The sequence below is a fragment of the Cyrtonyx montezumae genome, unplaced genomic scaffold (assembly GCF_038088225.1).
Source record: "Cyrtonyx montezumae isolate F1298 unplaced genomic scaffold, pur_monq_1.0 scaffold_0, whole genome shotgun sequence".
Classification (NCBI taxonomy): domain Eukaryota; kingdom Metazoa; phylum Chordata; class Aves; order Galliformes; family Odontophoridae; genus Cyrtonyx; species Cyrtonyx montezumae.
The window spans coordinates 5478833-5620562 of NW_027071824.1; the positions used below are offsets into that span (position 1 = coordinate 5478833).

Sequence of the window (141730 nt, forward strand, 5' to 3'; positions counted from 1 at the left end):
TCTTTAAAATGTAGTTCAGAGATATGAATAATGTAGTAAATCTATCTTATGGGTCTTCATTACTGACTAGTTGAATACTCAATACTTGAATTCTCATTCATATTGGTCTGCCACAACTAGAACAAAAATTGAGTGTGGTACACACATGCTCCGTGACTGGGGAGTGTTACTGGCAGTATCACAACTGTAGCAAGAGATTTTTCTTCTGACAAAGTTCATCAATATTTGTATGCTCTTTTTCTAGGACTCCTCCAGCCTGTGAGACTATTTGCTGAAATATTCATGAACATGAACATAGATTAATATGTAGAGAATTAATAACAAAACATGAATATGCTCAGGAAAAGTTGTATATTTTTTGGTTGGCCCTTGTCTCTCTAGATGAGTGATGCAAGATATTGAGTCTAGTAGCTGATAGTGCTTTTCCATGGGACACTACAATCTGGACTCTGAGACTGGGGAACTCAGGCAATACAAAAAGATGAAATCTGGCCATTCTCAGCACAGAATGCCTTTATTGGAAGAAAAATTCTTTATCCATGGTAACTCTTCAGTCCCTGAAGTCATACAAGCCACAGTGGCTCAAGACAGTGAAGGTAACAAATCCCCAGGAGGACAGAAAACTGAATTATTAAATTCCCTTAGTTTTCTTCCAATATCTTCCATTGAAGGTGGCTGTGAGTCCAATTTAGCAGGGACCAGCAAGGGGGTGAGGTGAAACTTCTGTGACATCACTTTATTATTATTATTATTAATGTTGTTGTTGTTATTATTATTATTTTCACTCCTGCTGCTCTTCAGCTGTGTCTTGGCTTCATCAGAACTAATTCAGTTAATTCTCCATTCTAAAATGAGCCAGTTGTGGCTGGTGCACAGTTGCGTAGCACCATCTACCCTTTGCAGGCAGAGATAACAGGCAGGCAGGGATGTCAGCGTGTGCCTGGTCCAGAAAGGTGAGGAATAAAAGGAGCAAAGCAGATTGCCACCCCACAGGGCTTTGCAGCTGTGCGTCACACTGCTACAAATTGGCAGATGTATCAGAGAGGCAGGGTTTGCTTTCATTTCTAGAACTGGCTTTAGGGATAAAAAATACAGAATACATCCTTCCTTCATGACTGCCTTCCAAAAAAATACAAAGGAAATTGTAGGATGAGAACTTCAGGGCTTTCCACCACCCTCTTGTGGGTAGTTTTGTGTGGGAATGTTAATTTGTCTCTCTCTTTCTCTCTTTTAAATGCTTAAACCACATCTTAATGCAAAAGATCGCTAATGGTAAAGAGTCAGAATGGGCAGTACCAATCACATTCAGTGATAACAAAAGATCCACATGATCTGAAAAAAACTTGTTACTTCAAAATAAAAATCTGGAATATGTATTTAGGATTTTGATTATCTATAATTATTTTATCTTTTTAATATTAAAGGTCTTGAAGATCAGGATGGCAAACCCATTTCTCCTTAAAGATTCGTGAATAAAATCTCTAGTACAATCAGAAGTACAATTATTTTTGTGCCTTCTACACAACCCTGAATTGCAAAGGATGAATTTGAGGCAGGGCACAAACAGAATTTTATTAAGTCTTATAGGCTCTTGTAGAGAAATCTCAGCTGAAGATGTTACAGTGGCCTGCCTAAATATGCAGAGTGGAAGTAACATTGCTTAACCAAGCCCCAAACAGCTGACAAGACATGCTGCCCAGCCCTCTTATCTTCCCCCCTGTCCTGCTTGTGCTGTGAGTCAGAACATATGGTCTGGTGACTAAACAGAAGTCACTGCTTTGGTATGTTGTTTTCTCTTCACAAACTCAGGACTCGAATACACTGTATTTTATGCAAGAAACTGAACTTATAGGAAGAGAGAAATACCAGCAGCATATGTAGTACTCCAAGGATTTTTTTTATCCCTTGCTTGTCAAAGGCAGCGTTTACTAAATTTGACACTCTTCCTGTGACAGTGCTATAAAAGCTTCACACTCTTAGCTCTGCCCCAGTTCTGCCTCAGGCAGGCTCTATACAGAGAACTCTGGGCTCTATCCACTGGATAGACTGAAAGGCTGGGTACAGATACCCCGAGGCAGATGGTTTTTTGTTTTTTGTTTTTTTTTTATATAGAACTTTTTCTGGGCTGTATTTTTAGAGGAGATACACCAAATATACACCTAAAGATTTAAGCATGCAAGTAGACATTCAGGGGTGACTGTACAAGTTATATGGAAGGTTCAGGAATTGCAGGTGTTTGGAGGATGCAGGAGAGTCACTGCTTAGTCAGGCATGGAAGGATGTACAACTGCACTTAGCTTTGTTTAAGCAGCAGGAAGATTTAGCACAAGCACGAATGTTTGACTGTCCATATTCCCTTTGCTTTCTCTGCATTTTATTGAATGCTGATTAATTCTTGCTCCCTCTCCATGACAGATAACTGCAGTACTGGGAAGTCACATATGCAAGTATTTGAGAGGGTAATTGCCTGTATCAAACTGACATGACAATTCATGCGTGTGCATTAAATAAATTGTCAGTTTCATTTTCACCTATTAGCGAATAACAAGTCCAGGACTCTGCATAGGATAATATAATCACATTTATTTATGCTGACCAGCCTGATTGAATGACAAGTGGAGATCATCACAGATGATGAAGAAAGCAGAGTTTTACTCACAACACCCCATGGATCTCTGGACTGACCCTGAGAAATCACTTAATCTTTCCTTACCTACAATCCCCCGTGTCAAAAACCCCAATAGCCCTAATTGTGCATTCTTTTTGTAAAAAGCATTTAGGTATCCACAAGACAGGAACATGTAAAGTGTTGTTGTTACTGTAAATGGACTGATAACTCTGGATGTTGATTGAGCATTTATCTGAATGGCTTCAGGAGCAGATTTGTATTTATGACAGAGTTTTCAACATTTTAGAATGGATTCTCCTATAGCTACCATAAATATTTTAAAATTAATAAGTATTGGAAAAGGCACAACAAACACACAAAAGGTAATTCAGTAGCCAAAGTGATAATGTGAGTTCATCAGAGCTCAATCCTGTCTCCAAATGTTAATTCATTTGCTGAATTATTCATTTCCTTATTTTATGAATTAGTCAGTATCTTGGCAGTTTTGTAACTTGACATCTTTGTGTACAGCAAACCAGGCAGGGATATGACAGCATCTTACACTGTTCGCTAGTCTCTAAAGGAGGAAATTTCCATAGGGTGACGAAGGTGTCACTGGAGAATGACAAACCATGCGCTTAATTTAATTTCTTGGTTGCTCTTCACTTATTCACTTGACGTTAGTAATGACTTTGCATATGTTACACCTAAAATATCATTAGATGTCTTTTTCCCATAGACTTGAGATGTTTAATTAGTGTTTTCGCAGTCACGAGCCATTCCTCTGTCTCTGTTGCTTTCAACCTTTCCCACACCATGACCTTATTTGCCAAGTGCTCCTTTCCCATTGGCACACAGCATGTAATTTTATGCCTGCTCAGGAGAAAAGCAGGATCAGACATTCTGTCTTTAATAGGCAACAAGGCTATTCAGCTGCCTGAATTCAAGTCTAACGTGCGCATTCCCCGAGGAGCCACCAATTTTAAACAAAAGACCAAAACGTGCATGCTGTTGCTAAGGGCAAAACCGTTATTAGGTGCTGATTGATTACTGCAGCAAAACAAAACTGAAGACACCAGAGCTCGTCAGGACGAGTTAAATATGGTTTATGTGAAAATCTGATGGGAGACTTTCTAGGGGTTATAATCCAAGGCAATTCCAGTTTAGAATAGAACTTCTCTTTGTAAAATCATGCTCAGTCCTACGTGGTCCTTAAAGACCACCAGAAACACCTAAAAACTCAAACTTCCTATGTTTTCAGAAGGGCTCGACTGCTCGCATCAGCATTCCTGCTCTTGCCTATCTACTTGGTAAAGCAGATATTATTAGTAGATTATATTATTAGCGGTAGATATTACTATTAAAAATAAATGTAAAAGGCCACTGACAAAGGCACTTTCCCTCAGGTGTGGAAAAAGCCTGGTGCTCCTCTCACAGACGTTTTCCTTCTCGCCCTAAGGAAACACTTGCGAGGCCGTGGAGCAGCTGCCAGCACCACGCCGACCTTACCCACCCGCCGGCGTCACGTGACCGCCGCCGCGAGGCCAGGGGGAAGGCGGGAGGCTGGCGGTTCCGCGCATGCGCCCTGCGCGGGGCCGCGCGACGCCAGCTGCGAGGGAAGGCGGCGACCGCTTCCGGGTCGGAGCGGCGCGGCGGCACCATGTCGTGCGCCCTCGTTCCCTTCGGCCGCTTCCAGGACCTGGAGGCGGCCCGCGACTTCCTGTGCCCGCATCGCCGCCAGGGCAGCGCCGCGGCCGGCAGGGAGAGCGGTGAGTCCGGCCCGCAGCTGGAGCGGGAGCTGGGGTCCGGTGGGGCGGCAGCCCGGACCTGCCGAGGAGGGTGCCGGCTGGGCGTGCCACGTCTGCGGGCTCCGCTGTCACACCGCTCGTCCGGTCTCCCGTCGCCGTTTTCGTCCTGTGCGGGTGTGGGTGAAGCTCCTCGGGCACTGCGCGTCTCTGGCTGGCTGGCTGTGAGATCACCCAGCCCCGACCCCCCAGCTCAGGCTGCCTAGGGTCCCATCCAGCCTGGCCTGGAGCATCTCCAGGGATGGGGCACCACAGCTCTCTGGGCAGCTGTGCCAGGACTTCACTGCCCTCTGAGTGACAAATTTCTCCCACAAATCTACTTTGAAAAAGCCGAGCTTGCTGTGTTCCCACGGAGGAAGACCACAGGCTTCATCCCAGGATTCACAGCAGACACAGAGATGCGATATGGAGTTAACTGTTGCTGTGTATTGCTGCCTGGTTGCGGTGTGGCTTCTTTTGTTGTCATTTGAGCCACTAAACTAACTCTTCAGCACACTCCTTGGGCTACAGCGTGCAAGGAATGCATTTGAAGAAAGTGATCAGGATCCTTCTCAAGTGCTCATCACTGAGCTGTGAGGGAATGCTGAGATCTGTATTTAAGAAATCTAAAAGATTTGCTAGGGGATGAGAAGCAGGGAGACAGCACAGCAGTTGTGAAAACTTAAAAAATACACTGTGTACTTTAGTTAAATTTACCACTGAATCTTCTGTATGAAGGTGCATTTTATTGTGGGCTTTTTCTCATGTTTAAGGTTGAATTTAATGCACTTTCTTGTCAAAGTACACTGGAAAATATAATAGTTTTGGAAGAATTTTATTGTAACTTGTCTTGACTGTCACACACCTTTGATTATTCAAAACAAACAGTAATGTTCTCTTACTGTGCTTGTCATTTTACTCCTATGATGCTCCAGAAAATGAATGTAGATTTCACAAGTCTATCTCTTAGTATCAGTGGTATCTAAAGAAAAGGTTTCTGGAAGTTTTAGCATCCTTATAGGTGCCTCTTGGTTACTGGAGGTAAAGGCTGCGAGGTGTTTGTGTTTCTAAAAGTGCATGTTGAGAGAAATTAAAGTATTGGTCATTCAGTATTAAACGTGCAAGACTAATGGATGTAAAGGAACTTCTGGATGCTTCTGTTGGTATGGATTTATTAGATGGCAGCTGTAAAGAGAGTACACATTTCATCTGTTGTTAAAGCATAAAAAATGGTTGCAGCAATGAGATTGCACGTTCTAGAATGTGCTGTTCATCCACTTTAATGAGTAGGCTCTATTTGGGACTATTTTTGTGTTTGCTTATTTAGTCATCAAGGCCAAGTATCAGAACTGAGTGTTTCTCAAAGTACTATTCATTTAGGCTTATTCACATCTTTTGGATTTGTGGCTGTGATTTTTTTGGTGCTGCAGCTATTGGCTTGACGTGAATTAGAGCTCTGGAAGTGGCTTAAACATGAGCACACAAACAGGCTGTGTTGGAGCGCAGCGTCTCAGTGCATTTGCTTTTGACTGGGAGGAGTGCTGCTACAACTTGAAGTGATGCCTTAAGTTAGAAATGAACAAGTTGCATAGGTATCTTCAGTGAGGGGAAAAAAAAAAGGATTTGGCTGTGTGGAATGGGAGGTTCCTTTCCCTTTACATTTGTTTCTTGCTTCCTGCTTTCCTGCTATTCTGCAGTCTAAGCAACTGAGGCATTGAGCTGTGAGGATGTTTGGAAACTTAGTACGTTGGGTGAAATGGCGTAGGTAATGCAGTCAGTGCTCCTCTTGAGGTCTTGCACTCTGAACTGCTGTTTTCAACTCTCATCCTTTATTCCTTACACCTACATATTACAGAATTACAGAATCACAGAATTGTAGGGGTTGGAAGGGACCTCTAGAGATCATCGACTCCAGCTCCTCTGCTAAAGCATATTAATCCTGTCATTTCTCTTAGTCAGCAGCTGACTTGTGGGACGGTTCAGAAAAGACTTGAGGTTTTCTATATTCATTATAATTCGAGGATTTCATCTGCAGTTTATTTGGAATAATGTCGGAGATCTCTGTTCTAGCAGGGGCTGTGTATTGAACTGTGTATTGTAGACCATTTTACAGCAGGTTAGTGATGTAGCCAGGTGGGCCCGATGCTAGATAGGATTTGGAGATGTTAATAGGAAGTAAAACCAAAAATTCAGTACTTGCCCGTTGTGGGATAGTTCACAAATGTGTTTATCTCCCATTACACAAATGGCGTTCATCCCCCTAAATCATTTCTCCTTGGCAGTTCCCAAGTGACAGTGCTTGCATGTGATACTAAGCAGGTGTCTTGAGGGTGGTGTGTGGCCCAGCCTACAGCCCACCCCAAAGATGCTGCTGCTTACTTTGGGGTGGGGGTGAGGGATATTCTTTTTTTACAGTAGGAATGATGGCTTAAACTTGGTAGAGGAGCTATTCTCCAAAATCCTGCGGTGTTAAATTGACAGCATCCTGAAAAGCATTCTTCAGCCCCGTTCCTTGAAACCACATATTTGGAATTGTTCTAACGCACTTGGCTTTATCTAGAGCAACTAATTTGATTCAGAAATACAGAAAGCCAGGCTTTTTATTTCAGAGCTTCAAACAAGGTTAAAAAAATGCATTACAAAATTAATTTCTAAATGGCATTAGGCTACAGGATTCTTAAGTGCATTTGTATGCCTCTTACTTGTTTTTTTTTCCCATTGAAGAGCCTTCCATTAAACTTTTTGGTATGGCCTCTTTAATTAGATCCTCCCTCTCCAGATCATGTTGCATGCATTTTAGATTTCTTATTTGCCATTTCTGTGAAATATCAAAAAGATGATGCCTTTATGTTTCACACACAATAGTACGTTCTGAGATGTGGGGCAGATGAAATGATGTGCTCTCAATGCACATGATAGAGTGGGTATCACAGTACTTTGTCCAGTTGTTTTTTTTTATGCTGTAACCTTTACTGGCTAGCCTTCCTTTCTTGCTGGGACTTGCACTTGGAAGAGGAAGCACAGTGTTTTGTCTATCATCAGTTTTGTTTATTTCCTGTGCTTGATTGTTCTACAATGTTTCCTTCCTGCTGTGCTAACTCCAGCTTTGTTTTTGGGGTTAATCTTTGACTGTAAACCATGGAAATTTGCAGCCTTATATTAAAAAAGCTTTGTAGTATCAGATCATTTTTAAATTATCTGTTTGCTTTTCCTGTTTAAGGCAGTTGAGTAATTCTTTCTCCCTTAGATGGTCACAAGAAATACGTAAACTGTTTTTTCTTGTTCTCAGATTAGTGACCTAATTTTTTTTGAATGCCATCTTTTTTTTTTGATGCTTTATGGTCTAAAGTCTAAAACCACATTGAAGACAGAATATTGTCTTGCGCACTTTAAAATTTATCTCATATCTAAAAAAAAATAGATCTATGAATTTGCTTGTTTGTCATATATCTGTATGCGTAGAGGTAGCCTGACCACTACGGCTTTGGGGTCAGGTTTTCAGCATGTGATCTCTGTCTTCTTCTGTGGGATATTTTGTGATGGAGTCACACTAATGAGTAATGCTGTGCTGGGGTTGTGTTACAGGTGTTACAGGTGTGCCCCTCTGTTGATTCTCTCTCCGTTACTTCTGAGATGAGTTACTTGTTTAATACCCTGCTTCACTCGGCATTTCAGTTGTGTTGTGTAGGTGAAGTTCTTGATATAGATATGGGCAGTGTATTTACAGAATTAATGCCAGGAAGGAAAGAATACATATGGGGGCTTGGAAAATGCATATAATTACATGGGGCAGTCTGTATAATTCTGGATGGATGTGATGGAGTAAGCATGTAATAGCTGCAAGCTGGAGGACATGCTGGCCTTGCAGAGCAGGTCACAGCTGTGAGAGATCTCTGCAGCATCACCAGTGGAACAATGCCTTGCCATTACCTCATATTTCCCAGTCTATCTGGATTTCTTATCTAAGTAGATTCATCTGGGAGATGATGACAACACTTAAGAGTGCAACTGCGTGCAGAAGGGCTGTAGGAATTGTCACAGCATGAGTTTTATGCTGGGTGTTGAGTCTCAGCATTGACGTGGCACAGTTTTGCTGGAATAGTTGGTCTGTTCTGTGCTGTGGGGATTGCGTTGGCCCTGATTGTGCTTCTTGGAGGTGTTTTTGACTCTGCACTGTGATGCACTGATGGTTTTCTCCATGGGTGATATAGAAAGGAGATCGTGTTTTCTGTTGAGGTAATAAACAGAAATAGAATTTGGTTAGCTACCTTCAACTAATTATCGAGTTGGTTTCTTCTTTCTTCTTGCAGTTTATATTCAGCAGTATTTGCCATAATGCTCCTTTATCTGTTGGTGCACTGGGAAGGTTTAAGCTCAAATGTGAGATGAGGCTTTGACTCTTATTGTTACGCAGGTAGACCCCTTGAGATAACCGTGCAGCCAGCTCTGTGTTGCGATGATGCAGTAAGCTGGCTGACTCACCCATTTCATAGGTGGTGGAGAGGTTTCAATTTTAGCAGAGGTTATTCATGTACTGGATGTTTTGTCATACACAGCCTTGTGAAACACCTTCTTAATGGCACTGGTGGAGTGTGTCTTTCTTAAACTAGAATATTTTTAGAGCTTTTCGTCATTAACTGTAGAAAAGCATAAAAAATCTGCATGGACAGAGTATTGACTACTTTTTCTGTTTTGTTTTCTAGTTTGCTTTTTTTGTTGTTAAAGTAGCCAGAGTTTTTAGAGAAATAGTGTACTTTAAATATTCTTGTTTGTGCTGTTTGGCCATCCAAAATGGCTGAACCTTGATTGATTGAAACTAAGTTTAAGCTAGGTTGAGATGAGATGCTTATATTTCTTAAGGTCCACGCAGCTGTGACATCAGATAATGAAACTCTTAAAAGAACTCCTCAGAAAATGCTTGAAGTCTAATGAAATCTGAAGCAGAAACATCCATGTGAATATCTCTACTTGGTTTTTTTTAAGCTATTATGCTGCTGCCTGTAGTCTTACTGAGGCTTTCAGTGATGGTGGTGGTTCAGATTTGTACTGAACTTGCTCGTTGCAGGAGATGTATGTCTTTTACTACTTAGTGCCTGTGTGTAAGTAACCTTCAGTTATGATCTTCAGTTCCCTTCCAATTCAGAATTTTTAGAAGAAAGAATTTCAGATCTTGTTATATAAGACCCATTCATCATCCCTTGTAGGATGGCTGAGAAGTATGCTTCTCTCTACAATTTGTGATTTTTCCCAGCTTATTTGAACTATTTTGTAAGCCTGTGGTTTCCCTGAGGTTTCTGGATGATGTAATTGAAACTGATTGGTGTCTTGTTAACTTTCTCCTGCACTGTTTTGCCAAGAAGCAAGCAGTGCCCTTGTGCTCCTTTTCACTGTGGAGGCTGTAGCTTCAGCTTTGCTGTGGCCTCTCTGGGGGCAGTGGTAGAATCTATATTGTCCTGACCTTAAAGATTTTGCTACTGGAGGTGAATTTCCTTACATACAGTCATTTCCTGTCAAAATGGACTTACCTTGCTACTCAGCTTATCCTGCAACTGACTGAAAAACAAACCCAAAACACCAATGTGGAAAGGAAGATATTTTTCATACAGAAAAGTATTTCACAAAATTGTTCACACACGGTTCTTATGATGTTACAGGGCTTCCTACCTTCATCCATGTTATGCTCGAGGGCACGTATGTGAATCCTTGAAGGGCTGAGAGAATATTGTCTCCTTACTTTCTCTCTATCTGCTTGCTAATATGTAGAAGATAGTACTTTTGCTGTCTTTGGAGTAGTAACAGTTTTAAATCAAGTTAAAGCTTAAATTTTACATGTAGGTATCAGGTCTCCATAGCTTCTGTTGTAAGGTGGGGAGTTTTGTTTTGTTCTTTTGCCACGTGGGTGTATGGGGTCTTTGCCCTTATGCTCACACTCTTTGTTTCAGCAAGCTGAAACTAGGAATGTGTCTTGGCTCACTTGAAAGGGCTGCAGAGAAACTGAGAAGAGGCTGATGTGTTTGAATGATTGTTCAGTAAAGTGCAGAGGGCCTACTGAGGGACGTGTTGCACCAGGCACTATAAGCTGTTACGGCTCAGGACTCTGCATGCAGTGTGTCAGGTGTTGCTGCACCTGTTCTGATCTGTACTTAGGTTACATCTTGTTGTTTTGTTTTTAACTTTTTCATAGATTTAAACGGGAGGTAAATAAAAAGAAATCCAGCTCTACTGCTTCATTTTTTTTCCTGTAGTTTTAGTACCTTCTACTAAAAAATTTACAATGCATTGGTGGAGGAAGGAAAACAACTGCTAGCAGTGCACTTTGTGTTTTCTTGCTTATGTCGTATTCATGTGACTGTTTTTTGTCTGTTCAAAGCAGGTAAGCCAACAAACTGGGAAGATGGTGGCTGGGGAGCCTGGGACGAAGCAGAATTACCAGAACCTGTAAGTTCACATGCATGAGTTTTTAGCTGTCTACATTTGTCTTGCTTTCCCTCCCAGTTTCTGAACAGTTACTGTGGAGGAACAAATTCAGGCATCTATTCTCAGGATCCAGGTGACTCTTAGAAAAACTGTTTAGTAGTTGCATGTAAAAATACCCTTCTGACAAGAAACACTAAACTAAAACATTTCTCTGCAATTTGCGGGAGAGCTTTCTTAAGTGTGTAACTGCTGTAGTAGAGGAACTCATTGTAAAGCGTAGTAACTCCAGTTCTAAAGCAGTTCTAGATTTTAATTTACTTTGAGAATGTATGGGAGAATCTGTAGGTAGACTGGACTGGATTTATCACAATTTCATGTTATAGTTTAAAGGAAGTTGAAATGATGATAACGATTGCCTTGCTAACGATGTCACAGTAGTGTGTGCATCTGAATTCTCAGCTGATGATTTTCTTAAGAGAACAAACACAATCTTTTAGAACCAGTATAAAAACTCAAGTGTACCTACTTGTTCAATGGGTGTTTTTCATTGTCTGTTTTTTCATTGCTTTGACCAAATGAGTCACATCCCTAATTCTTCTCTTGCTAGTTACCTTTCCAGTGTGTAACTAATACTAGGAAGTGGAATTACCAGAAATCTAAAGTGATGTAAGCTGATGTGATTACATGCTGCGCCCTCTGTGTCAGTCTTAATGGTTTGCAGCTGCCTGTGTGGTTAGGGAATGACAGCCAAAAATATTCATGGGGGATGAGGAATGTTGAAAATGCATCAGATTTGGGTGAAAGAGGAAGAGTAAAATGGTTTAAAAAAAAAAAAGTATAGATTTTAATTTCACTTGAGACGGTGAAATTAGCTTTTGAGGGGAAAAAAGGGAAGAGTAAGGAACCAGTGTAGAATCTGAAATCCTAAACATAATGTATTACATAAATACCTTTGTACTGATCACATAGTACTCCCTTTATGTTGTGACATATTGATGGTGTTATAGAGGAGATGAAATTAAGGATGCAGGGTGAGGGCAGCACTGTTGCTCTTTACAGTGGGAAAAACATACCTCTTCCAGTGAGTGTATTTGGGAATAACGCAGCTAGTCTGGGGTTTTGTTGAGGCTGAGACTTGTAGCTGTCAGGGGTCACTTGCCTAAGATGTTAAGGAAGCTGTTTCTGTAGAAATCCTCTGCATCTGAATGAATCATCTGAAGAAAATTGCTTGATAAATTCCATGTTAGAACTAACAGGATTGTTTGAGGAATCCATACCTTGCCTTGCTAAAAAAAAACACCCTCTTCTGTATTTATCTCAATGCAGGTTTTTACCTTAAGTGCAGGAAGTATGCCTGAGGAGTGGGGCAGAATCTTTTTAACTTTTTTACTTGAATGAGGAGACAGTACAGCTGAGGTGGAAAGTTTAATCGAGCATGGTGTGTCATAGGGATGAGTCACTCCCATGCTGATGTCAGGAAATAAAAGGGAGTATAAAACCTCAAATAGGTTGGATATTCAGTGCCCATTTCAGTGAAGAAGTAAATTTATCAGGCCACATTTTTATTACAAAATACAAACCCTGTGTCTTGAGAGCACCGTCGATTACTTGAACTCCAGCAGCTCAGATCCACGACCACTGCCCTGAGCAGCCTGTTCCATTCCCACTACTTCAATATCTGAAGCATGTATCTATGTTTTTTTTTCTTAAGAGGAGTTTTCTGCTATTGTGTTTCAGGGAGTTGTAGCTGACAGCAGCTCTGCATTTAATCCTCAAATGTTTCTTATAAATGGTTGAGTTGAAGCTAGTTTAACTGGGATGTGTACCTTGTAAAACATGTGGTTTCCTAGTAAATATACACTAAAGTTTTTGCTGTGTTTAAACTGTAAAGGAGAAAAGCTTCAATAAATATCACTATAACCTGAGTTCCCAATGAAATATGGGAAAAAATTATTGCTATAGAATTTGGCATCCATAAACAGACGAGAATGACATGAAAAAAGATTGGCTTGTATGAGTCAAGTGATAGCACGGACAGAGGTAGTTATCAGTGTTTGTACTGTGCTAATATTGACCAGATGATGGACGTTCAGTGTATTCTTCATGTGCAAAGTGTCTTTTTAATGCTGTAATATTATGGAAGGAAATGAATCTAACAGGCAATCCTAAGTATTGTTTAAGTTCTTCCTGCAGCTTTTCTCTGGAGACTTGCATTTTTTTCCAAGCAAATGCAGCTTCATCACTAATTTGCAGATATAAGTAGTCCGAGGTTGATATCTTTTTTGCATCGTGGTTTTTTAAGCGAATTTGTGCTCTAGAAATTTGATAGGTGGTTGTGCATTTGGCACTGGTGTTGAGATTAAGGCAAAGTGTTACTGTGGATCTTGCAGGTTGTGCTGTGTTTAAAAATCATTGCATACATTAACTAAAGTTTTACGCGTAGGAAGAAGAAGAATCTACTTCCAAGAACCAGAGAAATTACTGGCTTCAAGACTGTGTGTTGTCCTTGTCACCAACAAATGACCTGATGGTAATAGCTAATGAGCAGAAGGCAGTCTTCTTAGTGTGTAAGTACATATTCTACTAAATACATAACTATTACGTTTAATAGTATTCATTGCAAAACCTTTTTATTTTCCCTGTTTCTGGAGGTACCCTTAATAATTTGTCTACATTGAAAAGACAGATTCCATTTACCTACATGCAATTGCCTGGTTGCTTTTGCCAGTAACAGTTGCAGTTGATGGTAACTGAACTTCATGATATGATGGTGATTCTTTCCCTTTACTCTGCCCTTATGAGAACCCACCTACAGTACTGCACGTAGCTCTGAGACCTCCATAATAAGAAGGACACGGAGCTGTTGGAGCAGGCCCAGAGGAGGGCTGTGAGAATGATCAGAGCACTTCTCCTGTGTATGGAGGTTGAGAGAGCTGAGGGTGTTAAGCCTGGAGAAGAGAAAGTGGAACAAGTGTCCTTGTGTCTTAACCTTTAGAAGACAAACAAATGTTGCACAAGGCTAATTTTTTTAATTGTCCATCCACGACTGAAAGTTGATGTAACAGTGAAGTGTCATTTGTAATAGCACTCGGTAAATAGGAAATTTTCTAGCACTCTGCTGATAAAACCTTGTCAGATTTAGTGTAGGATTTACACGTTCTCATGGTTAACATTAACATTTTACTTTTTGTTTAAGCTTCAGTAATCATCCCAAAAGAAGTTTGCATTTGCTTAATTTGCTTCTCCTAAAGATTGTTTTATTAACTGAACTTCTTAAAAATTAATAAAGTGGGTATTACTGTATGTAGCTTTTTGAAAAAGCTAGACATTTAAAAATGATTTTAATAGTCTATTGTTCTAAGTTTGTAAGAAAATGAGTTATTTAGAAAACTCACTAAAAATGTTCATTTTAGTCTTCAAGGTATATAATTTGTGCTTAATCTAAGTGTGATGAGGTGTATTTTGTGAAAGAGACATTAGGAATATAATTCTGTCTGTGAGATGTAAGACATTACAGTCTTATAGTTGGTGTCTATTTTTAATCATAGCTAAATGGAAGCAGAGTGACAAGGGAAAAGAAGAAATGCAGTATTCTATTGGCTGGAGTGGCTGTCTGAGTGTTGAAGAAGGGTAGGTGTTGAAACAGTTGTGATTAAACATGTTTTTTCTATTTATTAATTTGTAATGTAGCTTTTTTTTTTTTTGCTTTTACCCATTTGTTTTGATGCATTTTTATGTTGGAAGCAGAAATTGAATAATTCTTCGTGTAAATCTTTGCAGAGGTCGCTGTTCATGGGTAGTGTGGTGTCTGAGGACAAGCTCATATAAATTAGGAGGAATGCTGTCTGCAAATTCTCAAATTTGCATTTAAATTAGAAATCCAGAACAAATCTGGGTCATTGAGCTTTCTTTACAAGTACTAGGAAAAACTCTGAAAATCTACTTTTACAGTAGAGATGGAATTTTGTCAGGGGCTGTTGCAACTGCAAATGTATGAAGTTGTTCTAGAAATACTTCTTTTCATTTTCAAAATCTCAAGGAAATATGAAGATCTCTTTGGTTAAAAAGTCAGTCTAAATTACAAGTGGTGAGCAACATTCATGTGCTTTTTGTGTTCGTCTTTTTAGATGCATTGAATTTAATCTATCTGTGACCTCTACAGTAAACAGCCTTTTACCTGTTTTTTGTCACTTCTAGAAAGTTTTGGGCTCCAAGTCATTTAGAACAGTTGGAGAATTTGCCTTGGAAATACATTTGGTATTTATACATAATTTCTGCTAGATCTGTCTTCAGATAACCAGACTGACACATTCTGGAGTCTCCCATATGGAGCAGGATTTGGATTTCATTATCAAGCTTGCAAGCTTGAGTTGTCTGCATTTGAGCATGCCTGTTGGCTTCAGTCTTCTGTTATGCTGCGGGAGGTGTTGAATTAATCAGTCTTTTTCCAATCTGTATAAGTAAGCCTGCTGCTGCAGTGAGTTTGAACTACTTTGTGGTGTGTCCCTTCACGATTTCTCCCCCTTCTACCACTGAAATTACCACATCTTCTTTTATTTCAAACAAACTCCACAAGAAATGAGCAAACCCCTCTGTTTGGGAAATGATGAATACAGTGGATGTGAAAATCTACCCAATTACTTAACGTATTTCACAACTGTATTTTGAGAAGTGTGGTTCATTTATAGGTGTTTTTAATCAGTGAATTTTTACTGAGTACTGACAGAATTAGTCAGTCTTGAGTGATGAAGGAGAGCAGTAACAAGGTGTAATAAACTGTGATCTGTTTGGGTGCTTACATGAACTGGTAGTTTGAAATGTCTTTAAAAGGAAAGTTTCTTTTTTTGCCTTTTCTGAGTTTGATAAATTATGTGCTGCATTTCTATATTGTTAATGTTTTTAAAGTGTTGGCTTGGCAAGATGTCATGTAGAGCAATCTTTTACAACTGGAGGGCAAAATATGCTTACTAGTTTTATCTTTCTGTTTATAGTGAATGTGTGAGTAGTGTATTGTGCATCCCACTGGCAAGTCAGAAGAGGTAAGGGTTGATATTCCTATGAATATGCATTATCATTCTCCTTGCATTACACCCTCGTCTGTTTATGACTTAGAGCAGGATTTGTTTTTAACTTCTCTTATATCTTTATAAAATAGGAGCTCTACAGGTCGTCCTGACTGGACCTGCATTGTGGTTGGCTTCACCACTGGCTATGTTCGTTTTTACACTGAGGTATGTTTCTCAGCATGGTGAGCACACAAGGAAAACTACTGTAATAAAATCTATTTCTGAACAACATCTATTTCCACAGATAGTGCTTTTTGCCTTCTTTGAGAATAAGGACAGTAATGTTCACACTTATTATTCTTTCTCTTTTAGAGTGGAGTACTGCTTCTTGCACAGCTTTTAAATGAAGATCCTGTCCTGCAGCTTAAGTGCAGAACCTATGAAATTCCCAGACATCCTGGTGTCACAGAACAGGTTTTGTCAGATTATTTCAAAAGCGAAGTGGCAGTGTTAAGGGGTATGGAAGGGAGTCTTCTCTGTGAATCCTCTACGTCCTTAACCAGTTTTTCATGGGTAGAAAAGTCTGTGAGAGACTGTGGATTTCTTGTTCTTGAATTATTTTCTTGTATAGTTCGAGGAGGATTCAGCATTTCTTTTATCTTTAGTATTTACTTTGCTCTGTAGATTTGTTGTGGTTGTCCCTGCAGCAGCATTGAAAAGGAAAGCTTCATTCATTTCCTATTTTTCAATTATGTGCACAAAATATGTTAATATACTGATGATGAAAGGGGAAAACAAAACTTGATAGGTGCCAGGAGCTATCTCTACACATTCACAAGCATTTACATACTTTCACAGAGAAGATAGCTAAAATTAAAGTAATGTTTGTGAATGCTAAGAATCTGCATGCCACAATGAGAGTTTTCTACAGAGGTTTTTGTAGAGCTCAATATATTTAGTAGAAAAGCCAGCTTTCTTTGCTTTTGGCTGAGCTGATGTGCTGTGTGCAAAAGACTAATGAAGTTAAAGACATTTCCAACTTCGTTTTATGCATACACTTGTGTGATTTTTAGCATGTTGTTTTGAGATACAGACACATTAAGGAATTTGAATCCTGAATTTATATGACCAGATTAATGTTTTCATGCCTACGTGGTAATGCAAATGTTAATCCACTTACAGAATTTGGCTCATAAAACATTGATTGTTGTATTCTAGATAAACCTGATTTTGTATGTCCTTCACAAGATATTATACATTTTCTGTTTTCTCCCTAAGCCATGTGTTAAGCAAACGTGAGTTATTGAAAGAAGATAAAATGATAAACAGCTATTGAGGCCTGACATTTTATATATGGGACAGCAGAGCACTTAGTTTTTGTAGTTCTGCATTATTGTTTTGCCTGGGGCTTGTTGGAAGTTAACACTTTGGATGTAATACTTGTCTTCATGTAGTTAACAGCTTCTTTTCTAGTTTACAGTGTTATAACAGTTGCAGTGATTTTTTTTTTTAATTAATTATCTTCTTTAATTTCTTCTACAGAATGAAGAACTAAGTATCCTGTATCCAGCAGCAATTGTGACAATTGATGGTTTCAGTCTCTTTCAGTCCCTACGTGCATGTCGCAACCAGGTAGCAAGAGGTATGGTTAAGAGGAAGTTTTTATTTCAGAGTCTCTTAATTTTGTGTAAAGTGAAGTACTATTTATTATGCTTATCAGATAACAAGTCAAGGTGAAATTTGAATCTTGAATCTCTTCCTTTAATGTGGAGGCATCTATTGCATTTATTTATTAATTCCTTACACCACAGAACATGCCTTCAGAGCACATATTGTCTGAGTGCCATTGACTGTTCTGTACGTTCTCACCATAGTAATTTGTACTGGTTTTGGCTGGGATAGAATTAGTTTTCTTCATGGTTGTTTGTGTTATGCTATATTTTGGATTTATTACCAGCGCAGTGTTGATAACAGACTGGTGTTCTGGCTGTTGCTGGAGAGTACAGTGTCAAGGCTTTTTCTGTTTCTCATTCTGCCCTGCCGGAGGGGAGGCTGTGGTATATGAGAGCTTGAGAGGTGACACAACCAAGAGAACTGACCATATCTCGTATGGGGTTGTGTCCAGGAGTAAAAGTTGGGGGAGAGAAGGAGGAAGGGAGATGTTTGGAGTGGCAGCTGTGTGGTGCTTAGCGATGTTAACGCTTGTTAAAGTACTTTAACAAGTCGCAACGTCTTGTTAAAGTACTTTGGCTTCTGCGTTTCCACTTATATGCCTAGACCACGGAAATAAATTGTAGTAGCCTTCTGTAATTTTTACAGAATAGTGAACCATACTTAATTTGTAAACTGTAAATAGTAGATAAAGCTTTATGGATGTTGTGAAATTCAATTGGGTTAATAGTGTTTTAATTTCATTAAATAAAGTATTTCAAATTACTGTTTTGTGTCAGCAGCTATTCAGATGTATGCTAATTTAAAATTAGGTTATTCTTCAGTTCCCATCAATTTCTTCCTGTTATTGTATTTCTTTGACTAAATAGTGGGTTTTTTTGTCAACTTTTGTCAGCTGCAGCATCTGGCAATGAGAATGTTCAGCCTCCACCACTGGCTTATAAGAAGTGGGGTTTGCAGGATGTGGATACAATTGTCGACCATGCTAGTGTTGGTAAGCATTTCTGTGTATTTTTGTGTATTTGACTTGAATAAAATTGAATGTTTTCGTGTCGAACTTGGGGTAGAAAACTTTGGTACTGTTTGGATAGAAATAAGTGGAAGAAGACTGATATAGTGAATAATCTCATTAACCATCATCAGAAGCATATTGTACTTAAAGTTGTTTTGAACATTTCCCATCACAACTTGAGGGGAGGGAAAAGGAGGCAGCTCAAGCTGTTTTGTCCTCTTATTTGGTAAGAAACAACAAAGAGAGGGTAGATCAGATGCAGTTCTATTTCTGCTGGGTTAAAGCACCATCTGGCAAGCAGGTTAAAACTGATATGGGTATGCTTGTTTGTATCAACAAACTAAAACTTGGAATTGTACTTTTCCAAAAGAGACCAGCACACTTCTATACTTTAGAGTCTTTTAACTCGTAGGAATTTGCAGAAGCCTGGGAGACAGTAAAGTTCATTGCTTTTTCATACTTGCTTAAAAATATAAGTTGGAAGGGTGCTAAGTAGGCAAGTGAAATGGATTTTGTTAACCGTGTCTTATTACTGCTAGTCTGTACAGTACTGATACTTTTCTTCAGCATGCATCTCTACTGGTTCTGTAGTCATTAATGTTCAGGGAATGTGTGGAAGCTTCTGTTCTTTCATCATATCTGATTGTTTCCATTTTTCATAAGTGCAACAAGCTTTGCTCAGTTATTTTTTAAATGAAAACTAGGAGATCTTGGTTTGTTTAGAGGAACAAAATATGCTTTGTAATTAACTAAAATAAGTTAGGTTTCTGCTTGTAATTAGTATGGTTATGGCTACTTCTTTCCAAATGTTTGATAAGCCAAGAAAGCAAGACAGGAACGTATTTAGACTTAGATCAGTTGTATACTTTTGTTCTGAATGTATAAGACATTTTTATGTTTCTGTTAGGCATTATGACACTATCTCCTTTTGATCAAATGAAGACTGCCTCTAATATAGGTGGATATAATGCAGCTATAAAAAACAGCCCACCTGCTATGTCTCAGTATGTTACTGTTGGATCCAATCCCTTCACTGGGTTCTTTTTTGCCCTGGAGGTATGTACTACAAAGCTGACTTGCTGAAACTGCTTGGGTGATTAATTCTTCTCATCTCTATGCAGATACTCTTACATTCATTTTATGCTGATGTTTCACCCTTTTCTTGACCTTCAGAAAATGGAATTATTTGGAGAGTATTGTCTGCTGGTTTCTGTCACTGAGAATTAATTCCTTAGCTTAAAACAAATGTCACAGTCATTTGTTAATTTATTGCCAGTTAGGTAGCTTGAGGTTTTATTTATTAATAGTTAGACTGTGGTTCTGTTCACGTGCATCTTAAGGAACTTTGTAGGCCTTCAGTCTTTGAATATGCAGGAACAGAACACTACATTTAGAAGAGAACTACAATTCTTGCTCAGTTAAACCTATGATACACTTGTAGTTCCTGTTTGGGTCTTTTTGTGATTTTTTTTTTTTTCCCCCTGGTATTGGAAGAAAAGAATGCCAGTGTGGCTGTGTGTGCCTGCATTCAGACTGCTAGCCTTACCGGGGTCAGAAGCTGATTGAAAATGCTAGAATTTGAATTTTTATTATGTACATACTTCTGCAATGTGATTATGACTAAACTGCTAAGATTTGTGTTTGTGAGGAAATCAAAGCCATACACCAGATAACCCTCCATAGTAAATCATACACAGAGTTTCTTTAGCTTCTGTTGCAGACAAACACACTGAACTACCAGTGACTTGTAGGAGGATTTTTGAAATGGTAAAGAGATGTCAGAATGGCTTTGCTGAGGGCAGTGAATTAAAATTTTGCAGCGTTAAAGCTATGCTGTCTGAGCTGAAAGTCCATAAGAGGCCTGAAAAACTATTCTGCAGTTGAGTTCAGCGTAAGAACTATTTCTTAGCATTCTAAACACCGTTCCTTCATTCCAGGGTAAATTACAGCTATTTCTTGACTACCTAAACACTTTCCTTCCTTTCAGGGTAGCACACAGCCACTGTTGTCTCATGTTGCCTTAGCAGTTGCAAGTAAACTGACTTCAGCATTATTTCATGCTGCCAGGTAATAAAATAAAAGATTATATTAAGTGATTTGTTTTAGTAGCTACATAATAATTTGAGATATTTTTCAGAACTTCTTGTTAGTGTAATTCTCCTAATGCCTCTTTCTATTGCTAGTGGCTGGCTTGGTTGGAAGAGCAAGCATGAAGAAGAACCTGTCCAAAAACAGAAGCCAAAAGTTGAACCTGCAACCCCATTGGCAGTGAGGCAAGTTCGATATGTTGTCTCAGTTGCTGTAAAGCTCTTGTGTTCTTAGTTGTTTAAATGATTTGGAAAGGTGCATAACTGATGAACCTGTGTTTTTTCCTGATATTAAATTGGGATAGTAACTTATAGATCATTTCTTTTAGACTGTTTCATTTCAATTTATCATTCTGGGCAAATTACTCATCTTTTTCAACTTCAGGTTTGTATATTCATGGATGATGTGAAAGAGCTGCTTGCATAGTTCAGTGTCACTGTAAATGCGTGAATATCACCTGAAATTTATCACTGAAGTACTTCAAAGAAACTGTGAGGTGCTTACTACTGATGATAGTTTAAAGCAGCTCAGGAAAATTAGGAGGTACTCTGATATCAAGAAAAACAGGTTGTAACTTAATGATTTCAAGACAGACAATTAGAGACGAAATTTTCTTGTTTTTCTCCTGGATTTTTTTTCCACTGACGTATGTTCAAGGTTATTTAGAATTAAAAGAGGGCTTCTAAAGCAACCCACTGCTCTGAGATCCTTGTCTGACAGTGCTTGACATAGCAATTGCTTATCCTAATTCCTAAATTTTAGTTTTCAGTAGGATATTAACAGACCTTCAAGATAATTCTGCTTCTCTCAGTAGAGAGCACATAAACTTGATCGTTATCATAAACTTGATGATTATTTATTCTTAATCTTACCTAAATCTTTATGATACCTTAACAAAAAGCTAGTCAGTTACTGTTACATTTTTCTTTCTTCACAAATATTTATCTAGTGATTTTTTTTGTTTGATTTCTAGGTTTGGAATTCCAGATTCTCGTCGCCATGGTGAAAAAATATGTCTTTCTCCATGTAACACGTTAGCAGCAGTGACAGATGACTTTGGAAGAGTTATTTTACTGGATGTTACAAGGGGACTTGCAATTCGCATGTGGAAAGGTATGATGCTGTATGTCAATATAGCAAATAATATGTTTCAAAGTACTGTGGCTTCTTATTTTCAGACTTGGAATTCCAAGTGTTTTTCTGTAATCACAGTTGCTCTTCGTATTTGAAGCTTGTAGGTATAATATGGTGCTTTCTTGGGTTCTAAATATATAACCCAGTTTGTAACAGGAGTCTGGATACTTGGCCAGGGATGTGCTGTTTAGACGTGGTTAGGATTTAAATTTCTGTACACTAAGCAATACCTTTTCTTACAAAGGGTACCGTGATGCAGAAGTTGGTTGGATACAGACTGTAGAGGACCTTCATGAAAGAGAAACTGAGAAGACTGATTATTCTCCTTTTGGAAATGAACAGTGTCCAAGCAGAGTGGCTCAGTTCCTTGTGATCTATGCTCCAAGGAGAGGAATTCTGGAAGTCTGGAGCACACAGCAAGGGCCTCGTGTTGGGGCCTTCAATGTGGGGAAACACTGCAGGTAAGAAATTTCAGCATTTTGGGGGCACACTTTGTGTTTCTGCAGCACATGTACAAAAGTGAAAGGCACTGGCAGGCTCTTTTTGTGTTGCCTGCGGTGATTATGCTGAACATAGCTGCTTACGTAGAAGGAAATTTTATCATGTTTTATTACTGTATAGTTTCTTGATTAAGCAGTTGTTAAGCCCTAGCTTAATTCAATGAAAGTTTTTTTTAAATGTCTGAACATTGAAGGTTGCTGATTTTATTCTTTCCTATGTATGCCACGTTTTTTCATTGTTTTCAGACTGTTGTATCCTGGCTATAAAATAATGGGTTTAAACAACGTTACCAGTCAGGGATGGCAACCCCAGACTTACCAGATATGTCTCGTTGATCCAGTTTCTGGAAGTGTAAAAACTGTCCATGTACCTTTTCATTTTGCATTGAGGTAAGGACTGTATTTGCTCAGAGTAACTAAATTTCAGTACTGTTTTTAGACCCTATTCTATAGAGAACAATTCTTGTCTTCAGTCTCAGACTGAGTGATTCTCTTTTAATAGCATTATTGGTCTATATGCATTAACATGGTTAATACTGTGTTACCTTAAAGTAGCTTAAATACAATTCAAGTAGAAAACTTCCTTTTTTTAACACACACAATGAAATTATTTCTCTTCAGTGATAAAAAGAGTGAGCGAGCAAAAGACATGCACCTAGTGAAGAAGTTAAATTCTTTGCTCAAAGCTAAAACTTCAGATCTAGGTAGGTCCTCTTAAATAATTTCTTCAAGCTGTATGTTATGAGGTGGTTCTTTTGTTTGTTGTCCTGTAAGTGTAGAAACAGACATTCTGATAACTGTGTGCTGTAAATTGTGATCTTGAAATGGCTGATTTTTTTAATAAACTAACGAAATAAACATATCTCATACAAGGGTCCAGTATGAGTGTTATCTGTCATTCGAATCTTGATTTAAGCTCTGAGTGCTTGCTTGTAACATGAGCCTTTTGCTATGTAAAGGAGATCAGTGTTTCAATCTATGTATTCTTCTTCCTTTAAAAAATAATTTTTTTGCTTATGAAAGGTAGATTTGGAGTAAGAGATGCCACTGAGCTGTTTCATTTGCACTGAGCTTATTTTTGGCAGCTTCTTTGTGGTATCTTAAATTCTATAGAATAAACCAATGTAACATGATAATGAGTTATCTCAGCTGCCAATGCAAGTTGGCTTCCTTTTTTCATAATCTACTTGAAAAATGTGAATTAATGTAATAATTTTCCTTATTCACAGACTTGATTGAAGCTGAAGCAAAGGAATTAATACTTGATATTAAATACCCTGCGACAAAGAAACAGGTGAATATTTAATGTCAGCATACCTCAATGTTAAAATATTGTGTTACTAGTTTAGATAAATCTTAAGCATTTTAAAATGTTAAAGAGCTGTTCCTAGAGTTACTTGAAGCAAATCATGGAGCTGTTATTTTCACTTGTTTTCCTGAGGGCATCTTTCACAGTAGAAGTTGAAATAATAAAAACAGAGCAGGCCAGCAGACCTTGTTATAGAATCAAACTATGCCACAAGTATATGTGAAAACAAAGGAAACACCATGTAAATCTTTGTCAAAGTTGTACTGTTGTTGGCTTACCTTATATGTCTTAACAGTAAAGTAAATGTTTAATTCTGTTGAATGTCTGCTTAACAGGCTCTGGAAAGTATATTGACAAGTGAACGCGTGCCACTTTCATCTCTCACAAACATCATTCAGACATTAATGGATAATTTAGAAAAACAGGGTAGGTGGATATTTATTTTGCAAATACAGTGAGGCATTTGCACTATGTCTGCAGTGCTGTAGGACAATTCTAGAATTGCTCTGTACCACAGGGAGGCCAAATTTGATTTGCTTAGGTTGGCTGCTAGATATCACAGAATATTCTACACATCCGTTTTTTTTCTGTGCAGGCAGCAGATAGCTTGCTAACAAGTATGTTTTGCTATACTTGCCATGTACCTAACAACTTGTGATTCTATTTAAAAATAAAGTAACTGGGCTGAGTACTTAGATCCAGAAAAAATTTCTTTCAGAAAGAAGGCTTCACAGACTTTGTGTAGAAAGTTTTAGTTTTTTCCTCTCTTTACCAAGAAGGCAGTAAAAGTGTGGAATCTTGGATCTGTAAATTTCAGTGTACTGGTGGCACAAAATCCTTATCACTGAGGATATGAGCTCTGGCCCAATGGTAGAATTCTCTTGGTAAATTTTTCTGATGCTTTATTTAATGTTTTGCTAGTTATTTCTCCAGAGTCTCAGGAATTATCATTTTTAATTCAAAACAATCAAAACAAAACCCACCACCAAAAAAAAAACCCAACAACAGTGTGTTACTGAAAGTCTGTGAGGTGCTTTCTTGAGTTGATGCACTTGGATCTTTCCAAATGGGGAGAACCTTTCTTGTGCTTGAGGTTACCCTCTTTGGGAGGTGCAGCTGGGTATTGAGGTGAGGAATAAAGTGGAGGAGCATGTGCCTGCTGCTTCCTTTGCATGCTTGGGGACTTCACAAGCTTCTGCTGCTCAGCATTTTTTTGTTTGGTTGGTTTTGTTTTCTGTGGATTCATTTCATCTTGTTAGGTGGAGATGAGTCAAGAAATCCCCATTGCTGTTGTGTGGCAGTTTTGAATAAACCTTTTTTCAATTAGAATGGCATGTCCCTTGTCCGGCCTCAGTGAGAATGTAGCAGTGCATTTTTGTAGTTTCAAGTCTTTGGGGGAAACTTTGTTTTGTTTTGACCACTTGAAGTGGTGAGCAGAGTAGAGTGAGTGTCGCATTCTGAGAGAACTTCTTAAAAAAAAAATAATACTGAAGAGAGGTTGATAGAACTGTATAGTTATGGTGGTATATTTCAGTGTGTAGTTTTCTCATTAATCTCTTATGGTCATAAGTTACATTATTTCCTCACAGTCGCAATGAAGAACAAAGATGGCTGATATTCCAGCCTGGTAATTTCAAATGAGTACCAGCAAACCTAGTAAACACAAATGGAAGATAATTGATAACAAGAAACATGCTGGGCTCTGTAAATGTTGTAGCTGTGAAGAAGAGGTCAAAATCTGGCAAGCTTTCTGTGTTTTTCTTGTCTATAGGATTTTGAACAGCAACGTATCAATAGTATTTAAGCTTCTTGGGGAGAAAATCACATTTAGAAGTTCTTGTAGACGAAGGTGGTATTTCAGAGATCTTCTGTACAGAAGTGTCTTTTTAGGATCTGTGTTAAAATGTTTTCTTTTTCAACAGATAAGTTTGAAGAAGTTCTTATTCCATGCTGTGTTGATGTTAGCTGCAAATGTTCTGATTGCTTTATTGACGTTCGAAGTTCAGAAGCAATTAGATATCCTAGATTTCCATGACTTAAAAAGTTGGAAGAAATAAAAAGGCAGTGTCTGGAAGAGATTAAAATGCTTTATTACCTTCAAATACCAAGCTTTGTCCTTATGTAAGGGATGTGCTATGTTAACATTATTGGCAGGACTAATAAAGATCGTAGTTTGATATCTAGGTTTTGATTTAAAAAAAAATCTGAGACTTAGCATCTTTCATTTTTTGGCTTTTTGTGGTTCAAATTAGGGAAAGGCAAATATCTGTGCAGTTCCTCTTATCAACCTCCTTCGTTTTAAAAACAAGCCTGTTATCTTTTTCTTTAGTACTTATAAAAATAACTTAACTGTTGTTTAGCTTATGGCAGAATAAAATATAATCATTGCAAGCAGCAGTGCATCAAAAAATTACACTGAGATACTAACCCTTGAGTAATTCCCAAAAGGAGCAGTTTAATGCAGTTGCAAAGTGTGTGCCAGTACTCCAGGCTATATGTTCAAATTAAAATGCAAATTTTTTTCTTGTTCAGAGCTCGAGAGTGTGGATGAAGGTTTACTGCAGTTCTGTGCAAACAAGCTGAAGCTGTTACATCTTTATGAAATAGTGAGCAAGCTGAATTCCCAAAGCATACAGCAAGACACTGTGCCCTCAGATAATGTGAGTAAATTCAAAGTTCAGTTATTGTATAGAATTGAGTGGTGATTTAAACATAAAAATACGTTTTTAGGGTTTTTGAAAATAAGTAGGTAAACAAGTTACACACTTTTCTAGGCTGAAGTTTTTAATGAAGTACCTGCTTTTATATAAATATATATATGTGTGTATATGTATATATTTAATTTGCTGTTCAAATTCATAGTAAATAATGTACCTAGCAGTCTTTGGCAGTCAGCAGCGGTTGAAATGAAAATAAAATCAGGATCCCCTGATTTCAGTTCTTTTTCTAGAGTACATAGCTTATTCTTTTTAATTTTGCAGAGGTATTTTATTGCTGATGGAAATCACAAATCCAATACTTGCTTATGTGACTTTCAAGGCATTTGAGAAGAATTCTGTGGGTCGGCATTGTAATTTGGCTTATTTTGTTATTGTTTTAAATAAAAAGCTTATAACTTTCTAGGAATTATACAGAAGGGTATTTTAAGTTGTTCATTGGGAAATGTCTGTATATTGTTAGCAAGATCTAAATGCAGTTGCCTATTGAGTTAGCTTAAATATGAAGTTAGCTAAGGTCTTTAAATTTGTGAGTATTCAGAAATTTTAACCTCTTAAGGCATTTTTAATGTCAGAAATATTTTAATTCTTCTTATTTGTTGTGTTTTCGTTGTGTTTTTTTAAGTTTGTAACATGCTTTATTAAAACTTTGCATTGGTCTTGTGATGTGGGATTTTTTTGTGTTTTTAAGGACTTAGCTAAACTGCTTCGGCTGGAAGAAAAAGATTTTCATAGACTCCAAACATTGCTGGAAAAGTACAAGAAAGAAAATGCCCAAACTCCTGTTCAGTTTGCTGATGAGAAGGATGATGTATTGTCTGTGAAAATGTTTTTGGAGTATTTAGAGTGTGAAAAGGATGCAATTAATGTAAAAAATATGGAAGATGATGAGTATGTGGCTTTAGGTAAGAGCTACTGGACTGTTTGTCAGGATACCTTTAAGACTAATTATATTCTAAGATGCTATAAATAGATATTTTAACCTTAACTTGGTGGCCTATAACAAGCTGGCCTACCTCAATGAAATTTCTCACAGTGGTAGTTCCAGATTCTTACCTTTAGGCATGGAGCAAATGCTTCTGTCTGGAAGGATATTAATGCAATTTAACCCCATATGTGGATGTGCTTACCCTAAAGCAGCGTTACCACTCTCCATTTTTCTATTAACAGTACTGAGTTGGATGCTTTTAGCTCACAAAGTGCAGCTGTATTTTTGCTTCCATGATGGTCACTCCATCTCAATAGTTCCATGAATGTTGGGAACTTGAAAGATGGGAGCTGGCCAGAAGCAATATAGAACCATTTTAGGGAGCTGGGACTCCTCCTTGGTGGAACTGGGGAGAGGTTTCTGACAACACTGGTCTGAAATTTTGATGATAGTTAACAGGTCATGAACCATGCTGGGTTGCATGTTGGGGTCTGGGTCTGGGTTACTGTCTGAACTCACCTTTAGATTGCAAGTTTGTTCAGAGCTGGCCTTGAGGGGCTCTTGGTAAATAACTGCCTCAAAGGCACTGTCTTTCTATATGACTTCTTTTCTGGGGAATCATAGAATGGCTTGGGTTGGAGGGGATGTCAAGGATCATCAAGTTCCAACTCCCCTGCCAGAGGCAGGGCCACCAACCTCCAGAATTCTTGGTACGCACATGGAATTCTGTGCACAGACATTGTGGTGTTCACTTAGTAGTCTCCTGCTTCTTTTGGCCTTATCTGTCAGACTTTGAGGGAAACTGGAATAGAAAAGTTAGGCAGAAGAGCTTGGCTTTCATCTGTATTTTGATAAAAGACTTTCAAAGCAATCTTAAACCTACTGAAGTGATTCATGTTTTCTCTACTGTTAATGCTATACTTGAGTTTAGGAACTGGGATAGAAGTGCTCTTCTCCCCACCTCTTTGTGCAAAGATCATCAGTAGAGTATTCAGCTGTGAGTGAAACAAAAATAATTGAAATATGGATGTTGTGCTGAGGAATTTATAGCACTGATAAAGTGTGAATTATCCAATTGATTTGTTTTGGATTTGTTTTGGTTTTTTAGTTGGTTGAAGTATCTCTGGTTTTCCGTATATGATGCACCAAGCTGTCATACAGTTATGGGTTATTTAGCGGATAAGCTTGTCCAGCACTTGAAGCCATTCCATGACTTGAACTAAATGCATAATACAGGCAGAAAAATAATGTTTGTTTGATTATAAATTCACTCGTGTGCTCCCTATAGTGGTAGGAATGTTTATGTCCTTTGTAATGAACCACCTTCTCCACTAAGTGTCTGAGTATCCTACTTAAAGCTCAGTAGTCCTTTGTATCCCATTCTAAGAGGTGATGTCTCTAGATCTCATTCATCATGTTGATGGATTTTTACTTCAGGCAGCTTTTTCTTCTGGAAGTGTTTGTGTGGAGAGAGTTCTACAGAGGAAATGTGTCATGCATTGGAATCAGCAGGTTTTAGCCCTCAAATTTTGTTGGTAAGGTATTTATTACATGCTCTAAAACTTTCTGCCTTGGAAAATAAAATGCTGAAATGAAAAAATAGGGATGTTTTATCTTGGAATATTGCTGTGCTCAGACTGTCTTTTCCATGTCCTCATATTCAGCTTTGAAGTGCTAAGCTTAAATATAAGCAATTTAAAAGGTGTCAAAGGAAAAAAAAATCTAGTAGAAAATATGTCTGAAGTATACATTTAGGACTACAAATTTTCTTGCAGAGTTTTTTCTTTTTTTTTTTTTTTTTTACAAAGAGAAGCAATAATTATGTGAAGTAGTTAATTGCAGAGACTTTTGCTTGCAACAAGGGATTTGTAAAGAAGTTAAAAAGAAAAAGAAATCAAATTTGTCAGAATCTTAGCAATGTTGAGATGGTCATCTTTTTTTCATCTGCATGTAATATTATTATTTTGCTCCTTTCTAATGCTTCCTGATGGCTGAAATACATATTTAAATACCAAGTAGCTCTGTGAAGATTTTCAGCTGTAATATTAACTACTAATTTTTACTAAGTTAAGATTGTTCTTGTACAACCTCTCTGTGCCTTCAGAAGAGTATCATCCAGTATATCTAATTGACAGATACTGGTTGTATTGTTTCCTTTAAAGTCTGTAGGATGCTGATTTGCTCAGTACATTAACTTTGTGTACACAGAACTTGAACAAGAAAGTGTTTGCGTTAGGTATATTGTGGTATCCGAAAGCTTCATTCTGTTGTTTTAATTTTGTATTCTTTTTTTTTCCCTAGTCACTCCTTCTGAATTTATGGCTTTCCAAAGAAAAAGATATTCTTGAGAAACCAGACTCCACAAGTTGCCTTCACACTATGCTGGCACTTCTGAGCAAAATGAAAGGTGAAATGTGTTTAAACATTCCAAATGCACAACTAATGTCCATTATCGTCAGTAATTAGAGTCTTTATAATTTAGAGAAAAATATAACAGGATTCAGTACTGTGTATTGAATGCTGTAAGAACTGACTCAAGAACATAGGAGAAATCTGGGAGCTTCTGCAGTTAAAGTGAATGCAACTGCAATTTGGCATCAGGAGGTGGCTGTTCTGATACCTTTCCTCTGTTTCTGTGGTGTATGGACTTGCCCCCCTCTCTTGTGCTGCTTTGTGCTCAGAAGTCCTTTGAGTTGCATTAACTTGTGTTGAGACCACCACTGTTGTTGTTCTAGCTGCATTTGTCCATTGAACATCTCTGTAGTTCTAGGAATGATTTGTAAGGTCAACTTTTGGTATTTGAGATGCATTGTGTCGTAGTCAATGTCTGATTGTCCTAGCTTGTTGGGAGCTTCTGTGGGTATGTTGGTGTCAGGTTCCCATGTCTGGTTCACCACAGGGCATTGTTATCAGCTTGAAGCTGGAAGTGTGAACAAGGTGTTGCTGTTTGAACCATTTTAATTCTGCTGAACATGAAGAGAGACGCATTGAGTGCATTGAATATGTGGGGCATCATAAAATCACCATGAAGGCTAGTTGCATTGTGAAGTGTTGTATGATAATATTCCTTAAGTCTAGTAAGTGTGCAGCAGGATTTACTGCCAAGTGATTTAATCTGTTGCCTGCTTTCTATGAGTTAAACTTAGAGAAGGATTAATTCACATTCTGCTCTTATTTTTTTTAGAGAATTAGAGTTGTAATCTTGAAATATGTTACATATCTTTAAAAATATATATATATTTAACTTAGAGTAATTGGAAGTTGTTCCTAGTGCATGATATATCAGTAAGTGCTGTTTTCAGGGTTGGTTACTGCTTTTACTAGTTGTAGCACCTCATGACCCAAACTGAGTTTTCCTGCTCTCCACAGTTGCTATTGATGAGTCCTGGGACACTCAGTCTGTTTCCCCCTGGTGGCAGCAAATGCGGACAGCTTGTATCCAGTCTGAAAGCAATGCAGCTGCCTTACTGTCTGCTTACGTTGGACACTCAGTTACTGCTCAGATAATTGACAGTGTGTCAGAAAAGAAGGTGAGTCATCATGTACTTCTCCCTTCAGTTTTATTTACTGTCAGTTTCATGCAAATTACTGTCTTTGTCATGGAGTAACACCTGCAGCATTCACTTGCCATTCTAACATGGATGCAAGCATGCCATCCTGCAAGCCTGAAAATCAGTGTTTGCATTTGTACCATATTATACTGAGGTAAACAAATGATATATCAGAAGCATTTGCTATGTGTACTTACATACATAATGGGAACTGTATAGCGGATTTTTCTCTTGCTAGCAAATAATATTGACAGGCTTGAATCCTATGTAGTTTTCAGATTTCCCTTCCATACAACCATTTATTTTCTTTTTTTCTACCATGCTTTGGCTTAAAGCCTCAAACTGCTGATGACAGTCATCGTTAGAGTTTGCTATTTTAGTGCATAAATCTGAAAGTGGGATCTGCACCCTACTGGAAGAATTCCTGGTTTTCCTGTCAGTGCATTTGCTGATTAACATGAGGATATTGAAATAGCACATGGAACTCTTGTACTGTATGATGCAGTTGTTCTGGGTCTGCAGGACGTAAATATTCTTTTATACAGTGGGAAACAGATGTAGGTGAAATAATCATATATGGAAGGAATGAAATGTTGTGTATTGGAGGACGTAGAATCTCTTCAAAAGGATTTAATTCATTTTTCAACTGAATACAAAGTTAAAATAGGATGAGAAGATGACCTTTCGGGTCCTTTTGCTTCATCATGCTTTTAATGAAGAATCTGTTGTCTTATGAGTAATGTGGGATATTAATTTGCCTTTCCATCATAGTTAATCTATGCATCTTGAGCTGTGTATTTTTAAATAGAGCATCTCTTGAGATAACAGCCTTCAATTTTAATATTGTGCGTTTTCTTAAAGAGACCTATACTACTTGAAGTGAACAGACTTGAAACGGCTAATATGTTGTGTTAGTTTTCCCAAATAGTTGTAGGTTCGGACACAGAATCCTGGGAAGCACTTTCCCTTGATGCTGAATATTGGAAGCTTCTGCTGAAACAGTTAGAGGACTGTCTGATACTTCAGACATTACTGCACAGCAAAGTGAGCAAGAAGACAATAAGAGTTTCATCTCTACAGAGTGAGCCTTTGGGTAGGCTTTCTGTGAAGAAATTGCTGGAAGGTGGAAAAGGTATGTTTCTCTCTTGGAAAGATGGTTGATTGTCTTTTTAATACACTTCTGAGCCTTCCTTAACTCTTTTATGAAATAAGCTGCACTGGAAATAGTTCTGCTGGTTATTTAGCTTAAAAACAAAGCAATCCATGTATCAAAATGATAAAAGGTATTACTGTAAAGGCTACATTGTAAACCTCAAGTCAGTTGGTTAATATATTTTCAATTGGCAATATCATCTTAATGTAATTAGTGTTATTAATAGTCATTTCTCTTGTGCTTCAGTTCTGAATTTTAAGTCTTCTGGGATATTCACTGACTATTTCATGCTTTTTTGTTGTTTTACTGTTGCAGGAGGTATTGCTGACACTGTAGCAAAGTGGGTTTTTAAGCAAGGCTTCAATCCTCTTGTACTGAATTTGGCACAGCACAGGAACAATACAGATAATACTGAAGAATCTGAAGAAATGCCTCCAAATATCTTTCTTGAGGAACCAGAAGTAGATGAAGACTTGGAAACAATCCTAGGTGAGAAAATAATGTGATTTTTATTTTTTATTTTAATTTTGACTCTTTTTAGAGATGCCTTTGTTACTGTTGTGAAGTAGCAGAAATTATGAGAGGAGTCCTATTTTGTAACTTCTGTTATTTTTCTTTCTCCTAGAGCTGCTGCAGCTTGCATATCAGCAGTTTCCTTGTAGTCTTGAAGTGGATGTGCTCCATGCACATTGCTGTTGGGAATATGTAGTGCAATGGAATAAGGATCCAGAGGTAAAAGAACTTCATTTGCAGGGAGTAATGGTTAAGAATAACTCTAGAGGCACTTCCACCAGTTTTAGTTCGTAAAAACCTTCATTGAGAAGACAGTGTTTGGATAGCATATTGGTTACAGTTTTTCTGCTATAAAGGACAAGCATAAATTGAATTGAGTTCAAGATTTGAATGGTACCACACAGACAGGGCAGTATGCTTCTATGCTGTCAGATCCTCAAGTGTTTGAAATAAGCAGCATGAAGAGTTCCATCTGTATTTTGTAGTACAAAAAAAAGTCATTGGTGCAGTAGAGTGGTGAACGTTTTGTCTATTCTGTATGTGTTAAAATGGATCACAGAATGCTTGGTACACTATCAGCCATTCAGTTTAAAGAGGGAAGAGGTTTCTTGAATGTTCTTAGGTTTTTGTCTTTGCTTTCCCTACTTTTGAGGGATTATTGTCATAAGGAAAGGAAAAAACAACATGGAATTCCAGTTTTCCATGGCTTTCCTATAGCAAATGGAGAATGTTGTCTTCACTTCTAAGGCTGTAAATTAAGATACGAAAATTGCAGTCAGCACTGCTTAGATCTGTGCAGTGTAACAACTTGGCTAAAGAAAAAAGGTTCATTTGAGATTTTTTTATCAACCATACTGAGAGTGAAAATTAATCTTCCCAGCACAAATGGTCGTTGTGTTTAAGAAAGTGGGTTGTTATTAGTCAGTGAGGGTACCCCTCAGCAATGAGTATGTTAGTAGTACATGTGACAAAACCCTGAAAGCAGTGCAGATGCATTTATGGATACATGTATGTTTGTCAGGGAGCACGAGAGAAGGCTGCAAAACCTCAGAATAAATCTTATGATTATCAAAAATGAGTGTCTTTATAAGAGACCTGGGCCTCTTAGGAATCAATAGTTTACATTTAAAACAAGTTTTGAATAATGAATAATATTAACTTGTTCTTTTTCCTTTTTTTTGTTTTACATAAGGAAGCATGTTTTCTTATTAGGTCTATAGATCATCTTCGATGCATCATTAATGCTCACGTTCAGCATGGTAAGCATGAAGCAGTTAATAAAAATGATCTTTGAAATTGCAAAACAACAGATTAAATGATTGTCTATGGGAAAGTAAATATGTGGAGTTGACAGTAGTGGCTGTTTTTCAGCACATAAACTTCTTGCTAGCGTTTTTCATGTGCTAGAAGTTTCCATCAGAAGTGTGGAAGTATGGGTTACGTAAAGCTAATAGTAAACTAAAGCTGCTTAAGTAGTAGTGTTCTGGAATAGTTTCTTTCTGTGCATTTTAAAATGCTAGCACGTAGTTCTTGTCAATTACAATTCATGCATTTCTTACTCATGAAGGCACTTCTGTTTGATCACCAACATAGTTTGCTCCCAGGACATCTGAAGTCCATGAATAAAGCCATGAGAATAACTGACAGTTCCCTCTTGTTTCATTCACCATCTCTCTTTAAATTCCCCAGTGTTAAGAGAACTTTGGCTTTTCAATCTGTGCCTGTATTGCCTAAAATCTCTTATACTCAGTAGAGTTCACAAGTTTGTGTTGTTCTAGGTATTGCTCTGATGATGTGGAATACATTCATCGTAAAAAGGCTTTCTTCTACTACATATCTAATGGACAAGGTGAGTGCTGCATTGTGGTAGTAGTTTTGAGGCTAGTATTTGCATGCTATGGGTTTAAATTAAAAATTAGTGTTTGGGATGTCTTTAAATGGCAAAAAATTCCCTGCTTGTTAGATGTATTGTGTAGGTAACTTCTGGACTTGAGGAAGGAATGCACATCTTAGAATATTAAACTGTTCCTTAGAATGATCATCTCAGTGTTGCTTTAAGCAGTATCAGACTCTGGTTCATGTACTGAAGCCTCATATGCAGCATTAACTTGCAGTTTCGAAGCTGTCTGCGTGTGCATGTATATATTTGTGTATGTACATAAAACTTCCACTTAAAAAGGAAGCATTTTTTCTGGTCCTGTTTCCTGGTGAGTGGTTGACATGAAACCATTAAGGTTCTACAAGCTGCAACTCTTCCAGTTGTTAGAGATCTGAGTCATAGGTATATTAACTGTGCAGAGCACAGAACATTTTGTGGGTATTTTGAGCATTTTGAGCTCTTGCTATGTTGTTGTATCACCCTCTCATAAGTAGCTTGTTTGCTGAGTTCTGTCAGTACTTTGTGCATGCTAAATTTAATGCTTATGATACGCAGTAGACCTGCTGATTGGAAGACAATTATCTACAGGATAGAAGCCCAGGTGTTGGCCATTATTTCTGCCTGCAGTAGCTGCCCATGGGTGTTTAATCAATCCCAGCACTGACAGCTGAAAGCTGTTTTCAGTTCAGGTGTTGAATCAGCACAATGGGCCACCGTGAGTCAGAGTCCTGGTATCTTGCTTCAGGTGTTTGGACTCTGCCAAGATGCAGTAAGCATTAATTTTATTTCTTTCTACTTGTTGAAGAAAGAGCTTCCACTGATGTATATGATTCAGAGCATGTGGAATGTGATTCAGCTTGTAGAAGTGGAACCTGAGTGATATTGTAGTAACTTTCTGAAACAGGAATGATTAAGGTGCCTCTTCTGAAGAATTTACTTGGAGAAAGCATGAATATGATATAGTAATATTAAATCTTTTCCATTTATTTCAGTGAATATTCTGGAGTGCTCCCTGTTCTCCTTTGCTCCTTGTGATTCCTCATACTATCACACTTGATATTATAACTCCGTATTATAGAAATAATTGGGAATTTCTTAACCAGGTTTAAGATCTGAATGAAGAAAGTGGGTGGGGGGGCTTAATTCTAGACATTATGAAGGATGAACTAAATGTTGGTGTTGGTGGTGTTTGTTTCTGCCCTGTATGGTATGTATATCATACATGACCGATGCCAACATGTAGTTTATTGTTCTTTAAACATATATATTTAATATACATTTAAAGAAAGCAATACACTGTTGCATCATGTGGCTGCAGTGAACTTTTTTCTTTCTTTTATATTAGGAAAATTCTAAGTGATAGCTTACATTGCAAGGTAACAGTAGTGCTCTGTAGTAATAATGATTTAATTGTGCTGAAACATGGAATCTTCTTTAAACAGGTTGGAAAAGCTCCGAAGGACAGATTATGCAGAAGGGTAAGCAACTACTTCTGTCTGACATGGGGAAAAAGTTATCAAGAAATTCCTCTTTAATTTGAAAAACAGGTCATAAGCTAGTATTCAGGTGTGAAAGTTTTGAAGCTTGAGATCACGTGACAAATTGCTGTTATTTTTCATGTGCAGTTTTGTTTAAAACTCTTGGGAAGGCAGTTGATAGGCTCAGAAATGAAGTGTACTAGATACAGTTACTTGAGCCCCTCAGTCTTTTTTTGAGATGCAATAAATAGTCAAATCAAGCTTTAAATTTTTTTTTCAAGATAATGGAAAGCTTATTTTCTATTTTTTTTACTTCTAAATCTTTGTACTTGAATGTGTATTTAGCTTAAGATATGTGATAAGCTTAACAATGTGTTGTGTCAACAACTGTTTTCTCAAATATATAGAGCTGATAAAAGCCTGTTAGAATTCTATTTGAAACAATTCAAATTTCATGTTGTTGACAGGACGTAGGTATGAGTGACACAGCCCTGACAGCTTTTCTTGGCTGCTGTTCAGATCTTCTGCAAACATTGCTAGAGGTAAGATTTGTATCTTCTGTAGAAGTTAACTTAAGAATATAGTTATATTAATTTCTGCATTGTTCAGGCAGATGTTAGCAAACTTGTCTAGAAAATATGAAATCCTCTAATTTTTTTTTTTTATTTTGTTGCAGAGAGTTTTTGATTAAAGATGGTTTTTTTTGTGCAGAAGGCCAATATGGCTGGCATCCTGTATAACAACTTTATGTTCATCTGGTAGGCTGACGTGAGTAGCGACGAAATGCCAGCTCCTGTCCTGGACACTGAGGATGCCTGGGTGTCTGTGGAAGGGCCGGTATCGATCGTAGAACTGGCACTTGAGCAGAAGCGCATCCACTACCCGCTTGTGGAGCACCAGTTTGTGCTATGTACTGTCTTGTATGCCATCATGAGGTTTTCACTGAAGAGTGTGAAGCCTCTGTCGCTGTTTGATAGCAAGGTATGTCTTGTGAAAGCTAATCCCTGCTGAGGAGAAGATACTGTGAAGATTTTCTTTCAACACTTATTCCTTTTCCCTGTGTTAGCGCAGAGCTGGGCTCCTGGTGGTGCTCTGCACTGAGTATATCACTGCCAGAGGTGGCACTGGGCTGAAACAAGAGCTACCACGTGCCATCATTCAGCAGTTTACCTTAAATTTGATGAATCTGTAATCCAGGAGACCTTACTTTTAAGTGGAGTCAACTATTAAAAAGTTATACTTAAAGTTATACTTAAAATGTGGATTTCTTCCTATATATCCCATACAAAAATGAACTATGATGCTTGGCATGTTTTCTTGAAGGATAATGGAATAGGAAATGCATCCAGACTTCAGCTCCAGCTGGTAGTATAGCAGATACTAACACTTGCCTAGTAAATTAAGTTTGAAAGCAAATCCTTGATACATTATGACCACGTAAGCAAACATTTTGTTTCATAGTTCTGACTAAAAATACCCGTTTTAGATCTCAGAGAAATAGAAGATGTAGTATGATTTATATGTTACAATACTTCTTGGAATTGGGATCAACATGGATTACTTCTCTTGAACTATATCTCTGATCATGTTTGGTTCTCAATTTTAGGGTAAAAATGCATTTTTCAAAGACCTTACTTCAATTCAGCTGTTACCTAGTGGGGATATGGATCCAAGTGTGTTATCTGTACGGCAACAGGTAGGTGTATGTTTTATACTGAAAATTCCTAAACTTCTGAAGTTTCAAGTAATACCAATTTAACTTTTCATTTTTGCTTTCAAGTTCTTGCTCAAAGTTGTGAGTGCTGCAGTTCAAATGCTGTGTTCACAGAAGGCTAAAGATGCTTCAGAAGAGGAATTATTTCCCTTTGAAAAGGGAAGAAACTGGCCAACTCTGGCTGTGGACTTGGCTCAGTATCTTCAGATCTCTGAGGATGCAGTCAGAATGCATTATGTCTGTGAATTATACAGTTATGGGATGGATCACCTTGGTGAAGAGGTAATAATGCCTTTTAATAATTTTATAGCAAAGTGACATTGTCAGGTATTCTACTGAGATTACGTCCTCATGTACTGAGGATGCCTAGGAGGGTTAGGCAAGATTGCTGTACTCAAAAACAAAAACCTCAGACTGAAAAAGTCAGAGGCTGGAAAAGTACTTTCTCAAGGTGGATAATCTTCCTTGCTGATAACTATCTGCAGAAAGCAACGAGTGGAAACATGGCAATGGGGGGCGAGTTGGACTGCTGGTACAACCTTTTTTGTGGTAACACATTTGACATTTCAGGAGTATGTTCTTTGCTTATGAGTACAGTGTAATAGTTTTGCTTTGGTTTTTTTCTTCACTGTTCAGAAGCTTTTTAATAATATGCTTTATTAACAGCAGCAGATAACCTAAGCAAAGGGAAAAATAGCTTCGAGACTCTTTAGAAGCTTCTCATGATTCAGTGTTTCAAGGTGAGCCTGTGTCATGCTCAAAATGATATCTAGTTCTTTGTATGTTTCTATCTTCAGGCCTTTCTTCAGGTGTCTGACAAAGAAGTGCTTGCATCACAGCTGCTCATACTGGCTGGACAGAGGCTGGCCTTTGCTTTACTTCAGATACAGACAAAGGAGGGAATGGAGCTCTTTGCTAGACTTCCTCCAACGCTATGTACTTGGCTTAAAGCTATGGTAAGTTAAGCTTGATTTACAGAAGATACTATTTGCTTAGACACTGATCTGAATTGACTTTTCTTACTACTGGAAGCAAGAACTAGTTCTCATTTTTCCTGGTGCCAGTTCTCTTTCATGAAGAATAAATGAGTGACTGTGCTGTTACGAGGGGAGGGGAAGTAAGTCTGCAAATTACTAATGATAAAGAAACCCAATCCCAAATTATGTAGTGAAATAGTATGTTGTAGTTGATTCAGACTCTAAAGCCGATTTCTTTAAGTAACTTCTGGTGAAGGTTGCTTGACTTTAATTGAAATGCTCTTACCTTTAGTGTGTGGGAAGGTTTAGGCACCACAATATAAGGACATAAATCTGAGATTTTCCAGAGGAGGGCTACAAAATGCCTGGAGGGCAAGGTGTGTGGGGAGCTCAGAGGGCAGTGCTGAGGTCATGGAAGGCTTTATATATGATGAGGAGGTGGTATTCTGCAAAAAATGCTCTAATGCTGTGTTTGTGCTTTTATATAGGACCCCCAGGAACTTCAAAATGTGCAAGTGCCAATTGCTACGACAGCTAAACTGGTGAACAGGGTGATAGAGCACTTACCAGAGAATCATGGGCAGTACAGCCTGGCTTTGAATCTGATAGAGGCCGTAGAAGCGATCTCATCATGACACCCTTCATTAGCACAGTTCTGCTACGTAGTGCTTCAGTGCATGATTTTACACAACGAGGCTGACATTTACAGAGAGAAACCTTCGTGTGGCTTTTGTTAAATGACAAGAACAGTGCTCCCCACCCCACAAGTCCAGAAGGTAATTTTAAATCGGAGTGTATTTTAAATTCTGCACTAGTACGAAGGTGTTTAGTTTCTAGTACACGTGTCAGTATCTGAACTGCTTAGTTATTTATTTGACTTGAGCGCTTCTTGCATAGTCTGAATTGGGTATATTTGACAGCAGTTTTAGTCAGTTTACAGAATCACCTCTTGTGAAATTTTTTGTACTTCATGCTAGCAATAACTGCTGTGGTTACAATGCTCCACGTGTTGATTTCTCAAAAGAGGCTGGAGAATTAAACCTGAGGAAGGACGTCAGTCTGAAAGTTACCCTGTAATGCCAGTGCTGCTTTTCCAGAAGCTACAGTTGGTGTTGGGCTCCTGTCTGCTGGCTGTGCATAGATGGCAATAGCTGCACTAGAAGCAGAATGGAAACTTACACAAAGGGAGAAGAGCCCACGTTAGAATCAGCTTGAAAGGGAGAACCACATCCCCAGACACCAATCCGGACCCATTCTCATCCAGTTTTAGTCTCTCAGCCTTGTCTCTAGAGTGTGTTGGGCTTCAGCTAAAACTGGATTTCCATCCCTGTCATTTATTATTAAGCTCTGCCGAGTTCACGTAGGTCTGTATGTACTGTAAGATTGTTCCCTGTTTCTTCACTGTAGAAGATGAAGTATGCTCCAAGTCTCTGCACATGTTAACTCGTAGTCAAGACGTGCTTCAGCAGTTGTCCAACTTCACTGAAGATCTCTAGTTCTGAATACCTTAGCCTTAAAAACAAAACAAAACCGTTATATTTACAGTACCTACAGGGAATCATGTAGTGAATATCTTCACTACTGGAGTGGTGTTACAAATTATCTTACATCATTTAGTAGTTTTCCTTCTACCTAAAGGAAAGCCAGGAAGGAAGAAAGTGTTATTGTAAGCTGCTTTATCTCAGAAGTCAGTTGAAATGACTCACTCCATCTTGTAACCTGCAAGAAATGTTCATAGTGTTGCAGTGTTACAGTCAGAATTCGGTCTTACCTCTCTGAAGTATGTGCTGCTGTCATCTTAGGTTAGACTGCCCCTAGAAAACAGCTCTGTAGGTGGCTTGTTCTGTAAGACCTGCTCAGCATCCCCAGCTGCTGAGCTCTGCACTTCAGTGTAGGTGATGAAGGCTTCCTGAGGAGGTCTGACTTTCCTGTAGGGGTATGAAGTCATGTGACTAAAGAAGAGTAAGAGGCCAGGGCTGCTCTGTCAGTTTGGTTCAGTTATGGAAGGGAGTGCAGAATTGAAAGAGGTGTAGGAGAAAAACGCAAGGTGAGATTGGACAGTGGCTGTACCACCCTGCCTGGCAGCACTTCAGACCTCTGCAGAAACAGGCAGGCCAGAGAAGCAGTCCTGAAACCTCAGGAAAAACAGAAATGTTTCTTAGTTGCATTACGTTCCTGTATCCTGGTACAGCTGTGTAAAGGACTTCACTGTAACTAAACATCATGCCGGAGCTGACACTACACCAATCCAATCTGTAATGTATTGTAAGTAATATTCTGTATATAGCGCTATTTTGTGTCTGATTTGCTGTGGGTTTGTGTAAATTGATTAAATAAAATTTGAGGTTTCATTGCGTTTTTCCCTTCTTAGGGAGCAGTGGTGCCCACTGCTTTTGGTTTTGTTTGGAAGAGGAGATGCTCCAGTGTGAAGGACTGTTTCTGTGGGGTTCTGCAGACCTACCTCCTGCCTCTGTGAAGTGAGCAGTACACCATACAGTGCAGTTACACTTGATACACCTATAGTTAGAGAAGATGGGTTACTAAAACAAATCAGGGTTTTTTTAATCATCATTTTTATTAAGCAGAAAATTCATATACACAGTTAAATATATACATATATTTCCAACCAAAGCAGGTAAATTGTGCTCTGGCTGGGGGGTGTCAGCAGCAGTGCTTCTGAGGGGCCAGGTTTCCAAGGCCTGCTGCTCCACCACTGCATTTCCATGCTTCAGTTACGCAGTACGGTGGAGCAGCCTGCACGTGGGCACTTGATCCTCAGGTGCTTCCCTTTCCAGCAATGACTTTGAGGCAGCGGGGGCAAGGAGTGCTCGAGGAATCTGAGGTGTACCTCCTGCAGCGAGGGCACTTTGCTTTGGCAGTGGGGAGGGCTATGACTTTATACGAAGACTCCTCACGAATATCTCCACCTGTTAAAGAAAGCACTGAGGTCATCTACGTGCAGGTGTAGCTAGCACATTCAATCCTGGGGATGGAGGGGACAAAAAGGACCAAATAGCTTACAGTACAGTCATAGATGAGCAGAGGCGTACCTGGCCTGGTTTTCTTACCTTCTAAGTTAATCAGAAAGTTCCCTTTGACGATGTTTGCATCTGCAGGTGTCTCTTTAGGTATCTCATTCACCAGAGTTGTTTGAGAAGCCATCATTATTTCATTCAGCTGTGACACTCTTGAAGATTCTTCAGCCTGCAGTGCCTGTGGAAGAGAGTTAATTTTCAGACCTGGGTTTGTTCCTCGGCATGCTCCTGCCAAAGGTTAAAGCAAAAATATGAAAAACAGAATTGCGACGTGACTGCAAGAGCTGTCGTAGCCGTGTCAGGAAGAGAGCACAAGTTTGCTTACATACACATCTGCTGAAGTATTTCTATGTACAGCATGTATGCTGAAATCCAGCAGCAAAGCTGAGGTCAACCACTGCAAGTTCTAAGATGCTCCATTCCTTAAAGTAAACATCATTCTTAATGACTGTGGTTCCAACTCAGTGTGGAATGTTTGTAACAAGAGTAATTTCCTTGCTGTGGCCAGGAAGCAAACCTCCAAACTGCTTACACGCATGACAGTGTCCAGGGTTCTCCATTCAGATGTTTCCAAGGTCCTGTGAGCCTCAAAGTAAGAAAGCAGACTTAAGACGATGACTACCAGGGGCACGAGCAGACGTGTTTTTCAGGGAGGTGAGTCCCTAGTGGTGCACCTGCTTAACATAGTCATTAATAACCCTCATCAAGTTTGCAGATGGATAATAGAAAGCCCAGAGGCAGGGCTGGCACTCCAGTGGCTTTCGGGAGGACCATCCATCTGTCAGCAGGGTAGAGAAATGGGCTGGCACAAACATCTTCAAGTTCAATACAGGGGAAGGCCGTGTTGCCCCTGGCAAGGAAAAAACCCAGGCACCAGTGCACTGGTTGGTAAGGAGGGTGGCAGACACACAGGCTGTGAGCCAGCACTGTGCTCTTATACAAGGGAAGACCAACAACAACCTGTACTAGCAGCAGGCCCAGGGAGGTGGTCCATCCTCTGCTCAGCGCTGGGAGGACAGCTGCAGTGCTGGGCCAATTCTGAGCTACACAGTGAGTGAAACAGAGGTGTGCAGTTAGGGACAAAGGGCTGTAAAGCTGATGAAGGGACTGGAGTAATTCATGTGAAATAAGGCTGAGAGAGCTGGGATGTTCATCCTGGAGAAGATAAGGCTTGAGGGTCTTACAAAGGTATGCAGATATCTGACAGGAAGGTGGAATGAAGATGGAGCCTGGCTGTGGAGCCCAGTGACAAGACGAGAGGCAACACACAATAGATACTGGAAGAATTCAGCCCAAGGAAACACTTCTTGACACTGGAACACGTTTTCTAGAGAGGCTCTGCAGTCTCCACCCTTGGAAGTGTTCAAAACCCAGCTGGACGGGGCCTAGGCAACCTGCTCAGACTGACCCTGCTTGAGCCACGCCATTGGGCTGCATCATGTCCAGCAGTCCCAACCTCAGCTACACTGTGATTCTGTGCACTGTTTTGTGGGGAGCACAGCACCGCGTACTGAAGCAGAAGCACGTTTGCAAAAGACAGCTCTAATTTTTAGTTGCATCTTTTACCTCCATTAATTCAAATAGCAGTCCAGGCTCAATTACAATGATGACTTCATACTCCAAAGCATTCTTGCCAGAGATGGACCCAAGGAAAGAGTCTCTCATTGCACATGCACCTTCTATTGCTTCCTCAATCCCAGGTTTCTTCCACCCTGAGCTTGCATTAATCCAGCCAGTACGAAACACACCCTCTGAGTCTTGAGAGCAAAGCAGACAAAAGAAATTTTAGTGTCTTTTGAGTGTTTAAATGAATGAAAATAACAAAAAAAATGGCTTATCTGTGCATTTGTATTCCTTTCAACTCTGCAGTTCCACAGCACGTTAAAAGAAGCCCTTAGAAATGGCATGTGCTTTACCTTGCTTGTAGGGGAGGTGCTGGAAAACCTCCTCTGCCAAGTGAGGAAGAATTGGTGCGAAGGACCGAACTACTACATCTAATGCCTCTGCTAGCACTGTTTGGCAGGAACGACGCTTAGGATCCTTTTCTTCTTCACAGTAGAGCCTGCAAGGCAGAGATGAAAGCACTAAGTATTATCTTCGTATTTCTGTTACTAGTCAAGAGTCAGATTTTACATGGAATGTAGTACTGTGAGGCTTTAAAGGACAGAATTCTGACCTAGTGTGTCTAAGGAACGTTTTTTCCTAATTCCTGACTTACAAGTACAGTGATAAGGGTACACAAGGGTGTTGTGTGCTCAGCCACATCTTTTCAGAGGTAGGAAAGCTCTGTAGGTTACATGTTCATTGAGTTCACTGTATAGAAAAGAATCTTTTCTTGGGGAGGTGAGCCTGTATCTCTGTTAGCCCTTTGTCAGAGTCCCTGCCTCCTTCCCTTGTGACAGGGACCTTCCAAACTTACAGAGCTAGCAGATGAAATCAATACTCCAAGTCACATCCTTATTAGGATTCTTCATCAGTTTCTTAGATCAGTAAAAGACAACAGGCTGCCCAGCTAAGTGCTAACACCCCTTCCCTATAAACTCCCAAATGTCACAGACTTACACACTTCTACACAAGAAATACCCCTACAAAAATCTCTTCTTAAAACATAGTTTCAACATGCACGGTGCTCTGTTACCTTTCAAAATGATTCAGTGCCCCTAGCGGACAGAACAGAGCAGCACACTGATCACAGAAAGATTCAGCTAACATCAACTAAGCTCTCCTTGCATGCCTGAGTGCACGGCAGCACGACCCAGAACTGTATTCACTCAACATCTGCGTGACGTTACTACCTTCACCTCAAAGGGATTCTGTTTTTTCTTCCCCCCTCCTTGATGACTTAAAGGCAGCAGTAATGAACTTACCTGTCTTTGATGATGCTGAAGTAAAAGCTCGACAAGTTTCTGGAACAGAACGCTTGCAATAATCGAACAACTTTGCTGTAATCATATTCTTTGTATGCTTCTGTAACCTGGGAGAGGGAGCAGAGAGACACTGGTTTTCATCACAGCGTACGATGACCACTGTGGGGAATCTGAAACGTGGACTGTGGAAAGCAGAGTCTGGGAGGATCTCTTTCTCAAAAGGTTGTTGAGGGGAAAGGTGTTAATTGAGCTAACTAATCAGGACAGAAATAATTTTAGTCCACGTTTTAAGTGTGAAGTCAGGGAGAATCTCAGAAATTATGTCAGTACTTTGAGCAGAACGACTCTAAATGGCATACATTACTAAATGCTGTCATCCAGGAGCTTTCTGAGTAATGCTGGATTCGTTCCTTCAGCTCCTATTTCTGAAGGTTTCTAACTTGAGGCCTTGGGGAGGAGGGAGCGGGCATGGCAAAAGCAGGTCAATGTCAACAACACGATGCGAATGTTAAAACCAAGGCCTTCCCCTTACAAGTGGAAATGTGCTAAAAGAAGCACATATTGTCTCCAAAGAATAGCCTCAGTGATTGTTATTTGTATCCTGGTGCTCGCTTTGCTCGCACACTTAAAGCACGTTCCTCTAGAAGCTGTGACCAAACTAAACTGTTACACAAACGTATATTCATCTAAACAGAATCTCCTCATACCTTGCTGCCGTAGCTTTGCAATAAATGCAGCATGTATTGGTCTACTATGTACATCTCTGAAGGAGGGATGGCATCTGTTTCTGGATTGAAGCCAGCCATGTTTCCCAGCATGAAGCGTAGTGTATTCCGAAGCTAGGAACAAAGCAGCCAAGTTAAACGTGGATGGTCTGCACTTTAAATGAAACACAAAATGAACATGTCCTACAGCAAATTAATTAAAACTGGTTGCTTTTTCAACAAGGGGGTTACCTAAGGTTGCTGCAAAAAGCACGTGCTTATCCTTCACATGTTTACTGTTTGATCCACATGCATGAGGGGCACAGCAGCGCCCACCTATGTGAGCTCATAAAGCTCCAGCTGAAAACCTTTGCCACAAATTCCACCTATCCAACACCCAAACCTCCCCTTAGAACAAGGAATATCAGCACAGTTGGCTGTTACCTTGTTGATGTCATCTCTGGCAGCATTGAGCACCACAGGGCCAATCAGCACCTCAGTAAAAACGTTGGATTCAGCCACCCACCAGCGGAGAACGTCAGCACCGTACGGGGGGTCCTTGGTGTGATCCTGAGTAGAGATAGAGAGGAAAACGGGTAGGGGTGCCCTGCAATTCCACACTGACAATGCTGTGCACTTGTCTGTAACTGCACACAGAAGCCATTGCATTTGGAGGCCTTCACCCCTCCCTTGGCAAGGCTAACTGCTAAGCCACGACTGAGAACTGTGTATGGATGACACTAGAACTAAGGTAAGTTAAGATAAATTGCCCTTACAGCCTTGAATCCTTTGAACTCTTAACATTAAAATGTCAGTGTCAATGTTATGTATCTAAAACATCTGAAGATACATGTATCTTCATGCTGTTTTCAGCTCCTGAAATGTCTCCCTCTAGAAAGAATGCAAACTATGCTGTTTCATTGAACCAGATAAATAAGCCTTTGTAAGGACCAATTCTTTTGTCCAGAGAAGAGTAAAACCTGCTTAATAGCCTCAAGAAAGAGCAGGAGAGGGAATAAATTCTCAGCATCACCTCAGTGCAGCCCTCCCTGAACCCCAAAAGAAATGCAGTTCCCCAAATCACCAAGTTGCCCCGTTGAGACCAGAAGGCTTCTGGGCTGCAAACACTGTTTTGATCCCCATTCTGCTATGCACAACAAAATTTAGATTAAAAACTTAAATCCCACCTCCCCATCGTTCTGTGCACAGTGATTGTTCTTAAATTAAAAAGGAATCATTCTACATCTGCCTCAAAACGTATTTTCTCATAGCTGAGAAGGCCTTTTTTAAGGCACTACAGCTGATACAAAATAACTCGAGGTTTTTATCCAGCCAAATGGAACTGCAAAGTAGCCACAGTCTCTGGAAAAGCTTTCTAGAGTTCTGCTTCATGACAGCTGTGTAGAGAAAACCATACTGCAAGCCAGCTGCAGAGTCTGGCAGTGAAAACTTCTAACAGGCCATCCCAGGGAACTCCAAGAGTTTGACTTACTTCACCTCCGTTGATTACCACATCAGGGTCAACCACATTGCCAATGGATTTGGACATCTTTTCCCCTTTCTCACCAAGAGTAAATCCATGAACTACCAGAGTCCTGGAGAAAAGATTTACAGAAAAAAATAAAAGACCTGTATCTGGTAATGTTATGGTTTCATTTCTCTTCTTTATATGTGAATGTCCACACCATCAAAAGCCTAGTATTTAATAAAGGAGCACATAAAGGTAATGTGTTTGCAATCCATGCACTTACTTATATGGTGCTTTTTTCCTTGTTGCCAGGCTAGTTAATAGAGAAGATTGAAACCAACCTCCCAGTTGGTCTTTTCCCTCAAGGTATACATCTGCTCTTTGCTCTGTACCTATAAAAATAGAAGGTTTGTGAGTATGTTAGTTTGTTTTAAATATCAGCTTGTACCTTTGAGCAACTAACACTTAACAGAAAATCTCTGCAAGTCATTACTAATACTTATTTTGCCCTTCAAATGCAGTAGTTACTTCTATGAGTGGTGCACGGTTACTTGAACACAGAATCATACAATCATAGTATTGTGAGAAGAAACATTTCCTAATAACCACCTTGAGGTACAACATTATCCAAGTGATACAATTTTGCAAAGGTATTGCAAAATCTGTTAAAATCCAGGAGTTGCTGAACTCCAGAGCTTAACAAATAAGTGTGCTTTTCGCTTGACAAAATAATAAATGATGGAAGCAGAAGCTATCACACTCAGAGCACTTAATGAGAAGACCTCAAATTACTTTCCAGATGTTCCTAATCATACCTGAAGGACCCAAGAAAACATCTCAAACTCTGGAATTGATTAATACAAAATCTATGCTGCAACCTGACATTCCATCAGCTGGGAATTCCTCGGGATCCAAGTCACGGATGTAGTGTGACTGCCTAGCCTGTGTAATTCACCAGGGATTTTCGCAGACCAGGAAGCTCTCTATGTGACATTCACCAGTGACAGAATGTACATTTCTGGTCACTGGCCTTCCTGGAAGGTTAAAATTTCCAGGCAAGCGTTAAGACAACGTGAGAACACGTGTGAGAGAGGATTCTGGAGGAGCATGGTTGTTAGCTCATTCATGTGAAGGCCGAGTGGAAACGTTACTCTCTATAAAATACTGGAGTACAACAACTGCAGCTAATGAGCTCTGCTCAGTTTTAAACTTTCAGTTCCTCTCGTCCTCTTCCTAGGACCCCTGAGACAAAGCCTCTTTCTGCTGCTGACAGCCTGGATTTATTTGCTTAACCTAATGGAAGTTTCGATCTTGAGATCCATCCTGCAATAAAAGGAAGTTCAACATTACAAAGGTCAAGGCCACGCAGTCACAGCCAGCGCAGGGAGAACGTGTGGGTGCATGGCATGGTTTTTAACACATTTGTCTATTCCTTCCAAAAGATCTGCAAAGAGTTTGGGTTTTGAAAGCAGACGTAGGGATCGGTCTTTGTCTTAACAGATGGCAAAAAGTGTTGTGAGGACAAGGCTTGGTTACAAAGGAAAGTGGAAAATCTATTTCCAACAGCAGCAGCGACACATTTGTTTTACAACCAGCTCACTGCACGCTGCTTCTAGAGAAGTGAGCTTCTCATGGAAATGACAAGCTAAAGCTTAGGTGAGAGAAGGGTGAACACACAACTGATGGCACACTGCTGTTGCTCTTTTCTGACAGGAACACAAACGCGTGGCACGCTGGCTAACGTGAGTTTGAAGGGGGCCTGAATGTCTCATCTCTGTAACATACAAATGAATGCTGGATTTGAACACACAAAGCCTGGCTTTAAAGTGCACAGGCAGCTCCCCCACCTCAGGTTCATTAAAGTTACGGTGGTTATACCTAAATTAATTAGCACCATGAACATTTCTTTCTCAATTGAAGAATGCATTCAGTGAGGCAGCAGAGCCTTCAGTTACTCATTTTACATCCAATTGTAGTACATAGGTCATTAAGAAGAACGACAATTTATGATCCTCCAGGTTTGGATTTCAAGATTCCATATCTTTGATCTTACAGACTTTGACTTTTGGATTAAACGTATTGTATTTTAATGCCAGGAATGAATCAGCTAAGATAAATTCAAGTCTCTCAGTCAGCACAAAAGTTTAAGCACACAGATAGGTAGGTCGTAAAATAATCACATTCATTCCGTTAAATATTAGCCAATAAGATAGGGAATGGGTTATGCTGAGAATTACCATCACTGCAGTGTGAAACTGCGGGTGAAAAGAGGTGTGACTTTAACCAAGAGCAGGCCACACACCAACAGAGCTCTGTGTGCATTCCCATACAGAATGCTTTGAAAAACAGGAACTTTGGGTTTGTAGTACACTCTGCCCACGTGGAAAATGAGATTTATTGCACAATTTTAAGAAGAGAGTTCCCCCAAAAGGATGCTCCAGAGCCAGCTACTGAAATGAATGCTATCAGAAGGTTTCTTTCAGCACTTGAGGAGACAGAAACGTGGGATGAGGGCACACAACACTGAACTGCTCAGTGAAAACAGAGCTATGCAAACACAGAAGCAAAAAGCATCCTCAGGAAACCTTAACAGCAGAACGGGGTTTGAGAGCACATTACACATGAGGATCTGCTCTGAACAGTGCAAGCTGTTTCACACGGGATCGGCACACGATCCAGTGCTACCTGTACAGCATTGGTCTTGTGAATACAGTAACAAAATCTCTGCTCTCAATGCGTGAGTCGCACTTTACTGTCGCAGTGCCAATGCACAATGGCACAGTAACACCTACTTTGGTTCTGGGGCCCACACAGCTCCATCTCATTAGATGAGTGTTTTACTCACACACATAGCGCATCTGATCCTAAGTAAACTCAGACTCAAGTTCCCCAAGTCACAGAGGTGATAGAGATACTTGTTTTTGGGACAACAGCGTGGTTTTTGTTTTGCCTTGGCAGGGAAATCTGTAAAGCTGTTAACTCCTGCTGATCACCATCAATTTACAGTTTTCAGTAACTTCAGCTCACAGTGGAAAGCCACAATTAGCAACATGAGTCACACGGTTTTACCCATCTACTACATCCTCCAGTTGTCCTCAAATAACTCACGTGCTGCAGCCCTTTAGCAGAACCACTGCTCTGCATTACCGTCCTCACAAGGTGAGCAATAACCTCTGTTATCACTCATCTCCTACCACAGAATGAACAGGTAGCACTTTGCAGGTAGCATGCCAACTCCCATGTGCCAGTGTCCTTTCATGACTTCAAGCTGCAGGAAGTTCTTCTAAGCAATTCTGGATTTCCCCCTGGATTACATCTCTTTTCCCCAAAGAAGTGTTTGGGAAAAGGAACCAGCCTAGTTATTGTGTTTGTAAGCCTTGCCAATTACTTTTACTTCCATAGGAAGAAGGTCTGCATAAGGTTTTAAAAGCTGGAGCACACTGAGAAATACAGGACAAAGCTACTAATTCAACAAATTCTCTTCCAAAGAGCAAACTTCATAAAGGGAAAATTAAATCACATCCTTTCTTTACACAGGATTAGAGAGTTTTTGCATCCTGAAGCGTTAAGCCCTCAGAGAACGCGTGGATGTAATTGCACATAAAATACCACTACTTCTCAACACTTCTGAAAATCAAACTGAGCCAGAAACTTTTCTAAAGTGAATGAACTTTAACGTATGTAAAGGTCCTCTATAAAGTGAATGTTTGCTGATGGTACTGTTGCCTGACCACGTTGCTATGAAATAAAACCTCTGGTACTAACGTGTTTTATAATTCAACAAGATTGTTATCACATAATTGTGTACTGAGGGCTCAAAGTCCAAACTCGGTGCATGGGACAAGACTCCTCCTCCAGAAAGGACTCCTGACTTTGGACTATCTTCCAGGCAAACAATGTGTTTTACACAGGTGGATAGCTGAATACACACTACGTAGTCTGAATTGAACACAAAATCATCTACTTTTCTATATTTTTTTCTGTATTTTTTCACTTCCAGCAGACCTGCTGGGGGGCAAGTACTGACAGATGGAACTACAGACAACGTATAGCAAATAAAATATTTTAAGCAGCAATACATTGCTTTAGTAGCTGAAAGTAACCAGGAATGAAGTGCTATTGTAACCCACATTGTTAAACTTTCTTTGATTCAGCAATTGATCGTAATTTTGTTCTGTTTCAAATACAATTCCCCAGCACAAACTGAAATGTATTCACTGAAAAATAATTCAACGGTTACCAATTAGCAGCAAAATACCTTGGCTATCTGTGCCATGAAACCTCTATACCAAGAACAAACATGCTCTGATGAGGAGATATGATGTATGACACATGGCAGGATCAGACTGAATAATGTATTCCAAAAATCAATCACAGCTTCAACTATAGAGAATATGAGCTTGCCAACACTGAGCCCTCCTCTTTACGAGCAAAAGCAGTTGAGGTCACAACCAGTTTGCTGTTTGCATAACCTGACTCAGTTTTGCTTATACCAAGAGCATCATGCAGAACACTTACATTTTGTTCTCCAAATACTATAAAAGAAAGATCAACACATGAATTGTGTACCTTCCAAAACATGAGCCCAGGATGTTCCACTATCGAACCAGATGTCTAGGACATCCTGCCCCTTGACATAATCCAAAACGTCACGACCACCAGCCTGTTGGAAAAAGAAAAACATTATTAAGAAATGCAAATCGAGCACTCCGTATCACTGATGCTTTTCAAAGCCAGAAATAAAGTGCATTTGGTTTCTGGACCAGTTTTGCACAGGTTACACTACCAAACTCCACAAACAAAACACAAAATAATTCAGATATGTAATTACTGATGAAAAACCCAAACAGACAAAGGAAAAAATTACCAAAGAAACTGTGATGGCAGAGTAGCACTACAGTTTCTGTCAGCTTTCTAACACAACTGTAGAGGGAACAATAAAAAGACAGGAAGGACTAAGTACAAATTCAGATTTATTTTAATGGCAAAGACTTTATATATAATCTGGGCTGATAATTTAGTTAAATAGAATGTTGGCTTCCTCTCCATCTAAAAAGAGGAGGATGGAGTTCTTGGCCACAAATTAACAGCACAAATCTGAGTTTTGCCTTATTCAGGTATCACTTTCTGAATATTCCTTTCACAAGATACGTTCTCACAGAAGCAGAAGACTGAAAAGGACCTTGAGAATTTATACTTTTCATTACTTCTCACCACTGAACCATCTCATGCACTTGCTGCGTTTAAGTCAGTGATTACCTTTGCTACAGCCCCTTTTGATAATAGCTGCTCAACAGGAAGGGTCCACCACGCATCTGTTCCTTGCTGCTCCACTATTTTGATGACATCTGTGATTGTTTCACTGGGTTAGTAAGGAAAAAGACACATTCAAAATGACACATTGAACTGTTATCCACGAAGGAAACAAGTGAAATAATCATCTGGCACAACTGTCTTGAAAATACAGAAAGTTAAAGACCTAACTTCCTTAGAGTCAGCACTTAGTCTTCTATTTGGACACTGACACATCTTCTCTGTACTGCTGTTAAGCTGAGCTGTATCCCTACAGCATTGACTCGGCTCTCACAAAGTTTAAGCATGAAAATCTAAGTTCTCCAAGCAGCTGTAAAACAAATTATTACATAGTAACACCACAAGGTAGAAAACACAATTTGACTGTTGACTGTGTGGATAAAATTGCACTGCCAGACCTCCCAAGGTCTCCTCTAAGCAAATCCACATAGAACAACAGAGGATGATTTATGGAGAGAAAAATGCTAACCAGTAACACTTCAAAAATGGCAGACCACTGTCACTCTTGCCCTTCAGTCCTGACTAGATGCCATTCACCTTCCACTCTAAGGATCCCGGGACACAGTTTATAACTTTGTAATGCACCTGCTATTTATCTTGGTAAAACAACGTTTAGGAGCTCCATTACTGACAGGTATCTTTTCCTTTCAGAAATGTTTGCATAGAGGCTTATTTGTCCGTACTTCCAGTTGTGAAGTGTTACCTCTCAAAGACAAATGCAAACAACTCCAGCTCTGGTAGACTGCCTGGAAGCTAGCCAGCAAGCATCCCACATGCCTCGTCTCCTCTGGGCTAAATGTACAAATTCAGGAGAAAGGCAGTTCAGTGACAGCAGGAGTCAGTTTGCCAGACAAACGTCTCACCAATTCTAAGCTTTAAGTAAAGGAGCTACAGCCTGAACCACTAGCACTCTATCCATCTCCCTTGTGGAACCAAAATGAGTGCTTTCACTCACTGTAAGTGTGGTTGCCCACACCACACAGCAGTTATCTAACATTGTAGAAACACCATTTCTACAAGACACAACATGAACTAAGCTTTCTTCTTGTGTATCGCTACGCAGCGTAAGAGCTTACAGTGTTATTTTGTGAAATTATTTAAAAGGCATTTTAATGAACAAACAGATACAATTATGCTGTATATGAAAGTTCTCAGACAAGTATGAGAAGGTCGGACTTGTTTTAGGCACCCCTTACAGTGAATAAGGAGTCCATAACTGCCAGGTCAACTTGCTATTGAGCAACCTATTCAGAGTTCTAGCACAGTTTCAAATCAAGACATAAACATTGTGGCAGTGCAATTTTTTTTTCTATTATATAGTTTTCCTACAGAAAAATACATAAACATTAACAGTCATCCAATCAAGTATTTCAAAGGCGACAGAGTTAAGACTTTGAGGATGCAATTTCACAAAACCTTTTCCCCCCTACATTTTCAAAGAAAACTCTGAAAAAGAAAAAAACCAACCCACCCTGTCACTCTAATCTTTTCCTAGGATCCCTACGATTAGCTGTTACCAGATGAGAGAAAAATGAGCATATTTAAGTTATCAGTAGTATAAGGAGGAAGATTATTGCAAAGTACTTCTGTGTAGGGTCCAAGATAAAACCACCTTCCTCAAATAACTACTCATCACTTTATAATCTGTGAGCTTCAGCGTGAGCATGGTAATTCCCAGAGTTAGCAATAAACACCACTGTAAAACTTTGCCCTGTATTCATACACGGTATCTGGAAGAACTTGCACTACGTGTCATTCGCTACGTTTTTAACGCTGAAACTCCTACGGCAATTCACGCTACCCCGACAGCAGCCAATCACTCTGAAGGCTGATATTGATTATGCTGAACACTTATTTAATGTGTTAACAGAAATTAGGCAGCATTAAGATATAGACAGGAGGAGAAGAATACAGTTCCTGATGATCTCCCGACCTCTTTTCAACTGCAGTAAAGAAGACAAGTTATCTTCCTTCTAACTTCAATCTCGATACTTCAGCAGTAAGTATTGAGGTAAGCTGCTATTGCTCGCAGGTGATGAGACATTCAATGTTTTAAAAAGCAAATTAGAATGCACAGCAGAACTATACCCAAAATGGGGTTTTTTTTGTTTGTTTGTTGTGTGTGCGTGCGTGTGTATGTGAAGCTAATTCACAAGACAAAAAATAAAGTCTGTAGCTCACATTTATTTCCTGGTCTGGAAATACAAAACTCTGGTTTTGCTTTTGGATCTCTTTCTCTCCCCTTCCTCAAGTTACACAATTTCCTAGAATCAGATAATTTTCCTCAAGAAAGAGATTATATTTTAGAAGTGGAGAAACTGTTTCTTTGGGTGTTTATTCTGCTTAGTTCTCCACTTGTGCAGAAAAATCATGCTTGTATTTCTATATTCTCCTAGTTCTTAGTAGAAATTACAATAATTAAAATGTTTTCTCCCATAGGTTTTTGTTATTATTTAATTTCTGGATTGTAACATGATGAGGTGTACTCTACAAAAAGAATTTAGCCTTCAGCAGACCATTACATTTATAATCTCAGACAACATTATCACAAATTCAAATCTACTTAAGGGCTATGTGGGGCCACAGCAGCAAATAAGAAGGCTCACAGGGAGATGTGGAATCAAACCTGATGCGTAGAAGATTACATTCTAGCTTTCAGCTTTCAAGTTCCAAAGAATAACTTTGTGGTCACAAAAAACTGCGGCTGTTAGAGACCAGCAGTTGTATCTTAAAAGAGGAATATCCTGAAGACTTGCATGTGACAAATGCATGTGGTCTGACTCACAGAGGGACCCCCAGCAGTTTGTTTTAGGGATTTTTTTCCCCTAAATCTTATTTTTATTATTATTTATTTTCTTACAGTTGATAATGCACAGACAGGATCATTCAAGACAGACCACTGGTGCTCTCATATGTAACAGCAACTCCATGTGGACTACACTGACTTCCAGTGGAGATGCTGTTACTTTTGATAGTGGCTCAAAGACTCCGGATCAGCTGCTACTGGAAGTACATTTATCCAGCAATCAAGATAGGAAAACAGCTTGTGTTTTGAAATGTAAGTTACTTATTGTTGTATAAATGATATTGAATTATTTGCACGATCTATGTATGAAACTTCTCATGAGGTATAAATAAGTCAGCAGCCTGTTTTCAAGATGACAATGCATATGCAGTGAAATGTTCAGGCTTACGTATTTACTGCAGTAAGAACTGGTGTCCAGGAAAATGACCTATGAATTGACAGACTGCTTTCAAAATGTGCCTGTCATTTCTATAGGCCAATATTCTGTGCACTTCTCCTACTCTGGCTGCTAAAAGTCTGCTTTAAATCTTTAATGCTCGTTTCACATTTGGCTTTGAAAACTTCACCTCTACTGTAGAACGTTTAAGGAGAACTGAGTAGAAAGGAGCATCAGAAGCTGTCAGTGGAATTAAATAAATCTAATTTTGCAAACACACTGGATAAGTCTCTTTTTCCCCCCTGGAACAACGCTCACTGAGCATGCTGTTGTATCCTTCCACTCATTCACCGACATGTGTGACTGCCGGGCCAACACCCACACAATGGGGACAGCCATTAATCAGTGGCAAAGCCTGTCATGCCAGAATGCCCTCGTGGGCACACATACAACTCCTGAAACCAACTCACACAGCTCAAGCACTTCCAGAAGACATGTATTTTACTGGTTTTCAGGATAACTTTCTTGTATCCCAAAAGAATTCCCTTACCCCCCTCCTTTCAAACGCTTTATGTACCGGATGGGACTGTCATACTGGGTCAGCTCCTCCAACTGCTGAAGGAACAATTCCCTCACAGTGCCCTTCATGTCTGATTGCCAGCTGCTGAACTCTTATCTATTTCGCTATGCTCTTTAGTTTGTTGTAAAAGTGTGTCTGTAATGACTTTTAGCAAGCTCAAGGAACAGACTCAAGCCTACTGTGCAAACAGACTACAGTAAGCATTCCTCAGAAATAGGGAACGTTCATACCAAAAATTAGTTCTTTTAAAATATACTAACAATTTCTGCAGGTAAAACGATTTCACATTCCACAAAGCCTCCACATTTCCTGATGTGCCTCAGCATTACCCAAGTACTATAAATGACTACAGTTATTGTACTCATTTCTCGGAGTTATTGCCCTCTGTGAGAGACAAAGTACTTATCTGTGCACTAACACACCCAGTCACACCAGGTAAAGCTAAGGACTAACTGCTTAAAGTCCATTCCCTACTGCCTACACCCCAACTCTTGCTACTCATTACATTTACATGTTCTGACTAGCTTCTGGAAAACAAGCTGGACAATTTCTAGAACATTTACTCATCACCAAAATAAAGAAAGTTCTGCAATACAATTAAAGTTAAGTCTCCAGATGTGTCATCTTATTGTCCATACTGAATTTACACAAACATTTCTGAAGTTAAAATGCATAAAATGGAGTTCTACTGGCATATAACAAGGCAGAAAACAATTACAGAAATAAACAATGAATATGGAACTCTATAATATTATTTTTATGAAACGACCTCTTAGAGGATGCTCCCAGCTCAATACCCCTCTGCTGCACAAAGGAGTAAAAAACAGAAACCTATTAATTCTTAAGAGAGAAAAAGGACTGGATTTGACCAAGGTTTCCTTTTTTTAAAAGCACAGCTGGATTTCCTCTGCATTACGCTGTCTGGAATTCCTGAAATTCAGTGTTTGCAATAACTGGATACTATTAACAAAAAATGGCAGAAAAAGGCATTTGAAGCTCTGGACCAACCAAATTACACAGCCAAAATTCACTCACTCCCATTATTGAAGCTGATTCTTCAAAACAACTCTATTTGATTTGAAACTAAGTGTAGTTATTCATTCTCTAACTGATTTGGTTATTCTTCTTCAGATTTCTCACTGGTAGTGAATTTCAAATAGTTATTTTGTCAAAATATCACTGTTAATTCAATTCACAGTGCTAAGATGACAGCTAGGATCTATTCTTGTCACAACTTGCATTTTATTCCTTGCTTAAATATAGAAGTTGGTGACTACTGCCTGCCCACTTAACTTGAAGATGGGAGGATGGAAGTGGCAATTACCATCAAGGAGATTCTTCAGACAAGTATCTAAGTAAATTGATACCTGCTACTTACATAAAAGTCACCTTCAGTAATGAGTTTTTGACTGTTTAATTTATGGCTACATTGGGTGTGTGTATAAATGACTGCAAGTAAGAATAAATGTTTATACTGAAATAGTTATAAGAAGTTCTATATGATACTACTTATCTAAGTTTCATAGTACTGTATAATTGCAGTAGAACAGAGCTCATTCCTTCATTTCTCAGTATATAGTTAGATGAATACCTGTTTATCAGGCTTTCTCCTGTGTCCTTCTGATAAAAAACAGGAATAGGAACACCCCAACATCTCTGCCGTGATATACACCAGAACGTCCTTCTGTCCAGCATTTCCAGCATTCTGCTCATTGCAGATGCAGGAATAATTTTCACCTTTTTTAGCACTTCCTATAAAGTAGACAATAAATTGATGGACAAGATTCAGCATTCAGACACACACTGTTCTTCACTAACAAACAGTCTAAATACATACAGTCTAACAGAATCACAGAATCCTTAGAGCTGGAAGGGACCTTTAAAGGTCATTCAATCTTCCCTGCAAGGAACAGGGACATCCACAGCTCCATCAGGCTGCTCACAGCCCCATCCAGCCTCACCCTGAAAGTCTCCAGGGACAGGACATCAACCACATCTCTGGGCAATATGTTCCAGTGCCTCACCACCCTGACTGTAAAAGAATTTTTCCTTACATCTAACCTAAATCTACCATTTTTAAGCTTGAAATCATTTCCCCTTGTTCTATCACAACAGACCCTGCTAAAGAGTCTGCTTCCTTTCCTGCAGCTCCCGTTTAGACGCTGAAAGGCTGCTACCAGGACACCTCCGAGCCACGTCCTACAGCAACTAATATTGGCTTTTTCCAGTCCTGATTCTCTAGCAGACATACCCTGTGTGAGTTAGAAATAGCTTTAGCATCTCTGCTTTGCAACTACATCTTGATACACAGTACCTGTACTACACAGCATGAGTTACACCTCACTCCCCACCCCACTGAATAACTGTCTTATTTTAGTTCTTGCTAGATAAGGATGAATATGGAATAAACAACTCATGCCCTGATTAGAGCAAAATCACTGCTACCCAAGGCAGCCTAAAGCACTGCTTGGAGTTTTCTATGCAGATGTACAGAATTTCAAAGAGCACTGCATGTAAAACAAAAGTTTTAAAGTGATTTAAAACAGGACTACGGCAAAATGAACAGATGATCACATGAAGGCATATGACCTTGCAAGACTACTGTAATAGCAAAGCTAACTTTACTAGTGATAAAAATATTGTGTTTCAAGGTTAGACCAGAAGAAACAGTTTTAAAAACATTTTAGGGGAAAAAAAATCGGTATCTCTTTAAGAAACTTAGAGCTCTCCTGTGAAAACAGTGAACAAACTTATCAGTCATTATTTGTATCCCGAATTGTATCAATACCTACAAAAATAAAATGACAACATTAATCGCTTCTATAATATTCATCAAATGTGTTCTGTCTGTACAGGTCTGCAGTGACCTGTACCAAGACCATTTCCCAATTCCAAGTATTACCAGTCACTTTTAAATGTCCCACAGAAAAGCAACGTAAGATACCTGTGCTGCAGCCTTTACATCTGCTGTGTTTACAAACCATTGCTTGCTGGCACGAATAATCATTGGTTTTTTGGTCCTCCAGTCATATGGGTAGCTATGCACATATTTCTCCTCTTTTAACAAATTCCCTGCTGCTTGAAGCATCCTAATAACTAAGAAAAAAATGAGGCAAGATGAAAATCAGGTTTGACAGCAACACTTGTGTTAACCTCAATTAATTCCTTTCCACGATGAACACATAAGAAGTGCTTGCATCTCATCCATATTCAAAACATCTTGAGTTTATACAAACCCTCAAGATATAGACGCATGGAAGTAACAGAAATAGTTTAAAGGCTAAACATCAGATACTTACCAGCTTCGTTTCCCTCTTCAAGCACACTCTTGTTTTTCAGTTCAGGACCTGCAGCTTCAGTAAAATACCCACTTTCATCCACAAGGCATTCCTAAAAAATAGAAACACAGATCATGTCAGTAAATCACTAAATGGCTATTAATTACTTTTTTTGGTATTCAAAAGTGAGTTAAGTACCCTGCTGAGTAGCTACTTTTCTAATGAGAAGCAAATCACGTTAGATGCTTCAGGTTTAACAAACTGCAAGTAGTTAGTAGCTTACCTTCAGCCAAGTTAATTTGACATATGAGAAGAAACAAGCCCCGTGATGTTTGCAAAAATACCACAACCACCTTCCATCAAGTCATTGGTTAGTGTCTGAATGACTTAGCAAATTAACAGTTAACCAACAGTTACAGAAAATCAAGAGTAAAAGATGAAATAAGTACCGTGGGTAGCTGATGGTGAGAAGCTACGCTGTAGTCTTCCATACCATGAGCTGGGGCTGTGTGAACTAATCCTGTTCCTTTTGTCATTGTCACATGATTTGCAGGTAATAGAGGAGACACTCTGCCAGGAATCGTGGGATGAGCACAAGAGCCATCGGCTAAATCTACACCTAGTGTAGGGAGAATAAACAACAGTAAAAATGGAGAAAGCAAAGAAACAATTCATAGATCCAGCTTCTTATCAAAGAGCAGAAATGGCACAAATGATTGTATGCACATGATACTTTGCATATGTCCTGCTACTTAACATTATTTGTTGGTTCCCACACAAATGCTTTCAAATTCTCTGTATTTTTTTATTTTGCACAGTTTTTTCTTTGAAATAATAGCTTTTCTTCCACCTTAGATGGTATTCCAGAGGCAGTGATATTCCACTTAGAGATACTCTTCACATTCCCACTTCTTAGGGACAGCTATCTCACTGTTCTACAAACAGACCTCAGATTAGGCTAGCAAACTTGAATTTGAGATCTCTTCTGAACTCTACCTCTAAATACTAATATTGCCATGAAAAATTCATTTTAGTTCTCTACAGTATACGCAAATGGAGTCCAGAATAAACGAAGCTAGTGACAATTTAAAGTTTAAACTAAAGAAAAGAAAACACACAAAATCTTAGTGGTAAAGCCTAGCTGAAAATCCAGAATCAGAGCTTAGATCATCCTCCAGGCTACAAAATCGCTTTGTTCTTAGACCATTTTCTTCTTACAGGGAATATATTCAGGAATTGCCCTCAGACAGCACACAAATACAGAAGCTAACAAATACAAACAGCTGCTATATTACCAGCAAATAAAAAGAACAGATGTATTTCTTGTCAAGAAGGTTCAGTACTCCTATTGTATGCTATCTGAAAATCATACAATTCAAGAAAGTAGAACCTGTGAGGAATACACCTCCAGCTAATTTTGTCATTAGGTAAAAGCAGATTATTAAGTGGAGAAACTGATAAGATTTTTTTTTCTCTGAAAAAAAAAAAAGGGATGGAAAAACACCAGAATAATGTAAAAAGAAGTCACTGAGATAGATTTCTCACCTCCTTCAGATACGCACGTTTACCTGAATCACAAATACAGGCAAATGACCAAAATCCACGACACAGTAAAGAATTCAAAACACTGAATCTGAAGTCTGCCTATAACAAAATATTACTATGGACTATGTTGGGATGCAAACTTAACTGCTTTAGTTTCTCAGTACAAACCATAATCTAGGGTACCCAAATCATCCTCATGGTGATGAAGGCTTAAGACAATGAGACAACAAAGCACAACAGTGAGAACTGAAGTGTATTAAATGACAACCTTTGCTGATAGCACCAGCAGTTATGCTGCACTAGGGTTTTTTTTTCCCAGTAGTTTTCACATTATTTAGCAATTGGGCAGTCAGTAAGCACACCTGTAACCAGCTCCCTGTTCTCACCAGCAAGGGCTGAAAGACAGATGAACTGCAATGAGTATAACTAAGATTTTGATCCTAAACAGACTTCCATTCCATGTTTAAATTTTTCATGTGTGAACCCAGATTTTAAGAAGTACTTTGAAATTCATGACTGAGAATTTCAGCTTCAGTACACCAGTACTAGGCTGACAGACTATTCATTGTATTATATTATTATAATAAAGCACATTCACATAACATAAAAAAGCCATCAAAATGAAAGCAGTTTTCAATTACTCATAAGATTTCTAAGCATCTTAATATAAACAATATTAAAATCTACCTTTACACGTTGATACAACCTCAAACTGTGTGTCCAAAACAGCAGCTGTAGATTCAACTCTATCTGCAGCTAGAATGAAGTGTTCACCAGTAGTCACACACTTCACAACTGAATATCTACAATGTAAATATAGATTTATGATACTAAAATAATTACAAACATCGTAAAGCTAAAACACAAGAATCATGTCTAAAATACAGCAAAAAAGGCTTTTAAGATGCACATATCCAATTCACTTTTAAATCCCAAAGGAATTTCAAGATAGCATAGCATCAGAAAGAAGAATTAACTAAAAATGAAAACAGAAATTAATATATTAATTGAGATAGGGAACGAGGTTTACAATTCCGTCGCTTAAAAAAAAGATGCCTTCAGAATGTAAATGTTGCTGTAAATGTTTTAACTTTGCTGATAAGTATTGGTAAGAATGATGAGATCAAAGTGAAACACACATACTCTGAATCTGGCATGTAGCAAACTGCTTGATTCGCCGGCACGGTCCAAGGTTGCGTGGTCCAGACCAACACACTCGTAGGGGATGATCCATCTACAGATGTAAATTGGAAGCACTTAACTTAGAAATTATGATAGAAATAAAAGCTATCAGTCTTAATATCTGCACAGAAGTCATACCTATCACAGAGGCCAGCTTAGGTGGTGACTTCAGCAGGGGAAATTTCACGTACACAGAACGACTGACATGCTGCTCATTGTACTCAAGCTCTGCTTCAGCCAAGGCTGTTCTGGGTAGGTAACAAACACAACAAATATGCTTAAGTATGAAAAGCTACTGATAGCCTTGCTAAAACTTAGAGGGCAAAACGTTGATTCTTACTTTGCTGAAGGAGACCAAAACACAGGTTTATAGTCCTGATAAATGAAACCCTAAAGAGGAAAGGGAAACAAATGTTAAGAGAATCAAAGCTCACGTAACAAATCAAAACATACATACTTCAGGAGAAAGCCAGCGCACCTTATCATACATTTTGTGGAAAATTCTCAGCTGGTTAGCTTCATACTTCGGATCAAACGTATGGTAGCAGTTAGCCCAATCTGCCATGATGCCCCAGCGAATGAAGGAAGCTTTCTGTTTCTCAATGGCTCTTTCTGCAAATTCTCTGGCTGAAGGGAATAGTTCCATTAACTATGTGCTTTAATCCATTAAGACCAATATAAAAACATTTAAAATACATCGTTAACATATTTAAGAAGAGCCTGAGCTGAACGTGTTGAAATTATACACTAACTACTGACATGTATTATATAATTAGTCAAGCTAAATATATATACATTTCATAGAAGTAGTTATATAAAGTAACTGCAAGAGGTAAAAAGATACGGTTAAGTAAAGCAGAAATCTAAACCCTCTGTCCTGTTTTTATTTCTCAACTCTTGGTCAATGTGATGCGCGTCCAGTACAGCAACAAATTCATCCTGAATCGAGTCATTCTCCTCCTAATACCATATTGTACTCAGACTGCTTAGCAAATACATACAGTGATCCTAGAAAATGGCAGCAACACCTGATATTAACAGCTTACAATGAAGTACAAAAGCTATATAGAAAACGTAACATTTGAAATATGGTGAGTAATAAGTAGAATTACTTAAGCCAACTTTTCAACATATTGCAAAGAGTACTTTACCTTTTTGTCTAATTTCTACTGGTGACAGTTTCTCAGCTCCTTTGACTTCTGACAATGCCTTCAACTCAATTGGCAATCCATGACAATCCCATCCTGGCACATAATGCACTTTATAGCCTCTCATCATGTGGAAACGATTAGTGATGTCTTTCAAAATCTGAAAGGACAGAAGGTTAGCACTGCAGCTCCCCCATGTGGAGTAGGGACATTATGACTTAAGAGCCTCCTATTAAAAACTAACAAAAGGTGACATAATTAATTTACATTGAAGACTACACGTTTCTGACTTTTCTTGCTCATCACTTAGCACCTCCAGCTAATTTGGCAGAACTTCAAAGATTTCCCATCAAAAGAAATCCCATTCTAGAGAAATGAAAGGTCAGTCTGTAAACTTGCAGGACTTTAAGTGAACAAATCCTACTTGCCCTCAAACATTTAGCAGGATCTGCAGTGTTTGCCTAGTGCAGACAATTTCTTCTTGATATTGATCACTTACCAAAACAAGTGGCTTTCATAAGGGTAAGTTTTTGCAATAGAACCTTAAGAAATTGTGGGGAAAACATTTTAATTTTTCCCATTCTGTAGCATTTGTAAGACTGTCGTTCTCAAGTTGGAATCTAGACACATCCAAACCCATTTAGCATCATTATTTGAAACTGAAATGCTTATTTTAAAAGGCACTAATGTTTTGTCAGTGGTTACACTGAGGGTACTGAGATAAAGAACAATTGCAATGCAACAAAATTGCAAAATATCCTAAGGAAGAAAAAAGAACTCCACGGCACAGCTCAACCATGCACTACAGTAACTGTGTGCATGTTCATGTTAGAAGTTGACAAATACAAATAAACACTCATGCATGTGACAAAATGCAACTCACAGTTAATTGTTTGGGAATGGATTTTCTCTAATCATACTTTCTTGTTTTACAGAAACAGCTTCAAATGAACACAGAGCACACAGGTACTGTATACTGCATATGCTGCTTATGTCATGGTACAGTTTTCATACTATGTTGGTGTCTTACAGCATCTCTGTCACTGTGTCACTTGCTTTTGCTCATGAAGTGAAAATCAAAAGCCCTGAATACTAAAATTAGCCAAACATTTGGAAGAGTTATTAATAATAAATGGTAATGGAGAGTACCCAGAATGTTACAGGAAGCATTCTACAATTGAAAACAGAAAAGCAGCACCGGATCATACAATGCTTTGGGCTGGAAGACCCTAAAGCCCACCCAGCCCCACCCTCAGCTGTGGGCGGGGCTGTACCCCAGCACAGGCTGCCCAGAGCTGCATCCAACCTGGCCTGCAGTGCATCCAGGGATGGGGCACCACAGGTCTCTGAGCAGCTGTGCCAGGGCCCTATCACTCTCTGAATAAATACCCCCCAACAGCACAAAGGAGTAGGTACTTACTTTATTTAAAGCATGGCCAACATGAGGATCTCCATTGGCATACGGCGGTCCATCATGAAGACAGAACTCCTGCTTGGCTTTCCTTTGCCTTTGCCACGAATACAGCTCCAAGAAACCACTCTTCTGCGGAGACAAGAGGAAAACACCCAAACCGTCACCCCTCGACGCGCTTCCCAAAGCCTGGGTGGCTGACCACTTTAAAAACAAATCAAAACAAAGCGCGGTCAGGGTGGAGGCGCTGCCCACGTTGCGGCACGGCCCCGCGCCTACCTGCTGCGTCTCCAGCTCGGCGTCGGGCTGCAGCCGGCCCGGCAGCTGTGCGGCGAAGCGGCTGTGCGGCAGCAGCACTGTATCCCGGTACTGCGAGTCCTGCTGGCTGTCCTCCGCCGGCTGCCGGCTGTTGGCCTCCGAGGCGGCCGAGCGCGGCCGGCCGCAAGCGGCCCCGAAGCGGGCGCGAAGCCGGAGCCCCGGCGCGGCCCTCCAAGCCCTCAGCATCCTCACAGCTCCGCGGGCCACACAGAAGGAAACTTCCGGCTGCGCTACGGCGCGCGGGAAGGCGTGGACGGGTCGCCAGGAGGGACAGGCCGCGCCGCTACGCGGTTTTTTTTCCCTGGCGGTGGCTGGCGGAAGGGGCAGGCCCGGAGCTGAATGAGCGTGGGGGAGCTCCGCGCCCGCGTAGAGGTGAGAGCGGCTTCGCTGAGGTGCGGGGCCGCCGTCCTGGAGCGAGGCAGTGCTTTCAGGTCGGAGTGCGTGCTCAGCACCGCAGAACTCAGCTGTTTTAATAGCTATAAAAGCGGGCTGACTTGGCAGCGGTGCTCGGTTGCGTTCAGCTCTGACCGGTGACTTGGTTGCTCAGGATAAAGGGGGGGGCTGCCTGCGAAGGGGAAAACGGGCTTTGGAAGTAGTGCTCGGATTTAAGAGTGCTCGATCCTGTCAAAGCCAGAACCAGAAAGCAGAAGGCACCTTTGCTGCAATTACATTTTTTCACTTTAAGTTGCTCGGTATCAGGGAAGGTGGTGTTGAAGCTGATGTTTCTGCTTCTCTTTAACAAATCTTGGTTTTTGTAAGAATGTTTGAACTGTAGGGGTTGCTTCAAGGTTTCAGAGGATTTCCCCGCAGAGGGGAAATAGGTTTGTTTCCTTTAAGGATGGGAATGAACTACATTTGTTTTTTCTTCCTGTTAACTTGTTTCATGCAGCGGTGCATGCTTTAAACAGCATACATCTTGCCGTGTGTTGTGATGCTTTTGCTCCACCACTTTTCAGTCATTTCAGAGCTGCTTTTCTTTTGGCCACAGATAGCGTTTCCAAAATCCCTGTGACCGCTGCTGTCTGTCCATGACAGACAACTTTCAGGCTGGACCTTGGCACTTTGCTCCCATTCATCAGCAGTAAATAATAATTAACGTTAGCTACTGTGCTTTCTGGAAGTCGTTTCTCAATCAGGCTATTCTTCAGAGTTCTGGCTTTTAGAAATGTCTGTACAATGCTCCTAAATACTGAAAAGGTTCTAAATCCAGCTGCATTTGGGATTTTGATACCTCTTAACATTGTTCATTGCCTTGAGCATACTTATTGCTCTAAGCAGAGGTGAAATTGGGGTCACATCATGTATGGTAGCTGTAAGGTAGACTGTGTTATAGACCTTATATTACACTGAGTAGATAAGCAAGAAAGGAAGCGTGTTGTATAGTGACTTGTGCAATACTTACTGCAATTGCTGCAGACAGTCTGTGACTCTGAAAGAAGCCTCATATTTTTCATATTCTGTTCAGTAATTATTTCCTCTGTGCTTTTTCTAGCTTTGTGCTCAAGTGTCTTACTTGGAAGTGAGTCATGTATGTGAGGCTCAACCCAAAAAGCATGCAGTAGAAGAATGGACGGGAAAACATAAAAAGCTATCAGCTCTGCATTTTAAAGAATACAGAGTAGTTGTTAATACTTCTTACTCCTGAGGCAGAGATAATCTTGGAGGAAAGGCTGATTACTGACCTTTAGCTACAGCTGTAGTTATTCTTCACTTTCAGAAGTAGAAGCATATTGGATTGCACTGAAATGTTCCAGAGAACAGATGGAGAAGACAATACAATGAGAGGACATACAGTGTTGAGAGGAGGAATGTAGATGTAATAGATTTTCTTAAAGAAATCAAGAGAAGTTAAAGAAATACAGAAAGGATGGTAAAATTTAGATGAACAGCTTTTCACGTGCAAGTGTGGTGTTTGCAGTATTAACCTACTTAGTGTCTGTTATCAGTCCACATACGAAAATCTATTCCTTTACAATACAGTAAAGGGTGAAGTTGCTTTTGGCATCCTATCCAGAAATTTTCTCTTTGAGTCTGGGCACAAGCAGACTCTGTAGGTTCATAACTGAAAAAATGAATCTGAGTGCTGTGTGTAGGCTGCGCTGTTTCAAAGCTTTTATGATGAAGAATTTCTGCTGCAGTAATTTTGTTGGGTCTTTCCATTGGTTTTTATTTAATGCCAATTGTTTAATTTAGTGAGGAAAGGTAGTTTTAATGTCAGTATATTGATATTAGGAATTCATATCTAAAAAAGCATTATATCCCTGCATACCTGTTGATTGTATTCAAAAGTCACAGCTTACTATTACTACTCTTGGAAAGTAATTCACTTTCCCCTTCTTACTTAAACAAACGACATCTGCTTGGAATGTTAAGTAAAAGATTTTCCTTCTTGTCATCCTCTGTAAGCTTGTTTGTTTGCTTTTTTCTTTTCAGCATTCAGTATGGCTTCTCCAACTCTGCTCATGCGTGTGGTTGCCTCTGCATATTCCGTTGCAGAAAAAGCAGCAACAATTGTTAGAAAAGTAATGGCTGGAGGAGATCTGGGAATAGTGGAGAAGGTATTTCTTTAACTTTGTTTCAGTTTCAATCCTTTTATCAAGATACAAGTCAAACTGGTGTTTTTGAAGGTCAGCCACGGGAGAGGAAAATATAATCAATTCTGAACTTCACCTCTTTGAATCAAGAGCTGTTCCTTGTTAAAGGATTAAAAGAGCATTGGGGGAGAAGTGCATGTTAGATTGTATTTCTACAATGTTCAGACACTTACTTATATGAAACCGTGATTTTGTCTTGATTCCCCTCACAAACCATGAGCTTCAGATAGCATGTCAGAATTGATAATCATGCATCTTTCCCATTAGTTTCCATACCTATGCTCTGACATCTGCAGTACAGGATGCAGTACTATGCCTTGAAATTTTGGATTAGGACAAATCAGTATATTACTTCTAAAAACAAAAAATGAAACGTAGTTTTCCGAGTTAGTCGTACTTTTTGAAGTTATGTTGAAAAGAAACATTAAGTGACAGTTATCCACACAGTGTTTTTTATTTGCTCCAAGTTGGTATGCTGCATTGATGAATCATGATCTGGGATTAGGGATCTGCAATGCTAGAATGGTGAGATTAACTTTGAAGGGAGTTCCAACCTTATGAATATGCTATGGTATCATGTATAAAGTATCTATATTCTTCGTAGAATTGTTTGCATTAAAGGAGACTTAAAAATCACCTAGTTCCAAGTAGACCAGGTTGCCCAAAGCCCCATCCAGCCTGGCCTTGAATGCTACCAGGGATGGGACCACCACAGCTTTTCTGGGCAGCCTGTTCCAGTGACTCACCACCCTCATGGTGGAGAATTCCTTCCTAATATCTAATCTAATTCTACCATCTTTTAGTTTAAAGACATTATCCCTTGTCCTATCACTGTACTCCTTCATAAAGAGACTCTCCCCAGTTTCAATTTGAGAGTCCAGCTAGCTTAAGGTTGTTTTAATAAAAAAATAAATGCTCGGTTTTATCAGTTTCACTGAGTAATTCAGTTTCACTTAGAGGAAAAAAAAAGCAAACAAAAGTTTTAATATTATTTTCCAATGAAGTGAGATTGCTCAATCATTTTCTGATATAATAACACCATCACATTTTGAATTCTGATCAAGTAAATAATTGTAAGTACAGTATAACAAAAACTATCAAAAGGAGCAGGTGATATGGCTTCTAAATTAAAACAATGGTTACACCTACTGTATTTTTATGAATACTACGAACAGTCAAGATCAGATCAAAAATAGTGAGCAACAGGAAAGGTTCTTGTTCGAGGAGCTAACGACCTCAGAGAATTCCTGCAATCTTTTTATCAAACTTGGCAGGGGAAGAAAAAGAGAGTGCAAGAGAAAGAGTCTGAAGAGAATAGGTATGCAAAAGAATGTGGTGTTTTCATAATTCATCTTCTTTCTGCAATTAACAAACATCAGGATCAATTACAGTTGGCCTTATTGAATGAAAGCTTTAGAAAAGCTAGGAAGAGAATGTTCCCCCTTTTCCCTGCCATCCATTTATCACAGTGAGGAAAAACTGGTGCAAAGGACAGTTGAATTTCTAGCTAGCTCCTCCACTCCCTCTCCTGATGTTCAGAATTTACTTCTTCCCAGTCGGCTCTACAGTCACCATTTGTATTGCTTTTCTTTGTAACCCTTGTACCTTTTTTTTTTCTTTTTTTTGTAGGAAGGCAGTTTAGCCACCTATTCTTATTATTGATGACCATTTTGAAGAACTACTTTGTAGTGTTTTTATTAAGTTTGTGTCATGGAAACAAGGAGATCATCTGCAAAGATTTGATTTTTTGAGGTCTGAACTCAGCACCAAATTCAACCGAAATTTATTAGGAAATAAGATGGAGTTTTCAGAGAACTTAAATATCAAGTCTCATAGGAATAGGCAGTTGGATAAGGGATGGACTAGGCTTGAAGCATGACAAAAAAGTAATCTGTAACTATCTTCCATTCTTGTGGCTAATTTCTGTAGCTGGATAAAGCAATTCTGTCACCAAATAAGATGTAAGCAGATAAAACTTCAGTTTAATTCAACCAAGATGTGAGTATCGGCATGAACCAGCTTTAATTGCTACACTAACAGAACTGTTTCTTACTGGGATGTTATCTTTTGACCTCCATTCACAGTTTCATGAAGATTACAGCTGGAAGGCCATTTACTCTTTTTGTTATGTTTTGAAGTATGTAAATTCTTATCCTCCTTTTGACAGAGTGGAGCCAATGACTTGCAGACCAAAGCTGACCGGCTGGTGCAGATGAGCATTTGTGCTTCACTGGCACGGAAGTTTCCCAAAGCAACAATCATAGGAGAAGAAGTAAGCACCTGATTTACTTCATACTAACAGTTTAGCTTGCTGTAACTTGCAGTGGAATATACTTCATTAGGTTATAGAAAATTATCTATTTGCAGGGGGAAAAAATACCACAAGGAATCTATCATCTTTCAGTACATTAGCTTTGTGAAGTAAGCTGCAAGCAAATCAACAGTTCTAAGGCAAATTGAGGTGGCTGCAGCATAATATTGAGACTTTTTCTTAGGAACTACCTCCTGAAGAAGTGAACGAGGAATTAATTGAAGATGGTTATTGTGAAGAAATACTAAAGAAAACTTGTCCTGCTCAGTACACAGGAATTAAAGAGGAAGAGGTAATTCTACACATATGACTTTGTATTTTACACTCCTCTATCTATATTACTTTGATTTTATCTAAAAATCTATACAGGGAAAAAAAGATTTTTGGTTTGATACTCATACATGGTGCTCATATAGTCATGTAGCAGAAAACACTGAGTATCCCTTTGTGCAATAGTGAGGAATGAAAATTTGCTTCTTACAGCTTTTTAGAATGAATTGACTTAGAACATGAGAATGTCACTTCTGTGTTTAATTTAACCTTATTACCTCTGTTAAGATATTTTCAAACAAGATCCCATTCGTTTTTTAGGGTTTTTTTTTTTTGTGAAATTCTGATGGTGTAGCTTTTAGTCATAACATTGACCGAAAAATTTGAATGTATTTCCTTATTTTTGTAAGGTAATAAAAGTGCTTAAGTAAATATATATATGCTTTGCATATTTAACTACATTATTTGTATTTGTTCATGATGTTCTTTAATTTTTATTTTTTCAACAGCTTGTAATATGGGTTGATCCTTTGGATGGAACCAAAGAGTACACTGAAGGTTGGCTTCTCAGTTCTGCTGACTCAAGAAATTACTGCAGTGCAGTAAAGTACTACATACATGTATATTGTTTCATGATAGAAGTTATATACAGTACTATTTTATAAGGCTGATATTTTTTTCTGTACTTTGTAAGTGCAATGGAAATTTATCACTCTTGGTTCTAACAGGTATTGAATATTCCTGAAAAGATATCAAGTTCCTCCCAGTTTTTGTAAATTCAGGGAGCAAAGAGCTGCCTTTAATTGCTGTTGGATTGTCTTAAAAAGTTTTTAGTCAAATAAATTTACATTTCCATACATACTTTGAACTGGAGAACTAAATCTCCCGTTCCTACAAGCATACACTTACAAGCATATTTACATCCTTCTCTTCAAACTACTCAAATGCTGTAGTTGTATTTGTAGTCATTTCAAAATAAAATCTTCCCTTTATCATAATTATTTGGTTATGGAAAGAAATTGTTCACAGAAAAGACCAATTTTGTGTCCATATAATTAGACCCTACAATAAAGGGGAAAAAAAAGGCACCAAACAAAAACCTCAGAAAATGTATGCCTAAACCTTGCCTTCACTTCCTGCTGCCTCTCTTAGCTATTAACATAAAATCTTTTAGTTAGATTTATTTTTCCCCTGTTTTCAGGGAAAGAGAGGTACAACTGCCATATGATTGCTGTTTCTGAAGACCACTGAAGAATCTAGATTCCCATTTTTAGAAGAATATCACATGCCATAATGTAGATGTGCCTTTCAACTTTTCTCATTATGTGTTAATTATAGCATAGTTCACACTAGAGAAGCTCTATCTGGGGCATGCTTTGAAGACTTTTGAGTCTGAAAAGATTGCGTTACATCAAATGCAATCTATTTTACTTTTACACCAGAAAATCCTGGTGGTATTTGCATCTTTAAGATACCACCTTGCATATCAATTCATGGACTTCTATTTGAAGGTTTACTTTCATTCATTTATTTATTTAATATTTTCTCTTTTCCAAGCATAACTACCTTCATGTTACTTCTGTACAGGTCTCCTTGACCATGTCACTGTTCTCATTGGAATTGCTTATGGAGGCAAAGCCATAGCAGGAGTTATTAACCAGCCGTATTACAACTATGAGGTATTAAATGCATTGATTTGTTTGAGATTGCTAGGTGATTTTTTTTAACTCTCTCTTCTGTGATATTTCCAGTTAGCAAATTTTCAACTGGAAAGCAACGTGTATTGGAGTTAATGCTGTAACATAAGGAATTTTTGCTTTATTTTACATGCACAAAGTTTTTAATGTTTATTTCCAAGAACTGAATTTCAGGGACCTAATAATAGCTACAGAGAATCTTGAGGCTTGTGTAGTATCACAGTGTACGTCACATATGTACTGTATACATTAATATTGTACATAAAAGTTACCTATTGAAAAATAGATATATATCAGTGTTTTTACAGTCTAGGCTATAGATTCTTTACTAAATCCATACAGTTTAGGACAGTTACCACATATCACAAATCTGAAGCCCTAAAAGCTATCAGTGGTAGATAGTGCATCAGGCCAAATCTCAGGTTTAAGTCCAACATGGCCAACCTATGACATTTGCATGTATTGGGATTAAAGCTTACTAGGTATAAAGAAAAATTTCTTGAGCTAATACAGTGTATATCAGCTGATGCTACATGCTCTGTGTCTGTATGACGAGACATAAAAATGACACTGAAAATATCAGCAACAGATTGTGCCTTGAATAGAGAAATATGCAGATACCAGTTAGTCAGTCATGGGAAGCAGAATGTCATGCATTACCACAATTTCACAGATGAGAAAATAGTAAACAGTCTCCTGAAGGTTGAACAACATGTCATTGCCATAGATGAAAAGAGAGCTCAGGAATCTTGATTCCTCTGTCTGAGCTGCAGAGTAATTCTTTTTAAGTGCCCCCATTTAAATGCATCTCAGTGTTAATAATATACTCCCTAAGATGGAACAATGTCTCTAGCCACTTTTTTCCATTTGTGCTTTGAACGTGGCCACTGTAGTTAACCATCATCTGGATCTGTCCATAGGCAGGAGCTGATGCTGTACTGGGCAGGACAATTTGGGGAGTCCTGGGTGTAGGTGCCTTTGGATTTCAGCTCACAGAAGTACCAGCTGGGAAACACATCATTGTTACCACCCGTTCACATGGCAGTACCCTGGTAAATGATTGCATCAGAGCTTTGAATCCAGACAGCATCATCAGAGTTGGAGGAGCAGGAAACAAGGTATGAAAACCCAAAATCTTTTGGTTTGATTGGGAGGTTGTATCTTTGGAAAAAGAAACAGAATTTTGAAAGAAAACCTTTTTTAACTGCATGAATATACAAGAAATTTCCTCCTCTATTCCTAGCTCAACTTCTTTTTGTATAGTTTTCAGTCTGCCATGAGGTGAGGAGTCAAAATTCATTACAGATAGATTTATAAACAAGGGCCATACTGGTCGTGGCTGAGGTCCATGTTCACTTGTATTCTGGTTCTAGGAGATGCAATAAAATTTATAAAAAGATTAGGATGCCTATATGAGAATGCAATTTAATCATAGTAAGACTATTGTTCCTACTATCTAGAAGCACGTATCTAAGGATAAAAACAGAACAGCACAAAGTGATATCTCCTTTGCAAACCTTTCATATAAGTAATTGTGCTGCTAGTTTGAAAACTTACTTTTGTCATGGCTGTCCAAAACACTGTCTATTTTTTTTCTCCAACACGTGCACAGGCCCAAATGACTCCAGTATAACACACAGTTTCCATTTCTCCTTTTTTAGTATTTACACAAGATAGGAAATGTTGTTTTTGAAACTAAAAGCAGATTTCCATCCTATAGACTATATTTATAACAATCATAGAATTTAGAATGGTAATAGAGTGTATCTTTCTAAAGGCTAAGATATATACATGTGAAAAAATCTCATTTTCTAACAGTAAGTATACAGAATAAACTAATCTAATCCCTGCTTCCTGGTGTTGATTTTTCCCACCTTCTAAATGCCCAGATCCATTGAAATGATTGCCAATCTCTTTTCATAACAGATTATTCAACTTATAGAAGGCAAAGCATCTGCCTATGTGTTTGCCAGTCCTGGATGCAAGAAGTGGGATACCTGTGCACCTGAAGCTATTTTACATGCAGTGGGAGGTAAGTTACTAGCATTCAGAAACCTCTCCAAGGCAAGTGAAATGGCATCAGTATAATTTATTCTTACCACAGAAATAAAAGCATTTTAAAATATGTATTTGGAAAGAAAAATGACTATGTATTTTTAAATGATCATGATTCATTAGGGGGGCTTTGAGCCTTTATAAATAAGCAGTAACTTCAAAGGGGCAGTGCATCATGCAGGATGATAGAATGATTTGGGCTGGAAGATCATCCAGTTGCAGCTCCCCCACTGTGGGTAGAATGATGGGCTTCATAAAAACATTATTTATTTATCTCTTCTGAAGTCTACAGTACAGTGTTTGGAACTAGGATAGCTTTAAGCAGGTTAACTCAGGCACAAAAAAGCAACCAATCTGGGGCAGCACATTGCTGCTTTTAGCCTAGCTGTTATGCAGGTATCTTGTGGTTAAATTAGCTTGCATAATGGTCTGTGTTGCTCTTGCTAAGTGATTTCCTGTAACTCATTTTAAACCAGCTGGGGTATTTCTCTGTTATTCTAGACTTTGTGGTGTATGCATAGCCTGGCTCTTACTTGAATGCAGGATTTTACTTTCCATCTTATCAACTGCCAGTGTATGATCTAGTCAGGAAGCATTTTAATTTATCCATAAGTGATAGCTATAGTTTTCCAGAAACATAAGGAATTGTAACTATTGCTGGGGAAAACAAACAAACAAACACAACTGCTTAGTTATCTGGTATCAGTTGATAAAAAGCTGTTGTGTACAAACTGACAATTTAAGAGATTAAATTTCACATCTGAAGACAGGTACATGTACCCCAAAGACTGCTTTTGTTGTTGTTTTTATCGCTTGTACTAATAAATCAGATTCTCTCTCTCCAACTCCTGTTTGCTAGAATTTCTTGTTTGCTTTTTGCAGGCAAGATAACTGATATCCATGGAAACTCCTTTCAGTATAACAAGGAAGTAAAACACATGAATTCAGCTGGGGTCCTTGCCACTTTGAGAAATTATGACTATTATGCCAGTCGTATTCCTAACACGGTTAAACAATCTCTTGTGCCTTAAAGCAGTGAAGTGTCTCCACCTGGCCTAGAAAGCTGAGATTGCAGAAAAACTAAAAGAAGGTAATAACTGTGCTTGAAATTGTTTTATGGAATCTGAATCTAATTCTTACATTTAGCTGTTCAATAATTTCAAAATTACCTGCAGACTGTCTGCTGTTGGATCAGATAGTTTTGCTGTGTTTAGCAGACAATATAATAATTACATTTCTTCGATATTATTTTCCATTTTCTTCAGACATATTCATTCCATGTGATGTGACTGTGGTTAATGTACTGCTAACCTTAACAATATAATCCAAAAGTCATCTTGGTGTTCAGGGCACAAATTCATTTTAACTTATCTACCAAATTTTGTGCAATTTTTTTTCTTGTATGCACTCAAGAAGATTTTGTTGTGTTAAGTACAAATGGAGTAGGAGCTTGAATGGATGGATGATCACATTTATAATAAAAGTGGATGATTTTGATTCCTAGAAGTGAAATGTGATCTTTATATGCATGTATTTGAGAATGAAGTGAAGTTGCTTGGTTTGTGTTTGGCTTAGTTATAGGCCAAGATTGTCCTATAAATACATGCAATTTCTGAGGCAATTTATTTCTTGCAGGACTTCCATCATATACTTGTAGCAGCATTTGGTGTAATCCTTTGCTGTGGTTCTCTTTTTCTAGCAAAACTGTAATAGTTCTAAGCTAGTTCTAGGGGGTTCTATGTATTTCTTAGTTTCAAAGTGATTTAGCTATTTAAAAGCCATTTTTGCAGCATGAGAAATTCACTGTACTTAAGCAGTTGATAGTAACCATTTCATCAGACTGTTTTAGGATGATATACTTTATTTTGTTTAGCAAGTCTCTTAAGCTTCTCCTCTATCTGGTCTCAATTTTTAAAAGACTATCTTTTAATCAGTTCAAGTTATGTACTGACCAAGGTGAAGTTGCATGCAAGTAGAATTGCTCTCTTTTCAGCGTAGCATGGGAAACTTAAGTACAGGAGGTCTTACGTGCAGAGAGCAGCTTGAAGTCATCAGATTACTAATGACTCTGAAATAGTCAGTTTCAAAGTGTAACTGAAACAGTGTGGTGATGTGTTTTATTTCCTCCCGCTCCCCATTTCTGACCTGCTGCCTTCTTACTGTAAGGCTATTGGATTTTCTTAATGCCTTAAGGTCTTGCACTAATTGTACCCTAAACAGATATGTAACACATTGTGCTTCTAGACATAAATGGAGGAAGAAAGATTGCTTACCAAATTCTAAAGTTTTAAACAAATCCAATCACTTAAAAACACTTTCTGGCCCCAGAGAACCCAAGACTACTGTTAATCCAGCTACCTCTCAGGTAAAGACAGAAGACTGAGCTTAAGCAGAGGAAAGATAAGATTTTCTGTGTGGTTGTAGGGAGGGTGCCTATTCTTGCGTACTTAATGCCTGAATGCCCAAGTCCTCCCAGTGTGACTTTTTTTTTTGATTCAGTGTTTTCCTCACACTGGTAAAACCTACCTGACTACCAGTCCATGATGCTGTAATTACACTAAAAGCTGCATACAGAGGAACAACACTTGCTTCTAATCCTTTCATCTAGAGCCTACCTGCCTTCTTTTTCTTCAAGTGGTATGACTAGTAAGAGCATATAAGACAGATTCAGCCTGTTTTAATTACAGCCTTCCTCATATTTTGACTACTTATAACTTTTGTCATGCCACAGGCTGATTGTGACTGAGGCATGAAGCACCTAGCAAGTACAGATTAGTTTTCAGACTCAGTTAGACATCCAAGTCTGGTCAGATCTTAGGAGAAATTTCTTCTCAGAAAGACTGATAATGCATTGGCACAGGCTGCCCAGGGAGGTGGTGGAGTCACTGTATGTAGAGGCCTTCAAGAAACATGGAGGTGTGGCACTAAGGGACGTGGTTAGTGAGCATGGTGGGGATGGGTTGGTCAGACTTGGTGAGCTTAGAGGTCTTTTCCAGCCTTTGTGTTTCTATGATTCTGTAATTCTTATCTCTCCAGGATTCTTGGCTACTTGAGTATTCATTTCAAAACTGGCATGTGAGATTGTGAAACAATCTGAGATGTAGAATGATTTAAAGACAAAACCTGTGCTAATGCTTCCTTATAATAGTCATTCAATTGTAAAGTCAAATCCAGGTCTTACTGCTAGTAACACTCACCTGTGTGCTTATATCCTTAATTTATCTAGTATCTGATGCATGTATAGATCTTTGTGCTCTTTTATGGTTGTGTCACTGGGTGTGGAGCATACACCATCCAGTGTTTAAATGGACTTATTCATGGAGCTGCTGTTCATGGAAACTGGAATACCTCCTGATATGGGTAGATACATGGGAAATGTGCAGTGAAATCCAACGGCAGGAGTCAGGGACCCAAGCTGGTGGGGAAGGTACAGTCACACACAGAGTCACAGAGTCGTAGGGGTTGGAAAGGACTTTTGGAAATCTAGTCTGTCTGTCCCACTGCCATGCTCCACCAGTCATGCATCCGAGAGTTCTTCTGCCAGCAAATTGGTGCTGTAAAACAGAGCAAAGAAAAGCACAGGGACACCACAATGTCCTTGTAACAACGTGAGCCAGAGCCTGCCTCCTGGAGAAAACTGCTAGTGCAGTACTTTTGTAATTAATTCTGACACCAGCCTCATCTATACTGCTAGGCTTGTATGTGAGAAATACAACACGGTAAGGAAGCATGGTAAATTGCGTGTGATCCTTCTTGGAAAGAGTGGTGAGGCAGTGGCACAGGCTGCCCGGACGCGGTGGGCTCACTGTCCCTGGAGGTGTTAAGAACTGTGGAGATGTGGCACTGAGGGACACAGTGGGCACGGTGTAGATGGGTTGATGACCGGACACGATGACCTTAGAAGTCTTAGCGATTCGATGATTCCGTGCTCTTTTTCATTTGCTTACACGACAGAAGAGCAGCAACATATCCCCCCGCTGCTCCCCAAACCCCACAAACGCCTGCGGACAGCCCAACCAAAGCTCCGCCGCCGGACGTGACGCGCCGGCTCCTCCCCGCCACGCCGGGGCCGCCGGAGGTGGTGCCGTGGCCGCGTTGGCGCCGCCGCCCGCCCCGCCTCGCGCCGCTCCCCTCCCCTCCCCTCTCCTGTGGTTCCGGCGTGGCGGCGGGGATGGCGGCGCTGAGCCTCTCCGTTCAGGCGGACTGCCCCCCGCTCGGTAAGCGCGGGCCGGGCCCTTCCTGTCCCCACGTCCTCCTCCTTCCCCCGTGGGGTGCATGGGATCGCGCAAGGTGCGGCCGCGTTGCATCATGCGGGGCAGCCGCGGGCTCCGCACGCTGCACGGGCTGCTGTCCTAGGGCTGCTCGCTTCCTTCTTTCCTTCCCTTCGTTCGCTCTCTAAGCGGTACGGTCTGAGCTGCGAGTGCGGCGTTTAGTTTGTGTGGCTGGTAAGCGGCACGAGAGGTTTAGTTGAGGGGATTATGTAATGATGTCAGAAGTATTACATCTTACGAGCGAGGCATCCTACTCCTGCCTACTCCGTGCTACTCATCATGGCTGCGCTGGGAGGTGTGGTAGCTATTAATATCCCTCGTATTAATTACACAGCTCGCTGAGTCTAGTCCTTGTCATCTCCAAAGCGTATCCGTGATGTTAGCGTACTTACAGGCCTTTCAGATGTGCAGGGTGAGCGATGTCACCCTGACTTTCACGTGTGGGAGGCAGGGATAGAAGGACGTCAGCTTATTGTTTGCACAAGCTCAATGCCACAGGAGGCATTTGCACTGAGGTGTGAGCTGGGAGCTCCTGTGACTTGTATTTAGGGCATCGCATTAGTAGCTTACGCGCCGTCGGCCTTGGGCAGTCTCCGTGTTGTTCCCAGGGAAGGTGAAACGTGAAGCAAGGTTTCAGGTTGGATGTTAGGAAAAATTTAACCTCTGAAAGAGCAGTGATGCGCTGGCACAGGCTGCCCAGGGAGGTGGTGGAGTCACCATCCCTGGAGGGGTTCAAAAAACGTATCGATGTGGCACTGAGGGACATGGGTTAGCGAACAAGGTAGGGGTGAGCTGGTGTTTGGACATGGTGGTCTTTTCCAGTAGTAATGATTCTGTGATTCTCAGGTGGTAACAGGTTGGTTAGGTGCCCTTCCAGCCCTTGAGCATAGCCCTCTGTCTACTCTCATTGAAGCAGTGCCCGTGCAGAGCTTGCTGTCTTTGTACACGCTTGTGAGCGAAGCACACGAACGCGAGCTCCTCTCCTCCAGCTCAGCAGGCTGGGTCTGGAGCAGAGCCAGCCCAGAAATAACGTAGCCCCGTTAGCTTAGTGCTTTTTTCAAGCTTTTCCATTGTGCTATGGAGCGCTGAAATCTGAGCAGGTTGCATTAAGCCACTTAGGATATGGGCAGAGCCGTCTTCCAGTTGGCGAATAGCCTTAAAAGATCTTTTATTTCTGCACTGTCACTGGTGAACTACTCTGAGGAGCCTGTCTAAATTTCTTGTGTTTGTCTTAATAGAATTTCTTGGTAAATTTTTTCATAAACTTTAAATTGGCTTAAAAATATTGTTGGAGCTGTGGTGGTGTACACTTTGATACCATTCAAGTAAAACAGTTTTATTATCATCTCTCAATGTACTCAGGGACAGAACTCATTTATACACTACCCTTAGGAAGCTCAAGGAATTGCTGCTGACTGTTGCTGGGCGCACTGCAGGTTACTGTATGCTGGGTGTTATCAATTTTAAACCATGAGGGTTGCCAAGAATAATTCTCCTGCATATGAGATTGAACATCGATTTCTTTCCTGAGCTTTCCTGAGCAATCTTTCTTGAAGGAGCACTTCAAATGCTTTGTCAAATTGCATGAGAAGTGCAGCTGTTTTGTTGCTGCTGTGAAACATTTTAACTGGAAGAGAGATGAGTATGTTTGTCTCTTGTTTTCTACAGGAGCTCTGCTGACTGTGGAGCTTGTGAAGAATGATGTCAAAATTTCAGTGGAAGAAGGCAAGGAAACCATCCTTCGTGTATCTGAGTAAGTGACTTTGCATCTCTTCTTCTTCCTTTGGGTCAGCAGTTTTCAAAATCATGTGGTCGTAACATTGACAGTAACCTTTTCTGGTAGGAGAATACTTTTATGACTGCATTACTGTTGTCTCGCTGTATTGTTTAGGTATTTTCCTTTTTTGATGTACTTTGAGTTATCAAAAATGAGGCTATTTTATACTATGTAAGAGTGGTATGCATGGTTCCTTGCACTCATACCTATGTGATAGAATTAATTTTAAGCTTTATGTGGCGTTATTTTGTGCGCACTCATGCTTATAAGTGAATGGTGTTATCTCAGAAAAGTAGTAAATATCTGTACCACGCTATCCATCTGCTTCCTGTGAAAATACTCTTAGAAATTTCTGCAATAAGATAATGTCTGACCTTCTAAAACTAGAGCTGTTGTTGCAATAAACATTTCCATGTTTGGAATGGGAGGGAGATTTTTTATTTTTTATCAACAGTAGGGGACACATTTTGGCCCATGAATGTTGAATTTTTATCTTAAAGTGTGATAATACTGATTAGAATTTGGAATGATTTATTTTAGCTACAATTTTGAGTAGGTACTGAAAAACTCGATTGGAAACTGCAGACTTTTTTCCCTGATCATCCAAAAACCAGACTTGCTCATATTTTATGAATTATCCCATGTAAGATGCTCTTGAAGTCACCAGTGCAGCATAGGCCAGTGCTCCTGCATGGCTTTCCAATGATTATAAAACAAACAGTATTATTATGTTGTGTTTGCAGAGATCCTTAGAAGTTAATAGCAACTGAGCTTTTCCACTCTCCTATAACCCTAGAGAGTGGGCTTGTCACCATGTATACATTTTGGCTAAAAATCAAAGTGTAGGATGATTGATGGTCTTCAATCATAATAGTTTATGTTTGCTGTTAGAATATGCTGAAATAAGAGTTCTTTCCTCATTGTAATTTCTATTCTTACATGTTGTCTTTTGCTCCAAAAGTATGCTTGCACATAAAAGTTATCCTTTCAAGATGGTGTTGGAGCATTCTAAATTTGTATACTCAGCTATGAAATAACATTTTCTAAATTTTATTAAATGTATCAAATAGTTTTATATTACCATCTCCCACTGCTTTGCAAAAACACTCATTTTAGCTGTTATTAAAATGGTCAGAATTGGAAAGAAGAAGCTCTTCTGCTCCTTGGTGCCAAGTGAATAAGATCTACATTCACGGTTCCATCAGATGGCATTTTTTTATGCACTGGTATCATCTCTTTTCTGGTATTGGATTATGTTTAAGAAGTTATTTCAAACCTCAATATTGCATTAATTTTCTCTTTCTTAGTCGTATAATCATTAAAAAAATTGATTATTTTAAAATCTGTTAAAAGTATATCTGTAACTTGAGAAGCATTGGCTGAATGAAGATCTCAAGTAATGCTTCTGGTAAATGGATTTCATGGCATCAACTCTGCTGAAGTCATCTTATTCTGGCATGACTTGAAGTTCACTTGGGATATTCCAGACTGTGATTTCATTTATTTATTTGTTTTGAGGGGTGAAACCAATAGTTGTAATGGTTTGCTTAAGTAATCAAGGGCATTTGTTTTAGTGTGAACTGGTGAAAACAAAAACATGTTTCGTAAATTTTCTGTAGATGCAAATGTATTAAAGATGTCTTGTTTCTTTGGAGAAGTTTCTTGAAAGTCTGGCAGCACGATGAAATGACAACAGGACATGCTTTACATGTGGTAACTCCCTCCCCCCATAGGTCTTGTTCTTAATTACAGTTTAAGGATCTGAATTGTGGATGCCAGGAGTTTCAAAAGCTAGCAGCAAAGAAAACCTCACAAATGAACAATGTTCATAAGATTTGGTGCAGTTAACCTAGTGAGACTGCCTAATCCATTTATATCTGAAATGGGAATCATTATTACTGCACCAAGGAGCCTCTTATTTCTTTTTCAGGACTTGATCTTTGCAAGACTTTTTCTGTGCTACCAAAATTCCTCTTAAGTCTATTAAGGACAAAACATGTGTAGCAGGACATAGATATATGTTTGTGGTTGTAAGAAAAATAGCAGCAGAGACAGAAACAAAGCTTGTTTGGACAAATTCAGTCCATTAAAATGAGAGGAACAGAACATACAGGAAGTCCTTGTTGATGTCAGTGCTTGTTAGAAGCATTTGGAGCTATTAGTTTGTAAACTACGCCTGTGTGAGACTGCAGAGATAAGTGTTACATTTATTTCAACTGCATGTACAGGTGAAATGAAATGGATGTAATACACCATATTTAATATACCTTTATTTTGCATATTTTTTCAGACATGTTTCATTTACTAATGTGAATTCTATAGTTCGTTACCTGGCTAGAGTTGCTGCTCCTGCTGGGTTGTATGGTTCAAATCTCTTGGAACACACTGAGGTGAGAAAGAACTTTGCCTTTTATTTTTTTTTCCTTTTTTTCTTTTTTTTTTGTGACCAAAGTGTTGTGTTTTTTTTGTGGGTTTTTTTTTTTCTGATCGCCTTTTTTACATTACTGTGTTTTATCGTTTATTGCTGTGCATTTTTCTTTTATTGTTAGGCTGAGGTTCCAGTATATGGGATGCTGAGTTGTTCAGCTTTTTCTTGTTTGCTTTTGTTAAGCTTGCTGCTTCTTGTGAAGAAGAGTCATAAATCTGATCTTGGAAAGGGTTGCCATTTCCTACTCCCTACATCAGCTCCTAAGCTGACAGTTCACTAATTCAGAATAATTTAGGTTGGAAGATGATGACTGTCGTTTTCTCTCTTCACTTTCTTCTGCTCTGTTGCCATCGTTTAACTCCCATGTCATGTGACACTTCACTGTAACACCAATGAACACTGTACTGCAGTACCATCAGAAAATAATGTTGAAACTAATGGCAGAATATGCCACTGCACACAAAACTTGTGATTTTGTACTAAATTGTTTTTTGTTGTATGTAATGGACAAAACCCTCAACCTGATTTCACTCAGTGCTTGACATCCAAGTTAAATGCCTTCTGGCTCAGGTATCTTCCCTCAGTGATGAGATGTTCTATCCTATAAAGTCCTTCATTCCATAATAAGTGGAAACTTCTTTATGGCAAAGAGGGAAGTTCTTGGTTATCAATCCTTATACAAATTACAAAAATTCATTATGAATTGTGGATCTGATACAAAATGGGATGGAGTTCTTCCTGAGTCCAGATGAATTTTAAGTTGATGACTGAAAATAGCAGATGAACTGAAATTAGTATCTTCTGAGATGTGGAAAGGAAACTGAAGGACTTGGTTCAACCCTCTCTTTTCTACAACTACTTGGAGCTAGCAGAAGCCGTCATCCCATGCAACTAGTCTAAAAGGGAGTGTTGTCATAGTGTCCTCCTTGTAAGGCATTAAAAACAAGTTGTAGTGTGCCTCGTGGCTACTTAAATTTTCTGAGGAAAAAACGTTTTGAAGTTAAGCCCAAAGGCCTCTGCAAACACACTTTCAAGACCAGTAGTTCTAGTAAAATGCTGCTTTTATCTCGTTTTTTCAACAACAGTGCAGTATCTTGGGACATGCAGTGGCAGTGGCATTTGTGGTACATGTACTTTGGAACATAACTTTAAACAACTGAAATGAGTTCTGAGCCTGACACATTGGCTGAGATATTGCAAGGATTCCTTATGCAGTTTACCAATCATTTGAATTTGCAACAGGGACAAAGAAGTATAAGAAATACTTCATCTCTTACAGAATTGAAGGGTTTGATTTGTAGGCAGAGCTTTGTACCAAGCAGGGGACTGACTTTTATTGTTTTATAAATGCATGCAGCAAGATGTATTTCTTTATGTAGGGAAAGACTTTTGCAGGAGAGAGTGAAGGGAAATGAGGTGGGGTAGGGATTAGGTTTCTTCAAAGCTAAAAGAATGTGAAGCAGAGAAGATAGGGACTGAGAGAAAAATGACATACATATCCAGTAGTGATACCAGAGAGATCAGATGGAGAACAAATGTTATACTTAAATAGTTGGAAGACATCCATTACTGTTTACTGCATGTGATGAAGTAAATGCCCACGAACTGCTATTTTATCCAGTGGGAATAGTTTCAATAAAGGCAGCATAGTTTGAGCTGTTTGAAAATCCCCATGAATTTAATCATGTAGTGTAGTTCTGGACGAACATTTAGATATACTTGATTTTAGAGATTCTTTAAGCATCCCTTGTGATTTAATGCCCAATATATTTAATACTGATATTCTAGTTAATATTTTCTTTTCAGCTGTTAAATGTAAATTCAGATTTTTGACTTGTTTCTCATTGCTTTACTGACTTTGAGTGTCTTATGTTCCTTAAAACTAGATTGACCACTGGCTAGAGTTTAGCACTACAAAGTTGTCTACTGCCAGCCAGTTTCCTTCAGCAGTCCAAGAGCTCAACCACTGCCTATCTCTGAGAACCTACTTGGTTGGAAACTCTCTGAGTCTTGCAGATGTTTGTGTCTGGGCTGTCCTAAAAGGTATTGGTGTATGTTCTCCTTTTCATTGGTTTGCTATCATAGTGTGAGGTTAACACAATGAATAATACCAAATGGTATTATAGCAAAGATATTTTATAGATTGTATAGTTAAACAGATTATTGTGATGGAAAAGAGACAGTTGAAATAAAGGGAAAAATGCTCACCTGTATCGTAGACTCAAGATAAGCTCCAAAGGAGCAATCTCCAAAAAGAGATCCTTTCCTACTGGTGGTCAGCCCTTAAATGGGGTTTAGGTTAGCCCTTAGATGTCTTCACCTGTGCTCCCGTGGCTGGCTCAGTGCTCGCCTCAGGTGATCAGTCAGTGGTTCAGACTGTAATTGAACAGTTTGCATACTCATGGCATACTAGGAGTTCACAGGTTTCTCCTTCTGTGGTTGTTAGTAGCAGTTCTTAGCTGTGTATTAGACTCTGTCCTGTTGCTCACACTGCTTTGTCCTGACCTCTCAGTTACATTACCTTTGTAGACTGCATTTCTTTGGTATTTAGCTTTAGTTTCTGAAAAGTGTTACCCTAAGTCACAGTCTTCAGAAGTTAAAACAAGCTTTGCTGAACTGTTTATGAATTTATATCTCAGGTGTATGTCTAAAATTAATAGGTGACTGTCATTTAGTATGACTGAATTTCTCTTGAGAGTAAAATACACGTTGAAGATTAAAGGCTAACATCTTTCAGTAGTTTTTTAAAGTTACAGCTCTTGGAAGAAATCTGAAATGAGTGCATTTATGTCAGTTTTCTCCTTTTCCCATTGGAATCCTTTTAGTGAAGTTACTCATTCAATATTTGATTTTAGGAATTGAGCCCTTGAAAATAAATGCTAGAACTGGTATATGCTTCACTTTGGAGAAAGCTTGAAAAATATCAGAAGTAGCCCTATTAGAAGGGTAGTCTCTATTTCCATTTTTGGGAAAAAACAAACAAACAAAAAAACCAACAAACAGCTACATTGCTACTAATTTTGAGTTAGGTGATAAAAAGTTCATGTTGTCCAGTCCCCCATCCACTCTGTTTCTTGAATCAAAGAATAATGCAGTATGTTCTAAGTCCAGAGGGGGTTTGTTTATTTAATTTGCTTTAAAATGACTTGTGTCCTCATGGCTAGATGTCCTTTCAGAACAGAGAGTAAGTAGGTTATTAAAAACCATAACCTTAAAAATTGCTGTTGGTAGTCTTTCTAATTTTATAATTAAGTAGTTTTAAAATTTTGTTTCCTAACAGATAATAACATCTGGCAAGAGCAATTACAGCAAAATAAAGCTCCCATCCATGCAAAACGATGGTATGGCTTTCTAGAGGTACAACAAGCTTTTCAGTCTGTAGGAGCCAAGTGGGCTTCTGGCACTCCAAAGGTCAAAATGGTAAGCTTTACTCACTTTCTCTGGAGATGGTAGCTTTATTTGTATGAATACACTATGAGGAACCTTTTAAAGTCAGAAAATTAGAAGGAATCAGTTGCAAAGTAAGTCATCTTTTTGTAAGCTCCTCTTAAAAAGGAGAAAGAAAACAGCTACCAATGTCATATTCATAAAGGAGTGAATAGTGTAATCCAGTGCTTAACTGGATTAATGTAAAGATTGCACTGCTCTTTAGCTATATCATTTTGTTTTTCTAACAAGGATTTCAAGATCCTGATAGACCTGCAGTGATTACAGTTGTTTGAAGTAGTTAATCACAGTGAGGTTAAAAGTACCGAGATAAAAGAAAACCAAGTTTATCTAGTAAATTATACAACTTGCTGGGACTTCAGTCCTAGTTCACAACTGAAAACGGATTAACTTGGAGCTGCAGAATTAATCCAGTTTTGATGTATGATGAGTAATATGAAAGTTGAGAAGAGATGAATTTGGGGTCCAGTATGATGGATTCTTGCTGTCTTGTTTGGAAAGGAGATATTGGCGCACAAGCGTGTATCTGAAGGTTTATACAGTTATCACGATCTGTAATTATAATCTCCATTAATTTTTAAGGCAACTGAAAAGAAAGCAGATGTTGGGAAGTTTGTTGAACTTCCTGGTGCAGAGTTGGGAAAGGTCATTGTACGGTTTCCTCCTGAAGCAAGTGGGTAAGAAGCATAAATGCTTTGAAAAGTTTCTATTTTTTGGTTTTCTTAAAAACAAAAATGAAAGTGTGCTTTGCTGAGGTTGTACATCAGCTTATCAGACAAGTCTTTGGAGTCAAAAGAGTATGTAAAGTGTTGTTTGTGACTGCATTAGAGTTGAATGTTTACTTCTCTGTGACTCACTGCAGTGTTAGCTAACCTTGAAATATAGAAGTGGCTTTTTAGTGTGCCCAGCAGTGGGAGGAGGAGAAGCAGCATTTGCATGGATAATGGAGATGTGTGCTAACAGGAGCTGTGATGAGTATGGTCTTCATGAGTTGGGTGCAAGATGCTTAGATGCAAGATGTTTCATTGGGAAGCTTAGATTTGGAAAGGGAGAGGTGTTTGGGATAGCCTCCCCTTCAGGAAACTTTACAATTGATGTATAATTGAGACCTTTGTCTCAGGGGGTTGGGTTATAGGTAATCCAAGATACAAACCCGTAAAGACGAAAAATTGGAGATGTTACAAATCTCACTGCCAACTTGTTTGGTCTGTTGATCCACGTATATTACAGCATCTTAATTGCCAGTATAGTTAATGCAGAGGTAGTCAGAAATCAGCAGGAGTACAGAAACGTTTAATTCAGCAAACAAATTATGCACGTGTTGTACTTGGTTAGTAAAGCTTTACTTTTATCACTCAGTACGTAGAAAAGAGGCCTAACTGATAAATAAAGAAATTACATAAATAAAACTTTTATCCAGCTTTTTCTTTTTTCCCATTTATTTTACAAATGCTAGGTAAGCTGTAAAATTTCCATTACTACTTTCCTTGAGTAAACTGTCTGTTCAGCATCATCTTATTTCTGTGCTTATGTTTCTTACTCTGTAAGTCCAGTACAACCTGTTGTTTAAATATAAGGAGTTAAGTATTGTGTGCATCACATAGATGATTATCACACTGTTATTTCTTTATTTTGACATTTTAGTTCTTTATAGGCACGTTTATTTGTAGATTTTGGGAATTTATATATTTAACATCTAATAATTTTAAGGTAGAAAAAAGCGTAATCTATTTTCATAAATGTACGAAATCTTGACATATTTTCTTTATTTGTTGTTTGACTTAGCTATTGCTTTCCATTTCTTACCTTTCACAAAAAAAAAAAAACAAACAAGTCTAACTAAAGTGGAGCTGATGTATTTATTTATTTTTCTTTCTTTGTAGGTATCTGCATATCGGTCATGCCAAAGCTGCTCTGCTAAATCAGCACTACCAAGTTAACTTCAAAGGAAAACTTATTATGAGGTTTGATGACACAAATCCAGAAAAAGAGAAAGAAGACTTTGAAAAGGTATCATAATGGAGCAGGGAAATCATTTGCTGTATTAAGCTAATGCGGAGGTAGATTTGCATGGAGATCTGTTGTATGCACTTCTGCAGTAGGTATTTAGGGTATCAGTATTGCACTTAAGTTTTATGGTTGCAAGAAATTTCCATCATCTTTAATAAAAACCCTTTATGAGTAACTTCTTCACTTTCTCCAATGTGTATGTAAATATGCAACTCCTGTAATACTCATTTTCATGTTAGAAATACTGTTTGTCTGTCAGAAGTAATTTTGTTTCAATTTTCATCTCCTTTTCTCGTTCTCCCTGTTTCTTGATGTTGTCTAAACCTGATCTCATATAATCATAGGCTTTGAATCAGTAAATGCTTACCTCTTTTTTTCTTTCACACGTCATACTATTGTTGTTGATCATCCTTCCTGGACTGTGGAGTGCTAGAACTGGCACGATGAGGATAGAGGTTTAAGAAAATTAACTTTCTGGAATATTACAGTGTACAATTCCACACTTTGCAGGTTATTCTTGAAGATGTTGCAATGCTGCACATCAAACCAGATCAATTTACATATACCTCAGATCACTTTGAAACAATAATGAAATACGCTGAGCAGCTTATTCAAGAAGGGAAGGCATATGTGGATGATACTCCTGCAGAGCAAATGAAAGCAGAGCGTGAGCAAAGAACAGAATCTAAACACAGAAATAACTGTAAGATATTTCAAACTTCCTTTTTTTTTTTTTGTCATTTTAATTTGGCATCACAGCTTGATTTTTATTAAAGGTGAATGAGAACTAAGTGTGTAACTCTAAGGTCCTTATAGGAACTTGGAGATTATAGAGCATTGAAGTAGTTTGGTTTGGAAGGGACCTTAAAGATCACCCGTTCTGATCCTCCTGCTGTGGGTAGGGACACCTCCCACAAGATGAGACTGCCCCTGGCCTCATCCAGCTTGGCCTCAAGTGCCTCCAGTTATGGGGCACCCACAACTTCTCAGATCAACCTGTTCTTGAGTCTTCCCACCCTGTGGATAATTAATTTCTTCTTTGTATCTAATAAAAATCTACACTTTTTTTTGTTATTGTTGATAACCATTACCCCTTGTTCTATTACTACACTCCTTGGTCAAGAATCCCTCCCCATCTTTCCTGCCAAGCCCCTTTAGGTACTGGAAGACTACCAGGCTATAAGGTCACCCCAGGGCCTTCTCTTTCCCAGGCCTTTCATCCACTGGTACTCAACAAATGTTTTGTGTTTTGTGTTCTGCATGGCTGGAATAACTGTACATTTAGACAGGTGTGGGAAACGTGTGTATGTATTGATTCATCACCATTCATCACCAGTTTCTAAAAAAATTCAAAACATATAATGTATCTAACAAGGAAGGTGACATTGCTTTTTGTTGCTGCAGTGGTAAAGAGTAGTTCTGTATCAAATTCATAATACCTTAGAAAATTCTTTTTATTGTTTTTAGGCGTTAACAAGAATCTACAAATGTGGGAAGAAATGAAAAAGGGAACAGAGTATGGACAAACTTGTTGTCTACGAGCAAAAATAGATATGAATAGTAACAATGGATGTATGAGGGATCCGACTCTTTATCGTTGTAAAAACCAGCCTCACCCACGTACAGGAACTACCTACAAGTATGCTCCATTTCTTTGTGTGGCCTACAATTTTTGCTCTTAATTCTTTTAATGCTTGGAACCTGCTTGCATTTTTCAGTCAGAATGCATAACGAGCCTCTTTACTTTGAGGAGCTTTACAGGCACTTTTTAAAACCTGTTAGTTGTCCTAGTCAGCAGTGAATATTTCAGTTTTGGTCCATAGATATACCATTGAGGCCTCTGCAACCAACCACACGACCCTGGTTTTGGAAATTTTGATGATAGTGTGTGTATAAAATTAAAGCAATTTCTCTGTGTAGGGGTTTTCTTCTAAACATGATAGCTTTGCACATTTTGTATTGTCTATATGCTATTTTAAAGAATGCTTGATTTGAAGATTTTCAGATCAGAGACTATAGAAATTTATACTATATAAATACAAGCAATGCTTAATTTAAAGCTTTAAATATAAGGAGAGAATTCTGCTCTTCTGCCTTGCTAACCATGACTCCTTATTTTCTAGGGTTTATCCCACGTATGACTTTGCCTGCCCCATTGTTGACAGTATTGAAGGTGTCACACATGCACTTCGAACAACAGAATACCATGACAGAGATGAGCAGTTCTACTGGATCATTGAGGCACTGGGGATAAGGAAGCCATACATATGGGAATACAGCAGGCTAAACCTCAACAACACTGTGCTGTCCAAAAGAAAGCTTACGTGGTTTGTCAATGAAGGGCTTGTGGATGGATGGTATGTTACTCGCTTGTAGCTCAGCATTGTTATTGTAGATAACTTGCACTGATGCATCTTTTTCTGCTTTGGTCAGTGTGCTTAAGCATCAAAGCAGCACGAATGAATATTTAAATGAAATTTGAGAGCAAGATTAATTACAATGGCTTCTGAAAGCACAACGTCACTGCTTACTGTGCTATAGTAACTGTACGTACATGTTCATATCCTATAATAAACATGGGGTATCTTATTTTTGGGCACTGGCTCTTTCTTCAGGTTCTGCCTATACATTTTGCTCTCTGAATTATCACATGCGTTCCTGAGCAATGCCAGAAACTGTATGTATATATGTATTTTGATTAAGTGGATGTCTGCAGAAGATGGAGGATTCTCAATGGCCTGCTAACAGTGGTTCTATACCTCTGCAATTAAATCTGAGTCTAGAGGGGTTTCTTTTTGGTTCTTCTCATAGTAACTTAGTTGTGGGAGCCCACCATCTGAAGTTTTCTCCTCATAGTAAAGGGTTCTAAAGAAATTGGTGGGTAATTCCAAGTCAAGCAACTGATTATAGTGCCTTTAGTAAGCTGGTTTTATGTAGTTCTCTACTCAATGTACAGGAGTATCATCTTATACAAATACCTAGGCTGTCTCTATACTGGGTGTTTCACCCAGTGTGTCAATAAGCTTTTTTTGTTGACTTCTTTTTCTCACTGTTTGAAGCATAGATTCCCAGTTTATGTGTACAACCACTTTGCTAGTGCCAGTGAGCCACTTTTTTCTTTCTATTCCCCTGTATTGATGTAGCTATTTTATGATGACTTCTCTCTGTTAGGGCCTCAGCAAGGTTTGCTCGTTCATGGGAATATGTATCATTAGGCTTTTTCATTTCATGCATAAAGGGAAAATCATACAATTCTATCACTTATGTCACTGAGAGAAAACGTTGCCATTGTCTCCCATCTCTTTCTTGTTTCTTCTGAGCAAGAAGGAATCAAACCCTGTTTCAGGTACCATTGAAAAGATAGGAATAGGACTTGCACCTAGTTTTGTGAGTCTGTTCTGCATAGACATGGGAAAAGAGCCACTTCCCCAGGAGTTGGCTTCACCTCCCTGAGGTAAAGCAGGAAATCTGCACCATGCATTTTCTATGGCTGAGAGCTCAGCCTTTTCAGATAGATCTTCTCATCTAGCTCTACATTCACAAAGGCAAAATACACTGAAGCAGTGTCTTTCACATATGGCAGTGTTAATAAGCTTTTTTGAGCAGTCTAATAAGTAGAACTTATCACGTGATACTGACAAAACTTCCTTTTCTACTAGGGATGACCCAAGGTTTCCCACTGTGCGTGGTGTGCTGAGAAGAGGCATGACAGTTGAAGGGCTAAAACAGTTCATTGCTGCTCAGGTGGGTATTTCCTTCTCTTCTGATTCTTTGAGTCTCACGCAGTAAGGACAAGTTTTCATAAAGTTTCAGTTATATTACTTGTGACTGTGAGGGTTCTTCTTTTGAAGATTTACTGCTTTCTTGTGTACAGCTTCAACTTGTATAATCCAGGTCCTTGCAAAATGCACTTGCAGGTTCCTTCTTTAAAAAAAAAAAAGTCAGCTTTGCAAGCTCAGAAGTGCATTTCTAACTTGTTTTGATAAATGCAAGTAGAGAGTTTGTAGCCATTAAAGGAGTTTATTTTAGGTGGGTCTGATAGCTAGTCTATATGCACTTGTGTTTTTTGTTTGTTTTTTTTAATTTTCCAGGGCTCCTCTCGATCTGTCGTGAATATGGAGTGGGATAAAATTTGGTCCTTTAACAAGAAGGTATGCTTTTACTTGAATTTGATGCTACTTCTGATATCCTGTCTGGAATATGTAGAAAATCCAGCATTCATTGGAGTGCTTATTACAACAAGTAGCAGTTGCAATATGTTGCATCATTTTGGCACACTTTCAGGAAAATGGAATGTCCCCTGCTGTTTCTAACCAGAGTTAGCACTAATCTTATTGACTCTCCTATCCAATACTTACTTGCTGTACTTAGTAGTATGAGGAAATATAATGATACATGTAAATCTGTTATGAAAACTGCATTTCATTTTTCTGCTTTCAAGCTGCGAGCTATCTGTAAGAAGGTATTACTTAAAGCTTTTTACCTTAGCACATAGCTTACAGTGCTGTAAGCGTACATAGTACAAGCTATCATTTTTGCAGCTTCATAGCACAGTCATATTTGCTTATATAACAGGAGCTCTACAAACCCACTGAAAATGCATTATTCCTGGCTTTAAAATGCTGCCCATTTCTGGTTTGGCTTATTTGTTAATGTATACATAAATCTTACTCAAATTGTTGGCCGCTTTTCCTTTTGGTGGCGAAAGTCTAAGGTGCTGTATATACTGCCTGTGTAGATAAAGCCAGCACTGCTGATGTTTCTAACTGAATGTCAGATAAGGAATACTGCATCTTGACATGGTTAGTTGCTTTTTGGCAGCGGATGCTTGGACACTATAATAAGGCGAATTATTAGAATGCTGACTGCATATTTTGTGTGATTGTGGAAACACCTGTTATTTTGCATTGGGATTCCTGCTTGATTTTGCTTAGATAGTACCCAGATCTGTTCATTTAAGTAGCTTCTGCTTGTCTGGCATGTGTCTTGTATTCATTCATGTATTTCGCATTTGTTTTTTCGCAGTGTACACAAAGGTTTATGAATTGGTTCTTTCTGTTGCTGCATAGATATAATTAAGAGTTGGATTTTGGGGGAAAGACCCACGATGGATTGTCAGGGCTCCTTTTTTTGAATTGGCTTTTGAACTGAGTTTCTCACATATCTGACTCCTTGGACAGCATCGTATTTACATCTGTCAGTTCAGATAGTTTGCAGTCTGTATTATCAACAAAAGCAATTGTTTGCACGTGGGTAGTTCTGAGCTTAAAGTCTTAGGGTGAGAGCTGAGCCACTCTTATTTCATATGTTAATCAGTAGTACATTTACAAGATTTTTAACATTTGTAGTCTGAGGAAGGATGGTGGATTTTAATCAATAGAAAAAGAGTAGTAAAAACATTGTAAAATTCAGTCATTTTGTTATCAAAACTATGATACTAAATCACGTATTTTGAAATGCATGGGTGAGTCCTATTTTAAAATGTATCTAGCTCCTAGGATTCTAGCTTTAGTTATTGTCAACTGATGAATATATGACCTCTCTAAGTGTGTTGTCATCTCCTTGCTTGTTTGTGTCAATAGGTGGATGTTAAGTGATTTTTTCCTACATTCTTTATGTAAGGTTTTTCACTTCAGCAGGAATAAACTTGGGGGGAGAGAGTCACTTTATATTAGCGACAGCAGACATTTTTCTTTGTGTTAACTTCCAGTTAAACTGGGAGATCTCTTCTGGTCCTAGGCAGCTGTTCTAGTTGAATTATGTAACGTGTCTGAACAGATAGTCAAACCAATCTTTCACACATGAAAAGCATTGTGAAAAACTATTTTAGCTGAGATTTAAAATGAATGATGAAATTATAGTAAGACAGTTTGTATGTTTTTCTTGGCAGACTCAAGTTGTAGAAATCCTGATGAAGTCAATATTATGATGTTGCCTTATTATAGTATCTAATGCTGATGTGTTTAAATTGCAGACTAAATTGGTGCTTCCTCTATAGCCAGGTCTATCCCTGATTCTGCTGGAGTACTGATCTGGAAAATAAATATGGGACCAGGTCTTGTGCTGCTGGAAAAAGAAAGGAGTGCATGAATAAATTATTGCTTTAAATTCAGCAACCTAGGAAAGAAAGTGGTCCAGATTTAGTCCTGTTTATAAGTAGAAAAATTGGATCTAAGTACTTTTTACTATCTTCCCTGTGAGACAGTAGCTCCTAATTTTTCCTACTTCCAGTGTTGGAAGTATTCAGTGCATAGTTTTACTTTCAGTGGAGACAAAAAACTGAAGTATTATTTCCTCACTTTTGTAGCTTTGGGTTAAAGTAAAATTAAGATATGAACAAAGTAACATTTTAAAAATGCAGTAACATAAAGAATACCAGTTAATATCCTTTTTTTTTCTTTCTTTCCCAAAGTGTTGTTTTATACAATATTTTGCTTCTCTGTCAGTGTCATATACTCATGACCCTCCCCTTATTTGTTTTTTGTAGGTTATAGATCCAGTAGCACCTCGATACACTGCTTTACTGAAAGATGCAGTGGTCCCAGTGAATGTTCCTGAAGCTCAAGAGGAGATGAAGGAAGTGGCTAAACATCCAAAGGTTCTCAATTTACTTCTTTAATATTCTTGTATCAGTGAGGTTGGAAGTACCTTGGCTTAGAGCAGTCAGCAAGGAGAGTCCTGGTTTTGGTTTGCTCTGACAGCATGAGATAAAACCAAGGTGTGTTTTATTCACAAAATTGTCAAGAAGTCAGTAACTACTAATGGTGATTGTTCACAAGAGAATGATATAAGAAACTGCTTTTGTAAACGTTTACAGTGCATGTAGATGAAGTCATGATGAAAGGCACCTCTGGTAGTTTTCAGAAGAGGTGATGTATCACAGATCTGCAGTGACATTCTGTCAGCTTTCATTATTATTTGACAGAAACTCTTGCAGAGAAATATAAAGTTTATTTAAACCTTTATGGTTACAGTATAGTAATCACAGTTTTAACTGTAAGAGTGAGGGATGCAGGATGAAGTAGACTTAAGTAGCAAAGTAAAATATTAACCTGTTAATTCGATTACCTACCTAGATCTTTTGTAATATGACTTTTGAATTCAGTTAGTGAATAGTTACTGTCAAAAGTTGAGAACTTGCTAATGTAAAACTCATAGTAATCAGTAAGTGAACAACACCCACTAAGAAGGCCTGTGCTACTGGTCCAGTCTTTTTCTCCCCATTACTGATAGGGAAGAGGTTCTACTTTGACTATGACATCTCATGTTATACTTCAGCTTCTCTGAAAGCATCTTTTACATAGTGCATGTACGTGGAGAAGCAAGTAAACATTTTGGAGGTTTTACTTAGTTTCTTTTTTGCTCTGAATACTCATGTAACAATTTCTTGTATCTGAGAGGTCAAAATCTGGTTTACTCTTTTCCCTGTGGTTTTAATAAGGAAATAGGTGTTGAGCAGATGCAAGTGAGACCTTAGACCCTTAGAGTCAAAAAGAACTTTGATCTGATGCATACCTGCATGTTAAAATACATTTTGTATTACTATCCTTAAAATTCTGTGCAGCTGGGAAAAGCATATTTGCTTCAATTTTAACTATGTAAAAAAGAGCTGAGAGTAATGAAATTTGTTTTGAAGGGAATTTGCATAGCAAGTAGAAAAACTAATCAAAAATTAGTTTTTTCATGTAAGAATTTGAAGATGTGTGAACTTGAAGATGATGTTGGTATATTGTAGATTGTGTTGGACTTTGTGATTTGATACAGTTGTATTTTTGGAGCGTGCTGTCAGGGGAGTGCATGAAAGACTTGTGGACCAGAAGCCTGACAGACAGTTATGGAGGAATATAGAAACTTACTGTTATTCTCAGTCTTACATCTTCATCTTGTCTCTATTCGTTATAAAGAAAGCAGGGTTTTGGCACTGCTTTAAATTCAGACAACTTTGTCAGCCTCTACTTTGAAATAAAAATCATTTATCACAGAATGCCGATGTTGGATTGAAACCTGTGTGGTATGGCTCCAGAGTGCTGATAGAGGGTGCAGATGCAGAGACCCTGACAGAGGGAGAGGTGGTTACGTTCATAAACTGGGGCAATATTATCATCACTAAATTGAACAGGTAAGCAATACTGGGAGATGAAATTAACTTTTGTTGATTTGTGTAGCAGATGGTTTACTGTTTTACTGTTAGAAGCTATCAGTGGTTACCTACATATGTAGAAATATCTTTTTTGAAATATGTCACAAATCTTGCATATTTGACATAAAGTGTATTGTACAGGCAGTCCAGGTCTGAAATCAGCAATCAGTCCTACTGCTGCATGTCCTGTTTATCCCATGTTCTCCATGTATTGGTGGTAATATTTCTACTGTGAAACAAATTTTTTCAGGCAAAACAAACAAGCAAAATGACAGTGGAATTTTAATGTTTTGTTCTGCAGAAATTACCTGCAGGGTAAAAAAACAAAACAAAACAAAAACAACCTATCACAGTTTTAGTTGCAGAACTGTTGGGGTGAGAGGAGGCTGTTAATGTCATCATCACAGAATCACATTGTAGGGGTTAGAAGGGACCTCCAGAGATCATCTAGTCCAACCCCCCTGCCAAAGCAGGCTCCCTACACCCTATCGTAATACCTTGAAAATGCCTGTGTTGAGAAAATGGCAGAATGGATTGAGCTGAGGCACAAGGTAAAGCAAATAGAGATTTTTCTCATGTTCTTTAGTGTTACTTAGTGTGCTGTTTAAGAAATCAGAAGTAAAGAATTTCCAACAGAAGTGTTAGCACGTTTTTTATTTCCTGTATCTTCCATATTTCATTTATGAACTCTTAAGTTACTTTTCAGTGGATCTGTTGATGGTCTGTAGTATCAGATAACAAACCCTTTCAGCTTTGCTCTAATCATTTCTCTTTTCCTGTAGAAATTCAAGTGGAAAAATTGTGTCCATTGATACCAAGTTGAACTTAGATAATAAAGACTTCAAAAAAACCACTAAGATTACTTGGTTGGCAGAAACTCCACGTGCACCACTCATCCCAGCTGTTTGTGTTAATTATGAACATCTGATCACTAAACCAGTTCTAGGTAAAGATGAAGATTTCAAGCAATATATCAACCGAAATAGCAAGGTAAGGTTTTTTTTCCTCTTTATACTCTGCCAGACTTAACTTTTTTTTTAGCTGTTACTATTTTTTGTTACATTTTTTTACCTTAAAAATTTGATTTCTTAAACAAGAAAATCTGTGTATCTTGTTCTCCTATTTTCCATTCCATTTCTCATGATAACAAGAGTTGAAGCTGATTTTTTGTTTGTTAATGCATTACCTGTCTTCCATGCTTCTAGGACCAGTGAATTTTTATGTTGTTACATTCTTATAATATGGCACTTTCTTTTGAGCATTTCTGCTGCTTCTGTAATTAACTGTCATTTCAGCACTTAATAACACTGTTACAGTAGCTCTGCCACGTTTCTTACTATTCATTTCTTGTCCTTTGTTAGGTTTGCACTGATCTCTTTTAACTTTTACAGCAAGAAGAACTGATGCTAGGTGATCCGTGCCTTAAGGATTTAAAAAAAGGAGACATCATCCAACTTCAGAGGAGAGGGTTCTTTATTTGTGATCAACCCTATGAGCCAGTGAGGTAAGCTGCCTAGGAATGACCCAAGGAAACTTCACAGAATTTAATTTAACTCTTTGTGTTTTAAAATTTTCACTCATATCTTGGTGAGGGTAATATCACCAATGTTTTGCCAATGCTACAAATATTTTCCCCTTTACCACTACTTTTCTTTGCATTATTTCTGTGATCATACCTCTTCCAACTGTCTAAGGCAAGTCTAGGGCAGATGTGTGGCACTTCTGGTGCACCCCAACTAGCTTAGAGTTAGCAGTGAGGTCAGGTTTACTCGTGATTCAAAGTGCATAAATCAAGGAACGACGCTACAGAATAAAACAGGCATTTGTCCAAGTAGTATGTGCAGTAATATTCATTTTAGCAGTTCCTTAGCAAGCTGCCAAACATCTAAAATTACACTACCATGTAATATTACAGTATAAAGAAAGCTCACTGTTCCTAAATGGAGTCAGTGCTGATCCCCAGTTACGTAAATTTAGGTAACTGCAGTTGTATACAGAGGTAAATATGGAGCTATAAGAGAGTAGCTTGTGGAAGGATAGAACACTTGTTTCAGTGTTTTACATGGATTATTTTGTATTCCTTCTGTGATTGGGTTGGATTTTTTATGAATCCTTTTACAGTCCATATAGCTGTAAAGAGGCCCCATGCATTTTGATTTACATCCCTGATGGACACACTAAGGAAATGCCAACATCTGGGTCAAAAGAGAAGACCAAAGCTGAAACTGCAAAGAAAGAGGTAAACTTTTGTTTTAGAGAAGCATAGAATGTACTAATGTACAGGATCATCCTGCCAAATGTATTTTTCTTTTTTTCTTTTTAAGGCTAGTTCAGCTGTAAAAGGAAAATCTGTTCCTCTTGCTGGTGATACCTCTACTACAACCTGTACTGTCTCAGAAGACAACCTGGTTATGTACAACAGGGTGTCTGCACAGGGTGACATTGTTCGTGATTTGAAAGCTAAGAAGGCAGCAAAAGAAGATATTGATAAAGCTGTGAAACTGTTGCTGGCCTTGAAAGCAGAATACAAAGAGAAGACAGGCCAGGAGTATAAGCCCGGAAATCCTCCAGCAGCTGTAACTAAACATGCATCTCCAAAGCATGAGAACTCTGGTACCCTGGACTTCAAAGCTCTGTATGATAAAGTAGCAGAGCAAGGAGAAGTGGTCCGAAAGTTGAAAGCTGAGAAAGCACCCAAGGTGGCTGGCTAAACTACTTTTTTGCTTGTTTGGGTTTGTGTAGCTCATTGTCCTCTGCCTGTGTAGGTGTATGGGTTCTTCTGACACAGCGTTGGTAATTTTTGTATGGGCTGTGTTCTGGCAAGACTTGTTTTTTTCAGTTTGTTTTAGCTAGATGTACATGACAGAGTCTTTGTTAATACTAGTAAAGATGCAAATAAGTTCCTGCATTTTTTTAGTGTTGAAACGGGGGCAGAAGTGCTCACCCCACAGCATGGGTTGATGATGTATCTGAAACTGGACGAGGGGTAAAAATGTATTTATTTTACTAAATGTGATTGAATTACTGACTTCATAGAATTGTTATTTAGGGCTTTTTAACAAAAAAAGAAAAAAAAGATCCAAGTACAGCAGAGGTCTTACAAGACACCTTCTTGGCATGGGCTGAGTATAGAAAACATAGCTACTAATTGTTGTATTCTTTTCATTCTTTCTACTGCAGAGTAAGAAATAATGCACTTTGTGCCTGGTGATCAAATACTGTTTGTAATAGCGTCTTGATGGCACCATAAAACTAAATAATGGGAAGATCTAAACTAGTTAATTGTTACAGTTTTACACAGGATTGTTAGAATTGTATATCCTTAGTTGCAAATGCCTTGTTATAGTAGAAACACACTTAACTACTCTGAAAAACTCTGCCAGATAATTAAGAAAATTGAACAGTGTGCATAAACATCAGGTCTTTTCATAAAAAAATATGTAATGTGCACTTCAGAGTCTCATGTCTCTGCCTCTTTGTTTTTCCCCTGTTTCTGTCTCTTCCTTTCTTTTACAGGATCAGATAGGTGCAGCTGTGGAAGTCCTTTTATCCCTAAAAGCAGAATATAAACAACAGACAGGCCAGGAGTACAAACCTGGAAGCCCACCTGTAGTCCCTGTCCCTGCTCAGTCTTCTGTTTCTCCTCTTCCACCCTCGTGTCCAGTAGACAGCAAATCTCTATACAGCAAAGTAGCTGAACAAGGCGAAGTGGTCCGCAAACTTAAAGCAGAGAAAGCTTCAAAGGTGTAACAGCAGTTAATATTTCTGAGTGGAACAGTATTATCACTTTAGACTAAAGCCTATTGGCAAGTTTTGTGCAATTTGGGGAACAAAATCTAAGCAAATAATTTCCATATGGTGCTTTCCTGATTTCTCTAAAGCTGGTGTGGGTGACTTCAGAAAGTTCTGTCATAGTGAGCATGGAGAACCTGAAAAAAATGTGAACTAATTTTATTTTTTTTTTAATGATACAAGCAAGTGAAGCAGAATTTGGGTGCTAACTTAAAGTCTAGAATGACAGTCATAAGTTTGTTGTTAGTTTGGTAGTGGCAAGGGGGCTGTTTTTCATTCAGAGTTTGAATATTTACATGTGCATGTAGTGTGGATGTGTGCATGGAGTTGTGGACTGCTAAGACTGCATGGAACTAAGTTGCCTAAATGGAGAACTTTCATGGCTCAGAAATCAGCCCTTATTTATACGGCCTGAATAGGTCCTGTAATGTACAGCTCATAGGTGTTCTGGCTAGGAAGTTTTACAACAGAACTCAGTAATGACACGGCTGCTATCACGTTCTGTAGAATTTTTATTACAACAACTATGTTTGTGTGTTAGTAAGAGTTATGTTACCTCAGCTAGTGTCTTGCATCTGTGTTTTTTCTGTAGATAACTACAACTGCTTTTTTCTCTTTTTTTTTTTTTTTTGTGCTTCAGGAGCAAGTAGATGAAGCTGTGAAAGTTCTTCTGAGTCTGAAAGCAGAATATAAACAAAAAACAGGTCAAGAGTACAAGCCTGGAAATCCACCTTCAGCTCCTCCTTGTGTTTCTTCTGCTACACTTCCATCTTCTGTATGCTGCAATAACTTGGGACCTTGTAGCTTAGTGGATGCCAAAGCACTTTATGATAAAGTAGCTGAACAAGGGGAAGTGGTACGAAGACTCAAAGCAGAGAAAGCTTCCAAGGTACCATAGTGAACAGAGTAATCAGTTGCAATTCTTACCAGATTTTGCCACTGGGGGGAAGTCTTTCACCAAGTACAAACTGCCTTATGCCCTGGTCATAGCTTAGCCATCCAACTTGCATGGTCTGGTAGTGCCCCACAAGTTTGTTCTGATGCTGACTGCTTTCCGGACTCTGAGGTTTACATTCTGTATTCTACTGATATAAAATGTCAAACTAACCTCTGACATCCAGATGAACTGACACAAGCCTTGTAGATGTATATACTGCAGATTTTTTTGACGTACTTTACTTTTAGTTGCTGTATTTGTTAACAGGTGAAGATAAAAACTATCTAGTGTACTGCAACAGCAGCAAGGCTTTTCCAAACCTGACTAATTCATTGATGGGCAGTAGAAGAGAACAGGAGACCAACTGTGTTTACAGGAGTCATTTCTGTTCCCTTCCCCCCCCCCCCTTTATATTTCTACAGTGTAAAATTGTTTTCTTTGTGATTTTTATTTTCTGATGTCCTTTTCTAAAATAGTTTGTGTTCATCAGTTTAGATTCTGCTGCAGTTATTAACAGGTTGTAGCTTGCTGGGTGGAGTAGGAGAAACATTCTGGTATAGTGTGATAATACTCAAACAAACACTTCTGTTGCTTAGAGGAGGGCTGGCTGAGTCCTTCCTCAACTACAAAGCACTTTTTTTTTTATTGCTGGATGGAGATTTTATTCTCTTGGCCTAAAAATCAATGCTTCTTGTAAATTCTGTATTTAATTTTCATCTTGCTATTTATCCTCCACACAGGGTGAAATAGATGAAGCAGTAAAACTCCTCCTTTCTCTAAAAGCTGACTATAAGGAAAAGACTGGACAGGACTACAAGCCTGGAAATCCACCAGCAGTTCAAGATGCTTTGCCACAAGCATCAAATACAGTACTAAGTGGTCCTGACACAACTGAAGCTAAAGCACTGTTTAACAAAGTAGCTCTTCAGGGAGACGAAGTTAGGAAACTGAAAGCAGAAAAAGCAGAAAAGGTAAAAAATAAAGTGAACATACAAAGTGCAGTTCATGTATTTAAATTTGGAAATTTCAAGTCTAAAATTTCACGTCAAGTGTAATTATAGGCAGCATTTGAATTCTGATATCTGAAATGTACTTTTAAAACTGTTCCTTTCAGACGTGATCCTTAATATGTTAAAGCCTCTAAGTATTGACTTTTGCTGAGGTTTTTCTCTGTCACTGCATGAAAGTCTGTAAAACCATATCATAGATCCATTTTATTCTTTGAATGGAGCCATTTTATTCCTGTGGTTTCTGTATAACTTTCATTTTTTGTTCTTCAAGGAAAAGATAGATGCAGCTGTTAAAGAGCTTCTTCAGCTGAAGGCCCAATATAAGTCTGTTGCAGGAGTTGACTATAAACCTGTTTCTGCTAGTAGTGCTGATGACAAAGACAAAAAGAAGAAAGAGAAAGAGAACAAGTCAGAAAAGCAGTGTAAGCAACAGAAACAAAGTGATGGACCAAAAAAAGAGCCTTTGCAAGGACAGAGTGGTAATGAGCTCTCTTCAAATGGGCCAGGAGAGGGTCAAGGTCCTAAGAAACAAACCAGGTAAAGATTAGATTCTTAATCTATTTGCTAAAAACCTGCACTGTTTACTTCCATTCAGACTGTAGAGTTTTGCAAGTTTCTCATTTCACTTGAAAGCATGAATGATTACAGAATGTTTATATTCAGCATCAAGCAAAAGCGAGTTACTGAAGTTTACTTAGTGTCTGTTTCACCTCAGTGTCCCTCTGAGGAGAACTCTGCCTAGCCTGTAGAAAGCACAAGGCAATGTGCATTGTCTGTTACTGTGGTCCAGCTGTCATTGGGAACTTGCTGTGTTTCATTGTTTGCTTCTGCAAATGTGCTACTGTATTTTCCTCACTATAAACCCTGGGGAGAGAGGGAACTGAAACCCTGTGCTTTTTTGAGTTTCTAAAGGTTTTACCGTGTGTACCTTGAGAAGTATGTAACCCAGAGCAAGGCACTCTGGATGCTAATGGTGAAACTCTGTAGTGATGATTGCTGTGTGTTCCATCTCCTGCTCCCATGCTGAAAGCTTAAGAGGCTTTTTCACAGCATGTATCATGCAACACTGCTTGTTTCCTATTTCAGATTTATAGTTTAGGGTTCAACATCCCTAGTATTAGAGCTAGAGATATGGTTATTTTTATAGAAACTATCCTAGAGAAATGTATTTTTCACCCTTAACTTTCTCTGTCTGTAAAGATATGCAAACTGTACTTTTATCTATTGTTATTTGAACCTGGTAAAAACTGTAAGGAGTTTGGCCTTTGTTAGGATCTTGGAGATGGACTGGTTATCTTTATTTTGATTGTAGAATGTTTTCTGTCTTAGAGTGATTGAAGTGCTTATTGAATAATTCAAGTTACGTCTGTTTCTTGAAAGTGTAGCCACAGATTGGATAATAAATAAATCAAACCAAACCAACCAAAAAACAAGAAAAAACAATAAAATAGCTTGCGTGTGTTGGTTTTATGTTCTTATTGGAGATGTTTGGATTTCTTAGTGCGTCATTACAAGGATCTTTAATGCAAACTTGATGAGAATGAGAAGGGTTTAACAGTGGAAAAGAAACAGATCTGTTTTTGTAAAATATTCTTGTTATGCCAGGAACTGCTAGCAATTCATACTAACCAATTTGTATCTGAACTGTCAGGAGGGGAAAAAAATGGGAAAAGCTGGCATTATGAAGTAAACTTAAAACACTCTTTTCCCTGCCCCTCCTTCTGCCCACTTAAGGTCCATACCCCACTCCCAACTTTAAAAAGAAAGTAATATTTATCTTACTTCTTAATGTTTGAGGACTGAAGTCTGGTTGTTTTCTAAATACCACAGGCTGGGTCTAGAAGCTAAAAAAGAAGAAAATCTTGCAGACTGGTTCTCTCAGGTAAGTGCACAACAGAATTAAATAATCATTTCGTCCTCTTATAATTCAAGATTTGCTTTGGTTCGGTATCTTATCTAGTATTTCTATTTTATTTTTTTCCCAATACAAATTAAAATACATACTTTTGTGATCTTGTCATTGTCTTCAATACAAGAGTGTAGATTGAAGAGCTGGATAAATCAAGATAGCTGTTCTTGGGGGAAAAAAACAAACATCAAAAACCCCAATCTGGTGTGTCAACCATTTCATGCTTCCCACTGTATTTGTAAGTGCACGCCCAAAATGTGGAAACACAATGGTGCACAGAACTTTACTAAAGCAACAGGAATTTCACAGGCATGGAAGTCTTGTTTCATCTTAAGATGATGTGTAACAAACGTTATCATCTGTTGGTGCTGAAGGAGTTTGCTGGCTCACAAGGTACAAAACAACCAGAACAGAGTTTACTTGTTCAGATTACCCTATTCATGAAAGATTGTAAATAGGTATCAGTGCTGTACGTTATCTCTTACTACTGCTACTTCCAATTTCTGCACATAACCAAAGGAATAAAAAATGACATGAGCTGAAGAAGGTTCATACAGAAGCACAGTTGTTTGGTTCTTGGAAAATGGTTCCTCTCTCTTATTGAGATAGATTCATGAAAATCAGTTTCTGAGTTTGCAGTTCAGATTTGTTATTTAACTTAATGTTCCTGCTTAAACTTCTGTCACGGGTAACAAAAGTGATCTCTATGCCTAACTGCTAAATTTTGAGCACAAGTACTTTTTAATAGGAGTCTTTTCTTGAGTTGTATGCCATAGGCTTCAATTATTGAATATCCTTTCTGTATGAGATTGAAACTTCAGTTTCTAATTTTTTGAAAGGTGATCACAAAAGCAGAGATGATTGAATACTATGATGTGAGTGGCTGTTATGTTCTTCGTCCTTGGGCTCATTCCATTTGGGAAGCTATCAAGAACTTCTTAGATGCTGAGATCAAGAAACTTGGAGTGGAAAACTGCTACTTCCCCATGTTTGTGTCCCAGGCTGCACTAGAGAAAGAGAAGAGTCATATTGCTGATTTTGCCCCTGAGGTATACTTCCGAACTTTACTTTGAGTATAGGAAAACCCAACCCGTTAGTCCACAGCCATGCGTGAAATTAGATTTTCTTCAAACTTGTTTGATTCTCTTTTATTTATTTATCTTCCCTTTAGGTTGCTTGGGTCACAAGATCTGGGAAAACAGATCTCGCTGAACCGATTGCTATACGTCCCACAAGTGAAACAGGTAGACTTCTTGTCATGCAGTTATAGGTCCAGTAAGGGTTATAAACAAGAGTCCTTTCTAGAAAGTTTTCTGTAAGCCACAGAATCACAGAATAGTAGGGGTTGGAAGGGACCTCTAGAGATCACTGAGTCCAACCCCCTGCCAAAGCAGCTCCCTAGCCCAGGTTGCACAGGTAGGTGTCCAGGTGGTTCTTGAACATGTCCAGAGAGGAGACTCCACCACCTCTCTGGGCAAAGTCCGTACCATATTTCCTAAATTCTGCTACCACTTACAGCAAAATGTCACAGGCAGTACTAGTTCCTTTCAATGGACTTCTCTTGAAAATTCACACCCCAGGATTTTTTTTTTATCTTGAAGACTACTGAGTTTGACTAAGAAAAATATGTTGGGTTTTTTATCTCATAACTCACTTCAGTTTTGAATGTTCTTTGACTACAGTTGTGAAACTTGATTTTACTAAAATTTCCTTTAAGTAATTTATATAAACTTTTTAAGACTTAACACTGAATGAATTTTTAAGGAAGTCAGTCTTGGTACAGTATCCTGAAATCTTGATGTCAGTCCTTTTTATATTGGTGAATGTGATGTACTCACATACTATAAGCCAGTGACTCAAATGGTGTCATTAGATAGTTAAGCTTTGGATTGATTGTACTTTGATCCACATCCTGTGTGAAAACAAGCAAGCTTTTTTCTAATAAAACAGGATAAAGTGAAATTTCACTGAAATTGTATGTTATAATGTTTAAAGGAAGCTATAACATAGTAGTGTAATTCTCACAGTAGGGAATGTTGTTTATGTGTAGCAAAGGGAAAGATTTTGTGTAAAGTGAATGTATTATGCAAGGAACCCAAACTGCTTTCGTTTTTTCAGTTATGTATCCTGCCTATGCAAAGTGGGTGCAGTCGCACAGAGATCTTCCTATCAAGCTTAATCAGTGGTGCAGTGTTGTGGTAAGTCAGCCTGTAATTTCTAACTGAAGTGATTTTGGAAGTGAACTGTGGATTATTTATCCCATGTGGATATGACCTGACAAAACAGATCACACTGAAGTATGAATGTGGTTTATGTGATTTTATTTTTCTGTACTTCTTAATGAAACTTGTTGCTGATGTGCATTGTTGGATGATATCTAGGTACGAGTCTGTACTCTTTAGCTTTATTCAGAATTGTTGAGCTTTAAATCAAAAAGTTACTTTATTTTTAATAAATAATTCGAGACTTTAGTTCTAATTTTGGCATTCATTTCTTTTTCTTGTTGTGTTTTGTTTCCAGCGTTGGGAGTTCAAACATCCTCAGCCTTTCCTTCGCACTCGTGAATTCCTTTGGCAAGAGGGTCACACAGCATTTGCAACATATGAAGAAGCTGCAGAGGAAGTAATAAAGCAAATGCACTTTTGCTTTCAGAAACTTGTCTTACTCCATAGCAATGGAAACAAATCTTTTTAACCCAGGCTTGGTGAAAATCAGCCTCCTTTTCTTTGAGGGCCCTCATGAAAAATGTCGAGTATGCTAGAACCTTTGTTTTTTCTCAGATGTAACCTATTTGTGGGCCTTTAGTCTTTTCAAACAGTATGACAAGTTTAAAGACTGTGATCTTTATATAGGATGCTTATTTTCCTTAAAAATCAATTGAGTTCTCTTGCTAGTTGCTACTAATTATAGAGCCTAAAGAAAGGCTTCATTGAACATCGTGACGTATCCTTAGCAGGTGTTCACATTTTAATATGGAGACTGAAAGTCAGTAGAACCTCTGGATTGGCTTTTTGGCACGAGTCTTGTTTTCTCTCTCCATCTATAGTTGTGATTTGATTCACAGAAAACATGAGACAAAATTCAAAGCACTGGGAAGAAATCTTAATTTTTTAATCACGACCTGGAGGAAGGTATTGGATTTTGGAGATTTTAGATATTGTATTTTTTTGCCAGTGTTCTGGAAATAAGAAAAATTTCTGGATTAGCAAATGCAAAATAATGAGTAATTCCTGAAGCAGTTTGTTTGTTGTAGGTAATGCAGATACTTGATCTTTATGCTAAAGTGTATGAAGATCTCCTAGCAATACCTGTTGTGAAGGGAAGGAAGACAGAAAAGGAGAAGTTTGCTGGGGGTGACTACACAACAACCGTAGAGGCATTTATATCTGCCAGTGGAAGAGCTATCCAGGTATTTGTCTGAATAGATTTGTTTAAAAATTATTTTCCTTTTGAAACAGTGAGATGATGAGAGGTCTAAACTTGTTATGTTTAACTGGCAGAATTTTCTGTGTGCAACTATTTCAGGGTGCAACATCACATCACCTAGGGCAGAATTTCTCAAAGATGTTTGAAATCGTGTTTGAAGATCCCAAGAAACCAGGAGAAAAACAGTATGCATATCAGAATTCCTGGGGCCTTACAACTCGAACAATTGGTGTAATGACAATGATTCATGGAGATAACATAGGATTGGTGCTCCCACCTCGAGTAGCTTGTGTTCAGGTGTGTGGAAATTGTTCACAATATTCCTTTCAACTGGTATTTTTGTTTTGTTTTGTTTTGTTTCCTGCCTTGGATGTGGTGAGGTTTTCCTATCGGGAACCAAAAATATTTTTACATAGGATAGCAGCTGTCTAACTGCAGAATGTTCTGTATGAAGTTAATGCACTTTCTTAGGGTGCTTGTGATAGTTGTAATAGTCCATCAGTTGAAAATAATTTTATCTGTATCATTTGGATAAATAGGGAGATGTATTCCTTACTGCTGAGATCATGAAAGAAATTTCTGGGCCTTGATATTTGTTAAAACTTATTAAAAAAAAAATTAGCTCCTAGTTGTTATAGAATGTGAAATAGCTGTCATGTTACATTGCAGGTTGTAATTATTCCCTGTGGTATCACAAATACCCTTTCTGAAGAGGACAGAGAGGCTTTATTGAAGAAATGTAATGAGTATCGTAAGAGGCTGCTTAGTGCTAACGTCCGTGTGCATGCTGATTTAAGGGACAACTACTCACCTGGCTGGAAGTTCAATCATTGGGAACTTAAGGTTTGTTTTTTTCAAAGCTCATATATGTGTGCCTTGTATTCTGAAAGTAAATGTTTTTCTGAATGAAGAATTACTTCCTGATGATCAGTGGTCACCCCTATTGATATAGGGGTTCCTCTTGCAGCCTAGAAGGCCAACTGTATCCTGGGCTGCATCATAAGGGAAGTAGCCAGCAGCAGGATGCAAAATTAATGCTTTTTATAAAATCAATGAAAATATCCTGCATAAGTCATTTATACATGCAGCCTTATATTTATATTGTAGTTAAATGTCACCAGTGTGTGTACATATACATAGATACATGTAAAATTATCTTGTTTGCTACACCCCCTGAATTTAATCCTTTTATGTTTCCCCTCCTCCCGCCCCCCAAGAAAAAAACCCAAAAGACCTAGGGCTTTGTTGGTGTTTTATCTTCGTGGCTTAAATTTTGACAGAACAAGAACAGGCAGAATATGCAAACTAGAACCAAACTACAACCAACCACAGGCAAAGTGCACTCATTTTACTGAGTACTGATAAGGAAAGATAACAGGGATAAAAAAAATACAAGGGAACTAGAGTAGTAAGTACAAAAATGAACTGGAAAGTATTTTGCCTTATCTGCTTCTCAGCTTAGCACATTTCTGCTGTTATGTTACTTCTGATGGGAGCCAGATCATTGGTATTTGTTTAACAATGGTGTTAGTTCAATTGCTCTTTCTTTGCTAATCTTCCAATATGTCCTTTTAGAATCTATTTATTTCCTCCAGAAAATGGTATTAAAATTAGAAAATGACACAGAAGCACTAAATACTTTTGGCTGAGTTTTAATTATGGAGCCCATTTTTTTCTACATGCCATGAATTGGAATGATTTTGATGTTATTTGATACAGTTTTGAACAGCTTTTTCTGTAACTTTGCCGGCAGAGTAGCTAGATCTTCCCTCAGATGGATTTCACTCCATTATTCATACTTTTTAGCATAAAGAATTTAAGGTATGGGGGTTCTGAGCAGAAAGTTAGTAGAAAGTTTGGCTAAATGTCTGTGTGATGTTTTTAGCTTTTAGCTTACTGATGAGATTTCTTTCAGGAGGAATAAAATCAGACACACCTCTACTTGCTCTCTCATGAACTCTGCATACAGGTCACAATACACATTAGCAGGATATAAAGGAAAGTACATGAGAGTTGGTAGACTCTTAACTGACTAACAGAGTGAAATTTTTGCTTGCCTGTACCTGTAGATGAGAAATTACACAGTTCTTACCACTGAAGCTTACGAAGAGTAAAAGCTCTACATGTCAGATTTTTGCTGTTTGGGGTAACTGAGTGTAGCATCAGTGGTGTTCTAACAGTCTTGATATCACTTCCACATTGGCACAGATGCAGTGTCCAAACTCGTGAAACATGAGGACAGCAAGATACAATGCACAAGTGAAGAGACTGTGGATGGGAAAGACAAAAATTGACATGTTTTCCACTGCTTCTACTCATTTATTTCAAAGAAAACTAAATATGTAAAGCAGTTCCATGTTAAGACTGTACTTCGAAACAAAATAAAGGAGAAAAAATAACTCCTGTGAGAATTATGTACTCATTGTAATTTCTAATGTTTTTTTTTTTTTTTCATGAAGGGTGTACCAGTCAGGGTTGAAGTGGGACCACGAGACATGAAGAGCCAACAGTTTGTAGCTGTCAGAAGAGACACGGGACAGAAGCTGACCTTTTCAGAACATGAAGCAGAAGATAAACTGAAGCAAATTTTGGAGGAAATCCATGCTAATCTATACAACAGGTAAATTGAGAGGTATAGAAATGGCTGTGCTAATCACAGATGTACTCTGTCAGAATGCTTCCCACAATTTATTGATTAATCTGTGCAGAAAGATAGATTTGGCCCACCTTTCTGTTAGTGGTATTTCATTTTTCTACCTCTGAAACTAACCTGCAGCAAATAAAAGTTTCCTTTAGTTCATGAAACAGAATGCTAAAGGTTGTGAACTTAAATTGAAAAATATTTCACTGAATTCCTTTTAGTAGTTAATAGGATGATACTGTACTGGATTCATTCCTGAACGATGCTCTTGGTAGGGAATTTTGAAAGGTTGAAGATCTGTTTTCAGAACTGTATGTTAAGAGTATATGTTCTATTGGCTTTTCGTATGATTGTTTGCTCATAAGCAATGAAATGCTTTTGAAGCTGTTGTTTGCAGTTATTTCATATGCCAAATCTGCATCTTGATCATTGCAGATGAGTTTTACTGCTGGAATATACTTCCTTTTGTGGTGATCCAAGTTACTTACAAGCAAAATATGTTTACTTATTCAAAATCTGAACAGCAGAATGCTTTTTAACTAAATTGGAAGAAAATATATCTCTAGTATTTATCCGTTTCTGTCTACAACTGATGTGCAAAACAGTGTGAATTAGCATAGTAAAGTACACAGCAGCCTGTATAGACAGCAGTCTATCGAATTTTATCTTTCTGGTGGCAGAACTGGTGGAAAAATATAATTTAATTGGAAAAATCGGAATGAATATATAGCTTCTCATAACTTTTGTTTTGACTAACTCTGAAAATTCGGTTCTGTTGGCCAGTGAGGTTATGTGCATAAATCTACCTTGAGTTCGCCTCCCACCCCCACCCCTCTATTTTGTAGGGCTTCTGAAGACTTAAGAAGTCATATGGTGGTGGCCAACAGTATGGAAGACTTTCAAAAAGAGCTTGATTCAGGAAAGGTAAGGAAACTTTCTTAATCCCAGAGTCCTGGTAAATGTCTTCGTCTGCTTTCTGCCTCTAACAAATAATTGGAGGCTAGAAATTTCAAAGCCTGTTAATAATGTCACACATACTCTTTTAGTTCTTATGGAACTCCCCCCTAAGGAGGAGGAGGAAGTGTTCCCTGTACAGTTACACAAAGGAAGGTTAGCTTTCCCAGGTTTTTTTTTATATGTTTTTTTTAAGGTATTTATATTTTTAAATACTGTGTTTTTTAAAAATTCTAGTGCTTGTGTAAGAAGTGGGAGTGTCCCCTGTGGTAACTTATGTCACTGCAGCTCATTTCATTTAAAGCATTCTATTTTTATTATTAAGTGCTTTTCAGAGAGATTACTGTAAATATTCAGATTCTGATAAGCTACTGTTACTGTGCTAATAAAAAACAGTGGAAAACACTTGCCAAGTCTTGTAATAGAGTCTAAGTTAAGAGTCTAAAGTACATGCTGCTTTTGTCAAAGATTTGCCTTTATGATCCGGGTAGAAGCCATTGGGTTCATTTAGAATTGCTGGGAGTCAGTACCCATCTCGGAATGATATGTAAAACAGGAGGCATTACTTTCGCAGCAGCCCTTGTGTTGAAGGCTCAGATTGGATCATTAAGGCTGTGTATTTTACAGAGTTTTCTCTGTGGTGTATCAGTTAGATCTAGTCTGAACATTTCAGAATTTCTAATGGAAAATGCTAGCGTGCCATAAACCCAGTTCCTTCAGTTGACTTTAAATACTCTTCAGTTAATCTTAGCCTTGACAATCCATCACACACTTTTATTGCTTCTTCTATTGCACTTGAATCAGATTTATAATAAGTTTTGGAGGAATGATTGTGAACCTCAGAGGAGGGATTGATTGTAGCATGCTTATTGAGTTGAGGATATGGGGTTTGTTGGTTTTTTTTGTAGACATTCTTATGCACAGATAATAATAGATAATAGTAGTGCTGCCTAATGTTCCTCTACAGAACTAAATGCGAGTGTGAAATATTCTGTTTCCAAACAATTTGAGGCTCTTCCTGCTGACTACAAAGTATAGTTTCCTTGGTACAGATCTCTGTTTCTGGTGGCAGATTTAAAGACTAAAAATCTTTAGCCTTTGATCAAATAATTCTGATTGGTATTGGTGTTTAAATAGTACTACTGCTCTTGTGTGTTGTGATCCTGGTACAAAAAAGACCAGGATCTCCTGGAAAGTGTCCAGTGGAGGGCTATGAAGATGATAAAGGGTGTGGAGCATTTCCCTTATGAGGAAAGGCGGAGAGACCTGGGTCTGTTCAGCCTTGAAAAATGGAGACTCAGAGGGGATCTGATCCACATCTATAAATATCTAAGGAGTGGGAGGCAAAGAGACGAGGCTGGACTCTTCTCTGCAGTGTGTGGTGATAGGACGAGGGGAAATGGCCTCAAAATCAAGCATAGGAAGTTCTGCACGTATGTGTGTGGGAACTTCTTAACTGTGCAGTGATGGAGCACTGGCACAGCTGCACAGAGAAGTGGTGGAGTCTCCTTCTCTGGAGATATTCCAGACTCACCTGGATACCTACCTGTGCAACCTGGGCTAGGGAGCTGCTGTGGCAGGGGTTGGACTTGATGACCTCCAGGGGTCCCTGCCAACCCCTACAGTTCTGTGACTCTGTGGTATCAGGAACATGCCATTATCTGAAATAAGCACTGCTTGAAAGTGCTTCAAGACAAAAACAGTCAAGGAAAACATAAAACTTGCACGTAAAAATCATTAAAATGGAGAGTCCAGATCATTGCAAGAGCACAAATACAATGTGAAGTGAATTCTAAAAGATAGTAATTTACGTACACATCGTAAGTAGTTTTGATGAATGCTATAGGTACCCCTTCTTTCCCCACCTACTGCAGATAAGCTCAAATGATACTGGAAAATGTGTGCTCTTCAGTGACCAGTGTTGGGTTTCCTGTACAGCTAGATTCTAGAGAAGGAATTGTTCTCTTTGTTCAGTAAAGTTTAAATACAGTTTAATATATAGTGAAACTTGTGAATGTGAACAAATAAGTTCCAAGTTGAAGATGCTCACGCCATTTTAGTACTCAGGTTTCAGAAGTTTATTCTAATCACTGTATCTGAATGGAGAAAAATGAGTTACATTATTTTATGGCTTCTTGTCTACCTGTAGATGTTTTATGGACCCTATAGTATGGCACATGTATCCTGTAATTTCTTTAAATTTACCACTAGCACTGCCTATGGTTTGAGAAGATCTGTAAGCTGAACTACTCCTGCTTTACTCCTGGCCTTTCCCCAGGCTGTAACTGGAATGCAGGTGTCTTTTTACCAGGAATCTTAATTTTTAGTAATCAATAAAGTCCAGAACTTGGAAGAGATTTGTTACACTCACCAAGGGCAAAGTACTGTGTGTATGAGACTTCACATCTACTTTCTCAGTTCTCTTTAGCTCTCTTAACATTCAAACCAACTGAATCAGAGTACTGGAATTAAACTGGGAAGGCACTGTCTTGCACCACGTAACCAAATGCTTATTCCCCACTTGGAAAACTTTAAACTTTTCCTGAAAAACTGAGCATTTCCAGGAGAAAACAGTATTAGTGCTTTCCACGGATAGAAGATGTGTTGTGTTTAAAATTAGCACGCTGTCTTGATTTAATTTCTCTGTCGTGTTTTTGCGTGTTTCTTCACACAGCTCGGTGGAGGGATGAGTACACTTACGTATGTCCCTATTGAGAAAGGGCTGTTAAGATTTAATTATAGCAATCAGAAATGTTCCTACTTTGAGTACGTATGAGATCTTAAGGTTTAGGATTGTTCCAGAGATGAGGAGGAGTTCTTTTGTAGATGTACAACTGATTTTTTTTTTCATCCTCTCCTTTGCTCCCTTCCTTTTCAGATTGTACAAATCCCTTTTTGTGGGGAAAGTGAGTGTGAGGATTGGATCAAGAAGACCACTGCCAGGTAAAATATAAATGAACTCAGAGCATCCACTGAAATCAAAATGAAGATGATTGAATGTTAAACAGTATGCAGGATACCTGTAGGTATGACAGAAATGTGTGGTCTTCACCCTCGGCCCTTGCTGTCCTGCACAGTTCAGCATCCCTTAGTTTTGACACTTTCAGAGTAATTAGTGTGCGTTTGAGATTTTATGCATGATTCACTTTGCAACGTTGTGTCCTAATCAGTGTTTTTACTTACAAATGTGCTTTCATTTCAGAGATCAAGATCTTGAGCCTGGTGCCCCCTCCATGGGAGCAAAAAGTCTTTGCATACCTTTCCAGCCTCTCCGTGAACTGCAGAGCGGGGAGAAATGTGTCTGCGGCAAGAACCCTGCCAAGTTTTACACCCTCTTTGGTCGTAGCTACTAAATTGCTAATGGAAGCACCTTCTCCTTTATCTGTGAATTGAACTTTTTTTAATAAGACTGAAATAGGGCCCCAAAAGTAATCAGTTTTGCGACTTTTTAGATAATTAAAAAAAAACAAAGCCATAAACCATAAACACCCCCCAATGTCAGTCTTAGACTAGCAGTACTTGGCAGACTTTTCTGTAAACACCTCTAATAATAAACATGTACTATGAGCTGTAATGTGCTTTTGGTTTTTTTTCTTTGTTGCTGAGTGGAGGGGACAGAATATGCCTTGCCTCATGTCTTTTATTTCATTTTTAGTTCATACGTTTTCTTGAACGTGCCTAAAAGATTGGAGAGAATGTCATAAGCACTCAGTACAGCTCCTATGTAAACTTCTTAGATAAGACATCTGTTTTTAATTTTGCCTTCAAAGCTTGTAAATTCTTCAATTTTCAGTGCAGCCTCGCTGTAACTTTTAGGCAAGATGAATTCTTTTTTTTGAAAACTCCCTTCTGAGCCAGGTGTTTCAAGGAATATACTCATCACATTGTGAAGCACATTTGAAAAGCTGTGTTTAATTAAATGCCACGTTGTTAGCGAGATGTAGGTGAATGACTTTGCAAAGGTCTGTTTCTCTTATCTTATAACCTGGCATTTATGGCTGTCTCACGCTGATACTGTGATGAGTAGTGTATAGGCAATCTGAAAAGTTATTTTCAGTGCTAAGGATTTTAGACTGTGGTTCTGCTTTTAATACAAGCTTCTTAAAGTCCTTTTTCTTTGCTTATTATGCGTTGCTTCAGGCCGGATGTTGTGGAGGAAGGAAATGATTTGGGGGAGGGGGGGGAATAGTATAGGATTGGCTTAAAAAAAAAAGTCTTGACAGTACACAAAAATGATAACATTTGCATGGCACATGTTTAACTTGTTCCTTGTTTTCTGATAAGTTTGAAGGCTGTCTTCATAAGACCCTTGCCCTGAAGAGTTGAGGGAAAATTTGGCAATTAAAAAATGCAACCAGCAGGATTCTTCCCAGACTCTTCGTGGGACTATATACTACATGACTCCCTGTTTCTATACACTCCCTGTTACCACATGCTCTCCCTGTTTCCAAAACCCTATTTTTGTGTCGATAAGCATATAGGAGACTTGCAGCCTTATTCTCAGGTCTTTGCTTTTATTCTTGGGTGTTTCCTTTTGTGTAAGATTCACATGACTAACCTTGCTAGCCAAAATATTGTGGTTGGGGCTGGGCTCTTTTCAGTGGTGGCTTGTGGCAGAACAAGGGGCAGTGGGCAAACTGGAACATAGGACGTTCCGTGTGAACATGAGGAAGAACTTATTTACTGTAAGGGTGAAGGGTGACAGAGCACAGGAGAGACTGCCAAGAGAGGCTGTGGAGTCTCCTCTGGAGATACTCAAGGCCCATCTGGACATCCCCCTGCGCAATCTGCTGAGAGGAGCTGCCGTAGCAGAGGATTGGACCAGGTGATCTCCAGAAGTCCCTTCCAAGTCCTCAAATTCTGTGATTCTGTAAATTGAACCAGCAGCCCATCCAGCTTATGATCTTGTACCCCAGTTTTTGAAGAGAAAATGGCAAAAAGTGTTGAAATACTTGAGACCAACTTGCTTGGAATGCTTGAGCACCTGGAAATTATAATATTCCTTGGATATGAATTAATACTTGAAGGGTTTGCTTCAGTGGCGTTTTAGAATAATCTATCTTGCATTCATCTGTGTATTTTCTCACTGTATAAAGAGTCTTGGAGGCAGTATTTAGCACAGCATCTGGGGAATGATACATCAGTGCATGTGCTTAGCAGTAGGTTGGACTATGCTGCATCCTCTCGTTGAGCGCTCAAGGAGAAGCAGCAATGCACAGCTTCCACGACCTCGTGCATGAGTGCTGGGAGAGCACCAAGACATACATGTATTTTTTTACTGAGCGAAACACGTCATTAAGAACAGATGAACAGTTTCAGCTCCCATTGGAACACTTCACAACGTCAGTATTTAAAAAATGAGGTTATGTAAGCTGCTAATAGTGCAGAACAAAGAAAAGGCACAACTAAATGCTATCTGTAACACTGCCACCTTATCAGCCTGAGCAAACAGCCAACCTTCAACCAGTTGACTTGAGCACAGTAAACATGTTGACAGTGCTGTTCTCAGAACTGAGTTCCTCTCAGTCTGCAGTGGGTTTGTTTGGTTTTTGGGGTTCTTTCCCCACCCCCATAGCGGGTTTCTTTCTGGTCACTGTGGGGCTTGAAGTGTCTGGAATGTGATGACTCATCTGCAGGTCTTTCCTGTGGTCATCTTCCACATAGGAGAGACAAATTCTGTTTGGCAGAGACACCTTCCACAAGCACAACCTGAGCTGTGTGCAAAGCTTTATACAAACAGCCCCAATTATATCTATATGAAAAGCAAATGATAGGAACTGGTCCATTGGTCACACAGTATATGGAGTAGCATAAGATAATGCAGATGATTAAATGATGCTACTTTGTGTTTGTAATAGAACTGCAGACCTCCCAGTGTTATTTCTTGCACTTGCACACTGATAAGTTTGGGTTAAATACTACAGAAAGGTGGGAATAAGTGGGGCTGCCTTAAGTAGTGCTGCTCTCTACTGACAAAATCGAGAACATTTGTGCACCGTAGCTTTGCTGCAAAGAGAATGAGCTCGTGTTTTGGGAACTGAAACCTCGTATGAGGTGGGACTTTCAGGAGCTCTGGAAGTTGAACTTGGGTCTGTTTTCAAATGGAAGGAGAATAACTGTTGAAAAAAAAAATCTCTTCATGCAGTGTAGTTCAGATGATGAAATTATTTTGTTGTGAATTGCTTCCATTCAAGAAGCTGAAGATAAAACAGCAGCACAGATATGAGAGGATGAAGAACAGCGTGTACAGATTTCAGTCTTATTTGTTTTACTGATTCCCTCTAAAGGGATTACTGGTGTTCTGAGAACAAAACCAACCTCGAGAGCTGTGGCTGCAGTTCTTAGGTAGACATACGGCTAAAAGCTAAAACCTGTATCTGTTGGCAGGCGCTGCTTCTAGCATGGCAGCCTGAACTTTAAACATAAATATTTTGGCTGTTGAATCCCCCTGAGGAAAAAAAAAAAAAAAAAAAAAAAGAAGGGGGGGGATGATGAGTGTTTGATTTTTTTTTTTACCTTAAGTTAATTCACCTTGGGAAGTCTAAGGCCAGCAAGGACAGTTGGTCAGCTCAGGTTATCAATATCATTATCTTATCTGTCTATGGAGGTACCACATGCCATTTCCTTCCGTTTTATCTTGTAACTGTGTGTATGTATCTACACAGATGGACTTACCAAACAAAAAAGTGGATCATAAACTTTTCAAGGAAGGCACTTTTGTTCTTATCTATGCTGCTTAGTGTGCTTACAGCGGCCAGATTTCCTTAACCACTGGGATTTGTGAGTGTGCAAAACCAGCAATGTTATACTCGAGCTCAACATTCGCTGCAATGATTGACAAGAAGAATGTCTGCGTCCAGTTCTGATGGCATAAGGCATAAACTGGAACTTCTGCATGTCTTAGTTTCCCTTCCCTGTCCTGCTTTCCTCAAATCCTTGCACGCGTAAGGATTATCACAGCGTTTTGAGTTGGGCAGGGATTTGTAAATGGGAATTAAACAATGCACTTCTGGTTTATTCTTCTGCCTTTATGTTCACTGGCACCATATTTGGAAAATCTAGAAAATTTCCAGCCTGGCTCCATTTCAATGGGCAATGTTAGAACGTGCCAAGATTGTGAGTGAGAGCTTTAGGTCACTAAAACGGAAGAACAAATCCCTTGTCTTCCAACATTTTCAACTACCTACACAAGCTGTTCATGTTTACTATGTTCTTAAAAGTAATGTCAACCAAGCGTGGATTTCAAGTACACAGGATCAGTCCTGAAGCCACTGACAACAGAAGTGTACAAAACAGATATCGGGATGTTTCTATGTAAAGGAAATTTCTTCTATAGCTGCTTAAAATTCTGGGCCAGCTTCCAAGGCTCTCCTGTCTTATTTTTGATGTCATCGGGTACAGCAGCAAGACCGACCTAGTTTTGTTTTGGCTTTTGCAGGAAAAGGAAAACTTCCTGAGGGTGGGGCACGCCCAGGAGAGTAGCCCTTAAGCTGCCTTCACATGAAGAATGTTGCTAACATGCCCTTTAAACTGATTTATGGCTTTACTGCAGCCTATAAAGGCGGCTCGTGCATGTGAGCAGCACTGACAGGTGGAGGGCAGAAGTGCAGAAGCAAATCGTCCATCGCACAGCTCGGTCCCACAGAACTGCAGCCTGAAAGAAAGGGAGCAGTAGAGATGGGTCGCTACTCGGGGAGGAGCAGCAGGCTCATCTTCATGTCCCTTCTAAGCATCGCGCTCTTTGCTGTCGAGATCTCAGTAGCGTACATAGGCAATTCTCTGTCCTTAGCTTCAGATGCCTTTGCGGTTCTCTCTCACTTCATCTCCATGATCATCGGTTTGCTCGGTGTGAGGTTCAGTCGCATCAGATGGCACAAGTCGAACAGTTTTGGCTTCAGCCGGGCAGATGTGCTGGGAGCCTTTGGCAATTCTGTTTTTGCCACCGCCCTCATGTTCAGCATCTTCGTTGAGGCAATCAAGAGGTACATCAACCCTCAGAAGACAGAGAACGCACTGCTTGTCCTCATTGTCGGGATCGTAGGTCTGTCCTTCAATGTGCTCAACTATATTCTCTTCATGGACTGCTGTTACTGTCGAGCACCCCAAGGGGACCCTGAAACAGGTAAATAACCTAATGCAGCCTCTCTACATCTCAGCTTCTATGTTTTCAGTGACTGCTTGTGTAGAGACTATTTACTGCTTCTTCGAGACGGGTGAGTACAGCACTGTGGTTTTCTTCATTCTTCGGTTAGCAAGGTAATGGATGTTGTGTCTGAACCTACACGTGTTTCCTGCTTGTTCTGTAAGGCAGCTGGAACTACGTGCACCTCTAAGTAAATAATGTGTGGTGTATTTGGTGGCTTTCTATAGAGAACAGGGATTTGCAAGGTGCATTTTCTCCCTAATCCTCTGGCTGGCAAACACGGGACAAAGTGTCGTACAGATGTGCTATGACCATAAGGAAATACTTTTTAGGGAAAAAATACTTCTGAAATACCAATTATCCACAATCCATAACTGCCAATAATTGAGTAATTCTGCTGAAACTTTTGTCCAGGACCTGCTTATCTTCTGAGAGGTCTATTTTTATACAAGACAACATAACAGGTCAAGGCAAAAGGGGATTCTCAGCCTTCTTTCATTTGGGACTAGACGGTTAAAGACAACCATTCTGAGAGTACTTGAATTCTGAAAAGCTTGGGAATATAGAGCTGAAATACTCTTTGCTGTTGATCGTTAGCATGAGCTTTAAGGAGAGAAGGGAGAAGTGTGGTGCCCTGCTGCCCAAATCTTTCCATCACATGGCTGCAAAAATCTCACTGACTGCGAACAGCCCGTCAGGCTCCATCAGAAGTTTGCAGGAGGTTCTGTTGAGTGCACGTTGTCGTTTGTTTTCCTTGGCAGTATGAATTTCAGATTTCAAATCTCTGCTTAGGAATTTCAAATCCAAAGGGATAGGGACCCTTTATGTTACTATTGCAGAAAATGCCTCGCAGTTTTTGATGTAAGATACGTGCATCTCCCTGTGCATGTGCATATACATACAAGCACACTTCTTGAAAACAAAAATATTTCAGGGATAGGAACCAGGTGTTTGCAAAACATTTACTGGATGTCCTGGGGGAAGCTGATAGACCCATCTGATAAAGCTGCTGCCTATAGGTACTGCTATAGTTGATATTTGAAACGTTTTATATTTGACTTTAAGGCTGGAAAGGGCTTCAGAGGTTCCTGTATGCCTGTGCTGAAATTAAAGTCTGTCAGTTTAAATTTTGGTGTCTAATGGAAAATAGTGGAAAATATTTCTAATCATCATTAAAACAACCTCTAGACAATCATAAAGGTACAACTTAACTGGAGTGTAATGCCACAGCCACATGCACAGCTTATATTGTCTGCCTGTTTGTTTAGACACCCAGTTCTTTAAGCTGCTCTTAGACAAAAGCAGTAGTTGCATGTAATTGGCAAAGGGATTTATTGGGATTTTTACCTTGCAGACTGTCAGCACCTCCTTGCAACATCATAACCTCTGTTTGGGACGGCTTCTTGGAAGGAAGTCTGTTTCAACCTTGCAGAAAATTGTGCTTCTGGGTGCAGACAGGGAGGAGAAACACGTCAGCACTTAGAGATGCGGATGGAGCATGTCAGGCAACTAGGGAATTAACAGAAATTAATGCTGTTTTTACTGCTTCCAGCAACACACTGGGTCTGCACAGCCATCCCTCTCCCTCCCGTGGACACACGTCCAGATTCTGCTCTGAGAAATGCCTGGAAGCTCTGTCTTATTTTCAGTTGCATTAGATAGAGATGAGAGTTACACCACTGCATAAACACAGCATGGAGATCCCTCTGTGGTTTTTTCCCTGTTTCTGATAACATTAATCTTTTCTGCTAGAAGTGGCAAAGCAATACCATTTTATGCTGTTTATATATATATACACACCATTTTTCTCCCTGGCCAGTCTGGTCAAGTCAGAGGTGTCCTTGTCCATGGAAGAGGGCTGGAACTAGGTGATTTTTAAGGTCCCTTCCAACCCAAGCCATTCTAGGATTTTATCACTTGATTTTCTAATTCCAGTTTAGGTGAAATTTTATATTTATTTCCTCTATTTCTCCCCACGTTCAGTCTGGGTAGGATTTGTAACATTTTTTAAAAAAATTTCATTCCTCAAAAGACCCTATTTTTAAAAGCTTTATATAATAGAAGGGCTGCTCCGAAAGTAATGCCTCTTTTTTTTTTTTTTTTTTTTTTTTTTTTTTTTTTTTTTTTTTTTTTTTATGTCAGAGGTAGATGTTGGTGGAGTGGCAGCAGAGGCTGAACCTTCCTGCTAGTATTCCATTATGTGTTGTTGCCATGCAGCAGAGAGGCAGTCTGACAAAATGGTGACTGACTTGTAAGTGTGTATGAAGCAAAGGTGTATCATTGAATTCCTCCAAGCAGGAAAAATGACACTTGCTGTGACACTTGCTGATGCTTGCTGAACGTTTACAGAGACCAAAGAGTGGATGGGAGCACAGTGAAGCAGTGGGTGGTGTGTCTCAGCAGTGGCAATAATGATAGTGGGTCACCTCTGCTGGTACAGATTTTTATGAGCATGGTGAAGATGCATAGCTAATGGTGGTGACTGTTGAAAGATAAGGTTTTGTAGCTGAGTGTTTGCTCTATCAATTAGTGATACTGTGCTCTTTGTATCTGTTATAGTTTCCATGGAGATAAATGAGAGGTATTGCTTTAGGAGCAATCTATGTGCATGTATATATAATTGTAGAATCATTCAAGTTGGAAAAGACCCCTAAAGACCATCTAGTCCAGCACCTCTGCAGTGAACGGGGACATCTTGAAGCTCGAGCAGGTTGCTCAGAGCCCCATCCAGCCTGACCTTGGATGTCTCCAGGGTTGGGGCACACCCACCACCTCTCTGGGCAACCTGTATCAGTGCCTCACCAATCTGACTGTAAAAAACTTCTTCATTGTATCCAATCTAAATCTCATATCTTTCAGTCTGAATCTATTTCCCCTTGTCCTATCACAGCAGACCCTGCTAAGGAGTCTGTCTCCTTCCTTCTTACAGCCCCCCTTTATACACTGAAAGGCTGCTCTTAGGGCTCCTGGAGCCTTCTCTTCTCCAGGCTGAACAGCCCCAGCTCTTTCAGCCTATACATATGTGCGTGTATATAAATATATATGAAACATCAAAAAACGAGGGATTCAACCTCACTCTGGTCATCCAGCATATGAGAAAGAGATATTATTTTCTCTTTCTTGTTGAGGCAAATTTTTGAGTGTGTCAACACTTCTAGCAGAAATTGAAGGGGCTGGTCGTGATCTCTGAACCTCTCTGGGGCGATCCAGCTACGCACAGGCGATATCCTTGGTGATACCTATACAATCTCCTGACGTTGGTGATCACTGAAGACTAAAGGTTCATAGAGAAGACCTTTACTTCACTTTTCTAGCTTCAAATCTCTGCTCCACACAGAGAGAGTGGACCTAAACAGTCCTACTCTCTCTTCCAGGTGATCATTTGCTTCCTTTGAAAAATTCTATCTGAAAAAAAGAGCATTTCAGACAGCAGGCGTTCAGTCAGTGCTTGTTGTAGGCTAGAACTATGAGGCAGTGGACCCTGAGGGTGCTGCTCACAAGCATTCTTCCTTCCTTCTATCTGTCTGTCTGTCTGTCTATCTATCTATCTATCTATCTATCTATCTATCTATCTACCTACCTACCTACCTACCTACCTACCTACCTACCTACCTACCTACCTACCTTCTCATCCTTCTCCCTCACTGTGCTTCTCCTTGTTCAGCTCATTATGGTATCTGCTTCTCAGTTCTCATTTTACTACAAATATTCTTGTCAAAAAAATGTTGATCTGCTCACACAGCCTGCCCTGCTCCTCTGGGCAAACCCTGCTGGCCTCCTCCACCTCTCACTTCTCATTTCCTCCACTTTCTCCTGTATTTTCTCTGGTTCTTGCTACCTTTTCATTCTCTGTCCAGTTCCAAAGTGATCATCTGTTGCATTCTCCTTTGTTTCTATCTCTGTCCTGGATGTAGAGGTGTACATTTAGTTCCATCCCTGCGCTCGATTTAGGCAGTCTAGTTCTCTATGCTCCGTGAGTGCTAAAGGCAGAGGTCAGCAAGAGTAGAGGGAGGTTGTGCCCCTCTTCCTTCTCCTGCTACTGGCCTAGAGCAGCTATTACAGGTATAAAATAATTCTGCATTGTGCTGGAGCTGCTGTGAAGAGGTGCGTGGGCCAGCTGGGCTGACAATAGCAATGTGGAAGGCAGCAGTGGTTATTGGTTTGACTGAAAACGCAGGAAATGCTTGCTAAAATGTAGAAATGTTAAAGCTTCCCTGAGAAACTTCTGCCAGAATTTAACGTTCTCAAAATACTTCTCATACTGCTGCTGTTGGAAATGACAGAGCAGCTTTAGCCAGAGTTTTCTGACCACTTTTGAGGTTCAGCATCTCACACAGAAAGCTTTGGCACAGGAATGAAGATTATGGCGGCGTAATAAGCAGCTGAATTAAAAAATAAAAATCAGGCTCTTATAATAAAATACCAGACAGCTTTAATGATGGCCATAGCCTTTATAGTCACTCATAAAAACGCAGAAGTCTGTTTCATTGCACACACAGATCGGCTTACTTCTGTTTGTGTAGCTCAGTGCGACTGTCTCTTCTATTCATTTCTACTGGATTTTCATCTCTTAGGGGAGCACAGTTTGAAAAGCACCATGTTAGTCCAGCTATAGTAATTCTCTGTTGTTTGTCTTGAGAAAATGAATAAAGATATAACGTGGAGAAAACATCTGTCCTGTTGTCCTGTGATCTGTATGGAGGGGAAGCAGGGACAGAAGAAGACACAGCCTCACCCAACTTGTCTGATAATGAGCCGGGCCTGCCATGTCTGGAGCTGTGATAAAGCAGCCCAGTCTTCTAACAAAAAGACTCATGGTCCTCACACAGTCCACAACTTGCTAAATAAAACACATTCTGTGTTTGCAGCCAACTGGCTTAATTTTATGTTTTATGCACAATGTAGCAGATGTGTGTGAGCTTCTTATGTGATAAGACCATTGGGTGTCCATTCTCCTATCTCATTCTGCACCAGCAAACCTGCCTCTAAGATAAGAAGTGACACGTAAGCTAGTAGTCATTCAAATGGAAAACATACCTTCTTTCTTCCCCTGGACCTTTAAGATTGTTTATTCTGAAGCCTGCTGTGAGGCGTATCTCTTTTTCCAGGCTTTTGTAGGTAGGGGTGTGGGTTGGGGATTTATGTGTGTGAATGAAGTGAGATGAAGAAAGAGAAGCTTTAAATGTCTGGGTGGTTTGGGAAGGCTTCATTGCTGCACTCTATTTTTGTGTATACTGTTGCAATCCTAGGATATGTGAGAACATTTATAGGCCAAAATAAGTGGATAAGAGGCTGCTTGACCTGTGTCTTAATGCCATGGGGCATCCCACAGGAGTCCAGGTGAGCTGTGCAGATATTGAAAAGCAATTGTATTTTCCCCTGCCCTCTTCTTGACTCAGTACACCCAGTAATATATACTGTCAAAGTGCTCTAGGGATTAGAAATATTTTTTAAATGCTCAAAACTACTTTAAACAGGGAGCAGCTGTGTAACCTGTGCTATGTGGAAATATGTACACTTACTTTCTTTTTCCATCCTCTTCCCATGAAATCTGCCTTACAAAGTGACTTGAGCTGCAGATCTCAGAGACTCTCTAAAGAAACTGTTCCTTTATCCCCATCTGTAGTGATGTAATGAAAATGTGACTTGACTGACTTGGTTGTCTTTCTGCTAGGAAAACTGGACAGAGGATACCAGTGACCAGCACAGGGGATTGCTCTGCCCCTGTCTCCCTGTGAATGCTTAAAACCATTTTATTCATCTACATTTAAGAAGAGAAAAATGTATTCCCTGGCCTGGACAGGTTATTCTCTCAAAAGTACTGCTGAAAGGGTGCCAGACTGTGCCAGTCCAATGGCTTGGGGACCTTCATAAAGAATGGACAAGAGCCCTGGGAGTAACACCCATAACAGCAAACCTTGGGCCTATCGTGCTTTTCTCACACGAGTCTGAAAGCATTTCTTCAGGATCAGCATTACTACAGATCAGCATTACTACATCCATTTTACCTCTATTCATCAGATTGATGCTAATTCTCCCTGAGAAAAAAAAAATCTCACAGATAGATGATTGTCACGTGCAGCATTTGAGTTTACCAACAAAGAGTCACACAATGAATCCTTACTGATTTATGCTTCCCGTGTAGTGCACCATAGAATCCAACTCCTACATGCTCACTAGAGTAATCTGCATAAACACTATATGGATTTAGCCCCATAACAGTGATTATTATAATCATTATAATTATATTATATTATGTTATATGATATATTATAAAACAGTTATTATAAATGTTATATATTACATTATAAATCATATATTATATCATAAATCAGCCTCATAATTCTCAGAGGTGTTAGTGCATTGCTATGGTAGTAACCAAAGGCCAATATAACCCCATATCTAGACTTTCTGGCTTTGATTTTCTCAGCTTTATTAGAGGTGGTCCTCTCAAATAGAATAAGAAAGCAGGGGAATCTTGAACTAAAGTATTAATCAGAGAGCTAAGACTGAACACATCTTTTCTGCAGGTCTTCCTTAGTTTAACAGGGTGACAAATAATCCTCACCAAAGCCTTTCAAAGCTTTTCTGAGCAGCTATCCCAAAAGGTGACCAGATTTGTGTTAATTTGTACTGACTGAAGCTCGAGGCCAGTGTCTTTAAGAAAGACGAGGCTGATGGGAAGAGATTGTGTGTCTATTTAGCAGCATGCTTTGCTGAATTTTCTTTAGATTTTGCTTTGTTTTTTGGTTTTGTTTTTCTTTATTTTTATTTTTTTGAATGCTTTATTCTCTTCAAAGAAGCCTCAAACACTAATCTAAAGAGAGACACTTTACTGTCCCCAGTCTTTTATGGAGAGAAAATTTTGTACGCAAACAGGTAGAAGCAAATGTTTTGGGGCTACCTTTTTGCCAACGTGGAAAATGCACAATGAGAATTTTTAAGTCAGGAAAGACTGCAAAGCATCCTTGAATGGTTTAAATGAGGGTAAGATCAAAACCTGTGAACTTAGATTCCAACAGTACTGGTACTAATGAACTTTGATTACCTACATTTGCTATCAACCTTGAAACAACTTCATAGTAATGGTGCAGATGTGCTGGCTGAATAACGTCACAGTATTTGTGGTGAGCTGTAAGGAAATAAAGGGACTGAAACAGAACTGAGTCCAAAGTCATAAACCACTTAAATATAACAGGCAACTTCAAGGACGCATTATATATGTTGACTGTTGTTGTTTTATTTGGACAGTTATTCCGCAGTGTTTGCTGCATTGACAGGTTTGATATCAGCTTCAGTTAAGAAATGCTGCTGGGACAGAAAATGAAGTTTTTGCAGCGGTATTCAGTGTAATTTATGATGGTGAAATCAGTGATTGGCTGTCTCCTCTCTGTGACCTTTGCAACAGGTTGCGTTACTGCCCAATACTCAAATCAGGGTTGGAAAGGTTATATAGGAATACATAGCTATGGGAATTTTAGCAGAACTGCACATTTTTAGAACTGTATTATCAAGCAGTTGAAATACTCAGGGAAGCATTAGCCCAGTGCTAGAACATACTGACCAGTTAGGTCTTAAATTAGGTAAAAGCTGCTCTCTGCCTGGGACATTTCCAGCACTGCTGGGAAGGGCCATGACTTCTGCATGACACAGGCAGGCTGGCAAAGCTCTCACCACAACTGCATGAGCTGTGCGGGAGGGAGAAATTTTAGCAGGAATCTGCTGCCTGGATTGAAGCAGATTTGATGGCTTTTCAGTCCTTTGGTGTATGCCAAAATAAAACCCCTTTCAGATTCTAACTAGAATTAGAGGAGATAAAAATGTAATGAACAAACAACTGGGAACAAAAGACCTGCAAACAGAGTGGTCTCATAACAGCCATCTTCCACACTGGGGTTTGGTGGTGTTTCTTCTGTGATTCATCTTGCAGTCAAATTTATCTGTGACAGAAACCAGCCATGTTGCTTCAGTTTAGGTTAGCTAAACGTTTGACCCAATATTCGTAATTTACAGAAACAAGCTTGAGAAAAGAGGCATGTCTTGCAAAGCCCCTCAGAGCAATTTGCTGTGTGAAATGCAAACAAGAACCTTCCAGAGCTGTCACTAGGAGTGGAGATGCTTTGGGCTCTGTGCGAGAGGAGAAACACAAGTGCAAAGGTCCAATCTCACCCACCCCCTGGACTGTGGGCTCATACACTGGGATGCTGTCTTTCCATGTGACATGCCCGACATCAGCCTCATCTTTTTAGTGTAAGTGTGATAGTTTTCTCACTTCAGACTCCAAGCGGCATGACTCTTCTTCCTCACATACAGTTGTGTGGGTGTTTGTTTCTTTCATCCTTTGGTCTCTTCCAGATAGTTCTTGAAATAACTTTCATAAGTCATCTTACTTTTATGTTGGGTTGAAAAGTAATGTCAGTCAGGGCTCTGATGAACACAATTAGCTGATCTCTCTTAATTATACTGTCCACAAGTAGTTCTTTATTTTTGCAATTTTCTTAAACTATCTAAATTCTGTAGCAATACGAGGCTATGAGTAACAATATTTTTATTCTTCATTCGGTAGTGGAAAGACATGATAATTATTACTGTGTTCGTTGTTGTCTAATATTTCCTAATACAGTGATAGTCCAGTTTCCATGGCTGGTGATGGCTTCTCTGCAGAGAACAGCTATGTAGATGCTAACCTGTCGTATTGAAAAGGGGTAACTCAAGGTGGAAGTGATCACCGTCTACAAAAGCATGAGCGGCATAGGGAAGGCCAATAGTCCTTCACTGTTCATTTTGTCCTCTGATACAAGAACCAAGATATAGCAAATGTGAGTAGGGTCAGGGTTAGGGTTGTGAGCAGGAACCAAGTCCAAAACACAGAGACAGAGGTGGATGGTTCATGATCGAGTAGATGTGTTGACACTGGAGGGTGAAAGGCTGGACAAACACATGGAAGAGCCAACAGTGTGCCCTTGTGGCCAAGAAGGCTAATGGTATCCCAGGCTGCATTACGAAGAGCACGGCCAGCAGGAGCATGGCCAGAGGGTCGAGGGAGATGATCCATGCCTCTGCTCTGCCCTGGTGAGGCCACATCTGGAGAGCTGTGTCAGTTCTGGGCTCCTCAGTTCAAGAAAGACAGGTATCTCCTAGAGGGAGTCCAGCAGAGTACCACAGAGACGGTGGGGGCCTGGAGCATCTCCTGACTGAGGAAAGGCTGAGAGACCTGGGGCTGTTCAGCCTGGAGAACAGAAGGCTGAGGGAGGATCTTATCTAGCTCACAAACTTGCTTGAGCTGAAAATACTTTGAAGAATGGTAGTCTGGACAAGTATCATAAATATTAACCTTGCTGTGGCTGCTACATGAATGTTTCATATGGCCTTGAGTGGGGGTAGGCTGTTGGCTAAAGGGAATAATTCCCTATAGGAAAATCAGCCTAAATATTCCCGTTCACCCTGCTTCTAAATATTCTGGCTTGAACAAGTCCTACTTAGGAGGCTCAGAAAAGGTTGTCCAGCTCTTTTGGTATTGTTCATCAACTTCATTTTGACCTACAACACTGATAGAAAGCCTGTTGCTGTAGTTTCCTCTCCCCAGAAGCAGAAATTTGTAAAATTTTTATGCATAAGGTGACTTTCCTTCTGGATGCAAGAGATCCACAGCATGCCTGCAAGCTCCAGCCTCTTTGTATGCCAGGTGTTCAAGGTTCTCTATGCACCACTCATCAGCACTTTAGGTGGGGCTGAGGTGACTGTGGTGCCCTGCAGAATGGACTTGGGGAGACAGAATGCTTGGGCTCCCAAGAGGCTTTACAATAGCCACAGGTCAAAGGGAGAGGCCTTTACCTGCCTAAGGAACTGGTCAGAAGTCAGAAAAGAGGAGAATGTGACCAGGTCCAAAGGAACACTCATTAAGTGCTTGGAGGCATAGAAAGTAAACCTGGGGTAGGAGTAAAGGACCTGTAGGAGGAGGGAGAATCAGTGCAGAGCCAAGGCTCTCAGTATGTGCTGCTCCTGGCTTATTCAGTGAGTCATCCTTAATTGTGCTCCATCCGACAGCACTTAGTCACAGCCTTATTTGGTGAAAATAACATTTTAGTGCTATTTCTTCAAAGCAACTGTGATATTTTTGTGTTTTTGAAGTGAGTTCCGGGCTCTGACACATTATACTTTTCAAAGAGAATTAATGCCTATTTTGCACAGGAGGATTAATGATGTTCCAGCTAGTGTTATACACAGTCTCATATTCCGCTGGTAATTCATCCCACCTCTATGCAGCTGCAGTGAGCTGGAATTCAGTGGCTTTTCTGATCATAGTGAGTGCCATAGGCAGTGTTTGCTGTTATTAGTAACATCAAATAAGACGTAGTTTGTCATCTTTTAAACTTCCTATCACTAGTACATATTTTCATTCTCTCTCTTCTTTTTTTATTATTATTCTAGATCAGTTATGCTGCTTTCTTATTTGCCACTACTGTTTAAAACCTCTCATTGTGTGTTGGTAGATGTAATGTTACAGCTGCAACGTGTTTTGATATTTATCAAATTTTATCATCAAATTACACTACGTGCTCTCTCTACTGTACTTGTCTTTACAATAAGCTTTTCTTGAAAGTCTTTTGGACACATTTCTTTTCTGAAGTCAAACAGGAAAATACACTGTGTGAGCATCCCAAGTCCTGTTTGGGACTCCTGTCAGCCCCATGGCATTAGCTGTTGTTTTTGACGGTGGAGCAGCTGACAGCGGCCTAATCTCCCAGGGCTGCCTTTACTCAATCACCTGGTTGCTCCCATCACTTTCAAATGCTGTTTGGTCACCAGGTTTTGTCCGACATTTGTGTGCCCAAGAACCAAGGCAGTGAAAAAGTCTAGAGTTAGAAGAATCATAGAACGGCTTAGGTTGGAGGGGACCATAATGATTATCTAGTCCCCCAGCCGTGGGCAGGGCTGCCCCCCCAGCTCAGGCTGCCCCATCCAACCTGGCCTGGAGCGCCTCTAGGGATGGCGCACCACAACTTCTCTGGGCAGCAGTGCCAGCTCTCATTTACTCAGTTCTGAGTAGATAATTTCTTCCGACAAGCTAAATCTCTCTTCTTTTAGCGTAAATCCGTTCCCCCTCGCCCTACTACTACCAGACCGTACAAAAAGTCATTCCCTCTCCTGCCTGTAAGCTCGCTACGAGCACAGCAAGGCTGCAGTGAAGACCCCCCCCGTCGCCCGCTCCAGGCACAGCGCAGCAACCCCCTTCCCACAGCCCAGGGCCGCCGCCTCCCCGCGCCCCCGCCCCATGGCGGCGCACCCCCGGCCCGGCGGGGCGGAGCGGGGCGGGGCGGGGCCGGGGGGGCTGCGGGGCGGCGCCTGGCGGCGTTAAGGGCCGGCGGAGGCTGAGGCGGCGCTCCCAGCGCGGAGCGGGGCGCCGGTGTCCGCCGCCATGGGGCGGTACTCGGGGAAGACGTGCCGCCTCATCTTCATGCTGGTGCTGACCACCGGCTTTTTCGCGGCCGAGCTGGTGTCGGGCTACCTGGGCAACTCTATCGCGCTGGTGTCCGACTCGTTCAACATGCTGTCGGACCTCATCTCGCTCTGCGTGGGGCTGTCCACCGGGCGCATCGCCCGCCGCTCCCGCCGCGGTCCCCGAGCCACCTACGGCTACAGCCGGGCCGAGGCGGTGGGAGCCCTCAGCAACGCCGTCTTCCTCACCGCCCTCTGCTTCACCATCTTCGTGGAAGCCGTGCTGCGCCTCGCCCGGCCCGAGCGCATCGACGACGCACAGCTGGTGCTCATCGTCGGCGCCCTGGGGCTGGCCGTCAACCTGGTGGGGCTGCTCGTCTTCCAGAACTGGGCCGCCTGCTGCCGCCGCCCCGAGACCCCGACGGGGCGGGCGGTCGGGCCGTCGGACGGCAGCGCCGAAGCAGGTGCCTCTCGGCCGCACCCCGCTCCCCCCGTCCCTTTGTCCCCCTCCCTGAGCGCGGTCCCATGCCCGTGTCACCTTGTACTTTGTGCTGGGGGAGGGAGCGCTGGGGCTGCGCTTGTCGTCGCCATGTGAGAAAGAATTTGGTTGTGAGAGATGTTTTTTCTGTTTGTAGAACTTATACACAACACAGCGTTTCTTCTTTGAATGCAGGTGAATCACCTAATGACCAAAAAAGCCCCGAGGAGGGCTCTGGGATGAAAGTAGAGAAAAAGTCCGAAGCTTTGAACATCAGAGGTATGGTAACTAATGCTATCAGCGTTCAGAACTCGCAGGTTGCCTTTATTTTTTTCCCAGGTATCAGTGCAAAGTGCAGCTCACGACTCTTCTGGTTAGCGTGGAGGTCTTGGTTGTGTGAGATAACGGGGTGACAGCAATTGATGTGATGCTGGCTTGGCTCTGAGTGATCATGCTGTGATTCTTTAGATGGCTGCAGCTGAGATGTGATTCTGTTACACACATTTTGAGTTTGCATTTTGGGTAGTGCTGTGTGGAGCCAGGAGTTGGATTCCATGACCCTGGTGAGTCCCTTCTAGCTCAAGATATTCGATGGTTCTGTGATCCTAACTTTTTAGAAAAGATCAGAGCTTCTTGCACTGAGCACAAGCTGCTGGAGACCATAAAGCAAGGTCAAGCAGGCATCCACGAGGATGAAGTATTTGAAGTCACTGCATGACTAGTTGAGCAGTTTTCAACTTCTAAATGCCTTTGGGCAGAGAAGAAGAAATAATCTTTAAATCCCAAGGTTTGCAGTCAATGTGAGGAGAAAGGTGCTGAAATTGGTAGCTCCGCATGTGCTTTTTCAGGTCCTTGAACTATGAACCTCTGCCTGAGAGAGGCAGGGCAGGGTCAGCCCCCTCTGTGTCATGCTTTGGCAGCTCTCTTGTTATCTACAGAGAGAAAAGTTACGTCTGTTTCTAGGGATGAGTTAACCAAGTCCACTTGTCTAGGTGTTTATACGCATACCTAATCACATGCCTGCTTCTCACAGGGCCCCAGGTAGTGTATTTCATAATGGCTTGTTCTTCAAGGAGGGGGCTGCTACAAAGAACAGGCTTCCTATGGTCACGTCTCAGCATCTAAGGAGATGTGGTGTTCCTCTAGAGCCATGTGGGTTGATGTCACGTGAATTCAGCCCAAAAGGCTGTCATGGCAATCAGACACGCAGCTTTTTAGGTGTGTGGATCTGTCCACCAAATGTGTTTTCAGAGTTATGCAAATGTGTGCGTAGGGGAGGATACCTGGCAAACTACACCACGTGCTAGAGGAATGTTTGCCTGAATAGCTAGACATAAACACTGCTGGATTTTATGGCATTAGGCTGCTGAGAGTACTAGAGCAGACTGTCATCTCCAGGAGTGGAGAAGAGGGGAATGAAAATCCAATGAGTGTATTTTAGGGGAGTCTTTACTCATCTGAACAATGACGTTTCAGGTTTCTGACACTCACAACTGTCAAAAACAATGTGTTTTCAGAATAAGAGGTTTGGAGTGATTGTTTTACGATACCAGTGTTTGATTTGTAGAAAGGGAATTAGTCAAAATCTGTTTTGGTTTTGCTGCTCTAAAGCTGTGTCCACTTGGTAGAAAGTTTGTATGTTGAGGAGTGTGGGCCTCCCTGAAAAGCATGGCTGGGCAGAGTGGCTTGGCAGAGGAATGGATTCCTTGGCTGTAAAAATGGTAGGAACAGGAATCCAGAGTTTCTGCATAGCTGGATTAATTACTATAGTCTAAGATTATTCCTTTTACTTCTTTAACGTATGCAGAGTAGTTCAGACTTTGCCACACAAGCTGCTGGGAGCTGTGTTATCCATAGTTGCATCATATCAACTTTATTTAATAAAAAAATCCTTTTCTATTTTATGGGCATAGCTTTGGCAGCCTATGTAAACGGGCTTATTACATGATGTATAACCAAGCCTTTGTATTAATCATGTCAGTTCAGTAAGGATTTTCCAAACTCAGAATACTAAATTCTAATATAGCAGAATTGCTGTGCTTACTTTGTTTTCAATTCAATAAATGTCTTCCTGAAGCACTTTCTTGTTCCTTTTGAGCTCAGCTCTCTTGTTAGTTACCTTAGAAATTGCATCCTGCCTATCCCTCTTGTTAGTGCAGCAGCTGAGGGCACACGCTGAATCCAGATTATTTTATAAATGAAAGAGGAAACACTGCAACACTGTTACGGCCAGTAAAACCATGTGGGAGTTTGCCAAATGGGGCAGAGCACTCTTGACTCCAGCAGAAAGAGCTGGATTCAGTGAGAGTTCTACTTTCTTATCTTATCCCAGTGATTCCAGGGGACTCCAGTGACTATTGCCTGCATGCCCCATGCAGAGAGTCTGAGTTTGTGCCCGGAGCTGGCTCGAAGCAGCAGCATGGACGTGATACTAGTTTGAAGAAAACCCAGTTCACAGCATCTTAAGAGCCTGAACTCTTAAGTTTCATTTTAGATGAGTTTCAGAGGTAGTCTTTTGCAGCTTCTCCAACCTGGAGGGAAGGGTTACATTTGAGGGCAGCTTTGGAAAGTGCTTGTATGAAGGATGTTAAAAGGAATTTGCCCAGTTTGTTCTGTCACATACTCTGAATAGGAAGTATAGTCAAAGAAGTTAGCCTAAAGTTTAGAGATGCTACGTATTGGGCATGGTTGGAATGAAGTCTTGAGTCTGAATAGTAAAGATTGAGGGGAAAAAATGAGTGTTTTATGATAATAACAAGAAGAGGCAAGATTATGTAAATTAGTGTGGAGAAAAATGTAGCACAAAGGAAGTTCTTACAGTATTGTAATTCTATAGCAAGAACTCTGCTTTGGTCATTACGCTTGAATCACAGCTAAAAGTGTGCTATTACAAGAGCCTGTTTGTCTTTACCTTGAGAGCAGCCAACTGTTGAACCAGATTCTGAGCTCGAGCTGAGGGCTAGTACTGTTGGTAGGACAAGGTTTAAAACCAGTAATGGAGTTTGATCCAAAAAAACTGGATTGTGGGGCTGTCTTGAAACCGTAACAATGGCTACTGCTTAGGTTTCACTTCCATAATGTTTTTGGGTTTCAACAGAGTAGTAGAAACTGATGGAGAAGAATAATTATTAATTCCTGGGTATGTTCTCTGGCCACCACTTCTTCCAGGGTAGAACGGGCAGGGTTTAGTCATCAATTTTTAACTGAGAATTGAGGTTGAATGTGCCAGGATCTCTTAATAAACTGCAGGCATTTAGGCTAAGACACGTTATGTTGCCATGGCATTGCAGATGAACAACAGTTGCTAATGTACCCAAGTAATGCATCCTATTTAGAGAGCTGTGGTTCAGAGTCAGTGTTTTCCTTGCTGTGTTGTTCAGAAAGCTGTTGTTGAAAAGTCCAGTTATGATGTGAATTCTTGGGATGTTGCATTTTTTTTTAATGGGGCTCTGGGGGAAAGAAACTAATGGAAATTGTCATCTGTTTCAGGTGTTCTTTTGCATGTTATGGGAGATGCACTTGGATCTGTTGTTGTGGTAGTTGCTGCTACAATCTTCCATGTGCTTCCTCTGGAGGCTAATGCTCCCTGTAACTGGCAGTGCTACATCGATCCAAGCCTGACAATAATTATGGTGTTCATAATCTTGTCTTCGGCGTTCCCACTTATCAAAGAGACCTCAATTATTTTGTTGCAGATGGTTCCCAAAGGTGTTAATATGCAACTACTGAGTAAGTCACATTTGTTGTTGAAATGCTATTAATTTTAATGATGTATTTCAATGCATATGTTATTTCTGGAATGACATGTTTGGATTATTTACTCATAATAGCTCTAAATTCTCAAGAACAGTGGAATAGTTGCATGCCTGTTTCCTAGCAACATGACTCAAATCTCTCTGGATTAGTTAAAGCATGTATTTTGAGAATGTGGTACTCCAACAATACATCAAAAATACCAGGACTCAAGCTGCTAATGCTTTGTGTGGAGCGATTGTGGAAGAAACTGCATTGAATTATAGTATCTCCCGACCCTGCAGCAGTGTCTTCTGAAAGGGTTCCAAAACAGCTTAGGAAATTCCATTAAGACTGGGTTACTTTTGTAGTTCTTGGCACTGTTTGCACTTGTTAGTTGTAGTGTAGTGGGTCTTTCTGGAATTCCAGCATACTCAGGGTGAAACAAATAAGAATATATTGGCTTTGGTCAAGGTTTTTTTGCTTTTGCTTACTGCTACAAACTGATGATAAATGGCCCTTGGGCGCAGAGATGAACCCAAAAACAAGGGCCTGCTTATGTGTTCACCTAGCATTTGTGAACCAAAGGTAGTGGGTAGGAGATGTCATTCAAAGAGCTGTACTTAGGAAAATACTGCTTGGAGTCCGCTGCTTTTAGATTAGAGTCTCAATGAGAACTAGCCAGTGCACTGAACATTCTAACATCTTTCTCTTATGTTTTCCAGCTGACAGGCTAGCTTCCATACCAGGGGTTAGCAGCCTTCATGAGGTGCATGTGTGGGAGCTTGCAGGTGGCAAGAACATTGCTACTCTTCATGTCAAATGCCAAACCCCTACTGACTACCAGGATGCTGCCTATAAAATACGGAAGGTTTTCCATGAAGCAGGGATCCACTCTGTGACCATCCAACCTGAGTACATTGACCACAAGACCTCCAATCTCCTGTGCAGCTCACCTTGCATCTCAAAAGCTTGTGACTCTCAGCTCTGCTGCAGTCAGCAGGAGGCACCGCTGGCTAAAACTAATGGCTATACTGAAAAAAACGATAGCTGCCTTTCTGTGCAGCGTAAAGACAATGGTTCAAGTAAAAGTGATGTTCAAATCCGTATTGACTCCCCACTGACAGAGAATAGTGTTAAGGACATGAAAAATGGTGAAGTGTCTGATGACAAGTCACAGTTGAGCAGTACACGATTTTAAACAATTCTGTCTACTCTGCAAAATGTTTTTGTAGAATAAAGGTGTCTGGGCAGGAAAGTGTGCCAGCTGTGGTTGTAGCTGAAGGTGGTATGGCAAAAAGATTTCTGTGCTTTAGCTGTAAACCAAAATACACCTAGAAAGCGTGTATCTGAGATGAGGCTTAATATTCCTTAAAAGGTGTTGCATTTGTCTATGATTTTTTTTTCTGATACAGCCTAGCACAGTTCCTTATCAAACTGTGTGTTTGTTCCTATTGCTTGAGTGGGTGAGATGTGTTGCTGTCTACCCTGATGCTTGCAGTGTATGGCCAGTGCCACTGGGAATGAAGATGAGCTGCTTCCTGAGAGCTCTGTGGCAAGTTAATGATTGTACTGGGCTGAAGTACCGTATGTTTATAACGGACTTAAGTAAAGATGTTTTACTGATCCTCAGAACCCGCTTTGCATAGCCAGTTACTTGTGCTTCTGAAGCTTGTGAATGAAACTAAGGGTGCCTTGACTGATAGAAGGGAGAGAACACTCAGTAGTAGTTGTCTTGCATTATTTTCTTGACTCCTGTGTTTAGGTGTGGAGCAGGAGACTGCCTTGCTTCTTTATTGGTAATATTGGAACCTTAGCCTAATCACAGATATGTGATGCTAAAGAACATGCATTGTGCCACGGAAGTAAGGATTTCTAGCCTTGTCTGCATTATTCTAGCAAATGAAAATGCAAGCAATCATCCAATTAACTTTTGATCTAGTTCGCTGTTGTGATTATACAACTCGGTTCTTACCCCTGCCCCTCCCTCCCAAACAACAGAAGTTAAAACAGGCACAATGTTAATTTGTTATTGTGGGGAACAATTGTGGTATGTTTAATTCTGAGCATCTGTCCATATCCATGCTGAATAAATAAGCTAATATGTCTATTATTAATAGTTAAACCTCTGCAATTCTATTAAGAGGCAGGTTTATATTCAGTGAAAAATTCCATTTGAAGTTTTATAAAACAGTGTTAAAAAAGTTTGCTCTAAGATATATTAAAAAAATGTATATATTACTGGGAGCTTTTCCTATTTTAGTCCTAATTATTCCTTGGTTTATTAGAAAAATCTAAGCCCTCCCCCTGCCTGGAAGTGCATTTTGAAGTATTTAGTGAAGCAGGTCCCTTTTCCCTTTTCCTTTTTTTTTTCTTTTTTTTGAAAGACATGCAAGGCTGCTTTAAGGAAAATGAGATGACATGCCCAGTCACCAAATGTTGGATTGTGGTCAGGTCTTCTCTCCAGGTTTCTGGGAGAGGGGCATCTACTGTCTAATCCACACTGAGTTCAGTTCTTAGCCTTCAGAAGGTTTCAAATATATTTTTGGTATTGAAAACAGCTCTTTGATGCTTCATGTGGCCTGGACAGGCTACTTAGGTAGCTATTCATGGAGACACATTTATAAAATAGTGGTGTCTTTAACTCAGGGACAACTTAGTAGAAAGGGCAAATCGATTTCCTGCTGCGCTGGGAAAGTACCAGGGCTTCCTTGTAAGGCTGGCTTGGAAGCAGACAACTCCTTAATAAGGATGATTACATTAAATCAATGAATATTAAAACACACAGCAGGGTATTTTGCTACTTGGAAAATTGTATTTACTGGAGCTGTATGATAACAGTTTAAGTAGCACACTTTTAGATTTGAATTTACTTTTTTTTATCAGTTCCTGGATGAATTAATGTATTTATAGCCTTTTATGGTAGGTTTGAATTATAAAAATTGAGCTATATCCTAATACCATTAAAATACCATTGATCCCTCATTCTGTTTGATCCTGTTGTCAGGATTTTGCTTTGCAGCTCTTGCACAAATTGATGAAAATCAGCAAGCTTTTAAAGAACTGCTCTGTCCTTTGAAAGCATGTAGAGTGAAGTAAGACAGCCCTTACTTCTGGTTTCTTGTCCTCATTTAGATTGATCATGATGTCTAAATCCCAATAACAACCATAGATTTTCTGAGAACTGGAATAGAAGACTCCAAAATAACAACAAAATCTGTGCAGGAATTTACAACTCAGATACCCTTTAAACTGAGCAACCTTTTTATTAATGCATTTGTCTCTTAAATCTTTTTATATACACATTTTATTAAATGGTTTAAACGTGGTGTCAGTATTGTTTTACTCTGGAATTAGAGAAAATGAGCATGTGTAATGAGCATTTGACAAAATGGACCATCTTTTTCTCATCTTTCCAGTGTTTATTGAAACAGTGGTTATGTATTTTTTTTTTAAAGGTTATGAAGTGCTGTAACCTGAAAATACAATGAAGTAACATTCTTAACTTTTCTTGTTTGGTTGAATGTACTGTGAAAAAAATACCAACGACTGTAGAAATCTTCAGGTTTAGAAAACAAGCAGATTAAAAACCAAAACAGTTTTATTAGTAAGCAAAAGCAACTGAACTGCGTCACTGATGAGGTGAACCTTGCTTTTTCCTTGCAGAGGCTGTCAGGGTACACAGCAGAAGTTTTTGACCTGCTTATCCCTGCCTTCCTTTCAGCCCAGCAACAAAATATTGTTCTCCTTTTTTGAATGTGTGATAGTTAGGCTCTGCTGGGTGGTCACTTTCTATTCTGGTACGTGGTATCATTCCAATTAGAGTCCATTTTGTATTAGCTAATTTCCCTTAATTTCTTGGCATTCCAGTTCTCTTGAAGTATGCTTACCTCATTTTGAAGTACAATATACTTCAGTATTTGCACTTATTTATGGGCACTTGTTCTAAATTCAGCTTTGTAGCATATTGCATTGTCATAAATCCTCCTTTCTGTCCTCTTTAACTTAATTGCTTTATTTCTCCCTCCAATTCAGTGATGGAAAATTTCTGACTGCTGTGGATTGATTGCACAACCCTTTCCTCTTCAAGTACTCCCTTCTGAGTGCACCATTATAGTACTCAGTTTCTCTTGAAGTGATCTTTTTTTTCTCTTCCCCATCTATCTGTCACTGTCTCTAGCTAAGGATGTAATTTTCAAACAGGTGATCATGTTATGTGGCTCTCCAGTACATAACTAGGCATACATGTGACCTAGTTGTAGGCAACAGAACGTTTGCTAGCCTTGACAATGGCTCTGGAGAAAGAGTTAAATCTGGAATAAATTCACATGGCATTGAATGCAAAGGCAATTGGCTGGCCTTTATCAGTTGTGAGCCTTATTTGAAGGGAATTAAAGGTTTTGTCTCCTTGTCATATGTTGTTCTTTCATCAAACATTCTTCTGTAACTCTCCAAAGTGTAAATCTTGCCTTTTCTGTGTCAAGAAAGGTAACATGGCTGGTTTTTTTTAGCAGTATTGTCTTTTCTTTTTACTAAGTTTTCAGTCACCTTTCTGTTCTTTTGAGATCTGTCTTTTGTCTTGTAACCAAACCATTTTTTTCCTCCTCTTAATGTTCTTTTTTATTCTTTATAGTAAAAGTAGATCAATTTTGCTATCCTTCTGATCATGAACATGTACATATAATATGATTTATAAGTACCTCTTATGTACTGGTTTAATTTTTGCACTTCATTTTATGCAAGTTTGCCCCCTTTGCTTTTGCTGTGTGGTGTACTTTATTATTGCAAACGGATTGTTGACCTTGTTTATGCTTTCCCTTTTTCCTGCTCTACTTTAATGATCGCATTCTTGAGCGTTCCTTTTTGTTCTGAAGCCAAGGTCAATGGATAGCTTGATGTGAGCTGTTCCAAGGAATATTTCATGTCCTTTGGTCTGTGTAGAAGTGTGTAGTCTAAGGAGCCATCTGATTCAGATTATATATGTTTTAATTCTTCTGTGCTCCACTTGAAATATCTTTTTAAAGAAAGTTGGTTTCTGAACCTGAAAAGGTATAATGAAATCAGAGTTGTTAGTCTTTCTTTAACACCTTAGGGGAAAACTTGGATTTCTCATTAGAAAGTGAGTAGAGGGGAAAATTCTGAAAAGGTAATCCAAGCACTATGAAGATTTCTATAGGTTTTTCTTATTCTGCTGTACAGAGAAAACACTTTGTGTTAATACATTATTTAAATAGTGATACCTTGGTTTGAGGATGTCACTGTACAAAGGTGTTACACTTATGGAGTTATGTTGCTTAAAACTTCTTCTAGTTTTTCTTTTCATGTTGTGATTTAAATAATGTGCCAAAATATAATTTCTGTGATTGCCTAATCAATGAGTTGTAAATCTTGCTATAGTTTTATTAACTGTTAGTGAAAATCTTAAGGTTTTATGTACAGTTATATTTTTTTCTCCAAATGAAGTTTGAATGTGTTGTAAATAAAGTTCATTTTTAAATAAACCCGTTGTTCTGCGTAATGTATGGTACCTATGGAGAACTGCTGTCAGTTTGGACTACTCTGAGGTCTTTGAGTAAAGTTTCCTTTGAACCCACAAACTTTTGAATGTAAATTTTGTTATCCATTTGGATGAAGAGTAGACAGACATCCAGAAACTTCATTTGCAAGCAGTCCAGCCTCTTATAATGTAGGAGTGAATTTTTAGCTCAAAGTAGAGGCTCTAGATGGGCCCTTACTTTCTGTGTCTTCCTTGTGCAGAAGATGCTTTTTTATTTTTTTATTTTTACATGGTGTATGTGTGGGTTTAATAATCTGTAAGAATGTTTTGGGTTCCCCACAGCTGTGTGCACAGTATCCATCTTGGAAATGTTTCTGATGTGATGGAGATTCTGACCTGCTCTGAGGTTGTAGTAGGAAGTGGGGTAATGCTGGTGGTCACAAATAGGTGTTGAATGGTCAGTCAAGTTCTCTGCCAATTTTAGAGCATAGCCAGGATGAATCTGGTGATTCTTCTGGTTAGAGGTGGAGAATCCAGTAAGGTGGAGAATTCAGTAAATCTGAGAGTAGGAGATAATGGTAAAATGTCAGCTACTTCTGTAGTAGCACATTAAATACATTGGCATAGTACAGCTTGCATATTGTCCACTTCAAAAGAGGGTGGCTGCCTGATAATGGCCAATTGCAGGAGGGTCCTTGACTCTGGACCATGCCCGGGAACTGTTTGGAAGAGTGCTAGTTGGCACATGCTGTGAAATGTTTGAACAGCTTACTAATGCATGTGGTCATGGTTCAGTGTCTGGAAATGTCCCCAGACACTGTTTAATGTATTAATCAATACGTGGCCTTCAGACACTGAGCCTCTGCTGTATAATACAAGGTAGCAGTGGCGGCACATCACAAAGGAGTTGAGATTGATGCTGGTTTCTTGGGACATTAACAGATCCAGAAGGCAGTGGGGTCAAAAGCCCTGCTCTCCCCCTGCACCTATGCCTTGCTGTATCAGTGCAGGGTGGGCTGGGAGGGGATAGGCTGCTGGCATCAGCAATGCACGTATGGCATGCAGATAATGCTATCGCTGCAGCAGCTTGCATGGCTCTGAAAATGAGAAGTGTCACGTTTGATATGACACTGCACTTTGCTTTACCTGCTTCCAGTCCTAGTAATTATTTTGTATTTATTTTCATGGTGTTCACCTGTTTTTAATAAATCTCTGTATTTTGTTGGGCACATACTGCTGCCTGCCTTTTTGTGAGGAGATTGCAATGGAATAATGGCATAGGACTTTGCAGTATGTATGGGGACAATGAGCTCATGAAGATCTTATAAGAGTCATCAAAATGACCCAGGGGCCCTCAAGACAGTAACAGCAAGTTCTGTGGTTAAAGGAGGGCACAATTCATGAGAAAGAAAACAAACTTTTTTTTTTCAAACCTTAGGAATCAATCTTGTATTTGGTGCAGATGAGCAGTTCCCTCCTGTCTTGAAACAGGAAGCACTCCAGGCTGTTGTGAATCAGTACAACAAACATCATAAAATCTTGCAGAAATTGCTTTAAGCAGCAATTTCTCTTTAAAATTGCTATGTGAACTAGGGATGTTATCCTTCGGTTGCCCAGATTGCTCACAGAAAGTGTTTTTTTATGGGTTGGTCTGGCTTAAGAGGCCGGCAGCATACGGGATGTACCCTGTGACAAAGTACCCACTGGCCCTCCCTGCTGCTCTTGCGCTTCAAATGGAGGTGCAGCATTTGCATCAGAACAATTCTGGGGACGCTGCTGCCTAGGAATCACCTTTTGTTGTGAGTGCCTCCAGCATAATCTAATTTCTAAGACTGAATCTGGGTAGACCTCAATTATCCGGGTATGGCATGATTAAGTCATACAATTGAGGTGTCCTGCCTGGGAGGCATGCCTTGAGAAGCTGCTCCCTGGCCTTCTGCCTGCTTTGTGCCAGAGCTCCACAGATCTGCTCCCCACGTTGTCCATCCAGAAGTGTACGGTGGAGTTTATGTTGTCCTGCTGAAGGAAGGGCATTGAGACGTGAAGGAAGGGGCCTGCAATGTGTTGAAGCATTTTTAATTATTTCCCTATTTCCCTTAATTTTTTTATTATTTCCCTTAACACCTGTTGTCGCCAGATGTGCACATTTTTGTTTGTAGTTTGTCTCTGCTGTCTTTGCTCTTTAGTATCCAAAATGTCAATTGAATGGTTACCCAGAGATGGCTGACCTGCCCCTGAAGACAGTGAAGGCCAGGCTGGATGGGGCTCTGAGGACCTCATAGAGCTGTAGGTGTTCCTGTTT

At 39.5% G+C, this 141730-nt stretch overlaps 5 protein-coding genes across 10 annotated transcripts; 4 read left to right on the top strand and 1 right to left on the bottom strand.

Moving 5' to 3' along the window:
• Positions 1-4258: 4258 nt before the first annotated feature.
• Positions 4259-40371, top strand: RAB3GAP2 (RAB3 GTPase activating non-catalytic protein subunit 2). Of its 2 annotated transcripts, none has more exons than XM_065740664.1 (35): positions 4259-4377; positions 10763-10830; positions 13253-13376; positions 14358-14439; positions 15801-15848; positions 15965-16040; positions 16188-16289; positions 17358-17457; positions 18382-18480; positions 19406-19554; positions 20486-20565; positions 20682-20771; positions 21560-21699; positions 21965-22181; positions 22467-22610; positions 22842-22924; positions 23450-23514; positions 23865-23955; positions 26062-26189; positions 26938-27151; positions 28612-28709; positions 29476-29581; positions 30544-30704; positions 31641-31857; positions 32194-32367; positions 32504-32610; positions 33584-33650; positions 34170-34240; positions 35713-35748; positions 36216-36290; positions 36511-36729; positions 37355-37444; positions 37529-37744; positions 38260-38418; positions 38928-40371. In XM_065740664.1, the coding sequence occupies exons 1-35, from the start codon at positions 4269-4271 to the stop codon at positions 39072-39074; spliced, it is 4152 nt and encodes a 1383-aa protein (XP_065596736.1). In that variant the 5' UTR covers positions 4259-4268; the 3' UTR covers positions 39075-40371. The 2 variants fall into 2 exon arrangements, with proteins under 2 accessions (XP_065596736.1, XP_065596823.1); XM_065740751.1 differs by having other exon boundaries at positions 10766-10830.
• Positions 40372-41089: 718 nt separating this feature from the next.
• IARS2 (isoleucyl-tRNA synthetase 2, mitochondrial) lies at positions 41090-64669 on the bottom strand. The gene is made up of 23 exons (XM_065741140.1): positions 64432-64669; positions 64162-64284; positions 62745-62901; positions 62072-62220; positions 61934-61983; positions 61732-61841; positions 61555-61645; positions 61099-61214; positions 59316-59485; positions 58888-58978; positions 58533-58684; positions 57180-57340; positions 51773-51875; positions 51083-51176; positions 46797-46905; positions 46538-46640; positions 45490-45615; positions 45049-45180; positions 44342-44448; positions 43391-43536; positions 43041-43231; positions 41508-41652; positions 41090-41366 (listed from the first exon to the last, which is right to left on the bottom strand). Exons 1-23 carry the CDS (start codon positions 64654-64656, stop codon positions 41215-41217), a joined length of 3003 nt encoding a protein of 1000 aa, XP_065597212.1. The 5' UTR covers positions 64657-64669; the 3' UTR covers positions 41090-41214.
• A 97-nt stretch (positions 64670-64766) lies between these two features.
• BPNT1 (3'(2'), 5'-bisphosphate nucleotidase 1) lies at positions 64767-74732 on the top strand. Of its 3 annotated transcripts, none has more exons than XM_065743087.1 (9): positions 64767-64842; positions 66904-67028; positions 69232-69336; positions 69560-69667; positions 70155-70203; positions 71233-71324; positions 72263-72460; positions 73269-73374; positions 74280-74732. In XM_065743087.1, the coding sequence occupies exons 2-9, from the start codon at positions 66912-66914 to the stop codon at positions 74426-74428; spliced, it is 924 nt and encodes a 307-aa protein (XP_065599159.1). In that variant the 5' UTR covers positions 64767-64842; positions 66904-66911; the 3' UTR covers positions 74429-74732. The 3 variants fall into 3 exon arrangements, with proteins under 3 accessions (XP_065599159.1, XP_065599077.1, XP_065599247.1); XM_065743005.1 differs by having other exon boundaries at positions 64783-64901; XM_065743175.1 differs by lacking the exon at positions 64767-64842 and adding an exon at positions 65971-65989.
• A 2797-nt stretch (positions 74733-77529) lies between these two features.
• On the top strand, positions 77530-113713 carry EPRS1 (glutamyl-prolyl-tRNA synthetase 1). Of its 2 annotated transcripts, XM_065740178.1 has the most exons (34): positions 77530-77614; positions 79337-79421; positions 81736-81835; positions 83760-83916; positions 85154-85293; positions 85903-85997; positions 87204-87330; positions 87841-88033; positions 88798-88969; positions 89454-89687; positions 90990-91074; positions 91422-91481; positions 93818-93928; positions 95313-95449; positions 96253-96460; positions 96862-96974; positions 97592-97709; positions 97795-98169; positions 98987-99214; positions 99903-100151; positions 100940-101170; positions 101481-101746; positions 103040-103091; positions 103958-104167; positions 104290-104362; positions 105237-105316; positions 105639-105740; positions 106372-106527; positions 106644-106841; positions 107214-107387; positions 109004-109164; positions 110031-110109; positions 113018-113082; positions 113342-113713. In XM_065740178.1, exons 1-34 carry the CDS (start codon positions 77569-77571, stop codon positions 113490-113492), a joined length of 5031 nt encoding a protein of 1676 aa, XP_065596250.1. In that variant the 5' UTR covers positions 77530-77568; the 3' UTR covers positions 113493-113713. The 2 variants fall into 2 exon arrangements, with proteins under 2 accessions (XP_065596250.1, XP_065596330.1); XM_065740258.1 differs by lacking the exon at positions 98987-99214.
• Positions 113714-129681: 15968 nt separating this feature from the next.
• Positions 129682-136124, top strand: SLC30A10 (solute carrier family 30 member 10). Of its 2 annotated transcripts, XM_065739612.1 has the most exons (4): positions 129682-130185; positions 130395-130478; positions 133689-133928; positions 134657-136124. In XM_065739612.1, the coding sequence occupies exons 1-4, from the start codon at positions 129702-129704 to the stop codon at positions 135130-135132; spliced, it is 1284 nt and encodes a 427-aa protein (XP_065595684.1). In that variant the 5' UTR covers positions 129682-129701; the 3' UTR covers positions 135133-136124. The 2 variants fall into 2 exon arrangements, with proteins under 2 accessions (XP_065595684.1, XP_065595769.1); XM_065739697.1 differs by lacking the exon at positions 133689-133928.
• The last annotated feature ends 5606 nt before the right edge of the window (positions 136125-141730 follow it).

What these genes read in the sequence shown, in the direction of transcription:
- EPRS1 (XM_065740178.1), top strand. Translation starts at nt 77,569, where the DNA reads ATGGCGGCGCTGAGCCTCTCCGTTCAGGCGGACTGCCCCCCGCTCG. An exon ending in AGAAAGAAGACTTTGAAAAG is followed by an intron (nt 87,331 to 87,840) that starts GTATCATAATGG and finishes CACACTTTGCAG; the next exon opens with GTTATTCTTGAAGATGTTGC. An exon ending in ACGTCCCACAAGTGAAACAG is followed by an intron (nt 104,363 to 105,236) that starts GTAGACTTCTTG and finishes TCGTTTTTTCAG; the next exon opens with TTATGTATCCTGCCTATGCA.
- RAB3GAP2 (XM_065740664.1), top strand. Translation starts at nt 4,269, where the DNA reads ATGTCGTGCGCCCTCGTTCCCTTCGGCCGCTTCCAGGACCTGGAGGCG. An exon ending in ACCCTGCGACAAAGAAACAG is followed by an intron (nt 23,515 to 23,864) that starts GTGAATATTTAA and finishes TCTGCTTAACAG; the next exon opens with GCTCTGGAAAGTATATTGAC. An exon ending in AGGACAGATTATGCAGAAGG is followed by an intron (nt 35,749 to 36,215) that starts GTAAGCAACTAC and finishes TGTTGTTGACAG; the next exon opens with GACGTAGGTATGAGTGACAC.
- SLC30A10 (XM_065739612.1), top strand. Translation starts at nt 129,702, where the DNA reads ATGGGGCGGTACTCGGGGAAGACGTGCCGCCTCATCTTCATGCTGGTG. An exon ending in CGAAGCTTTGAACATCAGAG is followed by an intron (nt 130,479 to 133,688) that starts GTATGGTAACTA and finishes CATCTGTTTCAG; the next exon opens with GTGTTCTTTTGCATGTTATG. An exon ending in TGTTAATATGCAACTACTGA is followed by an intron (nt 133,929 to 134,656) that starts GTAAGTCACATT and finishes TATGTTTTCCAG; the next exon opens with CTGACAGGCTAGCTTCCATA.
- BPNT1 (XM_065743087.1), top strand. Translation starts at nt 66,912, where the DNA reads ATGGCTTCTCCAACTCTGCTCATGCGTGTGGTTGCCTCTGCATATTCC. An exon ending in ATCTGGGAATAGTGGAGAAG is followed by an intron (nt 67,029 to 69,231) that starts GTATTTCTTTAA and finishes TCCTTTTGACAG; the next exon opens with AGTGGAGCCAATGACTTGCA. An exon ending in CAACAATCATAGGAGAAGAA is followed by an intron (nt 69,337 to 69,559) that starts GTAAGCACCTGA and finishes ACTTTTTCTTAG; the next exon opens with GAACTACCTCCTGAAGAAGT.
- IARS2 (XM_065741140.1), bottom strand. Translation starts at nt 64,656, where the DNA reads ATGCTGAGGGCTTGGAGGGCCGCGCCGGGGCTCCGGCTTCGCGCCCGC. An exon ending in TTTTGGTCTCCTTCAGCAAA is followed by an intron (nt 61,842 to 61,933) that starts GTAAGAATCAAC and finishes TTACCTACCCAG; the next exon opens with AACAGCCTTGGCTGAAGCAG. An exon ending in CTCACCATCAGCTACCCACG is followed by an intron (nt 58,979 to 59,315) that starts GTACTTATTTCA and finishes TCTATTTTTTAG; the next exon opens with GAATGCCTTGTGGATGAAAG.